The sequence below is a fragment of the Haematobia irritans genome, chromosome 4 (genome assembly GCF_050003625.1).
Source record: "Haematobia irritans isolate KBUSLIRL chromosome 4, ASM5000362v1, whole genome shotgun sequence".
Lineage (NCBI taxonomy): Eukaryota > Metazoa > Arthropoda > Insecta > Diptera > Muscidae > Haematobia > Haematobia irritans.
This window is the reverse complement of record NC_134400.1, coordinates 26,206,805-26,350,983: the sequence shown is the minus strand read 5'-3', so window position 1 is coordinate 26,350,983 and position 144,179 is coordinate 26,206,805. Positions and strand designations below refer to the sequence as shown.

Genomic DNA, 144,179 nt, shown 5'->3' with positions numbered 1-144,179 from the left:
TAATAACTCAATGAAATACCAGTCTTATGGGTTTTCTAATAAATTAATGGGATTAATTTCAACTTTTGTCTCATATTCACCATGGGAATGTTTGCAACATGCAAACTACAATAAAAAAGAAAAGAAAAAATGCAGAATATCTAAATTTTCTTATGTCGTTCTATTCTCTCTCTCCCTCTTTCTTTTCGCCTCTTGGATAGTGCTACTTATTTTCTGCTTAATTTATTTTCTTTTTTCATTGAATTTCCTGCCATTAACCTTTGAGTGTGTCTAGCCACCATTAGAGATGAATTGCTGGTTGTCGTTGCTCCTACCCATTAACAGGGCAGCTAGGAGTAGAGGACATTTTTTCTTTTAATGGCACACAATATAGGGATGTACTAAGTAATGCCGATGAGCATTAGGAAAATCGAAATTTTGTCATTAAAAAATACAGGGCGGTTGACACGATATGTTATTAACTGAAATTTGCCTATTTTTCACTGTGAAAATATATTTTATTGACTTAAAGGATCAAAATATGTTGAAATACTCTAAATTTCATAATCTATTCAGTTTTGCTCGATTTGGACACACATTTTGCTCTGAGACGGGCAAAAACCATGTTCACGAAAAATTTTCCAATTAAAGTCTTAATTGAGTTTTAAAAAATATTCAATTAATCATTTAATAGGTTCAACAAATTTTCTAATTGAAACAAAAATCAATTACAACAAGTATATACAGCAGTAAATTCGGCCGGGCCGAATTTTAAATACCCACCACCATGAATTAAATATGATAGTTTACTTTGAAAACTCTTCGTCGTAGTGGGTTACTTGATACTATATAGAATTGTAGGGGGTTTGATGACAAATCTTCTCCCAAGGCAGTCAGCTCCCGAAGACAAACTTTAAAGATTCTACCTATGAAGACCAAATAAGATTCTAGATTTATGAGAACCAATTTTGTTTGAGTTTTAGAGAAATTATAAACATATCGTGTATATGATTAAATTACGCCTTGATTTGAAATCTTAAATCTGTAGATTTTTTCCGCCATTAGTTAAATAAATACGATGAGTAAAATCTGGAAATTTTACTTTCAGTTTGAAGCAATTTTCATGATCAGTGCGCCTGCTATTTTAGAGAATTTTAGAGTTGAATAAACGAAAATACTTTATAAGAAAAGAAAATTTCGTTTGTCTAAAATTTCATTATAGATTACTAATTTCCAGCAAATCGGATAAAAACTACGGATTCTAGAAGCCCAAGAAATAAAGCCGGGAGATCGGTGTATATGGGGGCTATACCAAAACATGGACCGATAAGTACCATTTGCTACTCACATATTTGTGATCTTAAAATACCTCCAGAATTTCAAATAAATCGGCTAGAAAACATAGTCTCTAGACGCCCAAGAAGTAAAAATAGAGAGATCAGCCTATATGGGGGTTATACCAAAAAACGGACCGATATACCTCAATTTCGGCACACTTATTTGTGGTCTAAAAATACCTCTAGATTTCCAATTTCAGGCAAATCGTATTGTAAATATAGTTTCTAGAAGCCCTAGAAGCAAAATCGGGATATCGGTCTATATGGGGGCTATACCAAAACATGGACCGATGGGCACCATTTTCGGCACACTTTTTTATGGTCCTCAAATACCTCTATATTTCCAATTTCAGGCAAATTGGATAAAAACTACGGTTTTTATAGGCCCAAGACTCCAAATCGGGAGGTTGGTTTATATGGAGGCTATATCAAAACATGGACCGATACGGACCATTTTCGACTCACCTCTTTATGGTCCCAAAATACCTCTAGATTTTCAATTTCATACAAATCGGATAGAAAATACTGTTTCTAGACGCGCAAGAAGCAAAATCGTGAGATCGGTCTATATGGGGGCTATACCAAAACATGGACCGATACGGACCATTTTCGACACACCTCTTTATAGTCCTACAATACCTCTAGATTTCCCATTTCAGGCAAATCGGATGGTAAATATAGTTTCTAGACGCCCAAGAAGCAAAATCGGGATATGGGGGCTATATCAAAACATGGACCGATACGGTCCATTTTCGACACACTTCCTTATGGTCCTAAAATACCTCTAGATTTTCAATTTCAGACAAATCGGATAGAAAATACTGTTTCTAGACACCTAAGAAGCAAAATCGGGAGATCCGTCTATATGGGGGCTATATCAAAACATGGACCGATACGGACCATTTTCGACACACCTCTTAGTGGTCCCAAAATACCTCTGGATTTCCAATTTCAAGCAAATCTGACAAGAACTACGGTTTTTATAGGCCCAAGACCCCAAATCGGGAGGTCGGTTTATATGGGGACTATATCAAAACTTGGACCGATATAGCCCATCTTCGAACTTGACCTGCCTGCAAACAAAAAACTAATATGTGCCAAATTTGGGGACGATAGCGCCATTATTGAAGGCTGTAGCGTGATTACAACAGACAGACAGACAGAGAGACGGACAGACGGGCATGCTTATATCGTCTTAGAATTTCTCCCTGATCAAGAATATATATACTTTATATAGTCGGAAATCGATATTTCGATGTGTTACAAACGGAATGACAAACTTATTATACCCCCGTCACCATTCTATGGTGGTGGGTATAACAATTAATAGTATCAATTAATTTTTAATTGTATCAATTAATTTTTTTATTTTCTGTGATTGAAGACATTTTAATTAAAAATTAATTGGATGAATTAATTTCGTGATTGAAGACAAAATAAAATTTTGAGAAACTTTTGTATAGAAATAAAATGTTGAGAAAATTTTCGTTAGAAATAAAATTTTGACAAAATTTTCTATAGAAATAAAATTTTGACAAAATTTTCTATAGAAATAAAATTTTGACAAATTTTTCTATTGAAATAAAATTTTGAGAGAATGTTCTATAGAAATAAAATTTTGAGAAACTTCTCTAAGAAATAAAGTATTGAGAACCTTCTCTACGAAATAAAATTTTGAGAAAATTTTCTTAAGAAATAAAATGTGGACAAAATTTTCTAAAGAAATAAAATTTTGAGAAAATTTTCTATAGAAATTAAAATTTGAGCAAATATTCTATAGAAATAAAATTTTGAGAAACTTCTCTAAGAAATAAAATTTTGACAAAATTTTCTTTAGAAATAAAATGTTGACCAAATTTTCTATAGAAATAAAATTTTGACAAAATTTTCTATGGGAAGAAAATTTTCTATAGAAATAACAATTTGACAATTTTTTCTATGGAAATAAAAATTTCAGAGAGTGTTCTATAGAGATACAATTAAAAAAAAATTCTATAGAAATAAAATTTTGAGAAAATTTTCTATAAAGAGACAATTATGAGAAAATTTTCTATAGAAATAAAATGTTGGGAAAATTTTCTATAGAAACAAAATTTTGGCAAAATTTTCTATAGAAATAAAATTTTGGCAAAATTTTCTATAGAAACAAAATTTTGGCAAAATTTTCTATAGAAATAAAATTTTGGCAAAATTTTCTATAGAAACAAAATTTTGACAAAATTTGCTATAGAAATAAGATTTTGACAAAATTTTCTACAGAAATGAAATTTTGACAAAATTTTCTATAGAAATACAATTTTGAAAAACAAAAAACTTTCTATAGAAATACAATTTTGAAAAAAAAAACTTGCAATTTAAATAAAATTTAGCAAAATAAGATTTTTGCTGTTTGTTTCTCCAACTTTTAGTAGATTATTTTTGGCTCGAGTGGCAACAGTGTTTACCACTCACTATAAATATTGGATCCACTGTCATACACCGAAGACTTGAGAACTATTGAAACAGTGGATTGCAGTTGACAAACGTAGTCGAATGTCGATACATTAAAATTCAACCTTTTAATAATTGCAAAAGTCGATTTGTTCCAAATTTTAAAAAGTCGAAAGGTTTTTCATATTTTAAAAATGTCGAAAAGTCGACTCGTCAAGAAAAAGGGCACAAAATTTGACTTTTGGATTCCCATTATAATTCCTAGTGGACTAAGGCGAATTTTCCTTGAACGAAAGAAACACATTTTTGATTTAAATACACGGATGAAAAAGACTGTTTTTCATATGTTTGGCTATAAACATTATATGTTTGGAACACAAATTTTTAAACACAATATTTTTGAGTGCAAGTATATAATGTTCATAAACTAGCATAACATGTTTGGGACATATATGTTAATATGTTAGAACATATTATGTTTGGGACATAAAATGTTTGTAAATATAATATGCTTGGATGCAAACATATATTAATTTAGAAATAGCCTATAAACATATATGTGTTTAGTAGCTTGGAGCGCTATTTAACAGGGAGCGATATTGAATTAAGTTGGTGGTTGTTGCTTGTTATTACAAAATTAACATTTTATTTTTCCTTGGGCAACTGATCAGCTACTTCTTTGATCCTTACAAACTGTGTGGTCCGCTGTTCGAATCCCCGTCCGGCAAAAGGTAAAATTAAAATAAAAAAACAATCATACAATTGAATAATTTCTTCTACAATGTTTGTATTACAGAAAAAGGTGCTAAGAACTAAAAAATCTCGTGGAAGTGAGAAAGATGTGGGGGAATATACAATTGGGCAGAAACAAAATTTTGAGCATTCAGGTCGAAAACCTATGTTGTTAGCACCTATATTACCTGTTTATTTTCATAATTCATTATGATTGTAAATATATAAATAAATAAATAAAATTTTGAGCACAATATTGTTTGGGAGAATTTTTTTTAAGCATATAATATTTTTCGGTGCAAAATGCTTCCAAACATATTATATGTTCACATAATAACATATTGTTTTTTAGAAGACAACATTATTGAATTTGGATGCAAAAATACAAAATGTTTGGAACTTAGACTACCCAAACATATATTGTTTAGACCAATATGCTTTCAAACATATTATATATTGGAAGAGATCAAACATATAAATACCCAAAAATGTATATGCTTGAAGCAAAATATGTTTGGGAGTATATGTTACAGAAGCGATTTTTTGTGAGCGTGTACATCGTCCATAAATGAATTGAATCTTTAGATTTAAGATAAAAACGATTCAAATATAGACCAAGACTTATTTTAAGGATTTAGTATCATTGATTTAAAGTTTTTTTTTTTTTTTGGAATTAAAAAACAATTTTTTACTTTGAAGCACCTCATTTTTGTGTGTACGTGAATAGCTTTATTAATACTCGTATACCGCGTAAAGAAAATGAAAATTCGATAAATGAGATCTATATCCTAATTTGAATTTTATTGATCCCAGATTTAAAGCCAGATAGGTCGCTAAAAAGTCTTTAGCTTAAAGAAGATGCATCTTTGGCTCGGAATCAATATCAAAATCCTTAAGGAAAAGCCAAAAATTTTCGATCCAAGTAAACTTTTTTTGCGTGTAATTTCAAATTAATAGAGTTCCCTAAAAATATATTTTTTTTCAAAGAAGCAGCATTTTTGGTTCGGAATCAATACCAAAATCCTTCATGGAAGGTGACGATTTTTGATTTAAACCTTTTTTGACTATGTATCAATTTCTTTTATTAAACTCATGCTAATCATTAGACAATAGTGGCTTTTTTTAATATTGAATATAAAATAGCAAAATATTTTTTCCTGCTTCGAGCATATAATTTACATCATCCAGAATCTGAGATGTTTTCATTAAAATCGACTTTTTTATTGCAGGCATGTACGTGAAGCTACCGGCATAAATGTTGATATGCGTATTGGCATCCATACGGGCAATGTACTTTGTGGCGTTTTGGGTCTACGTAAATGGCAATTCGATGTCTGGAGTGATGATGTTACACTGGCAAATCATATGGAGAGTGGTGGTGTCGCTGGGTAAGTACGCACAGTTGCCACTCGTGCCAAAAATAATCTACAAAAATTTGAAGCAAAGGTTACCAAAAATCTACTAAATTAAAAAAAAAAAAAAAAACAAGTAAGGAAAGTCTAAAGTCGGGCGGGGCCGAATATATTATACCCTGCACCACTTTGTAGATCTAAATTTTCGATACCATATCACATCCGTTAAATGTGTTGGGGGCTATATATAAAGGATTGTCCCAAATACATACATTTAAATATCACTCGATCTGGACAGAATTTGATAGACTTCTACAAAATATATAGACTCAAAATTTAAGTCGGCTAATGCACTAGGGTGGAGCACATGTTAGTAAAAAAATATGGGAAACATTTAAATCTGTAGCAATTTTAAGGAAACTTCGCAAAAGTTTATTTATGATTTATCGCTCGACATATATATGTATTAGAAGTTTAGGAAAATTAGAGTCATTTTTACAACTTTTCGACTAAGCAGTGGCGATTTTACAAGGAAAATGTTGGTATTTTTACCATTTTTGTCGAAATCAGAAAAACATATATATGGGAGCTATATCTAAATCTGAACCGATTTCAATAAAATTTGGCACACATGACTATATTACTAATTGTACTCCTAGTGCAAAATTTCAACCAAATTGGGTCAAAACTCTGGCTTCTGGGGCCATATAAGCCCATATCGGTTTAAAAATATATATGGAGGCTATATCTAAATCTGAATCAAATTGGGCACACATGACTATACTACCACTTGTACTCCTCGTGCAAAATTTCAAGCTAATCGGGATAAAACTCTGGCTTCTGGGTCCATATAAGTGCATATCGGGCGAAAGATATATATGGGAGCTATATCTAAATCTGAATCGATTTCAACCAAATTTGGCACGCATAGCTACAATGCTAAATCTACTCCCTGTGCAAAATTTCAACCAAATTGGGCCAAAACTCTGGCTTTTAGGACCATATTAGTCCATATCGGGCGAAAGATATATATGGGAGCTATATCTAAATCTGAACCGATTTCAATCAAATTTTGCACACTTGACTATACGACTAAGTGTTACAAAATTTCAAGCAAATCGGTATAAAACTCTGGCTGCTGGGTCCATATTAGTGCATATCGGGCGAAAGATATAAAGGGTGATTTGTTAAGAGCTTGATAACTTTTTTTTTTTAAAAAAACGCATAAAATTTGCAAAATCTCATCGGTTCTTTATTTGAAACGTTAGATTGGTCCATGACATTTACTTTTTGAAGATAATTTCATTTAAATGTTGACCGCGGCTGCGTCTTAGGTGGTCCATTCGGAAAGTCCAATTTTGGGCAACTTTTTCGAGCATTTCGGCCGGAATAGCCCGAATTTCTTCGGAAATGTTGTCTTCCAAAGCTGGAATAGTTGCTGGCTTATTTCTGTAGACTTTAGACTTGACGTAGCCCCACAAAAAATAGTCTAAAGGCGTCAAATCGCATGATCTTGGTGGCCAACTTACCGGTCCATTTCTTGAGATGAATTGTTCTCCGAAGTTTTCCCTCAAAATGGCCATAGAATCGCGAGCTGTGTGGCATGTAGCGCCATCTTGTTGAAACCACATGTCAACCAAGTTCAGTTCTTCCATTTTTGGCAACAAAAAGTTTGTTAGCATCGAACGATAGCGATCGCCATTCACCGTAACGTTGCGTCCAACAGCATCTTTGAAAAAATACGGTCCAATGATTCCACCAGCGTACAAACCACACCGAACAGTGCATTTTTCGGGATGCATGGGCAGTTCTTGAACGGCTTCTGGTTGCTCTTCACTCCAAATGCGGCAATTTTGCTTATTTACGTAGCCATTCAACCAGAAATGAGCCTCATCGCTGAACAAAATTTGTCGATAAAAAAGCGCGAAACACATTTCGAACCGAACACTGATTTTGGTAATAAAATTCAATGATTTGCAAGCGTTGCTCGTTAGTAAGTCTATTCATGATGAAATGTCAAAGCATACTGAGCATCTTTCTCTTTGACACCATGTCTGAAATCCCACGTGATCTGTCAAATACTAATGCATGAAAATCCTAACCTCAAAAGAATCACCCTTTATATGGGAGCTATATCTAAATCTGAACCGATTTCTTCCAAAATCAATAGGGTTCTATTCTGACCCAAATTAGGAACATGTGCCAAAATTGAAGGCGATTGGACTTAAATTGCGATCTAGACTTTGATCACAAAAATGTGTTCACAGACAGACGGACGGACGGACAGACGGACAGACGGACATGGTTATATCGACTCAGGACCCACCCTGAGTATTATTGCCAAAGACACCATGTATCTATCTCGTCTCCTTCTTGGTGTTACAAACATATGCACTAACTTATAATACCCTGTTCCACAGTGTGGCGCAGGGTATAAAAATATTTTAATTTGGAATTTTTGGTAAATTTTTTTGTGGTTAGTATGAAAAAAATGTGGAAGAAATATGGAATGATGGCTCCTATTAGCGGCAATTGTTTGAGTGCATATATATATATGTATATACCTTAAATTGAAGAAGTGTGGAATTTTAAATGTTTTAACGATTCAAAATTTTATTTCTAGAAAATGTAGAAAATTTTGTCAAAATTTTATTTCTATAGAAAATCTTTTCAAAATTTTATTCCTACAGCAAATTTTCTCAAACTTTTATTTCTGTAGAAAATGTTGTCAAAATTTTATTTCTACAGAAAATTTTGTCAAAATTTTATTTTTATAGAAAAATTTGTCCAAGTTTTATTTCTATAGAAAATGTTGTCCAAATTTTACTTCTATGTTATTGAAAACTTTGTCAATATTTTATATCTATAGAAAATTTTGTCAATATTTTATATCTATAGAAAATTTTGTCAAAATTTTATTTCTATAGAAAATTTTGTGCACATTTTATATCTATAGAAAATTTTGTCCAAATTTTACTTCTATAGAAATATTACATCAAATTTTATTTCTATTGAAAAATTACACAAAATTTTATTTCTATAGAAAATTTTCACAAAATTTTATTTCTATGGAAAATTTTGTCAAAATTTTATTTCTATAGAAAAATTTCTAAACATTTTATTTCTATAGAAAATGTTCTCCAAATTTTATTTCTAAAGACAGTTGTGTCAATGTTTTATTTTTTTTTAATTTTGTCAATATTTAATTAAAGGTTGGTCAAAACTGTATTTCGATAGAAAATTGAAGTTACTCTTAGTTGGAGAGGAATAGCCTGCAAATTCTACCAAAACATCAAGAATTCTACCAATCTACCCAACCGTAAAAAATCTACCTTTTTAGAATTCTACCTGGGTAAATGTGGCAACCGTGTAAATACGACGGCAGATTTCCCCCCACAGCCTTGATAAGGATTCTTTTGTTAGAGCTCCTGTGATTGCTTCATTATTATATTTTCGTAGGTTTCTAATAGAAATGGGATGGATGGGAGTGGTTTTGATATTCCTGTTGTTCTTTTGTTTTGTATAGGAAACGGAAATCATTTCGCTGGTAAATGCTGAGAATGAAAAATCAGTGATATCAACACCTATGTGTTATAAACATCTAGGACATAGAAATTTACAACTAAGATATTCTGACTTTTCGCTTATTGAAATACCATCTATGGATAATAGAAACAGGATGTAAACAGGAAGAGAAGGTAATATCCCATAATCAAGCGACGACTAATAATCAGACGGTGATAGGAAGGAAAATATATTCGAAGAGAATTGCCATTTCCTACAGTTGGATGAAAGGCAATTTGGTGAGGTATCACAAAACAATGGCAAGTTCATATCTTAAAGATTAAGATACCAGCTTGTTACACGTAGAGAAAGAATATAGTCACCTGAAACATACTTCAGGAGCATAATGTTATTATTTTACTGGGGAATATGGAACATTTTTGTTGCAATACTACCGACAAAATGGCATGGTTGGGACAATCATGTTACTGCTCCCTTTCAAAATGTAACATTATAGTCTTTATTGTTTTCTCTGGGTGTATTGGCAGAATTTTGAGAATTATGGAAAGGATATCCTCAAAAAACGACAACGAAAATTTCTATAGGCGATAAACTTTTCAATCAAGTATATTTTAATCATCTTCGTGATTGATATAATTTCAATTAAAAAATTAATTGATTTTTCTATAGAAAATTTTGTTAACATTTTCTTTCTATAGAAAATTTTGTCAAAATTTTATTTTTATAGAAAATTTTGTCAAAATTTTATTTTTATAGAAAATTTTGTCAAAATTTTATTTTTATAGAAAATTTTGTCAAAATTTTATTTTTATAAAAAATTTTGTCAAAATTTTATTTCTATAGAAAATTTTGTCAAAATTTTATTTCTATAGAAAATTTTGTCAAAATTTTATTTCTAAGGAAAATTTTGTCAAAATTTTATTTCTATAGAAAATTTTGTCAAAATTTTATTTCTATAGAAAATTTTGTCAAAATTTTATTTTTATAGAAAATTTTGTCAAAATTTTATTTTTATAGAAAATCTTGTCAAAATTTTATTTCTATAAAAAAATTTGTAAACCTTTTATTTCTAATGAAAATTTTGTCAAAATTTTATTTCTATAAAAAATTTTGTAAACCTTTTATTTCTAATGAAAATTTTGTCCAAATTTTATTTCTATAGAAAATTTTGTCCAAATTTTATTTCTATAGAAAATTTTGTCAAAATTTTATTTCTATAGAAATTTTTGTCAAAATATCATTTCTATAGAAAATATTGTCAAAATTTCATTTCTATAGAAAATGTTGTCAAAATTTCATTTCTATAGATAATTTTGTCAACATTTTATTGGCAGAGTTTTGAGAATATCCTCAGAAAAACGTCAACGAAACTTTCTATAGGCGATTAATTATACCCACCACCATAGAATGGTGACGGGGGTATAATAAGTTTGTCATTCAGTTTGTAACAAATCGAAATATCGATTTCCGACTATATAAAGTATATATATTCCTGATCAGGTAGAAATTCTAAGACGATATAACGATGTCCGTCTGTCTGTCTGTCTGTTGTAATCACGCTACAGTCTTCAATACTGAAGCAATCGTGCTGAAATTTTGCACAAACTCGTTTTTTGTCTGCACGCAGGTCAAGTTTGAAGATGGGCTATATCGGTCCAGGTTTTGATATAGTCCCCATAAAAACCGACCTCCCGATTTGGGGTCTTGGGCTTATATAAATCGTAGTTTTTATTCAATTTGCCTGAAATTTGAAATCTAGAAGTATTTTATGACCATAAAGAGATGTGCCAAAAATGGTGAGTATCGGCCCATGTTTTGGTATAGCCCCCATATAGACCGATCTCCCTATTTTATTTCTTGGGCTTATAGAAACCGCAGTTTTTATTCAATTTACCTGAAATTGGAAATCTAGAGGTATTATAGGACCACAAATACGTGTGCCAAAAATTGTGAGTATCGGTCCATATTTTGGTATAGCCCCCATATAGACCGATCTCCCGATTTTACTTCTTGGGCTTATAGAAACCGCAGTTTTTTATCCAATTTACCTGAAATTGGAAGTCGAGAGGTACTTTAGAACCCTAAAGAGGTGTGTCAAAAATGGTGAGCATCGGTCCATGTTTTGGTATGGTCCCCATATAAACCGACCTCCCGATTTGGGGTCTTGGGCTTATAGAAACCGTAGTTTTTATCCAATTTGCCTGAAATTAAAAATCTAGAGGTACTTGAGGACCATCAAAAGGTGTGCCGAAAATGATCCGTATCGTTCCATGTTTTGGTATAGCCCCCATATAGACCGATCTCCCGATTTTACATCTTGGGTTTATAGAATCCGTAGTTTATATACAATTTACCTGAAATTGGAAATTTATAGGTATTTTAGGACCATAAAGAGGTGTGCCACAAATGGTGAGTATCGGTCCATGTTTTGGTATAGCCCCCATATAGACCGATATCCCGATTTTATTTCTTGGGCTTCTAGAATCCGAAGTTTTTATCCAATTTGCCTGAAATTGGAAATCTAGAGGTATTTTCGGGCCATAAAGAGGTGTGCCGAAAACGGTGAGTATCGGTCCATATTTTAGTGTAGCCCCCATAAGAACGATCTCCCGATTTAACTCCTTGGGTTTCTAGAAACCGTAGTTTTTATCCGATTTGCCTGAAATTGTAAATATTCTTGTATTTTAGGCTTACAAAAACGTGTATCGGATTAAGTTTTTATCGGTCCATTTGGTAATGCCTCCATATAGACGACTTCACTTCTTGAGGGTATAGAAGGCGCACTGATCATGAAAATGACTTGAAACTCAATGTAAAATTTCCAGATTTTACTTCTCGGGTGAAAATCTACAGATTTAAGATTTCAAATCAAGACGTTATTTTATAATTTTCTTGCACACTTCCAAGAGATGTTAATGATTCCTCTAAATCTCAAACAAAAATGGTTCTTATAAATCCAGAATATGATATAGTCCTCATAGGTGAAATCTTTAAATTTATCTTCGGGAAGTGTCCTCAAGTCCTGATGCCCTCCTGAAATTTCAAAGGAAACTCTAATATTTGGTTCATGGTGGTGGGTATTTAAGATTCGGCCCGGCCGAACTTATTGCTGTATATACTTGTTTTTTAATCAAATATATTTTTATTTTTAATCATTTTCGTGATTGATATTAATTCAATTAAAACATTAATTGATATTTTGCAGTTTTGCATTTTTTATAATTTCTTTTGTTTTTCTTTTCCCCAGCCGTGTTCATATAACCAAACAAACATTAGAATTTCTCAATGGAAAATTTGAAGTGGAAGAGGGCAATGGAGCTAGCCGTGATTCATATTTGGCAGATCATAAAATTGAATCATATCTAATTGTACCACCAAAGGTAAATTCCACATTGTTTTTTTGCCCTCCCTTTACAGCAGTCTTGTTTCATTTATTTCCTATTTATTCGGTAGAAACCCACCTATATTACACCCATAGTACCACAAGTTATTGAATCATCTAGCCCTGTGGAAAATTCCTCCGATAATCATCCACATTATCTTCACAGTAATACATATGGCAATGAGGCTAATCCCGATGCAGAGGTTACGGAAAAATTATTACCATTGACGATTGTTAACTTTAAAGGAGTCGATAGTTCACCCACATTGGCCAATGCCACAAGTTGTGGCTCCAATAGTCCTGATGGGAAATTACCCCATATTACCTCTGCAACAACATCAATGTCAATTAAGGAAGAAGAGGATGAAGATACTGTGGAACTAAGACAAAACGATGGCGAACAAATGACCAACAGACCTTTGCCATCGCAACAATTACTGCCCGAGTCTGTGGCAAATCACAACTCCAATAATGTAGGTGATGCGGCCAATGTTCATGCCTCACTGACACCCAAATCATCATTAAGTCTGCCCAATGATGATGCCTTAAGTGCCAGTGGTAGTGAGGGTGGCAATAGTGCTGGCGCAACACCGTCTACCAATATAACTGAAAATCCTATGGCAAATCTGGAGGCATCTCTAGCATCTACAAATGGTAATGCGATTACAAATTCAGTTAATGCTGGTAGCAATGCGGCTTCTGCTGCCACCACTACTGGTACAGGCAATAGTCTTGTAGTTTCCGATATTCCAGAGGCAAGAAGCAAACGGAAATTGTCAGTTCAAGGTATGTATTATCATAGACTGGGACTATATTGCATACATACGTACACGGGAAAATATTAACCTAAGATAATATTTTTTTCTGAATCAAAAATTTCTGGAAGAAAATTGTGGCTTAATGTTATCTTTACTTCTTCTTTGGCTACGAATCAATGCCAAAATCATTAGTGCAAAGACAAAATCTTTGGAATCGAGCATGATTTTTTCAGTGTATGGCACTTATGTCCCGTTTTTGACACATTGTGTTATAGATACATTTTGGAAATTGTACGAATAGAATAGCTTTGTCAACTTATGTTATACATTTGGAACATTTCATATATCTCTGATGGAATACATCTAATCCTTTAGAGTTAAATAAATCGTAAAATTATATGAGCTTCGATTGAATTGAAACATTTTATACTTTTTTTTTTCAATACGCCATTACTAAAAGGCTACGTTTATCTCAATTCAATTCAATTTAATCAAAATTGCTACATATCTGGCTTCTTCTTCGTTTTAAAGTTCAAATTTGTTTGAAGCAAACTGCAATATTTCGTTGAAGTAACTTTGCATCCTTTTTATGTCGCACACAGGTTTGATGTCGTTTGCCGATAGAAGGCGTTCATCCGCATCATTTACCGAACGGAAACTGTCCTTTCATACAAATGAAAGTTTTCGAAGTCATGCGGGTAAGTACATGATATAAAGCTCTATGTGTACATGTCTGTAGAATAAAATTGCACATCCGCTCCATGTGTTACCTAAGAGGGGTGGAGAGGCAGGTTCATTGGATGATACAAAAAAAATTTAAATTCCTATAGCATAAGGTTCAGGGAAATTAAATTATATGTAGCCTATCCTTAAGGAGCAACAGTTGGTATGAGTTTATAGGGTGGGGAAATTGGAATTTATATCAAAGTAATTGCATTTAGTTTGTTCCCACTACAGGGCCAAGGATTTATCTTTTTCATGTTCCACTTTTTCTCCCTGTTCTTTCTTAGGTCACGTCACACGTAACCGTCCTTCATCGAAGATGACCAAATATGTTGAATGCTGGGGAGCTGATCGACCCTTTGCCAATATAGCCGAATCGAAATTGGTCAAGAATATTGGTTTGGCTGTAAGTTTTTTGAACATTGTCGTTTTTTTTTTTGTCTTTCTTGAAAATTCAATTGGTGGCATAGACATAAGGTGTTGAATTGAACATCACGCTTGAAAGGAGATTAAGAAAATAACAAAGCACTTTCACATGTAGGTAATTCAACACATTGTTACATGCTTTGAATATTTTCGGCTGTATACACTGAAAAATATTGATTGCTATTATAAAATCTAAATTTTAGCAACTAAATTTACCACAATATTGACGAATAGTTTTTTTTTTAAGAAATTTTAATTAATATAATATTCAAAAAAGTTAAATTAAATTTGAAACCTAATCGCAAATTTTGATACACTGTTAAAAAAATATTTTTAATATTGGCAATAGTCTTTATTTATTTTTTTTTATACCCTGCGCCACACTGTGGAACAGGGTATTATAAGTTAGTGCATATGTTTGTAACACCCAGAAGGAGACGAGATAGACACATGGTGTCTTTGGCAATAATGCTCAGGGTGGGTTCCTGAGTCTATATAACCATGTCCGTCTGTCCGTCTGTCCGTCCGTCCGTCCGTCTGTCTGTGAACACATTTTTGTGATCAAAGTCTAGGTCGCAATTTAAGTCCAATCGCCTTCAAATTTGGCACATGTTCCTAATTTGGGTCAGAATAGAACCCTATTGATTTTGGAAGAAATCGGTTCAGATTTAGATATAGCTCCCATATATATCTTTCGTCCGATATGCACTAATATGGACACAGAAGCCAGAGTTTTATACCGATTTGCTTGAAATTTTGTACAAACATAACACTTAGTCGTATAGTCAAGTGTGAATTTGATTGAAATCGGTTCAGATTTAGATATATCTCCCATATATATCTTTCGCCCGATATGGACTTATATGGCCCCAGAAGCCAGAATTTTGGCCGAATTTGGTTGAGATTTTGCACTAGAAGTACAATTAGTAATATAGTCATGTGTGCCAAATTTGATTGAAATCGGTTCAGATTTAGATATAGCTCCCATATATATCTTTCGCCCGATATGGACTAATATGGTCCTAAAAGCCAGAGTTTTGGCCCAATTTGGTTGAAATGTTGCACAGGGAGTAGATTTAGCATTGTAGCTATGCGTGCCAAATTTGGTTGAAATCGATTCAGATTTAGATATAGCTCCTATATATATCTTTCGCCCGATATACACTTATATGGACCCAGAAGCCAGAGTTTTATCCCGATTAGCTTGAAATTTTGCACAAGGAGTACAATTGGTAGTATAATCATGTGTGCCAAATTTGATTGAAATCGGTTCCGAGTTAGATATAGCTCCCATATATATGTTTTTCTGATTTCGACAAAAATGGTCAAAATACCAACATTTTCCTTGTTAAATCGCCACTGCTTAGTCGAAAAGTTGTAAAAATGACTCTAATTTCCTAAACTTCTAATACATATATACACGCTCACAAAAAATCGCTTCTGTAACATATACTCCCAAACATATTTTGCTTCAAGCATATACATTTTTGGCTATTGCCCAAACATTTATATGTTTGATCTCTTCCAATATATAATATGTTTGAAAGCATATTGGTCTAAACAATATATGTTTGGGTAGTCAATTTCCAAACATTTTGTATTTTTGCATCCAAATTCAATAATGTTGTCTTCCAAAAAACAATATGTTATTATGTGACCATATAATATGTTTGGAAGCATTTTGCACCCAAAAATATTATATGCTTAAAAAAAATTCTCCCAAACAATATTGTGCTTAAAATTTTATTTATTTATTTATATATTTACAACCATAATGAATTATGAAAATAAACCGGTAATATAGGTGCTAACAACATAGGTTTTCGACCTGAATGCTCAAAATTTTGTTTCTGCCCAATTGTATATTCCCCCACATCTTTCTCACTTCCATGAGATTTTTTAGTCCTTGCAACTTTTTCTGTAATACAAACATTGTAGAAGAAATTATTCAATTGTATGATTTTTTTTTTATTTTAATTTTACCTTTTGCCGGACGGGGATTCGAACAGCGGACCACACAGTTTGTAAGGATCAAAGAAGTAGCTGATCAATTGCCCAAAGAAAAATAAAATGTTAATTTTGTAATAACAAGCAACAACCACCAACTTAATTCAATATCGCTCCCTGTTAAATAGCGCTCCAAGCTACTAAACACATATATGTTTATAGGCTATTTCTAAATTAATATATGTTTGCATCCAAGCATATTATATTTAAAAACATTTTATGTCCCAAACATAATATGTTCTAACATATTAACATATATGTCCCAAACATGTTATGCTAGTTCATGAACATTATATGCTTGCACTCAAAAATATTGTGTTTAAAAATTTGTGTTCCAAACATATAATGTTTATAGCCAAACATATGAAAAACAGTCTTTTTCATCCGTGTATCGAGCGATAAATCATAAATAAACCTTTGCGAAGTTTCCTTAAAATTGCTTCAGATTTAAATGTTTTCCATATTTTTTACTAAAATTGTGTTCCACCCTAGTGCATTAGCCAACTTAAATTTTGAGTCTATAGATTTTGTAAAAATCTATCAAATTCTGTCCAAATCGAGTGATATTTAAATGAATGTATTTGGGACAAACCTTTATATATAGCCCCCAACACATTTGACGGATGTGGTACGGTATCGAAAATTTAGATCTACAAAGTGGTGCAGGGTATAATATTGTCGGCCCCGTCCGACTTTAGACTTTCATTACTTGTTTTAATATAATTTTTGGGGTTTTAACGCCATCTTCTCTTTGATGTGGTCCTTCTACGTTTGCTATCAGCCTGCTTAAATAATCATCAATTAATTTCGTAATTGAAGAAAACGCAATATTTTTTTTCCGTGTACTAAACAACGTTTAAAGTATTTTGAAACGAAAACTATGACATGCTTGCTCTTCAAACACATATAACCTAACCTAAACACATATGAGTGTATATCAGTCACAAATGAGAAGGTTTTCTTTCGCACCAATGCCTATAAAATCTGTCATGTAGAAAAAACCAGTAGAGCTCGGAGAATTTTGCAATTTCGAAAGTAATTTGACGATACATTTTGGCAAATAGTTACAACACAAGACCAGCTATTACAAAAATGTTTGTCAGAGCATGTAAGGCACAAGCAAAAAGAAAACATCAATACTCATACTGAAATAAAATTGTATAAGGTAACAAACAATTTAATACATTCTCAGATGTACAAATTAACTCTCACACACGTACTACTTATTCATCAGAGAAGAAATTTTACTGAATAAAATTTTGACACAAGTTTCTATAGAAATAAAAATTTGAGAAAATTTTCTATTGAAATAAAATTTTGACAAAATTTTCTATAGAGAAAAAAAATTTAAAAAACTTTTCTATAGAAATAAAATTTTGACAAAATTTTCTATAAAAATAAAATGTTGATAAAATTTTCTGTAGAAATACAATATTGAGAAAATTGTCTATATAAAATTTTGAGAAAATTTTCTATAGGAATAAAATTTTACTAAAATTTTCTATAGAAATAAAAGTTTACTAAAATTTTCTATAGTAATAAACTTTTGAGAAAATTTTCTATAAAGGGTGGTTAAATTGTAAGGGCCGATGTTGAATGTGAACCACACCTAAACGCCAAGTTTTTCTTCCGAATTTTATTTGACATTTCTCTATTTCAGACTTACTCAATTTGAACCATGGAGAGATATACAATCCAACAACGTGTTAAAGTTTTCCAGACTTATTTTGATATGGATGATCAATTTCCGAAGAAAATGATCTTCAGTGATGAGGGACATTTTCACCTCAGTGGATTCGTCAATAAACAGAATTGCCGCATTTGGGCGAATGAGAATCCAAGAATGATTGTCGAAAAACCAATGCACCCACAAAGAGTGACTGTTTGGTGTGGTTTATGGGCTGGCGGCATCATAGGGCCGTATTTTTTCCAAAATGAGGCCGGTCAGGCAGTTACTGTGAATGGTGTTCGCTATCGTGAGATGATAACGAACTTTTTATGGCCCGAATTGGAAGATATGGATGTTGACGATATGTGGTTTCAGCAGGACGGTGCCAATTGCCACACAGCTAACGAAACAATGGCTCTTTTGCGCAACAAATTCAATGGCCGTGTTATCTCACGTAATGGCGATGTCAATTGGCCGCCAAGATCATGTGATTTGGCACCGTTGGACTTTTTTCTTTGGAGTTATTTGAAAGAATAGGTGTACGTCGATAAGCCAGCAACAATTCAAGAGCTAAAGGATGAGATAATTGGGCTCATTAACGGCATAGAACCTCCATTATGCCTCAGCGTCATCGAAAATTTGGACCATCGGATGGAGGTGTGCCACCGAAGTCGCGGCGCCCATTTGGCCGATATTTTGTTCCACACATAATTGAGTAATACCAATATATCATAATAAAATAAAATTACAATAATTTCCTAAATAGTTTGTGTTTTATTCAATATCAATATCGGCCCTTGAAATTTTAACCCCTCTTTAGAAAGAAAATTTCGACAATATTTTCTATAGAAAAGAAATTTTGACGAAATTTTCTATAGAAATAAAATTTTGAGAAAATGTTCTATAGAAATAAAAGTTCAACAAAATTTTCTATAGAAATAAAATTGTGAGAAATTTTTCTATAGACATAAAATTTTGACAAAATTTTCTATATTTTCTTTCTATAGAAATAAAATTTTGAGGAAATTTCTTACAGAAATAAAATTTTGACAAAATTTTCCATAGAAATAAACTGTTCACAACATTTTCCATAGAAATAAAATTTTGACAAAATTTTCTATAGAAATAAAATTTTGACAAAATTTTCAATAGAAATAAAATTTTGACAAAATTTTCTATAGAAATAAAATGTTGACAAAATTTTCTACAGAAATAACATTTTGACAAAATTTTATATAGAAATAAAATTTTGAGAAATTTTTATATTGAAAACAATTTTGACCAAATTTTCTATAGAAATAAAATTTTGACCAAATTTTCTATAGAAATAAAATTTTGACAAAATTTTCTATAGAAATAAAATTTTGACAAAACTTTCTATAGAAATAACATTTTGACAAAATTTTCAATAGAAATTAAATTTTGAGGAAATTTCTTACAGAAATAAAATTTTGACAAAATTTTCCATAGAAATAAACTGTTCACAACATTTTCCATAGAAATAAAATTTTGACAAAATTTTCTATAAAAATAAAATTTTGACAAAATTTTCTATAGAAATTAAATTTTGACAAAATTTTCCAAAGAAATAAAATTTCGACAACATTTTTCATAGAAATAATATTTTGAAAATTTTTCTACAGAAATAAAATTTTGAGAAAATGTTCTACATATACAATATCTTTAAAAAGTTTAAGTTTTGTCTATGGTCATACTATAAAAGTCCATTGTACACACAGAGAAGAAACATGATTGCCACAATCGTATTCGAAGAGCACAATAATATGGTAGGTGCTATTTTTGCGGCGAACATGTAATATTTTCACCTGCAACCATGTTGGCTCAGTGAACATGGTTCTAAGAAAAATAAAATTGTCCTTATCTAAAATGTTATTATATTGGTAAAAAGAATTTTGTTTGAATCAGAAGACAATTGTCACGATCTAAAATGTTATGGTATTCGTCAAAAATGGTTTTCTTCCAGTTAAAAGAACATGGTCACAACCTAAAATGTTTTGATCTTTTTGGAAAATTTTTTTTCGTCTTCGAAAAAGGACGCCACTTGAGAAAAGAAAACACAAAATTAACTTTATTTATTTATTTATAAATTAAATCATTTTTTATTTGTATTTATAATGTCGTGCAAGCAAAAATCATATATTTTAAAGACTCTATTTTGATTCAATTTCAACAATAAGTAATCATTCCATATTTACTTCGTGCCCATCAAATGTACCAACGCAGACATCATGTAACTGCAAATAAAATTAATTTATATCATATATCAAAATGCAGAACAAAAGACAGGTACATTTTTTCAATTACACTTCCCTTTTTATACCCTCCATCATAGGTTAGGTTAGGTTAGGTTAGGTTAAAGTGGCAGCCCGATTAAATTTCAGGCTCACTTAGACTATTCAGTCCATTGTGATACCACATTTAACTAAAAGTACCTATTACATATGGGCACTTCTAGTCTTAACCACTGAACCTTCTCTATTATTAACTTTTGTGGAACCAACCAGATTGCTCCAAAAACATTAACAAACTGCTTAAGTTAACGTTTTCCAGGTCAGCCAGTAATCTAAAGCTATATGCTCCTAAAATTCGCTTACGCCTTACACAAAAAGCAGGACACTCACACAAGAGGTGTTTAATTGATTCCTTTTCCTCCACGTCATGACAGCTTATACAATAGTCATTATACTTCGCACCTATAGTTTTTGCAAATTCGCCTATCAGGCAGCGACCCGTTATAGCAGATATTAGGAGTGCTATCTGACGCCTTGAGAACACTAGCATATCTAGTGTGCGGTTTAAGTTTAAATGGGGCCATATTTGCTTGGTGTCGTTACAACCCTTGCAATTTTCCCATCGAATATTGGCCATCATAACAGCCTTCTCACGCAGTAAGAGCTTGCAGGTGGCCAGAGGCATACCAACAGATTCTAGTTCCCCTGGAATATGTAAGGTAGTTCCTAGCCTTGCTAACTCATCTGCTTCACAGTTCCCCGGTATGTTCCTATGACCAGGCACCCATATTAGGTGAATATTGTACTGCTCAGCCATCTCGTTGAGAGATTTGCGGCAGTCTATGGCCGTTTTTGAGTTAAGGAACACAGAGTCCAAGGATTTTATTGCAGGTTGACTGTCTGAGTATATATTAATGCCAATATTTGTTGGAACATTACTTCTCAGCCAATTCACCACCTCTCTTATTGCCAATATTTCAGCCTGAAAAACACTACAGTGATTAGGTAATCTTTTCGCTATTCGAATTTCCAGATCTTTAGAATATACTCCGAACCCCACTTGTCCATTCAATTTGGAGCCATCAGTATAGAAATCTATATATCTTTTATTCCCCGGGGTCTGTGTACACCACGCCTCACTGTTGGGAATTAGAGTTTCAAACTTTTTGTCGAAAAGTGGTTTTGCCAGGGTGTAATCCACTACGTTAGGCACATCTGGCATTACCTTGAGGACCGAACTATGACCGTACATTTTTTCCGACCACAGCGATAGCTCGCGCAACCGCACAGCCGTTGTTGCAGCTGACTGTTTGGCCAAAATGTCTAAAGGCAATAGATGTAGCATGACATTAAGGGAGTCTGTTCCTGTCTTACTAAATGCGCCTGAGATACATAAGCTCGACATACGCTGAACTTTATCTAAACAAGTCGGTTTCTGAAGTGCCGGCCACCAGACTACAACACCATATAGCATTATAGGTCTAACCACTGCCGTGTATAGCCAATGCACAATTTTTGGTCTTAGTCCCCACTTTTTCCCTATTGCCTTTTTGCACGAGTACAAAGCTACCGTGGCTTTTCTCGCCCTCTCTTCAATATTAAGCCTAAAATTCAGCTTCCTGTCCAAAATAACGCCAAGGTATTTTGCACACTCACCAAAGGGAATTTCAGTACCCCCTAAGGAAATGGGCCTAACCGTGGGAGTTTTGCGATCTTTGCAGTACATGACTATTTCTGTCTTTGCTGGATTTACACCAAGACCATTATCTTTCGCCCATTTCTCAATCATCCGGAGAGCTCTCTGTATAATATCTCTGATTGTGGATGGGAATTTTCCCCTGACTGCTAGCGCCACATAATCTGCGTATGCCACCACTTTTATCCTTTCTTTTTCTAGAGAAACCAGAAGGTTGTTTATAGCAACATTCCAAAGAAGAGGTGATAGAACTCCTCCTTGGGGAGTGCCTCTGTTCACATACCTTTGTATGTTTGCTTGCCCTAGTGTGGCTGAAATACGTCTCTTCATTAGAAGTTCGTCTAACAGCCTAAGAATACCTGGATCAACATTCAGAGTTGTCAGTCCATTTAATATCGAGCTCGGATGGATATTATTGAACGCCCCTTCGATGTCTAGAAACGCCACGATTGTGTATTCTTTGACAGATAGTGAGCTTTCAATAAAGCTGACCAGTTCATGCAATGCGGTCTCAGTAGACCTGCCCTTCGAGTATGCATGCTGTCGTTTCGAGAGCAAACCTGAATCCACGGTAGTTCTAAGATACATGTCTATCATCCTCTCCAGGGTCTTAAGTAGGAATGAGGATAAGCTGATTGGTCGGAAATCCTTCGCACTCGAGTGAGAGGCTTTTCCTGCTTTAGGTATGAAGACGACTTTTGTTTCCCTCCACTTTTCTGGAATATATGCTAAGTTTACACATTGTTTATATATCACCGTCAACCAGGGGATAATTCTTCCAGCCACTGCCTGTAACTCCGCCGGAGTAATTCCATCAGGTCCGGGGGATTTGAATGGTCCAAAGCTATTTAAAGCCCATTTTATTCTAGATTCCGACACAATTTCCTCGATAGGAAATGATCGCTGAGCCTCTGTTACACCGCCGGAACATGGTTCAACCGTCTGATTTCCAGGGAAGTGTGTGTCCAAAAGTACCACCAACGTCTCCTCACTGGACGTTGTCCAATTTCCCTCCGATGTTTTAATGAAACCTGGAGCGGTGTTAGTGGATGCTAGTACCTTCCGTAGTCTGGAAGCCTCTGACGTATTCTCAATACTGCTACAGTAATCATCCCAAGAGTTTTGTTGAGACCTTCTCAGTTCTCGTTTATATTCTCTCAGATTCATCTTGTAAGTGTCCCAATCCTCCGGAGCTCTTGTGGACTTTGCTTTGTTAAAGAGCTTCCTGCAGGATTTCCTCATATTACTTAACTCCGTAGTCCACCATGGCGGCCGATTTTTTCCCCTTGGCTTTCCTCTAGGGCAAGCAGCTTTCAGTGAAATGTTGAAGGCCTTAGTAATCCGCTCCACTGCGTGTTCGATATCTTGCACAGTGCCCATATTTGTCTCCGGCACTTCCGGTATCATCAAATTGAACGATTCCCTATACCTATTCCAATCAGCTTTCCTAACATTTGGCGGAAATATGGTCTTTGAAGTACGAACAGCCAATCTGAAACTGATGTAGCGATGATCTGAGAAGCTATGTTCCCTCAAAACTTGCCACTCAGATATCTTATCATTCAGTTCCGGAGAGGTCAACGTTACGTCCAAAACCTCTTGTCTGTTCCTGGTGACGAAGGTTGGTGCATCTCCCTTATTGCAAACTACCAGGTTAGTACGCAAAATAAACTCTATTAGCGACTCTCCCCTTGCATTAGTATCACTACTTCCCCAAATACTATGATGTGCATTTGCATCGCATCCCATAATGAGTTTTGTCTTTGTTTTTAGTGACTCCTCAACTAAGGTCTTAACGGCACAGGGTGGCATATCCCTATCATGTCCCATGTAGACCGAAGATACCCAATATTTGCATGTGGATATCTCTAGACTGGCTACGACAGTGTCTGCATTGCTCAATGAAGGAAGCAGAAACAAGTTTAGTTCGTTTTTAGCAATTATACATGCTCGATTTATATCGTTACCGGTATTATGCAAAAGTTTGAAACCCGGAGTGCTTAATTCACAGATCTTGTTCTTATATATGTATGGTTCTTGAATAAGAACTATATCGATGTCTCCCTTCATCAGGAGAACTTTTAAGGCAGCACAAGCGGCCTTACAATGGTGAAGATTTATCTGGAGGAACCGTAGAACCATCCAAATTTTCAACCACCGTCACATCAGCCGCTTCAATTGAGTCATCAAGGGCTTCCTCTTCACAGATCTCGGTGACTCTCGCAACAATCCGCGGTTCAGCTTTGGTGAGGCTTGAGCCTGTAGAAACTTCCCGCATATGATTTTCGCCATAGTCTGTAGGTTTTATGTCTCCTTCGGCTTCGCTAGGAGATTTTTTCACTGCTGACTCTACCGGAGGCTTGTCCGTTTCGGTATCCTTTGGCTGATCGCTTTTGTATACCTTCATATGGATATCATGAAAGCCATAACTTACGCGTCCTTGGGTCTGGGCTAGATGTGGCAGCGACTCTATGTTTAATATAAACACCGCATGTCGTCTTGGTCCATCCACCTCATCCAAACGACCAACCTTCCAATCGGCGGTTGGAAGATCTGGGTTACATTCTTTTAGTCTCTCTAGTATTGACTCAGGATCAGGAGGGTTTGCCGGTATCCATGCATGTGCTCTAGGTTTAGCCGGTATGTCTTTTTTATCGACTAACTCCAAAGCGGCTCCTTCCCAAACTTCACCAATTAGCATCAATGCAGCTTTAAAGCAATCCATAGACCTCTGGTCTGCAAAAGCTATTAACTTATAACGTCCTTGATACCATCCAGCATCTTGCCGTCGAGGACTTGGTCCGGGAAACTTTTTTCGCACCTCTGAGTAGACACCAGACATCGCGTTCTCAATTTCCCCCCATTTTTGCCTTGGAATCATACCGTCCAATGCTCCTTTATTAATAATAGCCATCACAAGGCTGTCTTTTGCAACTGAGGCAAACGATCTTTGATCCCGTTTAGAGGATGGTAGCTCATCCGGTGATCGTTCCCTTTTTCCAGCTTCAAGAATTCCTTGAGCCCATTTTAAGGAATCGCTTTGCTTAGCCGACAACGTGATTGGGTCGACTGATCCTAATTTCTTTAGGATAAACAAAGCATTTCTTCGTTCCTTGAATCTCTTTCGAGAGGGATTGCCTCCTTTTGATGTCGTCACCTTAGAAAAGGTTCGACTTGCCAAAGTGTCACCGCCAGTCGACCCGTCTACAGGTCGATTAATTGGGCCTGACTCTTGGTCGCTGCCCAAATTTATAACTTCAGTCGTTACCCGTCCACTGGGCCCTGAAGTTAGCAACCCAGTGGATGACTTTGAATTTCGCTGCATGGTGGTTTATTATTTCCACCACACGTGAAATTCGTAATAAGTACTTATTACGATGAAATACTCCGCTATTAGAAAACACGTCTGTTCAGTTCGACGGTTGAATAATAATAACCATCATAGGATGGGGGTATATTAACTTTGTCATTCCGTTTGTAACACATCGAAATATTGCTCTAAGACCCCATAAAGTATATATATTCTGGGTCGTGGTGAAATTCTGAGTCGATATAAGCATGTCCGTCCGTCCGTCCGTCCGTCTGTTGAAATCACGCTAACTTCCGAACGAAACAAGCTATCGACTTGAAACTTGGCACAAGTAGTTGTTATCAATGTAGGTCGCATGGTATTGAAAATGGGCCATATCGGTCCACTTTTACGTATAGCCCCCATATAAAGGGACCCTCGGATTTGGCTTGTGGGGCCTCTAACAGAAGCATATTTCATCCGATCCGGCTGAAATGTGGTGCATGGTGTTTGTATATGGTCTCTAACAACCATGCAAAAATTGGTCCACATCGGTCCATAATTATATATAGCCCCCATATAAACCGATCCCCAGATTTAGCTTGCGGAGCCTAAAAGAGAAGCAAATTTCATCCGATCCGGCTGAAATGTGGTACATGGTGTTGGTATATGGTCTCTAACAACCATGCAAAAATTGGTCCACATCGGTCCATAATTATATATAGCCCCCATATAAACCGATCCCCAGATTTGGCTTGCGGAGCCTAAAAGAGAAGCAAATTTCATCCGATCCGGCTGAAATTTGGTACATGATGTTGGTATATGGTCGCTAACAACCATGCAAAAATTGGTCCACATCGGTCCATAATTATATATAGACCCCATATAAACCGATCTCCAGATTTGGCTTGCGAAGCCTCAAAGAGAAGAAAATTGCATCCGATCCGGCTGAAATTTGGTACATGGTCTCTAACAACCATGCAAAAATTGGTCCCACATCGGTTCATAATTATATATAGCCCCCATATAAACCGATCCCCAGATTTGGCTTGCGAAGTCTCCAAGAGAAGCAAATTTCATCCAATCCGGTTGTAATTTGGAACATGGTGTTAGTATATGATCTTTAACAACCGTGCTAGAATTTGTCCATATCGGTCCATAATTATATATAGGCCCCATATATAATGTTCTCCAGATTTGATCTCCGGAGCCTCTTGGAGGAGCAAAATTCATCCGATGCGGTTCAAATTAGGAACGTGGTGTTAGTATATGGTCGCCAAGGACCATACCAAAATTGGTCCAATCACACAAAAATTGGTCCATATCGGTTCATAATCATGGTTGCCACTAGAACCAAAAATAATCTACCAAAATTTTATTTCTATAGAAAATTTTGTCAAAATTTTATTTCTATAGAAAATTTTTTCAAAATTTTATTTCTAGAGAAAATTTTGTTAAAATTTTATTCCGTCCATAATAAAATTTTCATCATTGCCAAAATTTTATTTCTATAGAAAATTTTGTTCAAATTTTATTCGGTTCATAATCATGGTTGCCACTCGAGCCAAAAATAATCTACCAAGATTTTATTTCTATAGAAAATTTTGTCAAAAGTTTATTTCTATAGAAAATTTTGTTATAATTTTATTTCTGTAGAAATTTTTGTCAACATTTTCTTTCTATAGAAAATTTTGTCAAAATTTTAATTTCTATAAAAAATTTTGTGAAAATTTTATTTCTATAGAAAATTTTGTTAAAATTTTATTTCTGTAGAAAATTTTTTCAAAATTTTAAGTCTACTTTGTTAAACTGAATTATATACGTATTGGATCAATATTTTTTGATTTAATATATACCACGTATGGACTTACATACAATTTAGAAGATGGTGTTAGGAGGTTTTAAGATACCTTGCCATCGGCAAGCGTTACCGCAACTTAAGTAATTCGATTGTGAAATGCAGTGTTTAGAAGAAGTTTCTACGCTATCCATGATGGAGGGTACATAAGCTTCGGCCTAGCCGAACTTACGGCCGTATATACTTGTTTTGTCTTCGCATAAAACCACGTGCCACTTCTGAATAAATAAATTAACACAAAACACAGTAATTCCGTATTCTCTGTCCATTCCAAGAAACAATCAACACACGACTGACGCGCGAAATGAAAATCGTGTGTAACTGCTCAATGTTTTTATCAAATTTTTTTCGCTGCAAAAAAATTAAATGGTCACGAAATCAATGTACATGGTCTTTATGGCCATGTAAAGGTTCTAGACATGTCTATACTTAAGCTATAAAAATACTTTTTTCCCTGCAAAAAAGTAAAAAAATTGAATGGTCAGGTACGTGATTTTCCCGACCATGTAATGGTCTCAAATTCTATCATTTAAATAATAGAACATGTTTGCCGCATTTGATAACCATTTAAATGCTTATTGCCAACATATATTTTTCTCCGCTCGAAAATTATTTTACAAAGACAAAATACATGGTTTTCGCGATAATTGTGTTACATACTCTAGATAAGCAATAAATGGATGCGGCAAACATGTTTTTTCTGTGCGTGTAAGTTTCTCTTTCTCTTGTTGGTGCAAGCTAGAATCGTTAAACATTTAAAATTCGACACAGGGTAGGGTTTGCCACGCTGTTCTTATTTGAATGTCCCGTACTGTTATACTTTACAGAATTCCTTTAAATCTTTAAAGCTTTTTGTGTCCTTCGGATCTCCTTCTATCCCATATGAAATCTTATCTAGCTGTATGTCGCTTAAACATAGTAACCACATGGCCACAAAACACAATCATCATTTCGTAGATATTGCCAAAATTGTTGCCTATCTGCTTGTATGTGTGTGTGTGTGAGAGAGATGGGGAGAGATTGTGTAGAGAACGTATTTTAAACGTTTAATATCTTTCACTTGCTTTCCCTTGACATAGAACACAATGCAATACATCAAACGATAAGGATGTTTGAGCAACACCTTTTGGTTTCCTGTTGTGTCCTTTCACAATGTTCAATTCACCTTATCTTCGTCCACGTTATTGTTGCTGAGGATTTTTTTTGGGTTTTGCAATTTGTTTGTTTAATGAAGTGTTTTATTTATCTTACCTCTTACTTACTTTCATGAATTTATCTTTGGACATCCTGACTTTTTGGGTTCCGTATCCGGGTGTTTACAACTGTTGCAGAGTATTGCCATGATTGAATCAAATTTATTGCCACCAGAGCGTAAATGTTTTAATTTCAATTGCTTTGGACCGCCCACCGAATTGAAGCCATTCACCATGTGGTATCGCAACACGCCACGAGAAGTGATGTATCGAGCCCAGCCGGATACGCATTTTCGCTATGATTTAATTTGTGCTTTTTTGCTCTTCATCTCAGTGGCGGCAGTGCAATTGATTGTAATGGATATGTAAGTATTGGTGTTGTGAATTGAATTCATATATAGGCTATTCCATATTAAAATGAATATTGAATATAAAAAGTATATAATTTATTTAAAATTAATTCAATTTTATTTATTCAAATATTTAAAATTTTTCAATTAAAAAAATCGGAAAAAATAAAATTAGTTAAGTTTAAAATTAAAATTTGGAAAAACTTTATTTTTAGTCATTTCAATAAATACAAAGAAGTATTTTACAAAAAATGTGTGGTCCTAAAATGTATGCATATTAAATATAATAACTCAGAAGTTTTTATGCTATATGTAAAAATTTAATTTTTTTCACCAAATGTTTTTTTTTAATAAATGGAAAGATCGCATCCAACTGCGAAACCAAAAAACTCTTAAAAATCCTAAGCCCTAACATAAAAATATTTTCTTGAAAAAATTTTAATAAAAGCATGGATTTGAAGAAATATATCATTGTCAAGAATATCAAAAGTCCATATCTGGTCTTAATAACATACCTTCGTTTTTATTATTTTATAATTCCATTCCATTATTTGAATACCAAAATAACACCTTTTATTGAAGAAATCTTTGCTATAAATAAAAAAAAAAACAAAAGTGTTCTAAAGTTTCTTAAGCAATCCGCCCCCTTGATAAATAATTGTTTATCATTAATGCAAATATTCTTAATATTTTTTAGCAATCTGGCATTACTGGGATCCTTATTGACCACATTTCTTGTAATGGCATTGTTCCTCTATCTAAGCAATATGAATGTTCCTGATATTAATTCAACGACTCCTGAAAGAAATGGACCTGGCCAAGTGGTGGCCGGAAGTCGATTTTTACGTTTAGCTATCTTCATTGTTGTCAACATTTTAATATCGGCTTGTGCCGTCTTTAGCGTGGTAAGATATTAATCAGAATGATGCACTGATAAAAAAAACAGCTTCGTTATATCATGTGTCATTAAAATTGAGTAAACGAAACAAATTCGTAAATAAAACAAAAGTTTTCATTATTATTGTATTGAATATAAACAACTAAATACTCTATAGAAAATTTTGTCAAAATTTTATTTCTATAGAAAATTTGGTCAAAATTTTTTTGTATAGAAAATGTTGTCAAAATTTTATTTCTATAGCAAATCTTGTCAAAATTTTATTTCTATAGAAAATTTTGTCAAAATTTTATTTCTATATTATTAACGAAAATTTTCATTGTCTTACCTGCGAACAAATATCGTTTGCTTAATTTTAATTATCATTTGTTTCCGTGTAGATTGGCCATCGTATATTCATATACCTGATTTTAATTGTTTTTATTATTTTTTTTCAGATTAATTTTGCCACTGATGATATGGACGCGATTACTTCAAATCTTAATATTTCATCCCCCTCGAACATATCGAATGATTCGTCATTGCCGGAAATAGATAATGTTCCCTATTATCCCGATTTGCAGGTGGCACCCATATATCTTTTCTGTTGTGCCATAAGCTTAGCAGCTATTTCCGCATTTCTTAGATCCGGTTTTATATTGAAACTATTCACAATGATTGTGGCATTGGTGTGTCAGATAGTGGTGTTGTATTTCAGTGATTTGTTTGAGCTGTACAATGCTCGATATAGGAGTGATTAGTAAGTAAACATTTTAAATTAAACAATTATATACGTCCCTTAGTTCGGCCAGGCCGAATCTTAGAGGCTATACACTGATATCACGTACCAAATTTTCTATAGAAAATTTTGTCAAAACTTTATTTCTATAGAAAATTTTGTCAAAATTTTATTTTCATAGAAAATTTTGTCAAAATTTTATTTTTAATTTTTTTTTTTCAAAATTTTATTTCTTTAGAAAGTTTTTCGAAATTTACTTTCTATAGAAAATTTTGTAAAAATTTTATTTATATGGAAAATTTTGTCAAAATATTATTTCTATGGAAAATTTTGTCAAAACTTTTATTTCTATAGAAATTTTTGTCAAAATTTTACTTCTATAGAAAAGTTTGTCAACATTTTATTCCTATCACAGAAAAAAAAATATCACCAAAATAATTCAAATTAAAGAGTTGATTGAAGTTGAAAATGGTTTCAATTAATAAATTAATTGATACAATTAATATTTTAATCACGATAGAAACCTTAAGTTAATTAAGTCAATGATTGAAAAATTTTAATTTTTTTAATTAAAAAATTCATTTATTCAATAAACTTTTTAATCAAATTCGGAAGCCTAAGTCAGTTAAAAAAGTGATGGATTTTTTTTTAAATTTTTAAATCAAAATTTATTTCAAACAATAAATTTTTCAATCAAATTAAAAACACAAAGACAGATAAGAAAGTAATTGAAAATAGTAACGTTTTTAATTCAAAAAATTAATTCAGTTTTGCAATTAATATCAATTAAATTTTCACTTGAATCAATTAAAAAATTAATTGAAATTATCAAATTAAATCAATTAATTTTTTAATCAAATATTTTTTTCCAATTAAAACTTCTTTACATCTAAAACTGAGATTGATACTATCATTTTCGTGATTGAAGACATTTCAATTACAAAATTAATGGGATCCATTAATTTCGTTATTGAATCAGAAAAAAATGTTGTGTGTGATATAAAATGTTGTCAAAATGCTATTTCTAACCAAAATATTGTCAAAATTCTATTTCTATTCTAATTCTATTGTTGTCCAAATTTTATTTCTAAACTAAATTTTGTCAAAATTTTATTTCTATGGAAAATTTTATTTCTATACAAAATGTCAAAATTTTATTTCAAATTTTAAAATTTTACTTCGATAAAAATTTTGTCAACATGTTATTTCTATAGAAAATTTTGTCAAAATTGTATTGCTATAGAAAGTTTTGTAAAAATTTTATTTCTATGGAAAATTTTGTCAAAATTGTATTTCCATAGAAAGTGTAGTCAAAATTTTATTTCTATAGAAAATTTTGTCAAAATTTTATTTTTATAGGAAATTATGACAAAATTTTATTTCTATAGCAAATTTTGTCAAAATTGTATTGCCATAGAAAATTTTGTCAAAATTTTATTTCTATGGAAAATTTTATTTCTATAGAAAATGTTTTCAATATTTTATTTCTTTAGAAAATTTTGTCCAAATGTTATTTCTATTGCAAATTTTATTAAAATTCTATTTCTATAGAAAATGTTGTCAGAAATTTATTTCTATGGAAGATTTTGTCAAAATTTTACAGCGATAAAAATTTTTTAAAAATTTTATTTCTATAGAAAATTTTGTTAAAATTTTATTTCTATACAAAATTTTATCAAAATTATATTGCTATGGTAAATTTTGTCACAATTTTATTTCTATAGCAAATTTTGACAAAATTTTATTTCTATAGAAAATTTTGTCAACAATTTATTTTGATAAGAAATTTTATCACAATTTTATTTCTATAGGAAATTATGCAAAAATTTTATTTCTATAGCAAATTTTGTCAAAATTTTATTTCTATAGCAAATTTTGTCAAAATTTTATTTCTATAGCAAATTTTGTCGAAATTTTATTTCTATAGAAAATTTTGTCAAAATTTTATTTCTATAGAAAATTTTTTCAAAATTTTATTTCCACAGAAAATTTTGTCAACATTATATTTCTATGGAAAATTTTGTCACAAAAAAAAATCTATAGAAATACAATTTTGACAAAATTTTCTATAGAAATAACATTTTGACAAAATTTTCTATTGAAATAAAATTTTGACAAAATTTTCTATAGAAATAAAATTTTGAAAAAAATTTCTATAGAAATAAAATTTTGAGAAAATTTTCTATAGAAATAGAAAATTTGCAAAAGAAATAAGATTTTGATAAAATTTTCTATAGGAATAAAATTTTTTGAGTAGCATTTAAAATGTTGTTTTAGTAACTGTATAAGGCCTTTGGAAGGCTTAGTTACATATGAAAATAAATAAATTAAATTAGATTAAAATTTTGACAACATTTTCTATAGAAATAAAATTTTGAGAAAATTTTCTATAGAAATAAAGTTTTGACAAAATTTTCTTTAGAAATATAATGGTGACAAAATTTTCTGTAGAAATAAAATGTTGACAAAATTTGCTTTAGAAATAGAATAGTTGACAAAATTTCCTATAGAAATAAAATTTTGACAAAATTTTCTATAGAAATAGAAAATTTGCAATAGAAATAATATTTTGATAAAATTTTTCATAGGAATAAAATGTTGACAAAATTTTCTATGGAAATAAAATTTTGAGAAAATTTTCTAAAGAAATAAAATTTTGACAAAATTATCCATAGAAATATAATGTTGACAAAATTTTCTATGGAAATAAAAATTTGAAAAAATGTTCTATAGAAATAAAATTTTGACAAAATTTTCCTTAGAAATATAATGTTGACAAAATTTTCTGTAGAAATAAAATGTTGACAAAATTTTCTATAGAAATAGAATGTTGACAAAATTTTCTATAGAAATAAAATTTCGACAAAATTTGCTATAGAAATAAAATTTTGACAAAATTTTCTATAGAAATAAAATTTTGACAAAATTTGCTATAGAAATAAAATTTTTGCATAATTTCCTATAGAAATAAAATTGTGATAAAATTTCTTATCAAAATAAATTGTTGACAAAATTTTCTATAGAAATAAAATTTTGTCAAAATTTTATCTTTATAGGAAATTTTATCACAATTTTATTTCTATAGGAAATTATGACAAAACTTTATTTCTATAGCAAATTTTGTCAAAATTTTATTTCTATGGAAAATTTTATTTCTATAGAAAATGTTTTCAATATTTTATTTCTTTAGAAAATTTTGTCAAAATGTTATTTCTATTGCAAATTGTATTAAAATTCTATTTCTATAGAAAATGTTGTCAGAAATTTATTTCTATGGAAGATTTTGTCAAAATTTTACAGCGATAAAAATTTTTTCAAAATTTTATTTCTATAGAAAATTTTGTTAAAATTTTATTTCTATACAAAATTTTATCAAAATTATATTGCTATGATAAATTTTGTCAAAATTTTATTTCTATAGCAAATTTTGTCAAAATTTTATTTCTATAGCAAATTTTGTCGAAATTTTATTTCTATAGAAAATTTTGTCAACATTCTATTTCTATAGAAAATTTTGTCAACATTTTATTTCTACAGAACATTTTGTCAACATTATATTTCTATGGAAAATTTTGTCAAAATTTTATTTCTATAGAAAATTTTTTCAAAATTGTATTTCTACAGAAAATTTTGTCAACATTATATTTCTATGGATAATTTTGTCAAAATTTTATTTCTTTAGAAAATTTTCTCAAAATTTTATTTCCATAGAAAATTTTGTCAACATTTTATTCCTATGAAAAATTTTATCAAAATATTATTTCTATTGCAAATTTTCTATTTCTATAGAAAATTTTGTCAAAATTTTATTTCTACAGGAAATTTTGTCAACTATTCTATTTCTAAAGCAAATTTTGTCAACATTTTATTTCTACAGAAAACTTTATTTCTATAGAAAATTTTCTCAAAATTTTATTTCTTTAGAAAATTTTCTCAAAATTTTATTTCTATAGAAAATGTTGTCAAAATTTTAATCTTATTTAATTTATTTATTTTCATATGTAACTAAGCCTTCCAAAGGCCTTATACAGTTACTAAAACAACATTTTAAATGCTACTCAAAAAATTTTATTCCTATAGAAAATTTTATCAAAATCTTATTTCTTTTGCAAATTTTCTATTTCTATAGAAAATTTTCTCAAAATTTTATTTCTATAGAAAATTTTGTCAAAATTTTATTTCGAGAGAAAATTTTGTCAAAATTTTATTTCTATAGAAAAATTTCTCAAAATTTTATTTCTATAGAAAATTTTCTCAAAATTTTATTTCTATAGAAATTTTTTTCAAAATTTTAATTCTATAGAAAATACTGTCAAAATTTTATTTCTATAGAGAATTTTGTCATTATTTATTTATATAAAATTTGGTCAAAATTTATTTCCATACAAATTTGAGCCAAAATTGTATTTTTATAGAAAATGTTTGCCTTTTTCTCTCTTTTTAAGTTTACCCATCGAAGTGAAAGGATTCCTTCTGTTGCTCTTGGTTATTGCGGTTCTGCATACTCTAGATCGCCAAGGTGAATATGTGGCCCGAACTGATTTCTTGTGGAAAGCTAAACTCAAGGTAGAACAAGAAGAAGTCGAAACTATGAGAGGTATTAACAAGGTAAGGCATGTTTTTCATAATTTCAAAAAAATCTTGTCTTTTCTAAAAAAAAAACTCGTTTCCTTTGAAAGATCCTCTTGGAAAATATTCTACCAGCTCATGTTGCAACGCATTTCTTGCATCAGCAAAATTCTGCAGAATTGTATCACGAAAGTTATTCCTGTGTGGCCGTTATGTTTGCCTCCATACCAAATTACAAGGAATTCTACGATGAGACAGATGTAAATAAACAGGGCCTAGAATGTTTGCGTTTATTAAACGAAATCATATGCGATTTTGATAAGGTACGAAGGAAAAAATTGATAAACGATATGTATTCAAATTATATAGTTATGAATATTTCTTGTTTTTGTTTTCAGTTACTTTTAAAACCCAAATTTAGTGGCATCGAAAAAATTAAAACTATTGCAAGCACTTATATGTGTGCATCCGGGTTGAGGCCTGGTAAAGAGGAAGGAGCTAAGGTAAGTCTCATTTTTTTGGCATTTTCAAAATTAGGTTTCTAAATTGAAGTGTGTAAATGATTATTTGTACATTTTATACGCATGCAGCTGATGCGTAGTTTTGCGGTAAGTATATAATGATACAAGATATTTCGTTTTCAAAAGGCACAATTATAGCGCTGATGACTTTCAAAACGTTCCACAATAGTTGCCATTCATTATAAAAATGTGACACAAAAGGTTCCATCCTTTTTCATAACGAAGAAAACGGAATTAAATTTATTTTATTATAAAAGTTTTTATTTATTTATTATTATTATTATAAAATTTTTGTCCCAATATTATGAAAATCCACTCCTCCAGTTCGTGTAGGGTTTCTAATTGGCTGACCAAGGGGTATACATGTTTACCTAATTCGAAAATAATCCTTTTGAATTATTTTACATGGGTAAACAAACATTCAAAGATATGTGAGCAAGAGAACTATCCAAATAGACGTTATGTCACATTTTCTTTAGTATATTGCCACAAACAGTCCTAAGCAAATATGGCCCATGTGTACGGCCTAAAACTATGCAACGAAAGTTGTCTATAGTAGTTAAATCGTGTTAATCCCCGGAAATGTCAGGTTCATATGGTGAATTTCGATGAAATCGAGATAATTTTTAGGGTGATTTCAAATTAATTTAAAACAAGTTCTATTTTTAGCGTATTAAATTTGTATTTATTTCTTTAAGAAATAAAATTATTTCTATAGAAAATTTTGTCCAAATTTTACTACTATACAAAATTTTGTCAAAATTTTATTTCTATAGAAAATTTTGTCAAAATTTTATTGCTATAGAAAATTTTATCAAGCTGAGTTATACACGTATTTAATCGGCCTTTATTATACCCTAAACCACATAGTGGTCAGGGTATAATAAGTTTGATCGGCCAAAAAATGTGCCTACCAGAAATATTGATTTTAGACCCCATAAAATATATACCGATCGACTCAGAATCACCTCCTGAGTCGATCTAGCGCTTGGTGTCCGTCCGTCCGTCCGTCCGTCTGTCCATGTATTTGTTGTTCACAGGATTCCGGCCGCAATTATTAACCGATTTGGATGACATTTGGTACAGGGTGTTTTCTGGGCACAAGGACGAAGGCTATTGAATTTGGAAGAAATCGGATCAAATTTAGATATAGCTCCCATATATATGTTTCGCCCGATTTCGACAAATGGGGTCACGTTGCGCGTTTTTTCAAACGGATCGTCACCAAATTTGGCAAAAGCTAATCTTTTCCATCGCCCTTCAAGTCTGCAAAATTTCATCCAAATCGGTTCAGATTTAGATATAGCTCTCATATATATGTATCGCCCGATTTTTCTAAATTTGGCCATAAAACCCTTATTTATCAACCGATCTTACTCAAATTTGGCTAAATGTAGTCTTATACAGCACTAACTATATGTGCAAAAAATCATCGAAATCGGTTCAGATTTAAATATAGCTCCCATATATATGTATAGCGGGCTTTTTCCCAAATTTGGCCATAGAACCCTTATTTATTAACCAGATCCAGTCTGGTTAATAAATAGATCCAGTCTTCTATAGTACTAACTATATGTGCAAAATTTCATCGAAATCGGTTCAGATGTAGATATAGCTCCCATATATGTATCATCCGATTTTGAAAAATTCGCCCCTAATAACCTTATGTTTGTCCATACAGGCCTCATTTCTTAACTGATCTTACTCAAATCTTGCATAAGGTAACCTTTTGTGGTATTAATCAAACCAGCAAAATATTATGCAAATTGGTTCAGATTTAGATATAGCTTCCATATATATGCATCGCTCGATTTTCCCAAATTTGGCCATAGTACTCTTATTTATTAACCAATGTTACTCAAATTTAAAAATTTGATGTACTAGCCGATCGTACTTATACGTACTTGTAGCTCTTACATAAGAATATTGCTCGATTTTTACAAATTTGTATTTATTACCCACACTAATTTAACGATTTTCTCTTTTTTAATAATGGGCTCAATATTAGTGGCATACTAGCTCCGTAGGCGCAATATCAACACAGCCAGTGTTGCTAGAAGTAGGGGAAATTCCCTATATATAGGGTTTTTCTAATATTTCGCGTCTTGTAGGGACGTAGGGCCACAATGTAGGACATTTTCACTCAACACAATTTGTAATAATTTTTACATTTTGGTGGCTCTAGAGGAGGAAATTAGAAGCCGGCAAGGCTTGATCTTTAACAATGTGTGGTAAACTTTATTCCTGTAGAAAATTTTGTCAACATTTTATTTCTATAGAACATTTTGTCAAAATTGTATTTCTATAGATTTTTTTTTTCAATATATTATTTCTATAAAAAATTTTCTCAAAATTTTATTTCTGTGGAATTTTGTCTCAAAATTTTATTTCTATAGAAAAATTTCTCACAAAAATTTGTTTACAGAAAGTTTTTCCAAAATTTTATTTTTATAAAAATTTTATTTTTATTTTATAACAAAAAAGATTACTAATTTGGGTAGAATTCTAGCAACTGTGGCAACCATGGTCGTAATACAAATTTATATTCTAAGTTATATACGTCGCATATTCATGTTTTAAGATAATAAAGTACTTAGAACCATTTTTGTTTTGTAAAATTTTTTAAATTTAACGAAAAATATAGTATGGAAAATTGTTTGGGAATGTATAGGAAAGTAGGGAACTTTTTTTTGTCCTTGTAGGGTAAACCGAACATTTTCCCTGGCAACATTGACTATGAGCTATAGTCAGATTGACACAAAGCACCCATAGACATGTACCCCTTAATTTTCTTAAATATGCAACTGCGGTTTATCTCCCAGACCTATATGTTACCCCACAAATGCTTATGATTACTAATTCTGTAATGGTGGTTTAGGGTATGATATAGTCGGCCCCGCCCGACTTTAGACTTTCCTTACTTGTTTAATAATGGACTCAATATTAGTGGCATACTAACTCTTGTGGTGCAAAATAAACTATAGCTCCTAATATTAGACATTTCTGCTCAGATTGTGACAAGACACCCATAAACATGTACCCCCCTTTATGTTCTCAAAAACCTATACCAATGATACTCCAAAACCTATACCAAAGATACCCCACAAATGCTTATGTTTACTAATCCAGTAGGGGTGGTTTAGGGTATGATATAGTCGGCCCCGCCGACTATATCAAGCCACCTTTCATACATTTTATGAAAGGTGGCTTTTCTATGTACTTTGATTAGAAATTTTGTTATATGAACTGAGGCTCGGCCGACCTAACTCCTTTTAAGTTCAGAAACCATTTTAAACTTTCCACGAAATTATAACAATAGCCTGGTTAGTTAAATTTTAAATTAAAAGTCCTCAGGATATTCGCCACCATAAAAAAAACAAATTTATGGACCATAATGTTATTAGTAGTCAATAAAATTATATTATCTGTTTTTATTTCTTTCCCCATCGCTACTCACTGCCCTGGGCGGTGGATATACTACAACAACAATATGTCGACTTGCAAAATATCATTGAATTTCAACTTCCGCTGTGACAATACATCCGTTCGAATCATAAGGATGAGAAACGTACAGAGGAACATAATGTTGTTATCCTTGTGGAATTTGCCATAGCATTGATGTCAATTTTAGATTCCATAAATCGTGAATCATTTCAACGATTCCGTTTACGTATTGGTCTCAATCACGGTCCTGTCATTGCCGGTGTGATTGGTGCACAAAAGCCTCAATATGATATTTGGAGTAATACAGTCAATGTGGCTTCTCGTATGGATTCATGCGGTGTTATGGGTAGATTACAGGTGAGTATTACCATAGGAACATATCCGTTTAATGTTAGGCAAATAATTGTTTTCATTTCTCTTACTTTTTTTCTTTTTGGTTCTTTTCTATCCCTCATCCTCGTAGACCACGGAAAATACTGCGAAAATTTTAATGGCTGCCGGCTATGAATGCGAATGCCGAGGCTTGACCTATGTCAAAGGCAAAGGAAATCTAGTCACTTATTTCGTAAAGACACCATTCGATGGCAAATTGTAAATTTATTTTTTCTTTATTTCTGATTTGTAAGGTTTTTTTATAAGTGTTTTATAAATTCAAAAAAAGAGAAGAGAAGAGAAGATTACAAGCTACAAGAGCAAAAGAAAAGAAAAACACAAACAACAAAGTAATCATCATAAAAATCTCTAAGAATAGATTAAATTATGGATATTAGATTGAATAATGCAAATATAAGCTTATTAGGCCAGCTTATTGTAAGAAAAAAATTAGCCAATATTATAATCAAAATGTGCAAGAAATAATTTTTACCAAAGTACCCTATGAATTTTCCCAAAGTCCAACTCCTGCGATTGCAAAAATAGCAACTATTTTTTTAATGCAATAAGATAAATGGTACTATATATTATCTTACAGGGTAGCTAACACCTCAATGTGGAGAAACTGTTCTGGTATCGCATCCACGGTTGTCACTCGAACCAAAAATAATCTACCAAAATTTGGGGAAAATTTTACCAAAAACCTACCAAACGAAAAAATCTTATTTTGTCAAAATTTTATTTCTATAGAAAATGTTCTCAAAATTTTATTTCTATAGAAAATTTGGTCAAAATTTTATTTCTATAGAAAATTTGGTCAAAATTTTATTTCTATAGAAAATTTTGTCAAACTCTTATTTCTATAGAAGCTTTTGTCAAAATTTTATTTCTATAGAAAATTTTGTCAAAATTTTATTTCAATAGAAAATTTTGTCAAAAGTTTATTTCTATAGAAAATTTTGTCAAAATTTTATTTCGATAGAAAATTTTGTCAAAATTTTATTTCAATAGAAAATTTTGTCAAAATTTTATTTCTATAGAAAATTTTGTCAATCTTTTATTTCTATAGAAATTTTTGACAAAATTTTATTTCTATAGAAAATTTTGTCAAAATTTTATTTCTATAGAAAATTTTGTCAAAATTTAATTTCTATAGAAAATATTGTCAAAATTTTATTTCTATCGTAAATTTAGCCAAAGTTTGATTTCTATGATAAATTTATGAAAGGGATTATTTTGCAAAATCTACCAAACAGTAAAAAATCCGGGCAGCCTTCTCCGTTTGCTTTTGGGAAAACCCCGGACCATGGTACTGTTCGATCTACCGAAACAAAATACACCATCGTTCGGTTTCGGTGTAACCCCTGCTTGGAATGTTAAGCCGGAACTGCTCCGACTTAACATCGCTACGGGAATATAGTCATACTGACTACGTGGCAGGATGCTGCGCCAGTGATAGCAGCAGTGGGTCATCAGACTATGCGATGTCGGGGGATCTCCCACACAACAATATTCTCAGCCGCAGCATCTGACACCCAATATTATTGTATCAGTTCCGGAAAGTGCATAATTTTTGCAATTTAATTGCAACGGGCTCCGTGGTAAGATTAGCGAGAACACATGGTTAGAGCACCTGAAGCAATGTAACCTAGGCACAGGAACAGGTAAATTGTGGTCAACAGTGAGAGCCCTCTCGACCCCCGCTACGAGGGATGATGGGATTTCAGTCACCTTTGCCGACGTGACTGTGACTGATCCAAAGAGATGCGCTAAATACTTCAACCGACAGTTTGTCGAGCATCGTGAGAGTGATAGAGCGAAAAGGAGAGCCACTCATCGCATACGTGGTCTCCGAGCCGATGACACACCACAGTTTACCACAGCCGAAGTTACCAATGTCATCAACGGCGCGAAACCATCCAAGGCGCTGGGCCCCGACGGAATTTCAATGCTAATCCTGAAGCATCTGGGAATACTGGGATTTGAGTACCTGACCTGACTCCTCATTTTGTCCTTGGAATCACTCATTATACCCGATGTCTGGAAGAGTGATTCCACTACTGAAACCAGGCAAAGATTCGTGTAAAGATGAATCGTACAGACCGATATCTCTTCTCTCGCCAGTAGCCAAAACACTTGAGGCACTAATCCTCCCCCAGCCTTGTGGAGAATTTTCCAGCTGCCCACCATCAACATGGATTCCGTAAGGTGCATGTCATTTCGACACATATTAGTATGGGGCTCAACCAGCCCTAGCCCTGTCATAGGACGGTCCTCGTGGCGCTTGACTTATCGATGGCATTCGATACGGTCAACCATGCCACACACTATTCGAGGACATCGAGAATACGTCCCTAGTGGCAGGAACGAAGCGTTGGGTTCTGAATTATATGTGCGGACGCCAGTCGTACATGGAATTCAGGGACAAGAAGTAAAAACCCCGTAGAGTTAAACAGGGAGTTCCCAAGGGTGGGGTGATATATCCGGCACTGTATAATCTCTACCTGTCCTCGATTCCAAGCCCTCCTGACGGCGTCGAGATTGTATCATGGCATCCGGGCCCATTATTGGTGACATATGCGATCGTTTAAACGTCTACATTGCTGCTCTTACTAGTTATTTCACAGCTAGAAATTTTAGGATATGCACAAAATCCTCAGCCACATTGTTCACTACATGGACGGCGGAAGTACGTAGGCAGTTGAATGGTAGAGTCGATGGCGAAATAATGCCTACAGTAAACTACCCCAAGATACTCGGGGTCACATTCGACAGCCTGTTTAAGTCGTCTGCCCATGCCACTGCAATTTGTAACAAGCTCCGCGGTAGCAACAAGGTCCTCAAATCACTTGCCGGCAGCACTTGGGGTGCGGACAAAGAAACCTTGCTGACTACTTATAAGGCAATTGGCCGGTCAGTGGTAAACTATGCAGCGCCAGTGTGGACACCTCAAACAAGCGACACGCAGTGGAATAACATCCAGACCTGTCAGAACGCTGTCCTTAGAACTGCAACAGTACAACCTGGATCACCTTTATACGGAGACCAAGATCATCCCGGTGCGTCGACACAATTACATGTTGTGAAAGCAGTGCCTCTTGGGTTGCTATCGAAGTTGTCATCCAAATCACAATCTTGTGGATAGGCAACCTCCGCCCAGGAATGTAAGGGTGATCTTCACCTTCTGGAGCGCGAGATGCAGCGTTAGATCAGGCAGCATATCAGACAGGTCTGAACAGGATTCATGAGGAAACTGTAGCTGAAGCGGTGAGAAGCTACAAGGTTAAACCGGAGGAAAGAGACCTACCACGGCAGACAGGGGTGGATTTAGCCCAATTAAGATCAGGCAAATGCAGCCGCCTCAATTCCTACTTATCAGTGATTGATAGCAGCGTCGCTAACCAGTGTCCCATCTGGAGCCAAGGCTCACGTGACACACGTCACCTTTTCGCTTGCCAAGCTAAATCTACCCGACTCACCACCAGATCACGCACCCCACCCTTGTCGCAGAGTTCATAGATCTGGACACCAGTTGACTTACCCAAGGCATAGAACAAAATGGATGAAATTACATTAAAAACAGTTACAGCAACAACAACAATTTTTGGTAGAATTCTAGCAACTGTGGGAACCGTGGGTGTGTGTCGGAATAGCGTAAACTCAATTGAGTAATTCTAGTTTCCTCAACCGATCACACGGGAATTTCCGCTTTTCCCCTTTTCATTGAAAACCATTTCTTCTGTAGCTTATCCCGGTCTAACTACTTTAGAACATTTTCTTTGCATACTTTTAGGCTGAAAACTTGTCCACTGAAAAATGTATGATACAAAAGGCAAAATGGTTCACAAATATAGTATTCGACAAATTCGACAAAAATAAAGTATTCGAGATAGTTTCCTCAAAAATATCTTTATTTTTAAATTGCAGCATCTTTGACTCGGAATCAATACCAAAATCCTTAAGGGAAGGTAAAAAGCTTTGAATTCAAGTAAACTTTATCTTTTTGAGTGTACACAGAAAAAAATATTTTTTTGTATTCAATCACGAAATTAATTGATCCAATTAATTTTTAATTGAAATATCTTCAATCAAAGAAATGCTATCAATCACCAAAATCAATTAAAAAATTATTTTTTCCAATTACAAAATTAATTGATACAATTAGTTTTTGTGATTGATTTTCGTTTAAATTAAAAATGTTTTAGAACAAATTAAATTTTTAATTGATTATTTTTTAAAAATCAATTAAAATTTTAATTCGAAAAATTGGTGATATTTTTTCTGTGTATATAAACCCCGTCAGAATTTCCTGTAATTATCCATGGCCCTCCCTCGAGTGTTCTATTAAATTTAATGCCGAGGAAGTATCAGCTGGGGTATCAAGAACACTACGGCACGGATACCGTGATTATGCCCATGTTGCATATAGAGGTCCGTGGGCCGTGAATACTAGATACAGCCGAAAGAAATTAGTTGCGATTATTGTGATCACCCGGGTACCTGGTTATCTATAACCATAATGTCAAATAAATATATAATGGACAATGGGTTTATGACACTGGATAAAATACATTTTTTATTCGTTCCATACTGCTATTATTAGTCATTTTTAGTTCTCCTCATGTCCCATTTTGAAAATCATATGCCATCTTGGCACATAGTCATCTAAAATATATTTTAGGGAAAAATATAATATTTCGACCAAAAAAACAGCAAAAACAACTGATTAAATGTTAACGAATGCTAATTAACCTTTTCATGATATCATTAATTTACATACAGCCATTACAATTATCCACAGCATTTAATTTATATACACATACAAACATACACACTTATATAGTTTTTTTTTTTAATGATAATTATAATAGCTAAGACGATTGCTTGAATTCTAAGCGAAGGGGTAAATTTATACATTTTTCTATGAAGATTTAGCAAAATTTTAGCGGGGTTTTGCATTTTCTCCTATGGTCAGAGTCTATATCAGGATTCCAAAGTGATATAACTGGCCGGTCATGGACCGGATTTTACGACCTTCTCCTATGCATATTTCTAAAGAAAAATTTTTTAAAATTTTATTTCTATAGAAAAATTTGTCAAAATTTTATTCCTATCGAAAATTTTGCCAAAATTTGTTTTCTATAGATTTCTTTTTTTTAATTTTATTTCTATAAAAATTTTGTCAAAACTTTATTTCTATAGAAACTTTTGTCAGAATTTATTTATATAAAAAATTTTGTCAAAACTTTATTCCTATAGAAAATTTTGTCAAAATTTTATTTCTATAGAAAATTTTGTGAAAACTTTATTCATATAGAAAATTTTGTCAAAATTTTATTTTTATTGAAAATTTTCTCCAAATTTTAGTTCTATAGAAAATTTTGTCAAAACTTATTTATACAGAAAATGTTATCAAAACTTTATTTCTATAGAAAATTTTGTCAAAACTTTATTTCTATTGCAAATTTTGTCAAAACTTTATTTCTATTGAAAATTTTCTCAAAAATTTAGTTCTGTAGAAAATTTTGTGAAAACTTTATTCATATAGAAAACTTTATCAAAATTTTATTTCTATAGAAAATTTTGTCAAAATTTTATTTCTATAGAAAATTTTGTAAAAATTTTATTTCTATATAAAATTTTGTCAAAATTTTATTCTTTAGAAAATTTTGTCAAAATTTTATTTCTATAGAAAATTTTCTCAAAATTTTGTTTCTTTATTCCTATAGAAAATTTTGTCAAAATTTTATTTCTAAATTTTATTTTTATTGAAAATTTTCTCAAAATTTATTTCTATAGAAAATTTTGTCAAAATTTTATTTCTATAGACAATTTTGTCAAAATTTTATTTCTATAGAAAATTTTGTCAAAATTTTATTTCTATTGAAAATTTTGTCAATTTTTTATTTCTATAGAAAATTTTGTCAAAATTTTATTTCTATAGAAAATTTTGTCAAAATTTTATTTCTATAGAAAATTTTGTAAAAATTTTATTTCTATAGAAAATTTTGTCAAAATTTTATTTCTATAGAAAATTTTGTCTAAATTTTATTTCTATAGATTTTGTCAAAATTTTATTTCTATAGAAAATTTTCTCAAAATTTTGTTTCTTTATTCCTATAGAAAATTTTGTCAAAATTTTATTTCTATTGAAAATTTTCTCAAAATTTTAGTTCTATAGAAAATTTTGTCAAAACTTTATTTCTATAGAAAATTTTGTCAAAATTTTATTTCTATAGAAAATTTTGTCAAAACTTTATTTTTATAGAAAATTTTGTCAAAATTTTATTTCTATAGAAAAATTTGTCAAAATTTTATTTCTATAGAAAAATTTGTCAATATTTTATTTCTATAAAAATTTTTGTCAAAATTTTATTTCTATTGAAAATTTTCTCAAAATTTTATTTCTATTGAAAATTTTCTCAAAATTGTCCAAAGAAAATTTTCTCAAAATTTTATTTCTATAAAAAATTTTCTCACAATTTTAGTTCTATAGAAAATTTTCTCAAAAATTTAGTTCTATAGAAAATTTTGTCAAAATTTTATTTCTATAGAAAGTTTTGTCAAAATTTTATTTCTATTGAAAATTTTCTCAAAATTTTGTATAGAAAATTTTCTCAAAATTTTATTTCTATAGAAAATTTTCTCACAATTTTAGTTCTATAGAAAATTTTGTCAATTTTATTTCTATATAAAGTTTTGTCAAAATTTTATTTCTATAGAAAATTTTGTCAAAATTTTATTTCTATTGAAAATTTTGTCAATTTTTTATTTCTATAGAAAATTTTGTCAAAATTTTATTTCTATAGAAAATTTTAACAAAATTTTATTTCTATAGCAAATTTTGTCAAAATTTTATTTCTATAGAAAATTTTGTAAAAATTTTATTTCTATAGAAAATTTTGTCTAAATTTTATTTCTATAAATTTTGTCAAAATTTTATTTCTATAGAAAATTTTCTCAAAATTTTGTTTCTTTATTCCTATAGAAAATTTTGTCAAAATTTTATTTCTATTGAAAATTTTCTCAAAATTTTAGTTCTATAGAAAATGTTGTCAAGACTTTATTTCTATAGAAAATTTTGTCAAAATTTTATTTCTATAGAAAAATTTGTCAAAACTTTATTTTTATAGAAAATTTTGTCAAAATTTTATTTCTATAGAAAAATTTGTCAAAATTTTATTTCTATAGAAAAATTTGTCAAAATTTTATTTCTATAAAAATTTTTGTCAAAATTTTATTTCTATTGAAAATTTTCTCAAAATTCTCCATAGAAATTTTTCTCACAATTTTAGTTCTATAGAAAATTTTCTCAAAAATTTAGTTCTATAGAAAATTTTGTCAATTTTATTTCTATAGAAAGTTTTGTCAAAATTTTATTTCTATAGAAAATTTTGTCAAAATTTTATTTCTATAGAAAATTTTCTCAAAATTTTATTTCTATAGAAAATTTTGTCAAAATTTTATTTCTATAGAAAATTTTGTCAAAATTTTATTTCTATAGAAAAATTTGTCAAAATTTCATTTCTATAGAAAATTTTGTCAAATTTTTATTTCTATAGAAAATTTTTTAAAAATTTTATTTCTATAGAAAATTTTGTCAAAATTTTATTTCTATAGAAAATTTTGTCAAAATTTTATTTCTATAGAAAAATTTGTCAAAATTTTATTTCTGTAGAAGACCCGGACCACATAGCAAAGAGCTTTATCTGTTCTCTATTTGTCCCTTCTTATATCGACCCACTGTGCACCTTTTTTCTCCTACTGGGAGAAAATAGTTAGAATTTTTATTAAGTGACTATGTCGCTTTAGACTTGCTATGAAATGAAAATCAAAAGATCCTTTTGATTTCACCTAAATATTTTCATATTTAAATATTTGAAATAGACACACATTCTTTATACAAAACACTTTGTATGCCAATACTTACGGAAAACGAGTCCTTTGTAAATGAGTCTTTATAAAATTTATGGAAGTTAATAAATGCCTAAAGCAATAACAGGAAGTGGTCGCTCACCATTAGATAAAGCAGAGACCAAACTGAGACCGGATGTTTAAACTTCAAAGTAAAAGAAAATTTACCACTTATGTGCTACATTTTCAAGTGTCGTCTTTCAAATAGCCTTAGGTGTTATAAAATTGTTTGTGTTGCTTATTTTCCTAAAACAAAAAAAAAGAAAACGAAAATATTTAAATGTTATTATGTCCTAATTTATAAGAAAATGACAAAGCAAAAATTTTGTATATTAAATTATTTATTTTAATGTTTGTTTCATGTTTTGGAAAGAAAAATTATGCAAATTATTATAATTTTGGTTTATATTCACTATGTCTAGCTTTCGTTTTTGTTAATATCATTTTTTATTCCTCCCCCCTACACTAGAAACAATCTCAGCCTCATCGAATACCTCAAAGTATATTTAATTTTTTGTTCTCTTCTTGTTACTAAATAACCAACCCACCATCCTATCTGCAGGATAATATTGCCGACAATTCTATCCTTAATATTATACAAAACCACATAATAGTAATAAAAATAATATATAAAATCAAAATATCTTGTAAGAATGACAAAAAGGAAACAAAGTGAAATAAACTGAAACATTTATCGAAACTTTTTCTATTTTTTAAATAAATATAAACAAAAGAAAAAAATGAAACTATTTTTTATACTAATTATTATTATAATTATGTTATTTCGACTAATTTTTATTATTGTATGTTTCCCGAACAAAAACCAAACTCAAACGTTTTTAAAGAAATACAAACGAACAATATGTGAGTGGGTCTAACTTTCTTCAAATTATGGTGTCACTCTAAAAATGTATAGCTCCTGAGATTGGTAATAATGTTGTTGTGTTGATAAATTTCTCTACATATATTTTTAAAATCAATATTGTGAAAACCATGAAATGCTGTATTTTAAAACACAACTATACCCTCATAAATATGATATACATATAAACATAATCATAAAATTATACACATACAATAAATAAAATGTTAGCCAAAAATGTTTAATTAACTTTTGTTTTTATTGTGTAATAAAAATAATTCTGAGTAAGTACAGAAAATTTGGTATTATTATACTGAAGATTTAAAAAAATGTAAAATCATTTCTAAAAGAAATTCAAAGGATATTTAATTAAAAAATTAATTCATTTAATTATTTTTTAATCTAAACAAAAATCAAGCAGTTTCAAATAAACATTAATTGGATCAATTAAATTTTTGATTGAAATCAAATAATATTTATTCTGGATATAATGATATTTTAACTTAAATAAATTTTCAACGATTCCTTGGTTTCACTTGTAAACAAAATGAGGGAGAAAAAAAAAATAAAATAAAAAAATAAATAAAATTGTGTAAAATTATTTCTAAAAAAATCAAAGAAAATCTTAATTGGATTTGGAAAATGCAATGATTCAATTATTTTTTTAATCTAAACAAAAAACAATCACAGAAACAAAATTTACTCAATTGTATTAAACGCATTTTTGATTACGAGCAATTATTTTTATACCCTCCATCATACACAGAAAAAAATATCACCAAAATATTTCCAATTAAAAAGTTAATTGAAGTTGAAATTTTTTTCAATTAATAAATTAATTGGTACAATTAACTTTTTAATCAAGATAGAAACATTAAGTTAATTAAGTCAATGATTGAAAATTTTAAAATTTTTAATTAAAAAGTTAATTGATACAATTAACTTTTAATCAAATTCGGAAGCCTAAATCAGTTTATGATGATGATGAACATTTTTTTAAAATTTTTAATTAAATTTTTTTTTTTTTTTCAAACAATCAATTGTTAATCCAAATAAAAATTCTAAGCCAATTCAGAATGTAATTGAAAATAGTTACCTTTTTTAATTAATAAATTAATTGAGTTTTGCAATCATCGTGATTGAATCAGAAAAAAATTTTTTTGTGTGTATGACGATCCCCAGATTTGGCTTGTGGAGCCTCTAAGAGAAGCAAATTTCATCCGATCCGGCTGAAATTTGGTACATGATGTTGGTATATGGTCTCTAATAACCATGCAAAAATTGGTCCACATCGGTCCATAATTATATATAGACCCCATATAAACCGATCTCCAGATTTGGCTTGCGAAGCCTCAAAGAGAAGCAAATTTCATCCGATCCGGCTGAAATTTGGTACATGGTGTTAGTATATGGTCTCTAATAACCATGCAAAAATTGGTCCACATCGGTTCATAATTATATATAGCCCCCATATAAACCGATCCCCAGATTTGGCTTGCGAAGTCTCCAACAGAAGCAAATTTCTTCCAATCCGGTTGTAATTTGGAACATGGTGTTAGTATATGATCTTTAACAACCGTGCTAGAATTGGTCCATATCGGTCCATAATTATATATGCCCCATATATAATGTTCTCCAGATTTGATCTCCGGAGCCTCTTGGAGGAGCAAAATTCATCCGATGCGGTTCAAATTAGGAACGTGGTGTTAGTATATGGTCGCTAAGGACCATACCCAAATTGGTCCAATCACACAAAAATTGGTCCATATCGGTTCATAATCATGGTTGCCACTAGAGCCAAAAATAATCTACCAAAATTTTATTTCTATAGAAAATTTTGTCAAAATTTTATTCCTATAGAAAATTTTTTCAAAATTTTATTTCTAGAGAAAATTTTGTTAAAATTTTATTCCGTCCATAATAAAATTTTCATCATTGCCAAAATTTTATTTCTATAGAAAATTTTGTCAATATTTTATTTCTATAGAAAATTTTGTCAATATTTTATTTCTATAGAAAATTTTGTTCAAATTTTATTCGGTTCATAATCATGGTTGCCACTCGAGCCAAAAATAATCTACCAAGATTTTATTTCTATAGAAAATTTTGTCAAAAGTTTATTTCTATAGAAAATTTTGTTAAAATTTTATTTCTGTAGAAATTTTTGTCAACATTTTCTTTCTATAGAAAATTTTGTCAAAATTTTTATTTCTATAAAAAATTTTGTGAGAATTTTATTTCTATAGAAAATTTTGTTAAAATTTTATTTCTGTAGAAAATTTTTTCAAAATTTTAAGTCTACTTTGTTAAACTGAATTATATACGTATTGGATCGATCTTTTTTGATTTAATATATACCACGTATGGACTTACATACAATTTAGAAGATGGTGTTAGGAGGTTTGAAGATACCTTGCCATCGGCAAGCGTTACCGCAACTTAAGTAATTCGATTGTGGAATGCAGTGTTTAGAAGAAGTTTCTACGCTATCCATGATGGAGGGTACATAAGCTTTTTGAAATCAAAAAATAGTTTTGCTTTATTTCAAGATTTTTAAATTAGCTTGTGAGATAGAGCATCTTTTGTGAAGCAACTTTTGTTATTGTGAAAAAAATGGAAAAAATGAAAAAAAAGGAATTTCGAGTTTTTATAAAATACTGTCTTCTGAAGGGAAAAAATACGGTGGAAGCAAAATGGCTTGTTAATGAGTTTCCGGATTCTGCCCCAGGGAAATCAACAATAATTGATTGGTATGCAAAATTCAAGCGTGGTGAAATGAGCACGGAGGACGGTGAACGCAGTGGAAGCCCGAAAGAGGTGCTTACCGACGGAAACATCAAAAAATCCACAAATTGATTTTGAATGACCGTAAAATAAAGTTGATCGAGATAGCAGAGGCCTTAAAGATATCAAAGGAACATGTTGGTCATATCATTCATCAATATTTGGATATGCGGAAGCTCTGTGCAAAATGGGTGCCGCGCGAGCTCACATTTAACCAAAAACAACAACGTGTTGATGATTCAGAGTGGTGTTTGCAGCTGTTAACTCGTAATACACCCGAGTTTTTCCGTCGATATGTGACAATAGATGAAACATGGCTCCATCACTACACTCCTGAGTCCAATCAACAGTCGGCTGAGTGGACAGCGACCAGTGAACCGTCTCCGAAGCGTGGAAAGACTCAAAAGTCCGCTGGTAAAGTAATGGCCTCTGTTTTTTGGGATGCGCATGGAATAATTTTTATCGATTATCTTGAGAAGGGAAAAACCATCAAACCCATATGAATAAGAAAAAAGTTTTGTTCCACCAAGACAACGCACCGTGCCACAAGTCATTGAGAACGATGGCAAAAATCCATGAATTGGGCTTCGAATTGCTTCCCCACCCACCGTATTCTCCAGATCTGGCCCCCAGCGACTTTTTCTTGTTCTCAGACCTCAAAAGGATGCTCGCAGGGAAAAAAATTCGGCTGCAATGAAGAGGTGATCGCCGAAACTGAGGCCTATTTTTAGGCAAACCCGAAGGAGCACTACCAAAATGGTATAAAAAAATTGGAAGTTCGTTGTAATCGTTGTATCGCTCTTGAAGGGAACTATGTTGAATAATAAAAACGAATTTTGACAAAAAATGTGTTTTTCTTTGTTAGACCGGAGACTTATCAACCAACCTGTTATAGATTTTGTAGAAGTCTATCAAATTCTGTCCAGATCGAGTGATATTTAAATGTATGTATTTGGGACAAACCTTTATATATAGCCCCCAACACATTTGACGGATGTGCTATGGTATCGAAAATTTAATTCTACAAAGTGGTGCAGGGTATAATATAGTCGGCCCCGCCCGACTTTAGACTTTCCTTACTTGTTTTATTTGCATTCTTTTTATGAAAAACTTAATATTTTGAATTGAACAATGTTAAATTTTGAGCAATAAATTAAAATTATATTTTCACGTTTGTTCCAAGATATTTCCAACTCTTAAATTGTTTTTTGTTTACATTTTAATGTGTCGAACCAAACGCGTAAACGACAAGTAGGGACTAGGGCTGTCACCCGGGATAAATTCCTTCCCGAAATCCCGGGATTTTCGAGACGGGATTAATCCCAGAATTTTTTTATTTTGAATCCCGGGATTTTTCGGGATCCCGAAAAAATAATTCCGATTTGTTAAATTTGTGGCGGTTTAGCATTATTTATTAATAAATTGGAGTTTTCATTCAGTACAAATGGCTCTTTGATTTCGTACCCGACAAATTGAGTTAATAAACATTTATGGTACACTTTGAGTAAGAATTTATTATACATGAGGTATATTTTAAAAAGCACAATTTCATCAAAACTCGAAATAAACGATAAAATTTTCCTTTGAACATTTAGTTCGTGTAAAATGGAATTCGTACCACATAAAATAAAAAGCAATGATAAACGGTCCGTCAGCAATATGAGAAGCTCGCGTTTATCTGATAAAAATTTGGATGCCTTCATATTTTTAAGAAGTTACTTAAAACGAAGAAAAACAAAAGGTTTAACGCAAGTGTACGAAAATATACCTAATCTAATCAAAATCCTTAAAATGTTTTGCTGAGTAAGATATCGATGTGAAATTGCTTTTTAATTTATTTTTTATAATTTTTTCGTTTGTTGTTTTTTTTTATTTCAGCTTAAAACCATGCATGCAAGTGTAGCTTAACCAACAGAGGAAATGAATGTTTGTCAAATTTATTGCGGCAAAGCCCTATAGACTGCAAGATGGTTGGATGGACGCACGTTTCGGAATTACCACATTCCTCATCAGCATCCTCTACTTGCAGCAAAACTATCAACCAATTATTAGAATAAATTCAGGCAGTTCACTAAACCCAAAAGTGAACCACATTTGAACCTTCCGAAAAAAGGTTTACACGATAGCCGGCTTATGCCGAAATAAATTCGTACAAACATATGTCTTTTCCTTTGCCACGGTCAAATCATCGATTTGAGAGCAGTTGGCTGGGTTTATTTTGAGCGTACTTTCTCTTTCTTTTCTGCAAGTAGAGGATGCTGATGAATGTGTGCTAACATATTCTGAGGAAAATATTTCACTTGTTAGGAGATATCAGCAGAATAACGACCCGAAACACTCATCAAAGTTGGTGAGTAAATTGTTTCGGGCTCAGAATTCGAACGTTGTTGAGTGGCCAAATCAGTCCACCAACCTCAAACTCATTGAAACCTTTGGGACGAACTCAAAAGACATTTCTCTAAGCTTTCCTGCAGCTACAAAACATAATTATGGGAAAATATTCAAAAAGTATGGTATAATATACAGGTAGAGATTTGCCGTAAGTTAATGTCATCCATGCCTAGGAGCATTGAAGCTGTCCTTAAAAATCCCGGTGAATATACAGGATATTAGCGACCTAGTTTGATGCTTAGTGCAAAAACTAACTTTAATGTACAAATCTTATATTATTTTCGTGTTTTTTTCATATACACATATTTTACTGGCCACATAAAATTCGACCAATTTTTTTTTGGGTTTACTTTATTTTAAGTTATTATTTAGTCCTATCTGAATTCTAAAATAATTTTCAAATACACGAAATATGTCTATTTTATAAACAATTCCGAAATATTCAATAAAAAACATAAAATAGAAAAACCGTGGCCTCGTTAAAAAAATACTTACACCTATTTTTCTGTCCACATGTGTACACTCATAGAAAAAAGTCTGCTAAAAACAGCAGTCGATGTTTGCTGTTATATTTTTGTACTTCAGGGCCTAATGAACAGCAATATATAAAATGTTTAGGTTATAAATTTTTCCCCAAAGCATATTTAAGAACCAAAAGTAGTTTTTGGTATAGTTTTGCACAGTAATATACTTACAAGCTCCTAAATACGATCAGCAAACATTTTGTTTGCTGTTAGCCTCAATCCGATAAATATTCAGATTTTTGGTCACATACTATAGATATTCCTAAAATATTGTTTTAATTATGTTAGGATAGCTCCTAAGTTGATATTTTTATTTGTTTTAGCCAAAATAAAACATATTTTAGAGTAATCGAGCTTCAAAAATAGCAGGAAATGTTTGCTATTTCAGCAAACAGTGACTGCTGTCCCTTTTTCAGCAGACTTTTCTGCTGTTTGAGAAGACTTTTCTGCTGTCCCTACTAACAAATTTCTTTGGGTGTATATATAAACCGATCCCCAGATTTGACCACCGAAGCCTCTAGGAGGAGCAAAATTTATCCGATCAAAGACCTTAGAAAGACCTTGTCCTACCAACCTATTGTATTTTTTGACAAGGAAAAGTAAGGCATTTCTTTTTTCTATTATGGTTACAATTCCTTTAATTTTTATTTTTATCGAAAAATTGTTATACTGGGGACTAATCACGGCATTCGATATCGAAAACTTTTGATCGAAATCTAAATTTTTCGGATCACGGGAGTCGATATCGAGTTTTTTGGATCGACAATTTTTCCGATTGGTAAATTGCAATCGTAAAACATTTTTCACTTGTTTTTTACATTGTTTTCGCCATATAGGAATAGTAAATATATTAGTTTTAGTTCGAATTGTTGCTAATTTGTAGTAAATTTACGTATAATGAACATATTTTGAATATTTAGGACTAATGCAACTCCAATAAAAGTTAATCAAAAATTGGTCATAGTCGAGTCCGGGAGCGAGCATCCTAGCTTGGCAAAGAACCATATATAAAGTGCACATGCTAGATCGATATCCAAGAGATTGTGATCAAACAAATACCGTACCACTCCGTGACAACATAACGCTTCTGGACCACCATGTAAGAATAGTGAATTATGAAGGTTTCCACTCGCAACAAATTGTAAGACGGCAGACAATTGTAAAGTGATAGAATTGACGTTGACATGCCACCAAAAATTATTTCCCATTTGAACGCCGGCCGAAATCGTCCATTGATCCTGCAAAAGGTGGCTTTCTAACAGTGCACACCATTTCAAACCCATGTACTTACACCAATAACAATGTGCACTTTTATTCCTTATTTGTCGCTGAATTATTTTATATTCATCTCATCCTCCAATTAGGAAGGAATTCGGAGGAATGTATGGGTCCATAAGATATAATGCAATACAATTTACTTTTTACTTTGAAACCTCCAAAAACATGTTTTTTCTACATTCTATTTTGTGACGCTAACTTAATTTTGTCATATCATTTTGGTCTGCTTCGTTTTTTGCTGTTGGCAACGCTTAAGAAATTGCATCAAATTTCGATCGAATCCCGTGATCCAAACTTTTAATCGTATCGTCAATTTTTTTCGATACGATTATGAATTCGACGTCGAATGCCGTGATTAGCCCCCTGCATAATAATCATTGCCCCACAGTGCCTTTTACTCAACACCCATAATTATTACTCGATATACATCATTTAACATAATCTAAAATTTATTGTTTTTTTTTATACGAATTCTTAAATCTAGATACACAATTACAACATATAAAAACAATAAACAATACAATAATACGTATATAATATATACAAAATTTGTAAATAGAAAGGTGAACCTATTATTAATAAATAAAATGGAATATAATGTGAAAACTTTTGATTGTATTTCTAAAATATTCGAGTTCTTATCGATTGACAATTGAATACTATACTTTCCAATTGAATCTAGACTAGGAAATGCAATGTTGAGCTTTATAAAATTAAAGATAATATATAGTACAAAAGGTTTTCTATTTAAGAACATATAATATTAACTTATGATACCCGGTACCTCAGAGTGTACTACAGTAGGATGGATATACATGCAAGATACTTTACAAAAATGAATAGCATCATAATACCCTTCGCAAATTGTCTTACGTCCGGTATGCAATGTTTTCCACTGTCCATTAGAAATGCATTGGTATTTATGCTACCGCGAAATTCTGTGTTGATATCCATATTCAAAACTATATTATTAGCATTCGTAAGACCGGCATTGTAACATGATTAATTTCTCCTAAGAAATCGTTTTAAAAATGAGGCAAACACACTTTGCCAGCAAAGAGTTCCGATACAACTGTAATCCATAAAGCCAATACAAATAAGATATATGATATCCCAATTTTATAGGTATTTGGCAATTGGTATGCTTGACCACCTATTTCCTCGATGTGAAATCCAAGCGGGAATACAACTGCTGCCAGGCAAAACAATACCATAGCTGTAAAACCCACCCATCGGGCATATGGTATAACATTACGGTCCCAAGTACTTGATGCCAGTAATATAACAGTAGTCGTTATACAAATGCAGCCAATAAATATGCAAATCAATGCAATAAGCCATTCAGGTTGTAATTCAGGAGTATAACAAACTTGGGGCCGATTATATAAAGTCATACATGTCCACATAAGACCAAGCCGTATATCACCTAGAAAATAAATTATAGAATAATAAAATAAAATTATTTAGGAGTAGATTTTTATCATATAAATTTTAAATGGTAATCGAATGGTTATTTATTAGATATATCCAAGTAATTCTAAAGATAGTTTTTAAACAACTTTGGATGCACGAACAAGCATACAAATACCAAATACATCTCCAAATACATTTGAAATACCATATGTCCACCAAAAGGGAGAACATAAAATGCTGCATTCTTAGCACCATATGATTCCTTATATTTATCTCCATCCACAAACAGATGAGGACAAAAATGTTCATATGCAGCGCTTGTTCTAGGCTAGGTATAGTGACAGTCCCCTATTTGTGCATTGCCTATTCTGTGCATTGTAGTAGTACAGGTGGTGAATTCGATGGGTGCAGTTCGATTATAAATACAAGGTACCTGCTTTTTATAGCCGAGTCCGAACGACGCTTAACATTACGGTGAAAAGTCTCATACTTTATTCACATAATACTTCCAAAAACTCCCTTGAGCAAGATTTCGACTGTCATAGGGATTTTAAATTAACTTTTACAGTCGAACTTCCCTATAATGAATCTTGACGGGACCGGAAATTACTTCACTATACAGAAATTATATCAGAATACAAGAAATTGGGAATCAGCAGTGTTTTTGAAATGTATTCATTATAGAGACCTTCATTGTACAGAAGTTCTTTGTAGAGAAGTTTGACTGTAGTAAATTTGGAGCCTAATGTTAATGGGCTATTAGAGAAGATCGTCGCAGATGGGAAGAAATCAAGAATCTCATGCTCTAAGCAGTAAGCACATTTCCCTGCGACCATGCTCTAAGCAGTACGCATATTTTCTGGGACCAAATTGACACCATATCGTGTCTTATCAGGAAGGTGATTTTGATTCGTAAACTAAACAGGATAGGTTAGGTTAGGTGTTGGTTTGCATGACATATAAACGGCCAATAATCGCTATTTGAAGGCAATTTAACCCATTGCTCCTTGAGCCCTTTGTAACCACTAGTATTTGAGATAACAAAAGCATATAAGCATAAAAACCAGCAACACATTTATTTTCATTTAATTTCACCGATATGGAAAGAAGGAAACATCACATATACATAAGACACTGCGACGACGGTCCAGTCATTTTATCGAAGCAATTGTTTTGTTGCCCCAGTAACCGTCCAAATCAATCTCCAAGAAAAGTTGGGGTCTACGCTAACTAGCCACAAGGCTCCTTAATTATTAGAGTATTTAGATTAGGTGCATATAAGACAGGTATTTGAGTCTGACCGCCCGTAGGTTAGGTTAGGTTATGTGACAGCCCGATGTATCAGGCTCACTTAGACTATTCAGTCCATTGTGATACCACAGTGGTGAACTTCTCTCTTATCACTGAGTGCTGCCCGATTCCATGTTAAGCTCAATGACAAGGGACCTCCTTTGTATAGCCGAGTCCGAACGGCGTTCCACATTCCAGTGAAACCACTTAGAGAAGCTTTGAAACCCTCAGAAATGTCACCAGCATTACTGAGGTGGGATAATCCACCGCTGAAAAACTGTTTGGCTGACCGCCCGTAACACAAGGGGATATATACCAACATGTAATGACAATGTGTTCACGGTGTTGGTTTACATGGGATATAAACGCCCAGTAATCACTATTTGAAGGAAATTTAATTCACCATCCCATTGCTTCTTAAAGCCTTTCCAAATACTAAACGTATTCCTGGATCAAATTTACATTACATACCTGCTTCCTCGGTAACAATCCAATCTGGCATGGCTAAGCTCACTATGGCAAAAACATCGGCTGCCATAAATAATGTAGCACTAATTGTAGTTAATTTATCCATTATTTTTGTTGAAAATCAATGTAAACTTCTCAATATGTCTTTCCAGATCAATAAACAAATCAACAGGGTTGCCAATAGCAAAGCAAAAATAAATAAAAGTTGCCAAACAAGACACATAAATGAGTAACCACTTTGACTAAAAGAGATGTGGAAAAATATATGCAATAAGGTAACAACATGGATAATAAACATAATTGTTTATTGAATTGAACAAAGTATTCAACTTAAAGGTGGGTATTAAGTTCGAGCTTAGCCGCTAAAAACGTCATTTTTTCACGATTACTTTTCTTTAATAATCCATTTTAAGGAATACAAACTTTGTGAAAATTTGCTTTGGGCTTTTCCCCATCAAGTTATAATAAAATTTGCAACAGATATGTATAATTTCATGCATTTTTCTTACTGATTTAGTTTTCACTTTAGCGATTTTAGCCGCTAAAATCGTCATTTTTGGCAACTCTAGAAGAGTTGTCATAAAAATAGAAGCGTTACCTAATATAGACGTACAAGCGTTGGCGTATTAGTTGTCCACTGGCCAAATAATTCTTCCTCGGAAGTAACTGGACAACGAAAAAAACATATAGACGTACAACTTGCAAACTGTGTAAAAAACCGAAAAAAGTAGTTCAAAAAGTCGATAATACGATATTGCATCTATCCGTTATGCAGCTTTAAGCCCTGTATGCATGTCTAGCGGAAAATTCCACATTGGTCTTATTCGTTCCCGAATATTCTGAACAGCGCTGTTATCGGTTGTTCTCATATTGTTTTCAATAAGAAATACCCGAGAACACTGTATTATTGGCATGAAAAAGGAGTTTTTGGAAAGAGCTGCATACCGCGCTTTATAGTGGTCACTGAATTCGAGTTTAAAAGCCGTTATGCACCTCTAACGTAATTTACGCTGCCCGTTAGCAAATATAGGAACAAATGGGTTGGGTGCATAATGGGTTTGAGTATTTGCAGAATTTGTATTTCTTATGAGAGAAAATATGATCACAACAACTATATACAGTAGTAAGTTCGGCCGGACCGAATCTTAAATACCCACCACCATGAATCAAATATAATAGTTTCCTTTGGAAATTTCAGGGGGGTTTTATGACAGATATTTTCCCAAGCAGATCAGTTCAACCAGTACGCTTCCCACAGATAAATGTAAAGATTTTACCTATGAAGACTAGATCAGATTCTGAATTTATAAGAACCATTTTTTGTTTGAGTTTTAGAGGAATCATAAACATCTCTTGTAAGTGCAAGAAAATTATCAAAAACCGCCTGGATTTGAAATCTAAAATCTGTGAATTTTCATCCCAATTATTTAAATGACTACGAGGAGTAAAATGTGGAAATTTTGCATTCAGTTTCAAGCAATTTTCATGATCAGTGCGCCTTCATACCCTCAATAAGTGAAATCGGTCTATATGGAGGCCTTACCAAATGGACCGATAAAACTAAATCATATACACTTTGTTATGGGCCTAAAATGACAGTATATTTTCAATTGGTGGCAAATCGGATAAAAACTACAATTTCTAGAAACCCTAGGAGTTAAATCGGGAGTTCGGTCTAATTGAGACTATACCAAATCATGGAAGGATACACGCAGTATTCAGCACATTTAATTGTAGTTCTAGAATCTAGACCCCAAATCGGAGGGCCGGTTTATAAGGGGGCTATATCAAAAACTGTGCCGATATTCAATATATTCGGCACACCCCTTTATGGTCCTAGAATACCTCTACTACGGATTCTAGAAGCCCTAGAAGTAAAATCGGGAGATCGGCCTATATGGGGGCCATATCAAAATATGGACCGATACTCACCATTTTCGGCACACCTCTTTAAGGTCCTAGAATACCTCTAGATTTCTGATTTGAGGCAAATTGGGTAAAAACTACGGATTCTAGAAGCCCAAGAAGTAAAATCGGGAGATCGGCCTATATGGGGGCTATATCAAAACATGGACCGATACTCACCATTTTCGGTACACGTCTTTAGGGTCCTAGAGTGCCTCTAGATTTCCAATTTCAGGCAAATTGGGTAAAAATTATGGATTCTAGTAGACCAAGAAGTAAAATCGGGAGATCGGTCTATATGGTGGTTATATCAAAACATGGACCGGTACTCACCATTTTCGGTACACGTCTTTAGGGTCCTAGAGTGCCTCTAGATTTCCAATTTCAGGTGAATTGTCTTAAAACTACGGATTATAGAAGCCCAATAAGTAAAATCGGGAGATCGGTCTATATGGGGGCCATATAAAAACATGGACCGATACACCCCATTTTCGGCACACCTCTTTATGGTCCTAGAATACCTCTAGATTTCCAATTTCAGGATAGAAAATACACTTTCTAGACGCCCAGAAAGCAAAATGGGGAAATTGGTCCATATGGGCGCTATACCAAAACATGGACCGATAGGCACCATTTTCGGTACACTTTTTGATGGTCCTAAAATACCTCTAGATTTCCAATTTCAGGGAAATTGGATAAATACTACAGTTTTTATAAGCCCAAGACCCCAAATCGGTATATAGCTCATCTTCGAACTTGACCTGCCTGCAAACAAATCACGAATCTGGGCCAAATTTTCAGGACGATAGCGCCATTATTGAAGGCTGTAGCTTGATTACAACAGACGGGCATGCTATATCGTCTTAGAATTTCTCCCTGATCAAGAATATATATACTTTATAAAGTCGGAAATCGATATTTCGATGTATTACAAACGGAATGACAAACTTATTATACCCCCGTCACCATTCTATGGTGGTGGGTATAAAAATTTGCTTATGCATTTCGTATAGATAACAGAAATAGATGTATATCGTACTTAAAGCGGGTACTATGTTCCACCAAGTACTATGTTCCACCAAAATTCTAAAATAAATGTGTAGTGGTGACGATTATACTTTGGCCAAATTTTGTCAGAACTTGGAAGAAAAGAAACAATGTTTTAACGTTGTCTGCTTTCAATTTTATCTTTAAAATTGGTTGAACCAAACCCATAACCATGTGAAAAGGCTTGTGTTGCAGGTTTTTATGCCTATTTATTGACTCTTGTATCACTTCGTACGATAATAAATGAAATAATATGAAAACCGAACATAGTACCCACCTTAACTTGGAATTACATGAAAAGTGCGTTTCCATTGCCATAACCCAGCCATATAACCACAAGCATAAAAACATGCAGAGTCTGATCGACTTAAATCACCTCATGAAATGACGAAACTACCATATATATATTACTCAAAGACACTGGTCGCATTTTTCGATCTTAATGAAATCTTTCTAATTTGTTTGAATTGCTGAAGCTACGCCAAATTTTAATCCCTCCAAATAAATTATTTGTACCGAAGTTTAGAAGAAAAATGTCGATTAGTGTATGAGTTTACGAATATCTTACGTCTACAAAATTAAAAAAAAAATTTCATATATTCCCACCACTCCCAATAGCAATTAATGACAAACAGGCCAAAATTTGTTTGCAAAATTAAAAACAAACCTAACGCAGTTGTTCTTCAAACCGTTTTCATTTTTTTCTAATGAAACAACTTGAACAACTCGTTTCGTTTGACGTTGTACGTTTTTTCAGTATTTATTTAAAATCGTTTTACGTTTACCTATTTATTTTGTTTTCAAATAAAAAAAAAACTTGAAATTATAACTGAAATAAATTACAATAAAATGATAGACGATTGATAGCTGGCTTCGATTTTCAATAACTTAAGGCCTTTGTAGGGAGGAAAGTGGGTCATAGGGTCATAGATGTATATGAGAAAATAATTTCGTTATCCATAGAAGATAGAAGGATAGCGTTTAGAAGTTTATAGGTTTGCCAAAGGAAGCTGCAACATTGGCTTCACGTAAAGCTTCAGCACAGGTCTAGTGGAGGAAAGAAAAAAACGACATGAAATTTAAGACATTTATAAAAATTGTTATAACAATTTCAACTTACAGGATGGGCGTGGCAGACACGGGCAACATCTTCAGCAGAGGCACCATATTCCATAGCCAATACAGCTTCGTTAATAAGTTCACCGGCAGACTGTAATATAAGAAAATTATAAAATATTTTAATATTTTCCCAAAGTATACAATTGTTATTTTACTTACTGGACCAATAATGTGTGTGCCCAGCACACGATCGGTAGCCTTATCGGCCAAAACTTTTACAAAGCCATCAGTTTCATTGTTGGTCTTGGCACGAGAGTTAGCCAAAAATGGGAATTTGCCCACTTTGAAGTCGACACCTTCTTGCTTCAAGGCTTCCTCAGATTTGCCAACCCACGCAACTTCGGGATGAGTATACACAACGGATGGAACGCAATTGTAGTCGATGTGCACATGACCTCCCAAAATACCTTCAACGCAAATGATACCCTCATCTTCGGCTTTGTGGGCCAACATGGGACCTTGAATGCAATCACCGATGGCATAAATATTGGGTACAGTGGTTTGGAAATGATCATTGACTGGTACGCGACCTCTGTCATCCTTAACAATACCAACATTCTCCAAGCCCAAACCTTCAGTGTATGGACGACGACCAACGGATACCAATAAAGCATCACAAGTCAATTCTTCCTTTTCGCCAGATTTGGCATTTTCAACAGTTACGGTGACTGTATCACCATTGCGCGAGGCAGACATAACCTTGGTGCCAGTCTTGAATTTCAAGCCCTGCTTGGTCAAGACTTTTTGGAAAGTTTTTGAAACTTCACCATCGATGCCCACTCCACCAATGGTATCCATGAATTCAACAGCAGTTACTTCAGCTCCAAGACGAGACCATACTGAACCCAATTCCAAACCAATGACACCAGCACCAATAACAATCATTTTCTCTGGAACCTTTTTCAAGGACAAAGCGCCAGTCGAAGACACAATAACTTCCTCATCGATTTCAATGCCTGGGAAGGGGGTAACTTCTGAACCGGTGGCAATCATAATATTTTTGGCTTGTACGGTCTCCACTGTGCCATCATCTTTTTTCACTTGTACCTCATTGGGAGATGTGATGGTACCGAAGCCGGTAAGTTGTGTTACCTTGTTCTTTTTGAATAATTGGACAATGCCTCCGGTTAAAGCTTTGACGGCATTGCTCTTTTGAACCATCAATTTATCAAGATCCAATGAGACATTATCACAAACAATACCACGATTAGCTAAATCACCAGAGTGAGCCATATGATAATAATGTGAATTATTGAGAAGTGCTTTTGAGGGAATGCAACCAACATTGAGGCAGGTACCACCCAAAGTTGGGTTCTTTTCAACACTGACAGTCTGAAATTTGGGGAAGGTTAGTAAATGCTACGAATAATTTGGTAAGAACATAACAATGTTACCTTTAAACCTAATTGGGCAGCTTTAATGGCAGCCACATAACCACCGGGTCCCGAACCGATGACCACCAAATCGGCTTCATGTGTTGTGGAGTAAAAGCGTCCATTTAAGGCTCCCAATATGGCACCATTGGATCGCAATGGGGTCTGAACGAATAAATTTTTTTGTAAAAAATAACGTAATTGATATTTAAAAAAACGGCAGTAACAAATAGTTCGGGTAGAGGTAGAATAAAAAATTATAAATTAAAAAAAGGCCCTACTGGGCTCGATTAAATAAATAAAACAAATGAAAATGAAATGAAAAATTAAAGTGCATGGACTTTATGCCTTAAAAGCAAAATTTGGAAGGTTTTTGATATATGTTTCATCGTCCACTTTGGTTTTGTTAAAATTTTCATATAGGTGGCGTTGACAATTGAATATTCATGTACGCATATATTACTCTTGACTTCTGTCGTCCCTTTGATTCTGTTCGCCTTGACAAACTTCTGAATAAGATTTTATTGATGTATGCCTAGCTTAGTTCTGGTTACCCGTCCAAGCCTCTTCTGTTTGTAACAGCTTAATGTCGTGTCCTCTAGGTACCCTCAATAATGCTACCAATGAGTAAAGGGTTGATAGTTTGCGAAATTACTAAGGGTACGGTTACACTACACACAAAAATATTTCACAATTTTTCCAATTAAAATTTTAATTGAGTTTTAAAAAATATTCAATTAAAAATTTAATTGATTCAACAAATTTTTTAATTGAAACAAAAATCAATCACAAAAATAATAGTATAAATTAATTTTTTAATTGGATCAATTAACTTTTTAATTGACCTTCAATTAATTTTTTTGATTGATACTATCATTTCTGTGATTGAAGACATTTCAATTAAAAATTAATTGGATCAACTAATTTCGTGATTGAATCAGAAAAAATTTGTTTGTGTGTAGGCAAATATTTGACCAACATGAATGTCAATCTTTTCTTCATGGGCATTTTCAAAATATCTGGACACGGATATTTGCATAGTTTCTTATGGTTAACCGTTGAAGTCTCTTCTGTTTGTAAAAGCTTAAGGTCATGGTCACACTAGGCAAATATTTGGCCAAAATTAGTGTCAAACATTTTTCCAGAACCATTTTCCAAATATCTGGATATGATTGCTGGAAAATAATCCTACCATGATATTATATATCCAATATGAGCTAAAAATGTTTGCTGGTTTGGCTGTGGAGATAGATTCTTTCAAATATTTGCCCAGTGTGACCATAGCATAAGCCTCCAGGTGCTCTCAAAAAGGTTACCATGAGTAATGGATTGAAAGTTAGCGAAATGAATAAGACAGTATTCGTTTCAAAGATTCAGTAAGCTGCCGGTGCTACGAGTAAAACGATTACAGTGCTGTATAAATGCAATGCATTTTTGAATAGATTCAAGGCTGACTTGAAGAAAATGTTGTTCCACTAGGCGAAATAAATATAACTCTTTGACCATTAATTCTAATATTCTACTTTCACCCTATTTATTGGGACCTAGTTTTTAAATAATTATATTAAATAAAATCAATTCTGATATTCTTAGCACGATTTGATGTTGTCCGTATCTGGCTACGCTTACATATGCCAAGTTTTTGGTTCCAGTGCCAAAGCGGAGTTCCCGGCCGCACTTTTGTCATGCAAGACTAATGGTGATTTCGATTGGGGAAAAAAGGTGCAACATTCTCGAAATTGATTGCAAAATATGAGGGACACTGTCATAGATTTTGACATCATGTATCCCTCACAATATTATGAATTAACAATAACTTTGGAATGACACTATCATTTGGGCGAAAATACCATGAAGGAAAAAACAGTGTAACACCAAGGCAACATATTTTTGCGAATAGAAAACGCCCTAAGCTACTTCCACTGTACCCCCAAGGCCCCATTTATAAACGCAGAGTTCCTCGATCTTCCCCCAATTAATTCAATACACAATTACAAATAGTTTTCATTTAATCAACCACAAATTCAAGTGCATAACAACAAATCGAAAGGTTCAGAAATCTATCTTATAGTTTCCAACGTCATAACCTACCCATCTAGGCAGTTTTACACACCCCCAAACTACCAATGCAAAAATGCGATATGATACGAAATCAGCTGATAAAATCGAAATGAAAGCACGTGTATACACACATCGACCGATGAATTATCTCACAGCTGTTATATACATACATACATATCAATGTATCGTAAAAGTGCGAACGAATGGAATTAGTTTACCAACATCATATAATCGCTTCTGGTAAAAGAAATCAAATTTCTTGACCCCTATGAATCGTGCTATAAAAACAACTTCGTCATCGTTATCATAATGCGCAATCACCATGCGATAATAATGAAAGCTATTTCTATGGAACCAAAAATAAGCCATAACTAAATGACAAAAAATGTGGACACAAATTACGAATCGAATGATAGGAACACACTATCTACTATAGAGGGGATTGATTGGTCATTTTTCTTAACACCCTTTTGCCAAATAATTTGCAAGACGGCAACCCTTCTGCAATGTTTGCACTTAACTGCGCTCTCTTTATCTAGATAAAAATGATTAGACAACGATGGCATGTACACCATCAGCAAATGAATAACATCCATAATGAGCTTATTAAGCAATATAGAACCAAAATTTCACCGAAAAAACATTTAAGGACACTTCTTTTTCTAAAAATTTAGACACTTGGCATTATTCTCTTGCCATTTTAAACAAAATTAAGTAGATTCTTCGCAAGGTTAATACAATTCACACATTGCATAATCATCATAGGCAATTTTTTTCATGTGATATGAAACACTTGTACGCATTCATTCATTTAATTTTTCTTTTACTATTAAGGGCTTTCTCACCTTAAGGGCACCAACAAGAACGTTACGAATGGTACACTGCATTATTTGATAATTCCAAATTCTTTTTCACAATTCGATTTTATACGATTTCTTTAATTTTTTTTACTCTCTATTTGTGGCTACACACAAATCCCGGTGGGTCCCGTCGTCGTTCACCAAAGTCTTTATTTTCGCAGAGAAAAACCCGTTGTGACGAAATACAATATTCCATAGAAAAAGAGAGCTCGTTAGAACTGTCAAATAATGGCAAAGCGCAAAAAGGAGAGAACGATAGTTTTTTTGCGAGATAAAGTAGATAACATGGTTGCATGATTGCGTCCGCATGTGAGTAGTTGTAAAAACTGGTATTAAGCAGAATTATAAAATGAGTACACATTTTATAACATATCCGATTATTATGTATGAATCTACAGTGCGTTATTTTAAACGGTATTTGACATTTAAATCGATATTTTGAGAAGTGTGAATGTAGTATAAACCCAATGCACACAAAATAACATCGCCTTCTTTGATATATGTATCTTGTGTGAATATAGTACTTGTACCAAAGTTCATTTTATGACACAAACATGATTATCTCTGTGTAAAATCCATTATGTTGTCATAATAAAGGCGGGTATCAAGTATCTAACTTTAGCTGCCTTCGCTCTTAAGGCCGGTATTATGTTGACATTATTACGCTAATATAGCCATTTGTCGCGGTTAATTTTTTTTTCATTATTTCACTTTACAGAAAATAAATTGATGCATTGGATCACTTTTTTGATTTTAGAGGCTAATATAGACCACATCTATACTTATAATGGAAATATTCATCCAATATGACGAAATTTGGAATCTGTTGTTCCGGTGCATATTTTTATATAGTCGATTTTCAAAATATTCATCCAGACTTTTGGCTTCATCCAGATTTAGGCTACTAAGTTCTAGTTTAGCCGCTAAAATCAAAAGTATAGGTGGGTATTAAGTTCGAGTTTAGCCGCTAAAATCGTAATTTTTTCACGATTACTTTAATAATGCATTTTGATGAATACAAACTTTGTGAAAATTTGCTTTGGGCTATTTCCCATCCTGATATTACCAAGGTATTCGTAGTTATTAATTTTAATACCGGTACATAACGTTTTTTTTTACAACAAATCGCATATGTTATATTGCGGAACTGTAGAGAATAACCGTAGTGTAATATATAAAATGACATCACTAACAATTTGCGCAATTATTATTTTCGTACGGAATTATACATCTATGGGCAGTACTCAATATGGACAAAGTGACATTTGGCCAAAATGCAGGGCAGCCAATATATCAACAAAAGAAAATAGATAATGCTTAAAAGTGAAAAGTTGAACAGGCAGTTCACGGCAGAAAATTTTGAGGAAATATAGTTAAAAACATAAACAAAACAATAATAGAAAGACAACAAAGCGTAACAATAAATTGTCCCCAATTGTGGCTGTTAAAAATCTTATGAATTTATCCATTTTTCGGCCAAATTGCGTGGAGCAAAATTTTTCTTGTCTACCAGAAGATACGTATGAGAAAGACAATCCATTAGAGAACACAGTAAAGTAAAAAAAGACAAGTGAAGGCTAAAAAACTTAAAGCAGTGGTTAGGGTGTTTTTGGGGGAGACAGACACAAGTAGCTGTGCTGTATAAGCGAGAAGCAGCAACAACCCAATCAACCTTCCAAATGAACGATACCACTGATCTGCAGTTGTAAATTTCATTTCTCTTTTTAAATTTGGTTTATTATTGATTTGCCCATTTTCATTTTGGTTAACAATAATAAATACCAGTGCATAAAATACTCGTAGGGAAAGGAGTTCCCCTAAAAAGATCCCCTTTTTATAAGGGGTTCCAGCCAATTATAAAAAGTACACCATACCAACTACAATTGCTGAAAATAATAACAATTGCAACAACAACATAAGGGACCATCATCATGATGAACAACTATGGCAATATGATGATGGGCGAACAGTTTCGAAAGATGGATTCAAACTATTCGCCAAAATCATCACCGCATGGTGGACGATCGCCAGTTGTCTCACGACAGGATTCATCCGGAACCCTTAAGGCCACAATATCACTGGGGAAAACGCCAACGATTATACAGACGGGACCATTTTATTCCATGAAAGAACCACCGGGGAAAGGTGAACTAACGGGCGATAAAGATCTCATGACTGAATATGGTTTACATCATACACTAACAAAGTTTAAGGATAAAAAAGTCAAGGAATCCCTGTCCTCATTTCTACCCAATCTGCCAGGAATCTATGATGGCATGAATAATTTGGTGAGTACTAGCTATCACGAAAAAAAACCAAAAAAAGTAAAGATTTCTTTTATTAGCAAACACACACATATATATATTTAAACGCGGATACCTACACACACACATACCCCAGTATGCATTTGATAAAAACCAAAAAGTGTTTCTTTTTTGTATATATTTTCTTTATTTAATGTAGATGATAATTTTGACCAAAAATGTTCGTTGCATTTGATAGATAAAATAAATTCAAAGAGTCGCGTCTATCGTTTATTGGGGTTAACCAACAATATTGTAGCTTACTTCCGAGAGGCATTGCATGTAAATGTGATGACGAAAGCTGTTATCTGCTATAAAGTGTTGAAATAATATTTCCTTGTTTTTTTAGTAAATCCCTGCCATTGGGGGTCCACTTTCTCTTTAATCCCCCTTTTGAAGTAACCGCATTAATGAAAACTTTTCATAACACTTCTTTTGTAAAAACTGAATTCATAAAAAGCACGAATTTAGATAAAAAAATACTGAGCCAAAACATTGCCCTTAACAAAAGAATAAGTTTTTGTGTTTGAAGCTGTGAAAAATATTCGCTATTTTAAAGGGTAGCAGACACGAATTCGGAGGACCGTATTTTTTTTTATTATTTATTTTATTGATTTACACCCATATCCTAAAAAAGTTAACGTAAGCTTAAACCTATTCTTAATATACAAATTTCTTCGATAAACTGTCAGTAGATTATTATGGATATGGGCATAAAATTACAGGAATATTTAATATTTATCTAAATTACAAAATTCATTGACTTTTGCTCAATATACCCAACTGTTACCTTGTCTATTTCTCTGACTGTGTCATAAAATGGTTTGTAATCTGTATGAATGTATTATGTCATTGCTTTGGCCCGTGTAATGACTTTCTTAACGCATACTCCTCACATATTTTTTGTCCTAGCTCAATTGCAAAGTCTTGTCGATAGGTCCAAGGTCTACGAAGAAGTTTTTGTTGTCTCCGTCTTCAAAGCAGATTCCTAAATTTTTCCGGATTATCAATCGCATTTACTTTTGCACCAGACTATGCTGAAACGATCGCATTTATTTTTGCTTCAGACTTTGACGAGAGGGGTCGTCGGTGTAACACTTAAGATCGAGCATTACTTCGGGCGAAGACCCGAATTCGACGAAATATAAGACATAGTGGCAATCAAATGGCTGAAGATATGAAAAGTTTATGTGACGGGATACAAGAAATATTGAAAAACGGTTTCAAGCCAAAGCTTTACTGTCGATCCTATCTTAATCCTGCTCTTGTACTTGCACATAATATCGTTTTCTCTTGCGGAAAAAATCAACGTCTGCGATTGATATATGATTGATAAAATGTCTCAATGTTTAAGTTGGAATACCCACCTTATCTAACCCAACTTAACATCACGGCTTCGAATCCACTAACATAATTTTGAGTTAATTTAAAATCGTTAAATTTATTTATCGTAATTTATCGTTAAATTGTGAGCCATTTCGAATTATTAAGTACTATTCTTATGGTAGTATATGTATAACTAAGCTTATTTATTACATGAAGACTTCCGTAAAATGTATATTCCCTTAGAACTCGACTGTTTCATTTTGCAGGATTTAGTCTTAGTAATTTATCGCAAAGTACTGAATAGACTAAGAGAGCTCGAAAATAAATCGGGCTGCCTTTAACCTAACCTAGTCTTGAGGTTTAAAGCTTCTTATTTGTTTTATATTTTCAAATGTGACTGTTACACCTTTTAATATTTCAATCTAGAAGTGGTTCCTATCTATTTTGTTCTCTTTTTTATCATCCAAAGCTCGCGGGTTTTGTTGTTGTTGTAACAGTTATTAATGTAGTTTCATCCATTTTGTTATATGCTTGTGTAGTTCAGCTGGTAGCCAGATCAAGGAACTCTGCGACAAGGATGGGGTGTGTCCAGAGTGATCTGGTAGTGAGACGGGTAGGCTTAGCTGGGCAAGCAAAAAGGTGACGAGTGTCATGTGGCCCTTGAATACATATGGGACACACGTCAGCTACGCTGCTATCAATCACTGATAAGTATGAATTGAGGCGGCTGCACTTGCCTGATCTTAGTTGGGCCAAAACTACCCTTGTCTGCCGTGGGAGGTCTCTCTCCTCCTGTGCTATGGGCGGCGGTCGGACTCCGAGAACAGGATTAACCTTGTAGCTTCTCACCGCTTCAGCTACAGATCTGGAGGCTCTCTTTTGTAACGCTGGATCTCGGGATCTAGAAGGTGAAGATCAACCCTTACATTCCTGGGTGGAGGTTGTCTATCCATAAGATGGTGATTCGGATGACAACTTCGATGGCAACTCAAGAGGTACTGCTTTGACAGTACCTCTTGGGTTGCCATCTTTCATATGTTTTGTCGTTAGAACACCATCTTGTGGCGAGGTTTTTCTCTACATCTTACCTAGCTCTCAATGCATTCGCTCTACAGCCTGTTCCAGGGCGAGGGTTCATATTGGTCGCATGTCTTTCACGACGCCATCAATATCTGCCCATACAGAATTGAAGAGGTTACAATACCTGGATTTCTTTTCACTATTTATATTCACAATATAATACCCTGTTCCACAGTGTGGCACAGGGTATAATAAAATCTAGTCTATATACATCTATCCTGGCTCGATTGTTTTGAGTGGTGAACGTCCTCTAAATGCAGCATGTTTCTGGCTATTGTTGTGTATGCTTGTGTCGAGTTTTTCCTCTATACCTTACTCTGCCTCTTATTGCATTCGCTCTACAGCTTGTTTACTGCCTAGGACAGGGCTCATATTGGGCTCGAATACTGAATACTTATCTATATTTATCTCCCAATTTCCTAACTGATTACAAAATCTTCCCATTCAGAATTGTGGAAATTGTACTTCCTCGATTTCTTATTACTATTTTGATGGTTCCTTTTTCGTTGGGATTCACAAATATAAAAAGTTGTCTAGTTCCGGCTCGATTTTTCTCAATGGGAAAAGATCTTCAAAAGCAGCATGCTTGTTGTATACGATTTTTGATATTGAATAAACCATTTGGATATATCCGATTTCACTGCCTTCTCTTTTTATATAGTCCCCATTAAGATCTGCAACCCGATTTATCTTTAGCAAGTACATATATTATAAATTATACATAAATCGTAAGCGTAACTCATGATGGTATTTCATACCTGGATAGTATACTAACTTTTCTCTTGATGGAGATTATTCATCATTTATTAGTATTGTAATGAATTTAATAATAAAATTGTAACAACCTCCCATTTAACTGAAGGAATAAGGTCAATAAAGTCCTGTTTCCCCATTTCAAAGGTTCTTTTAATTCTTCTTCAACTAGACCCCATTTTTATCCACTACACTTAGATCAAATTGACATAAATTACAATTTCGAATATGTAAATAATGCAAACATTCTCCTTGTTTCATTTATAGGAAAACAGTACATTACGCAGTGTCATTGATAAGCCCCCCATAGGAGGTAAAGAGCTATTGCCTTTATCCTCAGTACAATTAGCTGGTTTCAGATTACATCCCGGGCCGGTAAGTATTTTTGTTACATACCGAAATAGATTTATGTTTTTGTTTTAATAAATTTGTATATCTCTATTTTCTTCTAGTTACCGGAACAGTATAGAGCCTTCAATGCAATACCCGCACGTAAACATAAAAATAAACATAAAAAACACAAACATAAAGATGGCCAACAGCCGCCCGAAACAAATTTAATGGGTGAGTGGCACAAGCGATCTTTTGTCTTGTGCTTAGTTTTTGTTGTCCTAGTTTTGGTCAGATCATCTATAATAAGAGCATATTATTTTTACAGATTCTTCCGGATTAGAGACTTATGAGAAAAAACACAAAAAACAAAAGCGCCATGAAGACGAGAAGGAGCGAAAAAAGCGTAAAAAGGAAAAGAAACGCAAAAAGAAATCTCACAGCCCAGAACCACCGTCGTCGCCCATGTTGGGTGGTCCATCACAGCAGGGTGGGATGATGGGCATGTCAATGCAAGGTAGCGGTATGGGTAGCCTTCAGGGCCTAGCGACGGGTCCAAACAATCCACTGGGGCCTGGTTCTGGTGTCACAAATATGTCAGGCCCTGGCGGTATGATGATGCCTCAACATGCTTCTTTATTTTAGATTAAATTTAATGATAAAAGCAAATTAAGTCATGTTTTATGATTTTGTTTTAGGTTGAAATTATGTTTATAACAAACAAACAAAGAAAGTAAAACTCCTCTTAATATCTGTCATTATTTCCACACTTCATTACGCCAACAAAACAAACCGATTGTTTGTTGTCATTAACTTTGACCCCACCCACCCCACTCTACTCCCATATACTAAGTGCTTTTGTTTATAAGACAAAAACACCATTTACTTCATTCCCTCCGAAGTGTTTAGTTTACATTTCCGTTGTATTTTGGATTTTATAGTCCCATCGCTCCATTTTATCCCCTTAAGAATTGTTCTTACAATACAAAAAGATCTTCCATCATGTTTTAGGATTTACAGACTTCTGTTTTTTCCAATACTTATCCTTGTTGCTTTTATTTTTTCTCATTTAAATAACTGGAAACCATTTTTTGAGTTTTTTCCTGTCGAGTTCTCACCTTCGCACCTTGTTTTCACAAGTTTTAGTTATTTTTTTTTAAATGAAAATTGTAATATTTTTTCTTCAACTAGCTATTAAGATTTAATAAACATTTTTTTATGAAAAATTTATTATAAAAATAAAAAAATATATTATTTAGTGATTTAAGAGTTGTACGCAAAAGAAAAATAATAATGATAATTAGAAATTTAACAGAAGAAAAAGAAAAAAACAAAAAAATCAAATAATAAATTAAATTTATAAAAAAAATGCAAACTAAAATTTTTGTGGAATCTTTTTTTTCGAAACCGAAGAAAAAATATTTTTGAAAGATTTACAATGGCATGAGTAAGCCAATTGACAAAAAATGGTAAAGTGTGTGACCAACCCCTCTCATAAATTGTTTATAACATTAGCAGTGACAAAAAAGTTAGCACGTTATTTGGAACACGGAAACAAAATGGTGCGAGGATTGCCTTTTATATTTTCGGGAATAGAGAACAAAAACAAATATTAATTATCGAAAATTGTTTTATTGTTTTCCAAATGTTATTCCCTATTAAGATCTATACACGTTGGCAACCAACCAATGTCGAAGTATTTTTGCTACTCTGATTGAGGTATCTCCAAGACATACATTCTGAACGCTTCAACTGCTCCTTCAGGTGTGGAAAAACGTTGAGCTCTCATATGATGTTTTAAGTATGGGAATAAAAAGAAGTCATTCGGTCATCAAGTCGCCAAAATGGCACACTTACCAGCATATTATGTAATTTAACCTCGAAGGTCAATACCATACTTGAATTCCTAACAGAACTTATAGGCTACGACCGAAACTCGACCGAATACTCAACCGATCTGCATACAAGAAAACTAAGGGTCTATAGTAGATTGTAGATTTTTACAGGCCATTGAAATTATGGACAAGTATTAAAAATAAATGGATTAAACATTTTCCAAATAGATCGAACTAATAATAATACTGTTCCAGAAGTTTACTTTGAAATTGGCATTTATCGAAACAATATCAGATACTTGACTAATGGGACATTTTTTCCATTTATTTAAGCAATTCAAAGCCTTTAAAGGGCCAATCTTTTTTTCGAAACCGAAGAAAAAATATTTTTGAAAGATTTACAATGGCATGAGTAAGCCAATTGACAAAAAATGGTAAAGTGTGTGACCAACCCCTCTCATAAATTGTTTATAACATTAGCAGTGACAAAAAAGTTAGCACGTTATTTGGAACACGGAAACAAAATGATGCGAGGATTGCCTTTTATATTTTCGGGAATAGAGAACAAAAACAAATATTAATTATCGAAAATTGTTTTATTGTTTTTCAAATGTTATTCCCTATTAAGATCTATACACTTTGGCAACCAACCAATGTCGAAGTATTTTTGCTACTCTGATTGAGGTATCTCCAAGACATACATTCTGAACGCTTCAACTGCTTCTTCAGGTGTGGAAAAACGTTGAGCTCTCATATGATATTTTAAGTATGGGAAAAAGAAGTCTTTCGGTCATCGAGTCACCAAACTGGCACACTTACCAGCATATTGTGTAATTTAACCTCGAAGGTCAATACCATACTTAAATTCCTAACAGAACTTATAGGCTAAGGGTCTACGACCGATACTCGACCGAATACTCAAACGACCTGCATACAAGAAAACGAAGAAAACATTTTGTGATATGAACATTCGATATCAATCAATATCGGGTCTATAGTAGATTGTAGATTTTTACAGGCCATTGAAATTATGGACAAGTATTAAAAATAAATGGATTAAACATTTTCCAAATAGATCGAACTAATAATAATACTGTTCCAGAAGTTTACTTTGAAATTGGCATTTATCGAAACAATATCAGATACTTGACTAATGGGACATTTTTTCCATTTATTTAAGCAATTCAAAGCCTTTAAAGGGCCAATTTAACAAATTACAATGTACTACTACTACTCTACTCTATTTTTGTTTGACTTGACAACAAATTTAAAACTTGTGTCGTTTAGGGCCACAGGCTGAAGACAAATAATTTTTTTAATAGCCCTTTATAGCCGATTTTACTGCTCAGTCTTGATCTGATTTAGCTGGGGTGTATAATATACCTGACTTCAAGCTTCGATAGAACACTAACCGGTGTAATCTCCTCTCAGAAATAGTGGTAACGTTTCTCGACGTAGTTTCATACACATAGCGTGATATGCCCTTCGGTTTGATTATACGAAAGGAGGTTTACCACCTATCACAATGGGCTCGCTCAGATTGACTTAGACAGTCAACCTACGATAAAATCCTTTATATCTGTATGTATCACGTAGATAACGTTCAGGTTGACTCAGACAGTCAACCTGCCTGACAGATAGACTGCCGCAAATTTCAATATCGACAGAAGACTATAATTGTCTGGGATTATTGGTAAAAACTGGAAATGTCTTTGGGTAATGGGCCTGTTTTTAGTCAAAGGGACTTTGCAATGGTGTGAATATGACGTTTTTAGCGGCTAAAGGTGGGTATTAAGTTCGAGTTTATCCGCTAAACACGTCATTTTTTCACGATTACTTTTCGTTAATAATCCATTTTAAGGAATACATACTTTGTGAAAATTTGCTTTGGGCTTTTCCCCATCAAGTTATAATAAAATTTGCAACAAATATACATAATTTTATGCCTTTTTTACTGGTTTAGTTTTCACTTTAGTGAAAATTAGCGGCTTAACTCGAACTTAATACCCACCTTAAACTCGAACTTAATACCCACCTTAAAAGTGAATAAAGAAAACGTTTAAATTTGGATTCTAAAGGCCGGTATGCACCTCTAGCGAAAAATTTCATTCCCATAAGAAATGCATTGCTATTTATGCTAACGAAATTTTCGGTAGCGTTCAATTTCGTAAGCTGGTACGCACCTCTAATGAAAATAACAGGGTTGTCAAGACAGAATTGATATATGGGGGTCGCTTATATGGGGGCCATATACAATTATGAACTTGATATGGACCAATTTTTGTGTGATTGGGTATCGATTTATCTGAGTTAGCCTTCGGCGTTAAGAGGCCGATTAACCGAAGCCTTTTGAATAATTTATTTCATATCGAATTGTCCCAGTGTTGAATTTGTCTCAGTCAAAACAACTTTTTTGTCATGATAATATCAAACTTCAGATTGTTGAATACTTATAAGCATGTAATGGTTAGCATGCCCGGCGTGCATACATAGGGTCGTGGATTCAAACCCATTTTGGACCAATTTTTGTGTGATTGGGGATCGATTTATCTGAGGGCTATATATAACTATAGACCGATATGGACCTAGTTAGGCATGGTTGTACCAAATTTCAACTGACTCGGATGAAATTTGCTCCTCCAAGAGGCTCCAAAACCAAATCTCGGGATCGGTTTATATGGGGGCTATATATGATTATGGACTAATATGGACCACTTTTGCCATGGTTGTTAAATATCATATACTACCACCACGTACCAAATTTCAACCAGATCGGATGAATTTTGCTTCTCCAAAAGGCACCGGAGGTCAAATCTGGGGATCGGTTTATATGGGGGCTATATATAATTATGGACTGATATGAACCAATTCATGCATGGTTGTTGGATACCATATACTAACATCACGTATCAAATTTCAACCGAATCGGATGAATTTTGCTCTTCCAAGGGGCTCCGGAGGTCAAATCTGGGGATCGGTTTATATGGGGGCTATATAATTATGCACCGATTTCGACCAATTTTTGCATGGGTGTTTGAGGCCATATATTAACACCACGTACCAAATATCAACTGAATCAGATGAACTTTGGTCTTCCAAGAGGCTCCGGAGGTCAAATCTGGTGATCGGTTTATATGGGGGCTATATATAATTAAGTACCGATGTGGACCAATTTTTGCATGGTCATTAGAGACCATATACTAACACCATGTACCAAATTTCAGCCGGATCGGATGAAATTTTCTTCTGTTAGAGGCTCCGAAAGCCAAATCGTGGGATCGGTTTATATGGGGGCTATATATAATTATTCGGAGTGTATTCTAGTGATCTGGAACTTCAAATAGCGAAAAGATTACCTAATCACTGTAGTGTTTTTCAGGCTGAAATATTAGCAATAAGAGAGGTGGCGAATTGGCTGAGAAGTAATGTTCCAAAAAATGTGGGCATTAATATATACTCAGACAGTCAACCTGCAATAAAATCCTTGGACTCTGTGTTCCTCAACTCGAAAACGGCCATCAATTGCTGCAAATCTCTCAATGAGATGGCTGAGCAGTACAATATTCACCTAATATGGGTGCCTGGCCATAGGAACATACCGGGGAACTGCGAAGCGGATGAGTTGGCAAGGCTAGGGACTACCTTACATATTCCAGGGGAACTAGAATTTGTTGGTATGTCCCTAGCTACCTGCAAGCTCATGCTGCGTGAGAAGGCTGTTACGATGGCAAATGTTCGATGGGAGAATTGCAAGGGTTGTAACGACACCAAGCAAATATGGCCCCATTTCAACTTAAACCGCACACTAGATATGCTAATGTTCAGGTATCACTCCTGATATCTGCTATAACGGGTCGCTGCCTGATAGGAGATTTTGCAAAAACTATTGGCGCGAAGTATAATGACTATTGTATGAGCTGTCATGATGCGGAGGAAAAAGAATCAATTAAACACCTCTTGTGTGAGTGTCCTGCATTTTGTGTAAAGCACAAGCAACTTATAGGAGCATATAGCTTCAGATTACTGGTGGATCTGGAAAACGTTAACTTAAGCAGTCTGCTAATATTTTTGGAACAATCTGGTTGGTTCAACAAAGCAAAATAATCAAGAAGGTTCAGCGGTTAAAACTAGAAGTGCCCATATGTAATAGGTACTTTTAGTTAATGTGGTATCACAATGGACTGAATAGTCTAAGTGAGCCTGAATCTTAATCGGGCTGCCACTTTAACCTAACCTAACCTAACCTATATATAATTATTGACCGATGTGGACCAATTTTTGCATGGTTGTTAGAGACAATATACCAACACCATGTTCTAAATTTAAGCAGGATCGGGTGAAATTTGCTTCTCTTTGAGGCTCCGCAAGCCAAATCTGGGGATCGTTTTATATGGGGGCTATACGTAAAAGTGGACCGATATGGCCCATTTGCAATACCATCCGACCTACATCAATAACAACTACTTGTGCCAAGTTTCAAGTCGATAGCTTGTTTCGTTCGGAAGTTAGCGTGATTTCAACAGACGGACGGACGGACATACTCAGATCGACTCAGAATTTCACCACGACCCAGAATATATATACTTTATGGGGTCTTAGTGCAATATTTCGATATGTTATAACCGGAATGACAAAGTTAATATACCCCCATCCTATGGTGGAGGGTATAAAAAATAAAAATGCTATATTTACTTCCTGGAACAGTTAAATACCACATAAAATCGACGAAGAATTGAGAAAATTATTTAAAACACAAATAATTATATTGAAAGGAAGTGTGAAAGCCACAAGAGAACCAAAATAAGGGTCCTATGGGCAAAACTGGACGATACATATATATGGGAGTTATATATAAATCTGAACCCATCTCAAACAAACTTGCGCATTCATAGCTGGAGAATTGTTCAAAGATGACTTGAGTATCTTGATAACATATTCGAGACCCAAAATACCAAGCACATCAGTTTTTAAACTGCATCATAAACTGGTTTTGTTAATAGATGGCGAAGATCCATTTGACTGACTTTCATTCTTAACTTTGGTGGGTATTATAGTCTTATTTGTCTCATATCGGCGTTCCTCGGATGAATTATCCACTTCACAATCACTCATAGTTGACGCAATTAAATTTGAACCATTATTTTTCTCTGGATTTGAATCATTTTTTCAGGACAATTGAAAGAATAAATAATTGCCACTTTTACCAATGCCATACGATTCTTTTATCAGCTGATTTTGACTTCTTAAAATTGTAAACAACATATTGAAATTTGTTGTTTTTGTTATCGTGATTCAACCTCCTTATTCAGCCATGGTTGAAATCTATTTGAATATGGATTTTGGAAGTGTCATGTCAATGCTGTATTAGAGAGTGTTTTTGAAGTTTTGCTCTACAGTGTAATTTCATATTCAATGAAAGCTTTCGTCGATATAAACAGAGAGCGCGTATTTTACTCTCATTGTTTTCTACTCTATTGTTTTTGGTCCAGCTGTTTTTGACGTATTGCCCCTTTCACAATTGCTCATTTGATAGTTCGTTATGGATATCAAATCAGTTGTGTACATTTTTTCCCATTTGTCTCGCATTATTAACTGCTCGAATCCAGGGTATTTATAAAATCGCTTGATGCCAGTGAAATTTTTGATATAAAATTAGGAAGTGAAATTGTGTTCATTAAATTAATAAGTAAATTAGTAAAAATTATAATGTTTAAACAATCTGCCAAAAACCTTTTGGAACTTAGCCCTGAAAAAGTGACCCTTTGGCTGGATTCATTCGATGCTGTCATAACAGATTGCGATGGTACGTATATTAATTTAATTATTTATAATTTAATTTTCGTTTCATTTACTAGAAATCTATTGTGAATTGCGTAAGTTTTTATAATGGTAGAATTTTGTTTGTCTGTGGAGGGAAAGAGGATGCAAAAAATCATATGGATTTAAAATTTATGTTTATGTTTGCACATGGTTTGTTAAGTGGAATGATACGTCATGAGAGCGGTGGGGGTACCCTACATTTGACATTCAAATCATTAAAAAGTTTTCACATTCATTGTTTATGTATTGAATAGATATTTAAAAATTGTGTAAAAATCACTAATATTCTCCCAAAGTAATTCTTTCGTAAGTTGGACACTCGGTACAAAATCTTGATTACGGAAAGTTTGAGTTTTGCGCCCCCAGCTCGGAGATACATTGAACATTTTGGAATTTAGTGGAAATGAAATACTGATAAATTAAATCTTTTTGCCATTTCAGGTGTTCTGTGGGTCTATGGCGATGTGCTGCCCGGCGCAGCAGAGGTAATGAATCGTTTTAAAGAAATAGGCAAGAAGATTTTCTTCTGTACCAATAATTCAACAAAAACCCGCAAAGAACTTTTAGCTAAATCTAATAATATGGGATTCAACATAACCGAAGAGGATGTGATATCTACAGCACATTCCCTAGCAGCCTATTTAAAAAATCGAAAATTCAATAAAAAGGTTTATGTCGTTGGTTCAGAAGGTATAACAAAAGAGCTGGATGCTGTGGGTATTGAACATACAAATGTTGGTCCAGAACATATGCCTGATTCGCTACTACAATATTTATCGAAACATTTCTCTCTGGAAGAGAACATCGGCGCCGTTGTTGTGGGTTTCGATGAATACTTTAGTTTCCCGAAAATGACGAAAGCAGCTTCCTATCTTAATCAACCGGATTGTTTATTTATTGCAACAAATACAGATGAACGTTTTCCCATGCCAAATATGGTAGTTCCGGGAACTGGGAGTTTTGTGCGAGCAATTGAAACTTGTGCAGAACGTAAGGCTACTGTTATTGGAAAACCTAATGTGGCGATATGTGAACATCTTATCAATAATGGCACCATAATCCCTGAACGAACACTAATGATAGGTGATAGGTAAGCAAAACCATAGGCCTGTTAAACAACTAAAGATAATGAATGGTTTTCATTCCAGGTGTAATACTGATATACTATTGGGCTATAATTGCGGATTTCAAACACTATTGGTTGGTACCGGTATACATCAAGTAAGCGATGTAGATTCTTGGAAGGCCTCAAATGATCCCGAACTTCATAAGTTAATACCCGATGTGTATTTACCCAAACTTGGGGATTTGTTACCGTTTATGTGAAACTATATGACCTCGAAATATTAGGTACATCCAATCATAGTTGTAGGAATCATTACGTTGACTGCTATTAATGTTGGAGCTTTTATCATTTGTATTTATGAAAGTAATGTGAGATTATCAGCTAAATAAAACATACATATGTATGTATTGTAAATGTTGATATATGCTGAGATGGCAACGATTGGAAACTTGGTTGTAGGGTGTAAATGTCAAGTGCGTCAGAGCATTTCAGACAAAGTAGTCATAATTTGAGAGACTATTATGATTTGCTCTTTTGTATAAAACACAGACGGCTGATTTGGGTAAAGAGCTTTTTGCATCCAAGCTAAAAACAAAAGAGGAATGTTGGACTTTCTATTAGCTTTCCAAAGAGAGATTAGTATCATGACAGCTGTTAGTTTTTGGAGGAACTTTGAACCCCATATTCATAAAAGTTAACGTAAACTTTAATTTATTTATGTCATCACCACTACGGTCCATAGTATTATAAAAAAATCTGCTGTCTATTGTAATGTCTGCATAATCGTGCTATCGAGCTGAACTATAGGTTAGGTAAGGTTAGGTGGCAGCCCGATGTATCAGGCTCACTTAGACTATTCAGTCCATTGTGATACCACATTGGTGAACTTCTCTCTTCTGAACTATAGGACAGACGTGTTTTACAAGCTGTTTAGATAAGTGCTTTATCAGTCCCTAAGGAGGTATGCTAAATCTGGCTAATATAATAGTATAGGTTTAATAGTTAGTTTTAAGTCAATTTTTCCTGAATTGTACTGAATTCTATCAACATGTTGTCCTATAGGGCGTTGGTTGATTAAATAAATGAATAAATAAATAAATAATATCGGTCCATGTTTTGGTATATCCTCTATATAGACTGATCTTCCGATTTGTCTCCTTGAGGGGATAGAAGCACGGTTTGCCACTCGAGCCAAAAATAACTAACCAAAATTGGGAGAAAAATTTGCCAAAAAATTACCAAACAAAAAAATCTTATTTTCCAAAATTTTATTTCTATAGATTTTTTTTTTAATTTTATTTCTATAAATTTGTTTTCAAAATTGTATTTTTATAGAAAATTTTATTTCTATTACAAAATTTTATTTCCATAGATAATTTTATCAAAATTTTATTTCTATAGAAAATCTTGTAAAAATTTTATTTCTATGGAACATTTTGCCAAAATTTTATTTTTTTAGAAAATTTTATTTCTATAGGATTTTTTTTGAAAATTTTATTTCTATAGAAAATGTTGTCAACATTTTATTTCTATTGAAAATTTTGTCAAAATTTTATTTCTATAGAAAATTTTGTCAAAATTTAATTTCTATAGAAAATTTTGTCAAAATTTAATTTCTATAGAAAATTTTGTTAAAATTTTATTTTTATAGAAAATTTTGTATATGGACCCATGTAGCCCGATTTATCTTCTTGAGGTCCTTGTTACAATGTTCGGTCAATGTTTTAATAATGTTTCGGCTAAAGGTTGGTATTAAGATCATGATTAGCTGCTAAATTATGTAGGGCTTCTAGAAGTCGACGTCAACCGACCTACCAAATTTATACCTCCCATAGTCGAAATCATAGTTAACGCTCAAAGCTTTACACAATTTTGATAATACGAGAGAACATGAGGCCAAGACAGCTGATGGAATTTGTTTATTAAAGTTATTTACCCGCAAGTATTCTGAATACAGAGCAGTGCAAGGGGATCGATCGTTGTGGAAATAACATTTGTACAACAGTACATTTCCCGAGACTCGTGTTGTGTTTAACAACAAGTTTTTTTATATTAATTTATAATAAACATATACATATTACAAAATGTTATATGATCCCATCAATTTAAACAACGTAGATGATAAGAAAACCCAGACAAATTGGCTACATGCATACGATGTCATTTTAACCGATTGTGATGGTGAGTACGCGTTCGGAGTTAACATGCTCTACTGAACGAATCTAAAATTCCCAATTGGATAAATTCTAATTTCTTCTACTATATTACCCAATAAGGTGTCCTATGGCATGACGATGAAGTGATAGAAGGAACACCGGAAATTATTAACCAGTTACAAGTATTGGGCAAAAAAGTCTATTTTGTCACTAATAATGGTACCAAAACCCGTTCTGAAATATGTAAAAAATCGAGGGCCATGGGTTTCGATATACCAGAAACTCAGATAATAGCACCAACATTTTCTATAGCCGAATATCTGAAACTACATTTAAAAGATATGGAAAAAGTCTATGTTATAGGCAGTGCAGCTCTGGGTGAAGAGTTAAATTCATTGAATATTCCATATTTTGGTTTGGGACCCGATCCGGTAAAACCTGTTTGGGTTGATGTTATGGCGGCTATAGATAAACAAACAAAATCGGAAAATATTGGTGCTGTAGTGATAGCATTCGATGAGCATATCAGTTACAATAAAATGATGAAAGCTTCCAATTTTTTGGGTCAAAATGAGAATTGTATGTTTTTAGCTACAAATGCCGATGCTGTGTCCAAATTTCCAATGTATTCTATACCTGGAACAGGAGCCATATTAAAGGCCATAGAGACTTGTGTGGGAAGACAAGCTTTAGTAATGGGTAAACCGAATCCCTTGGTATGTGATCATTTGATAAAAAACGGTGACATACAACCAAAGCGAACTCTAATGATTGGAGATTGGTAAGTAAAAGAACATTCGAAATTTGCTTGTTTTTTGTTTTACCATATTGAATTTTTATAGTTACAAGACAGATGTTAGTTTTGGAAAAAATTGCGGGTTTTCTACCCTTTTGGTTGGTACTGGTCGCTATAAATGGTGTGATATTGAGAATCTGGCTAAACAAGGAAATAGTGAATTTATTCCCAATTTTTATCTCTCATCATTGGCCGATTTGAAGACTTACCTGTAAAATGCTGTGTACACATTGGACTATTTACATATAATTATTTATATAATTTTAAACTTGATCTTGTTCTATTGGCATTTAAATAAAGCGTTGTTTACTTTACTATCTGAGAAACTAAGCATTACTTGTAATTTTTCAAGATTCGAGAAAAACAGCCGTTTAGCGATGTTCCTTTGTTAATATATAATATTTCGAAAAAAATGCCTTCCAAGATTCAGAAACATAATTTTTTTTGTCCAAAGATATTTTCATATTTTCTAACAAAATTGTTTCTATTCTCATCGAAGCTCTGTGTACAAAAATTTGTCCGGGACGTTTTCCCCCAATTAAATAAAAATTTAATTAAAATAATTGTATTATTTTATTTAAAATCAAATTAAATGTGTATTTTAATTAATTTAATGTAAATATTAAATTATTATTATATTTATTAGCAATTTTATAAATAATAATATGCAATTTTTCATACAGGGTGTTACTCAAATTGCTAGAATTCTACCAAAAATTGGGGATTTTTGCTATTTAGTAGATTGGAAGAAATCTTGATGTTTTCGTAGATTTTGCAAAATATTCCTCTCGAACTATGATATAATTAATTTTTTATAGAAATTTTGACAAAATATTCTAGAGAAATAAAATTTTGGCAAAATTTTCTATAAAAAAGTTTTGAACTAAAATTTTGACAAAATCTCTTATAGAAATAAAATTTTGACAAAATTTTCTATAGAAATAAAATTTTTACAAAATCTTCTATAGAAATAAAATTTTGACAAAATTTTCTATAGAAATAAAATTTTTACAAAATTTTCTATAGAAATAAAATGTTGACAAAATTTTCTACAGAAATAAAGCTTTGACAAAATTTTCTATAGAAGAAAATTGTGACAAAATTTTCTGTAGAAATAAAATTTTGACAAAATTGTCTATACATTTGACAAACGTTATTTTCCTCTGTTGGTTAAAATTTGACAAACATTCTTTTGCTCTATTGGTTAAGCTAAACTTGTAGTTTATTCAATGCATGGTTTTAAGCTGAAATCAAAAACAACAACAATGAAATAAAATTTTGGCAACATTTTCTATAGAAATAAAATTTTGGCAAAATTTTCTATAGAAATAAAATTTTCGCAGAAAATTCTATAGAAATAAAATGTTGGCAAAATTTTCTGTTTCTATTTTGGCAAAAGTTTTTATAGAATTTTCTATAAAATACAAATTTTCTATAAAAATAAAATTTTGGCAAAATTTTCTATAGAAATAAAATTTTGTCAAAATTTGCTATAGAAATAAAATTTTGGCAAAATTTTCTATACAAATAAAATTTTCACAAAATTTTCTACAGAAATAAAATTTTTACAAAATCTTTTATAGAAATAAAATTTTGACAAAATTTTCTATAGAAATAAAATTTTTACAAAATTTTCTGTAGAAATAAAATTTTGGCAAAATTTTCTATAGAAATAAAATTTTGGCAAAATTTTCTGTAGAAATAAAATTGGCAAAATTTGTATAGAAATAAAATTTTAGCAGAAATTTCTATAGACATAAAATGTTGGCAAATTTTTCTATTTCTATTTTGGCAAAAGTTTTTATAGAATTTTCTATAAAATAAAAATGTTCTATAAAAATAAAATTTTGGCAAAAGTTTCTATAGAAATGAAATTTTAGCAAAATTTTCTATAGAAATAAAATTGTGGCAAAATTTTTTGTAGAAATAAAATTTTGGCAAAATTTTTCATAGAAATAAAATTTTGGCAAAATTTTTAATAGAAATAAAATTTTGTTAAATTTTCTATAGAAATAAAATTTTGGCAAAATTTTCTATAGAAATAAAATTTTGGCAAAATTTTTTGTAGAAATAAAATTTTGGCAAAATTTTTAATAGAAATAAAATTTTGGCAAAATTTTTAATAGAAATAAAATTTTGTTAAATTTTCTATAGAAATAAAATTTTGGCAAAATTTTTATAGAAATAAAATTTTGGCAAAATTTTTATAGAAATAAAATTTTGGCAAAATTTTCTGTAGAAATAAAATTGTGGCAATATTTGTATATAGAAATAACAATTTGGTAAAATTTTCTATAGAAATAAAATTTTGGCAAAATTTTCTGTAGAATTAAAATTGGCAAAATTTGTGTAGAAATAAAATTTTAGCAGAAATTTCTATAGAAATAAAATGTTGGCAAATTTTTCTATTTCTATTTTGGCAAAAGTTTTTATAGAATTTTCTATAAAATAAAAATGTTCTATAAAAATAAAATTTTGGCAAAAGTTTCTATAGAAATAAAATTTTGTCAAAATTTGCTATAGAAATGAAATTTTAGCAAAATTTTTTATAGAAATAAAATTTTGGCAAAATTTTTTGTAGAAATAAAATTTTGGCAAAATTTTTAATAGATATAAAATTTTGGCAAAATTTTCTATAGAAATAAAATTTTGGCAAAATTTTTATAGAAATAAAATTTTGGCAAAATTTTTATAGAAATAAAATGTTGGCAAAATTTTCTACAAAAATAAAATTTTGACAAAATTTTCTATAGAAATAAAATTTTGACAAAATTTTCTATAGAAAAAAATTTTGACAAAATTCTCTATAAAAATATTTTTTTTTTAAATTTTTGTGTTAGGTGCTTTTTGTAAAAGTAGTAACTGAAATAAACTTTTAAAATAAAATGATAAAGCAATTGTTTCATTTTGATCAAAAAATTCAAAATAGAATTTCTTATTTAGTAGATTTTTGGTAAAATTTTTTTAAACTGTTGGTACATTATTTTTGGCACGAGTGGCAACCTCGCTTGGGGACCCTCTACCAAAAATCTACTAAATAAGAAATTCTATTTTGAAATTTTTGATCAAAATGAAACAATTGCTTTATCATTTTATTTTAAAAGTTTATTTCAGTTACTACTTTTACAAAAAGCACCTAACACAAAAATTAAAAAAAAAAATATTTTTATAGAAAATTTTGTCAAAATTTTTTTCTATAGAAAATTTTGTCAAAATTTTATTTCTATAGAAAGTTTTGTCAAAATTTTATTTCTGTAGAAAATTTTGTCAAAATTTTATTTCTATAGAAAATTTTGTCAAAATTTTATTTCTATAGAAAATTTTGTCAAAATTTTATTTCTAAAGAAAATTTTGTCCAAAATTTTATTTCTATAGAAAATTTTGTCAAAATTTTGTCAAAATTTAATTTCTATAGAAAATTTTGTTATATCCAGCAAAAGTGAATGGATTCTGAAATGGTTTAGAGATTTCTTGCATATATTTGTTGTTTTTTTTTTAATTAAATCAATAAAAATATTTTCACACTCTAAAATATGGTTTTTGGAATTGGGTGATTTCCTTAACATAATTCTTCTTTTTCTTTCGTCTTTGATGAGCGAACTTAAAAATTAGTTTACTTAACTAAGTTTTATACGCAATTCTCTTTTCCATTTTCCATATATTCCTGGACACTTTTGGTATATGCTCGCTTTATAATATAATTGTAACACTTATTCTATAAAGCTTGGCAATTTAGATAGAAGAAATCATAAATAGCAATACAAACAGAAGCGAAAGCATAAGACAACGGACGCAGTTATATCATAATTTGTAATTTAAATTTGTATTTTTGTTGTGCACCGTTGATAGATCCCAATTTCGTAATTTTGTAGCTTCAATTATTTCCTTCTGTTTTTGATTTCTCTTTGTGAATGGCATCTAAATTGCCAAGAGGTAACATCAGGTGGTCGTATTACTGTGCGCCAAAATTCGTGAACTGCGCGATAGATAACCATACCAATAGAACATATTTATGAGCAAGAACAAGATGGGGAAGACTATGCGAGAGGCTCGATCAATTTTCGATACAGAATTATATTGGGGTGTTCGTTTTCCTTTGCGACGGGCATCCAGTTCATCTCGTCTATAATATGACATACGTCGCCGGCCTGAGTATCTTTTAGGAGTAATATCTGGAAAGAGAAATAGGTGTTAGACTATAAATGTGACGAAAAATTGGGGACTAAACCCAAATTTTTTTCATTTGCTATGCTTCAATCTATGTTAACATAACATCCCTATATACTCACCCTCAGTAGCTCTCAAGTGAATTTCTTCTCCATCTTCATCAGATGATTCGAAATGGGTTTTGTGGCGACCACGCCTTTGACGGCAACCAGACCAATCCAAAATTTGTCGCCAACAATTCATAATGCCAAAACGTCTCTCATATCGACTATGTCTACGTCGCGATGCGGTTTCCTTACGAGTTGGTATATGTATTGAACACATGGACAATGGTATAACCTCATAGATTTTTGATTCTGTACTTCCAGTTGGCGTATATTCCGGTGTCATACCCAGTTTATGTGTTTGTCTTACAGCACTTTCCGTTTCCGTATCCGAGTCCAATTCTTCAATGATAAAATAACATTCACCGGAACCATATTTGGTAAAATAATGGACAACAGCAAATTGAATGATGGTGGCAAAAATAAAGGCAAACGAAAGAAATACGAAAAAGTCCAAAGCAGTCGGATATGCTACTTTAGGGAGATCGGTACGAGCTTCCAAGCCTAAAAATGTCATTGTTAAGACGGTGGTTATACCCAATGAAACACGATCCGCTGTTGCTTCACGATTTAGCCAGAAAGATACCCACGAGAGTACAACCAACAAGCAACAGGGTCCATAGACTTGGATGAGAAAATTTCCCATATGGCGTTGTAGATGGAAATTTACCATTAGCATGGAATACTCGGCTGAAAAGAAAATAAGCAAAAAAATTGGTAAGAGACTTGAATTAAGAAACTCATATATGAAAACGGAAAAAGTCCAACCGGGCTTAAAGGTTGATTCATATGAGCTATGTTTCCTATGTGTGAAACAACATTGATAAGTTTTGAAGTCCTCAGATATGTCACTACCCAGCAAAAAAAGCGTCTCCAAAAATATAGTAAAAATTTTCTTTTTGGATCCGGAAGTCGAGGAAAATTGGCTCAGAAGGGATGAATTTAACATTGGCTTGTCGTAGGACGGATGTTCACCATTTCAACAGCCGATGCACTGAATATGCATCACTTCTTAAGGTGTGATTTGAATTCAGTGTTTTGGATGTGTTTTTAAAATTTTTTTATGATTTTTAATGCATTCTACAAAAAAATGGTTGATTTTTTACTAGTAGAATTCTTGACGTTTTGGTAGATTTTGACAAAATTTTCTATAGAAATAAAATTTTGACAAACATTTCTATAGAAATTAAATTTTCTATAGAAATAAAAAACAAAAATTGATTTCTATAGAAAATGTTGTCAAAATTTTATTTCTATAGAAAATTTTGTCAACATTTTATTTCTATAGAAAATTTTGTCAAAATCTACCAAATTTGACAAATTTTTCTATAAAAATCAAATTTTGACAAAATTTTCTATAGAAATAAAATTTTGAAAAAAATTTCTATAGAAATAAAATTTTGAAAAAAATTTCTATAGAAATAAAATTTTGACAACATTTTCTATAGAAATAAAATTTTAACACGATTTTTTGTAGAAATAAAATTTTCAATAGAAATTTTCTATAGAAATAAAAGTTTGCAAAAAAACATTTTTTGTTTAAATAGTAGTTCTTTTGTTAAATTTTCTCCAAATTTTGGTAGATTTTTTTTTGGCTCGAGTGGCAAATGTGTCTAGAGGACTCATCATAGTCACAACATGCTCTAAGTGCATCAACTGCCAAAATTTTCTGTAGAAATAAAATTTTGACAAAATTTTCTATAGAAATAAAATTTTGACAAAATTTTCTATAGAAATAAAATTTTGACAACATTTTCTATAGAAATAAAATTTTAACACGATTTTTTGTAGAAATAAAATTTTTAATAGAAATAATTTTCTATAGAAATAAAATTTTCTATAGAAATAAAAGTTTGCAAAAAAATATTTTTTGTTTAGTAGTTCTTTTGTTAAATTTTCTCCAAATTTTGGTAGATTTTTTTTTTTGGCTCGAGTGGCAAACGTGTCTAGAGGACTCATCATCGTCACAACATGATCAGTACCCCTATTTGGCACAATTGTGCCCGAAATCTAGGTTTGCCGGTCATGGTCGTCATATACCCAGTGTTTTTCGTTGATTTTTGATATTATTTTGCCCACAACTCTAGGTGCCCGGTCATGGTTACCACAGCCGTCTTACGCTCCTTCATTATGTCTCTAAACACGGTTGAATCTCTTCATAGTAACCAGTGTTGGCAACTCCCCAAGGCCAAAAAGCACCAAAAATATATTATAAATTCTAACATACCACCTTCCACCACAAAATCGAAAATTAAATGCTCTACTAAAAAAACTTCCGAAGATGTATTATGAATTGAATTTTAAGAAGTCAAGGTGGGTATTAAGATCGAGTTTAGCTGCTAAAATAGTAATTTTTTCACGATTACTTTTTTTTAATAATTCATTTTAAGGAATACAAACTTTGTGAAAATTTGCTTTTGGCTATTTCCCATTATAATAAAATTTGCAGCAAATATGCATAATTTTATACCGTTTTTACTGATATGGTTTTCACTTTTGCGGCAAAACTCGAACTTAGTACTCACCATTATGAACCGCTATTTAAGTATACACTTTGATCAGTTTTAATGCTTTCGTCCAATTCATTTTGATCAATCATGTTTTTCAACTTTCAAAATATTAATATATGGAAGAAGTCTATTGCTTATTCCAATTCTGCGTGCTTTTGTGAATTTAATACAACGTTTTTAATGACATCTTTACCAAATTCAAAAATACCAATCAAATTCTATATTTGGCAATAAATTTGACTTTCTTCGGCTCTTGAAAGTCTAATAAAAATTTTTGTATCAATTAAACTTAATACTGTTCAAAATAAAAAAAGCACCAAAAGCACTAAATGAAAATGCCAGAAAGCACCAAGTTGGTGCTTTTTTTGAAAAGGCACCAAGAAGGCAATTTGGTGCTTTTTAGAAATCAAAAAGCACTAAATTTGGTGCTAAAAGCACCAAATTGGCAACACTGATAGTGACCATTGCACTAATTCTCATCTCTCTCTCTCTCCACTGAAACAAATATTTACGTGGTATTAAAGATTACGTAAACTAAATTTTAGGATGCGCAATTTACATAGTATTTATAATCTTTGTTTCAAAAAAATTTTTTATTAAATTTACGACACAAATTTTAGAAATTTACGCCCCTCCGTTAAAACCGTATGTCTTTGAACTAAGGCCAATCGTTCCGTTGTCGCTCGCACTTCTGACTATAGGATTGTGCTGTGATCCGGCAATCGGAATAGAATCTTGATTTCAGGATCCACCAGGTCTTCAATATAGATTTTTTCTGCCAAATTCCTTTCCAAATTATCATTACAGCAAAATGTTTCATCCTTATCCTAAATTCAATTGTCATTTACGGGAGTATACAATTGCAATGCTTATTACATTAACTTCTCATTGCGTAGGCGAGTATGGATGTGGGCGTGTGTGAGAGAGAATGAGACAATGTGTCTAATTAACTAAATTGATTTTTCATCTTCATAATCAGGTTAATAGTCAACCTTTTGATTTTCATGACCAGTATCCGTTGCCTTGTGTGTTGGCCCAATGGCTTTACACCAAAGAGTATAAGAGTATACTCTTTGCTTTACACGTAGGATTAACAACAAATGAGAGACCATCGAACCAAAGGACCAATCATCCAACAAAGAGGCAACCAAATGAGATGCAATTAAAACGACCTTAATTGATATGAAAATCAACGTCATAATTGTTGAAACTATATTTTTGTTGTTGTTGTTAATAATGATGATAATTACAAGGATAATTACAACAATGGATTGCCAAGTACCATAGACAAGAGGGTCAGATCTCACAAACAATCTCACAAAGGTCCAAGTCAGTAGTAAAAGGAGACACAAATTGATTTTATTTCCGGCATTTATAAAGAATTCATTCAAAATGCCTTAATGGCGAATGTCAATGTCTTAGCTCACAAGGAAGGTGACTTTTTAAATGGAATACATGACTCAGGCGATGTGTTTCATATATCTTACATTGAGAAATTAAACGATATGATGTTTAATGATAAATATATCACTCAAAAAAAAAATGAATATATTTAATTGAAAATATTTTAAATAAAACTAAATGTTGATAATATTTTTTTTTGTATAGACATCTTCCATTATTATCTTCTGACTACAGGTTTAGGTTATAAAAGTTGTGTTTTTTTTGTTTTTGTAAAAATGAGCACTTTTTTATTTTGCACGGGATATGAACATTTTTGGTTCTTTTCTACAACAGTGCGAAAAATCCTCGAATTCTGTGTCACGCATAGAGACAAACTGCAGGCATTTTCAGTACTGTCGACCAACGAAAGAGCTGCGAATGCCCTGTTTTCTCCTTTGAAGGCAAAACACTTTTTTCAGAAAAGAAAACAACAATAAACAAAATTTCACTTCGTTTATGTGAGCGATCAATTTATATCGTTTTGTAAAAGCATTCACAGAAAAAATTTTCACGAAAAAAAGTCTTAATAATTATTGAATATTTAATTGAACATTTTAAGAAATATTTAATTAAAAATTTAATTGATTCAACAAATTTTTTAATTGAAATAAATATCAATCACAAAAATTTATAATAACAATTAATTTTTCAATGAATTCTTTAATTGATACTATAATTTCTGTTATTGAAGATATTTCCATTAAAAAATTAATTGGAAAGGGTGATTCTTTTGAGGTTAGGATTTTCATGCATTAGTATTTGACAGATCACGTGGGATTTCAGACATGGTGTCAAAGAGAAAGATGCTCAGTATGCTTTGACATTTCATCATGAATAGACTTACTAACGAGCAACGCTTGCAAATCATTGAATTTTATTACCAAAATCAGTGGCAGAAAATCCGCTTTTTTATCGACAAATTTTGTTCAGCGATGAGGCTCATTTCTGGTTGAATGGCTACGTAAATAAGCAAAATTGCCGCATTTGGAGTGAAGAGCAACCAGAAGCCGTTCAAGAACTGCCCATGCATCCCGAAAAATGCACTGTTTGGTGTGGTTTGTACGCTGGTGGAATCATTGGACCGTATTTTTTCAAAGATGCTGTTGGACGCAACGTTACGGTGAATGGCGATCGCTATCGTTCGATGCTAACAAACTTTTTGTTGCCAAAAATGGAAGAACTGAACTTGGTTGACATGTGGTTTCAACAAGATGGCGCTACATGCCACACAGCTCGCGATTCTATGGCCATTTTGAGGGAAAACTTCGGAGAACAATTCATCTCAAGAAATGGACCGGTAAGTTGGCCACCAAGATCATGCGATTTGACGCCTTTAGACTATTTTTTGTGGGGCTACGTCAAGTCTAAAGTCTACAGAAATAAGCCAGCAACTATTCCAGCTTTGGAAGACAACATTTCCGAAGAAATTCGGGCTATTCCGGCCGAAATGCTCGAAAAAGTTGCCCAAAATTGGACTTTCCGAATGGACCACCTAAGACGCAGCCGCGGTCAACATTTAAATGAAATTATCTTCAAAAAGTAAATGTCATGGACCAATCTAACGTTTCAAATAAAGAACCGATGAGATTTTGCAAATTTTATGCGTTTTTTTTTTAAAAAAAGTTATCAAGCTCTTAACAAATCACCCTTTATAATTGAATTTTTTTGGAAGTAATTATTGGTTCATCAAATCTAAAGAAAAACTCAACTATAATTATTATCGGAAAATTCATAAGAAGGTATAAACTCATATAAAATTAAAATAATAATAACTATAACATTACAAATAATAATTATAAATAAATCAACAATAACACAATAAATAATTGATTGGCTTAATTAAAACAGGTCGTAAGTTCGGCCAGGCCGAATCTTATGTACCCTCCACCATGGATTGCGTAGAAACTTCTACGAAAGACTGTCATCCACAAATTTCAAATTTCAACCAGATCGGATGAATTTTGCTTCTCCAAAAGGCACCGGAGGGCAAATCTGGGGATATGGCAGCTATATATTATTATGGACTGATAGGAACCAATTCCTGCATGGTTGTTGGATACCCTATACTAACATCACGTACCAAATTTCAACCGAATGGGAAGAATTTTGCTCTTTCAAGGTTCTCCGGAGGTCAAATCTGGGGATCGGTTTATATGGGGCCTATATATAATTATGGATCGATATCAACCAATTTTTGCATGGGTGTTTGAGGCAATATATTAACATCACGTGCCAAATTTCAACTGAATCAGATGAATTTTGGTCTTCTAAGAGGCTCCGGAGGTCAAATCGGGGGATCGGTTTATATGGGGGCTATATATAATTATGGACCGATATGGACCAATTTTTGCATGGTTGTTAGAGACCATATACTAACACCTTGTACCAAATTTCAGCCGGATCGGATGAAATTTGCTTCTCTTAGACGCTCCGCAAGCCAAATCGGGGGATCGGTTTATATGTGGGCTATATATAATTATGGACCGATGTGAACCAATTTTTGCATGGTTGTTAGAGACCATATACTAACACCATGTACCAAATTTCAGCCGGATCGGATGAAATTTGCTGCTCTTAGAGGCCTCGCAAGCCAAATTTGGGGGTCCGTTTATATGGGGGCTATCATAAAGGGGACCGATATGGCCCATTTGCAATACCATCCGACCTACATCAATAACAACTACTTGTGCCAAGTTTCAAGCTTGTTTCGTTCCGAAGTTAGCGTGATTTCAACAGACGGACAGACGGACATACTCAGAATTTCACCACGACCCAGAATATATATACTTTATGGGGTCGAGCAATATTTCGATGTGTTACAAACGGAATGACAAAGTTAATATACCCTCCTCCTATGGTGGAGGGTATAAAAATTAATTGAGTTTTTCGACCAAACCAATTAAGTTTTTTTTCTACCAATTATTAATTGAAAGTGTCGAAAAATCAAAAGATTTTTTAATTAAGTATATTTTTTCTTTCTGTGATCGATACTTTCATTTTCGTAATTGAAGAAGTTTAATTATTAATCAATTAGTTCGTGATTGGATCAGAATTTTTATTCTGTGTTCTATGTCGACTTTTGATATTGACCAAAATCGACTAAGCTATTTTTAACCCTAGTTCTGCCACCAGTTTTTTTCGACATTGCCTCTATATTACGAAATATTTACATTTGTAAATAGTGTCCGAGCTAGGGTTTACAATGACTAAAATCGACGTTCACGTATCTTTTTGCTCTACACATAGAGAAACTTTCTTTAAACTTAAGCCAATATAGGTTTTTCATTGACATAACGAACAATTTTCATTGACACAATGAACATGTTCGTTTAGGGTGTTAAATATTACCTTAATAAACAGAAAATTCATTATAATAACGAAAATTTTCATTGCTTTTCATTGCTTTAATTTTTTTATTTTTATTTTTATGATATTTCGTTGATATTACTAAATTTTTTCTACCAGTGTCAGTTTCAAACGGGTAACTCTAATTGTTAGATTATTAACGCGACATTAACAGGTGGGCACACGAAAGAACCGATGAGATGAAAGGGCTGATTCATCAAAATTTCATCGAAAATATTTCATGTAGCCATGTTAACCAGTCCGTCTGTTGAACTCACGCTAATATTCGAATGAATAGAGATACAGTTTGAAAAAAGAAAGTTAGTACACATCCCATCTTATGATCGAGGGCTATCAAAATGGTCCATATTACAAACTTATTTTCTAACTTCAACTTACATGATTGATCCGATTCAAATTGTATACGACCACCGCCAGATCCTCCACCTGCCCCCATTATGCCTCTATCCAGTTGAATACCTGTACCACGTATATGCTGATTTTTTATTACGGGACCACCCAATTTCGTTATGGTTTTGTTGTATTTACTGTCATAATCGATATTGTAATGTCGTTCATTCTGTTGCTGAAAATTACCATTTTGGTCTGGCGAAATGGTGCCCATGTCTTTTACATAACGGTCATAGGGCGAGGAAGCTTTGTAGACAACATCGGTTAAATTACCCGCCGGACAATCAACCAAATCGAATTGTGACAATTTCATATCCTCAGCAATGGCTACTGCCGGTCTTTCATTGTTCCAACGATAGATGACATCCGATGTAGTGTAACCAACTGGGATGGACAGACAAGTAGAGGTGAGTTTAAAGCACAGGCCATAGTGAGACAGAAACAATGTAGGGAAAAAATTGTCAAAAAACGGAAAAGTGATTAGAATAAAGTGCAGAGACATGAAATAATAACAAGTTTATTTTAGCAACAACAACAATCTTTTAATTGTGTAAAAAAAAATGATTGTAGATGGTGTATAGATTAGAAATACTCCCTCCTAAAAGTATGCAATTTGTTTTGAGAGCATGTATTTCATAAAGAGAAGCTATTCTGATTTTTTATGCAATTAATATGACAATTTCGCTTTATTATAATGCTCTCCCACATATTTATTGCATTTTCCAATAAATCATACTTAATCCTTCATAAGCTTTGGAATAACCTACTTAAGTAGATAGCAATGTATAACACGATTTATTTAAATGCTTTCTTGATATAAGCCCAGTCTCATTTCCCATACGTTCTTTCAACAATAATAAGACAAGTATGTGATTATTATTCAACAGCTTTAACTGCTCTTCAAATGGCACATCATTGTGCCGTAATCGATTGTGATTTTGATTTCATTGTATTTTCATAGAATGTGGGATCGATGGTTCAAGGATTTAACAAACCTTTCATAATTTGCTTCAATAAATAGCAGGGCTGTGGAGCCGAGCCAATTTTGCTCGACTCCGACGCCAGCATTTTTCATCAGCTCGACTCCGACTCCGGAGTCGACTCCGGGTAATATAACTAAAACTCATTTTAATACCACTAATTTGCAGTTCTATTGTGGGGGTACCGTAAGTGGATCGATATAAAGTATCGTATTTATTTATGTGTGCAAAAAAAAAGGTCTTAATTTCACATTAGATGCCAATTAAACTCTATATTTCAAATTTAGGGCAATGTTTAATAAATAAAATAATGATATAAATACCCATCATAATATGAGAAGATACCAACAGTATATGTATTTGTGGACCAAAATTATTGATACTATCTCAAATTCTTTAAATTTGTTGCGAGCTATATAAAGATTTATATTCCCATATGCATGAATTTGAATCTGAATCGATTTAGACAAAATTGTATATACTTCTACAAAATCTATGTACTTTAAATTTAAATCTAACGTTATGGGACGTAACACAATTTTAACAAAAAAAAAAAAAAATAAAAATGCAAGGAAAGTCTAAAGTCGGGCGGGACGATTATAATATACTCTGCTCAACTTTGTATTTAGATCTACATTTTGATAAAATCTCAAATCAGACTTCTACAAAATCTCGGGCAGTATTTGGGAAATATTTATAATTGTTTAGACAATTTCGCAAAAATGCATTTATGATTCATTCAATGAAAAATTTGAAAATTTGAGTCATTTCTACAAGTTTTCGACTTAGCAGTGAGCATACAATTTTGGAAAAATTTTTGTCTAGTAAATAAAATTTTGCAAAATTTTCTACAGAAACAAAATTTTCATTAAATTTTCTATAGAAGTAAAAAAATTTTTTATAGAAATCAAATTTTGACCAAATATATAGAAATAAAATTTTGAATAAAATATTTATAGAAATAAAATTTGGCAAAAATTTTTTATAGAAATAAAAGTTTGAAAACGTTACCAATAGAAATACAATTAAAAAAAATGTGTAGCAAATAAAATTTTGCAAAATTTTCTATAGAAATAAAATTTTGCAAAAAAACATATTCTATAGAAACAAAATTTTGACTAAATTTTCTATAGAAATAAAATTTTGACAAAATTTTATATAGAAAAATATATTTCTATAGTAATAAAATTTCGAATACATTTTTTATAGCAGTGAGCATCAGTAAGAAAAAAATTTTTGAGAAAATTCGCTATAGAAATAAAATTTGACAATTTTTTCCTATAGAAATAAAATTTTGAAAAAATTATCAATAAAAATACAATTTTAGAAAAAATTTTGTGTAGTAAATAGAATTCTGCAAAATATTCTACAGAAACAAAATTTTGACTAAATTTTCTATAGAAATTAAATTTTGACAAAATTATCTAATAAAAAAATTTATTACTATAAAATTTTTGCAAAATTTTCTATAGAAATAAAATTTTGACCAAATTTTCTAATAAACAATCTATTGCTATAAAATTTTGGCAAAATTTTCTATAGAAATAAAATTTTGACTTAAATTTTTATAGAAATAAAATATCAATAGAAAAAAAATTGTGTAACAAACAAACTTTTGCAAAATTTTCTATAGAAATAAAATTTTGCAAAATATTCTATAGAAACAAATTTTTGACTCAATTTTCTATAGAAATAAAATTTTGACTAAATTTTCTATAGAAAAAAATATTTCTATAGTAAAAAAATTTTGAATAAATTTTTTATAGAAATAAAATTTTGACAAAATTTGCTATAGAAATAAAATTTTGACAAAACTTTTTATAGAAATAACATTGTGACAAAATTTTCTATAAAAAGCAACTTTGAAAAAATTTTCTTCCAATATTCCACATATGTATATGGCCATCTGTCAATATTCCACATATGTATATTTCGGGTATTAAAATGGATCGATCCAGCTCATCTGCTAGTCTAACATTCTAGGAAACATCAAAAGATAGCCTTAATTGGAAGTTGATTTTCCTTTACAATTATGCTGTACATTGATCGAATGAATAACGCAATGGAAACTAATTTGCGTAAAAACTTGATTAGTTACAAAAATGTGAAGTGTTTTAAAAAATTTGGTTTAGCCGGAGTCGGAGTCGAGCAAAATTTTTACGTCTCCGACTCCGACTCCAGCAAAATCTTCAGACTCCGACTCCAAGACTCCGACTCCGGCTCCACAGCCCTGATAAATAGGGTTGTGTTTTCTTTCCGCTTTAAATATTCCTTTAAAGAGCGTGCCAAGTTGGGATAAGTCAATTGTCTACGATTTTTATACCCTACAACTTAGGATACACACATCGCAATATTGGTTTCAGACCCCATAAATTATAAATATTCAGGGTGGTGGTGAAATTCTGGGTTTATCTGACGATGCACAATGGTATTATATAGATCTGTTATTTTTGAACAGATAAAAATATTAAGATAATATTTTATTTATTTTTTTTTACAGGAAACATCAAGAAAACTTGCTGAATACACCATTCCCGAAATTCGTATCAAAGATCCCCAAAGTGGGGACATATGTTAAAAAAAGCGTAATTTTTTTGCAATTTGATATTTCTAAGCTGTTTACCGGTAGGATTGTGAAATCTTTTCGAAAAGATCGACTTTTAAAAAAATGTTTCGACAGAAAGAATGTAGGTACCTTTTCCGAAAATTCGGTATTTTTATACCCACCACCATAGAATGGTGATGGGGGTATAATAAGTTTGTCATTCCGTTTGTAACACATCGAAATATCGATTTCCGACTATATAAAGTATATATATTCTTGATCAGGGAGAAATTCTAAGACGAATTAACCATGTCCGTCTGTCTATCTGGCTGTTGTAATCACGCTACAGTCTTCAATAATGAAGCAATCGTGCTGAAATTTTGCACAAACTCGTCTTTTGTCTGCAGGCAGGTCAAGTTCGAAGATGGGCTATATCGGTCCAGGTTTCGATATAGTCTCCATATAAACCGAACTCCCGATTTGGGGTCTTGGGCTTAAAGAAATCGTAGTTTTTATCCAATTTGCCTGAAATTAGAAATCTAGAGGTATTTTAGGACCATAAAGAGTTGTGCCAAAAATGGTGAGTATCGGTCCATATTTTGGTATAGCCCCCATATAGACCGATCTTCCGATTTTACTTCTTGGGCTTATAGAAACCGTAGTTTTTATCCAATTTGCCTGAAATTAGAAATCTAGAGGTATTTTAAGACCATAAAGAGTTGTGCCAAAAATGGTGAGTATTGGCCTATGTTTTGGTATAGCCCCCATATAAGCCAACCTTCCGAGTTGGGGTCTTGGGCTTATAGAAGTCATAGTTTTTTCCAATTTTCCTGAAATTAGAAATCTAGAGGTATTTAAGGACCATAAAGAGTTGTGCCAAAAATGGTGAGTATCGGTCCATGTTTTGGTATAGCCCCCATATAGACCGATCTTCCGATTTTACTTCTTGGGCTTATAGAAACCGTAGTTTCTATCCAATTTGCCTGAAATTAGAAATCTAGAGGTATTTAAGGACCATAAAGAGTTGTGCCAAAATTGGTGAGTATTGGCCTATGTTTTGGTATAGCCCCCATGTAGACCGATCTTCCGATTTTACTTCTTGGGCTTATAGAAACCGTAGTTTTTATCCAATTTGCCTGAAATTGGAAATCTAGAGTTATTTTCGGACCATAAAGAGGTGTGCCAAAAATTGTGAGTATCGACCCATGCTTTGGTATAGCCCCCATATTGACTGATCTCCCGATTTTACTTCGTGGGCTTCTAGAATCCGCAGTTTTTATAATATTTAACTGAAATTGGAAACCTAGAGGTATTTTAGACACAAAGAGGTGTGCCAGAAATTGTGAGTATCGCCCCATGCTTTGGTATAGTCCCCATATAGACCGATCTCCCGATTTTACTTCTTGGGCTTCTAGAATCTGCAGTTTTTATCCAATTTAACTGAAATTGGAAATCCAGAGGTATTTTAGAACCACAAAGAGGTGTGCCAAAAATGGTGAGTATCGGTCCATGTTTTGGTATAGCCCCCATATAGACCGATTTCCAGATTTTACTACTTGTGCTTATAGAAACCGTAGTTTTCATCCAATTTGTCTGAAATTGTAAATATTCTGGTATATTAGGATCACAAAAACGGGTATCGGATTTAGTTTTAATCGGTCCATTTGGTAAGGCCCCCATATAGACCGCTTTCCCTTCTTGGAGGTATAGAAGGCACATTGATCATGAAAATTGCTTGAAACTCAATGTAAAATTTCCAGATTTTACTTCACGGGTAAAAATCTACGGATTTAAGATTTCAAATCAAGACATTATTTTATAATTTTCTTGCACACTTACAAGGTTTCTTAAAACTTCTTAACATCGTTTTCTAAATTGTGAGTTAGTCCATACGTGGTAGAGAGCCAGAATTGAAAAATGGGTGTCGCTTATATGGGGGCTATTTTCAATTATGAACTTGATATGGACCAATTTTTTGTGATTGGGGATCGATTTATCTGAGGACTATATATAACTATAGACCGATATGGACCGAGTTATGCATGGTTGTTATCGGCCATATACTAGCACAATGTACCAAATTTCAACTGACTCGGATGAAATTTGCTCCTCCAAGAGGTTCCAAAACTAAATCTCGGGATCGGTTTATGTCGGGGCTATATATGATTATGAACTGATATGAACCACTTTTGGCATGGCTGTTAAATATCATATACTACCACCACGTACCAAATTTCAACCAGATCGGATGAATTTTGCTTCTCCAAAAGACACCGGAGATCAAATCTGGTGATCGGTTTATATGGGGGCTATATATAATTATGGACTGATATGAAGCAATTCCTGCATGGTTGTTGGATAACATATACTAACATCACGTACCAAATTTCAAGCGAATCGGATGAATTTTGCTCTTCCAAGGGGCTCCGGAGGTTAAATCTGGGGATCGGTTTATATGGGGGCTATATATAATTATGGACCGATTTCGACCAATTTTTGCATGGGTGTTTGAGGCCATATATTAACACCACGTACCAAATTTCAACTGAATCAGATGATTTTTGGTCTTCCAAGAGGCTCCGGAGGTCAAATCTGCTGATCGGTTTATATGGGGGCTATATATAATTATGGGCCGATATGGACAATTTTTTGCATGGTAATTAGAGACCATATACTAACACCATGTACCAGATGTCAGCCGTATCGGATGAAATTTGCTTCTCTTAGAGGGTCCGCAAGCCAAATCGGGGGATTGGTTTATATGGCGGCCATATATAATTATTGACCGATGTGGCCAATTTTTGCATAGTTGTTAGAGACCATATACTTACACCATGTACCAGCCGGATCGGATGAAATTTGCTTCTCTTAGAAGCTCCGCAAGCCAAATCGGAGGATCGGTTTATATGGGGGCTATATATAATTATGGACCGATGTGGACCAATTTTTGCATGGTTGTTAGAGATCATATGCTGACACCATGTACCAATTTTCAGCCGGATCGGAAGAAATTTGCTTCTCTTAGAGGGTGTGCAAGCCAAATTTGAGGGTCCGTTTATATGGGGGCTATACGTAAAAGTGGACCAATATGGTCCATTTGTAATACCATCCGACCTACATCAATAACAACTACTTATGCCAAGTTTCAAGTCGATTGCTTGTTTCGTTCAGAAGTTAGCGTGATTTCAACAGACGGACGGCCATGCTCAGATCGACTCAGAATTTCACCACGACCCAGAATATATATATATATATATATATATATATATATACTTTATTTCGATGTGTTACAAACGGAATGACAAAGTTAATATACCCCTATTCTATGGTGGAGGGTATAACAAAAATCATCACAAAAATTAATCAATTAATTTTTTAATTGACACTATCATTTCTGTGATTGAAGACTTTTCAATTAAAATATTAATTGAATCAATTAATTTCGTGGTTGAATCCGAAAAAGAATTTTTGTGTGTAGTCGACTTATTACCAAAAGATTTTATGTCACCATATACCGTACGTTAAAAAATAATGACTTACCATCAATGAATTTATTAACTTACTAAACATAATTTTTTTTTATAAATACTACTACCAAGAACACCCGACTAAGAATCCAAAAGCGTGTTTGCCGTAAATAATCTATGAATCTGAATCTGTCTGAAACTGCTCAGCTACCTAAATTAGAGATTTTTAGACATACAATCGTTCTAATGAAAACACGACAAATATTATTGTTGCATGTTGCTAATGTTTTCTTAGAACTGTATTCTCAATTTCCATTCTTCCATTTCATTGACTGAGGGAAGTTTGCCGTTTTAGGAAAAATCTGTTGAGGAACAATGCCATTTAAAGTATTTGTTTTCTATCGACGCCTAAATGTGTTCGTTAGCATTCAATAACTTGAACAAAGCCTTTTGATAGGTATTGAACGTGAGACCTAGACATGGGCCACTATTCATTTTTAAATGCCTAAAAGTAGGCAGAGGTTATTACATTAAGTTGTTAAAGACCTAGGTATAATAGGCATTTTATTGTATTTCGAGGAGTATAATAACTTAACACACTTTTATTGTGCCAAATGAATCCTTTTAATGCAGACACTTATTTATTTTATATTTTTATTATATACGATATCTTAACTAAAAAACTACGCCTTAAAATATACTCCAAATTCTTCTCTTCTTGTTCTTTATAATCATACACTCTCAAAGTATGCTTTTGATTTTTTTAAATTTATTAAATTGTTGCATAGATTTGTGCCATGTCAGTGAAATTGATAACACAGAGAGTTGCATATGGCTCTAATTGAATGGAAATTTTTCAAAAAATGACGTAGATATTAGTGAGAATAAGATTAAAGCTTCGTCTGGGTTTGTCAACAATGATGTTGACATTATTTGTCTATATGTCTTCTCATTAATGCGAATCGATGTCACTTGCTACAAGAGCACAAAAACTTTCAATATTATACACTTTTCAGTATTGAGCGTAAAGGAGGAAATCGTGTTTGGGAAAATATTGCTAAAGAGGCAAATTTGTAGATGAAATAGCATGGAGGTAAAAGAGCGAAATATTCCTATTAGAGGCATAACGTTTATAGAAAATTTTCGAGTTTCATTAAGGCAATGAAATGGAAATTTAAGAGTGAAAGTTTTCAGTTCTAAGTTTCTATGTCGATCGTTAGGAAATGTTCCCATAAATCACACGAAGTAAATATCTATGTTACCTATCAATTTTTACTGTTAACTTCAATTGTATTTCGTGTAAATATGAAATGAATATATCACCTATCCGTCCATTCATTCGCATTCGTTCATATGTTTATGTTATCTGTGCCACATACACTTTAAGCGGAAATATTTTATGAATTCCCTTAAGGTTTGTCATGAAAAAATTTCTTATACAAGGATATTTTTGGTACCATTGCCATTTATGCGCTTTGCCACAACACTCGAGGAAATATCTTAGCTCTTTTATACGAAAACGTGCGGTTTTCTTAGTTCTTCTACAAAGACATAATTGCATATTTTCAGGCTGCCATTACTAAATGAATTATTAATCGGACACATTTTAATTTCATATTATTTATCGGTTCCTTAATTTTAGATAGATGTTTAAAAATGTTGAAACTTGTAATTCGATTTCGATATTAATAGAATGACAAAACAAACAAATAGGAGAAATTGCTGTAATATGATGTCCTTCTGTCTCTTTGTACGAATCAATCCATAGCCTTCAATTATAAAAAAAAAAAAAACAAGTAAGTAAAGTAGAAAGTCGGGCGGGGCCGACTATATCATACCCTAAACCGCCATTACAGAATTAGTAATCATAAGCATTTGTGGGGTAACATATAGGTCTGGGAGATAAACCGCAGTTGCATATTTAAGAAAATTAAGGGGTACATGTCTATGGGTGCTTTGTGTCAATCTGACTATAGCTCATAGTCAATGTTGCCAGGGAAAATGTTCGGTTTACCCTACAAGGACAAAAAAGGTTCCCTACCAAACAATTTTCCCTACTATATTTTTCGTTAAATTTAAAAAATTTTACAAAACAAAAATGGTTCTAAGTACTTTATTATCTTAAAACATGAATATGCAACGTGTATAACTTAGAATATAAATTTGTATTACCACCACGGTTGCCACAGTTGGTAGAATTCTACCCAAATTAGTAATCTGTTTTGTTAAATAAAAATAAAATTTTGGAAAAAGTTTCTATAAACAAATTTTTGTGAGAAATTTTTCTATAGAAATAAAATTTTGACAATAAATTCTATAGAAATAAAATTTTGAGAAAAAATTCCACAGAAATAAAATTTTGAGAAAATTTTTTATAGAAATAATATTTTGAAAAAAAAATTCTATAGAAATACAATTTTGACAAAATGTTCTATAGAAATAAAATGTTGACAAAATTTTCTACAGGAATAAAGTTTACCACACATTGTTAAAGATCAAGCCTTGCCGGCTTCTAATTTCCTCCTCTAGAGCCACCAAAATGTAAAAATTATTACAAATTGTGTTGAGTGAAAATGTCTTACATTGTGGCCCTACGTCCCTACAAGACGCTAAATATTAGAAAACCCTACATATAGGGAATTTCCCCTACTTCTAGCAACACTGTCTGTGTTGATATTGCGCCTACGGAGTTAGTATGCCACTAATATTGAGCCCATTACTAAAAAAGAGAAAATCGTTAAATTAGTGTGGGTAATAAATACAAATCTGTAAAAATCGAGTAATATTGTTATGTAAGAGCTACAAGTACGTATAAGTACGATCGGCTAGTACATCAAAATTTGAAATTTGAGTAACATTGGTTAATAAATAAGAGTACTATGGCCAAATTTGGGAAAATCGAGCGATGTATATATATGGAAGCTATATCTAAATCTGAACCAATTTGCATAATATTTTGCGGGTTTGATTAATACAACAAAAGGTTACCTTGTGCAAGATTTAAGTAAGATCAGTTACGAAATGAGGCCTGTATGGTCAAATATAAGGTTATAAGGGCGCATTTTTCAAAATCGGGCGATACATATATGTGAGCTATATTTAAATTTGAACCGATTTCGATGAAATTTTGCACATATAGTTAGTACTATAGAGGACTGGATCTTGCCAACTTTTAGTAAGATCGGTTAATAAATAAGGGTTCTATGGCCAAATTTGGGAAAATCGGGCTATACATATATATGGGAGCTATATCTAAATCTGAACCGATTTCGATGATTTTGTTGCACATATAGTTAGTGCTATAGAAGACTACATTTAGCCAAATTTGGGTAAGATCGGTTGATAAATAAGGGTTTTATGGCCAAATTTAGGAAAATCGGGCGGTACATATATATGGGAGCTATATCTAAATCTGAACCGATTTCGATGATTTTTTTGCACATATAGTAAGTGCTATAGAAGACTACATTTAGCCAAATTTGGGTAAGATCGGTTGATAAATAAGGGTTTTATGGCCAAGTTTAGAAAAATCGGCCGGTACATATGGGAGATATAGCTAAATCGGGCGGTACATATGGGAGATATAGCTAAATCTGAACCGATTTAGAAGATTTTTTGCACATATAGTTAGTGCTATAGAAGATTATATTTAGCCAACTTTGAGTAAGATCGGTTGATAAATAAAGGTTTTGTGGCCAAATTTGGGAAAATCGGGCGATACATATATATGAGAGCTATATCTAAATCTGAACCGATTTGGATGAAATTTTGCAGACTTGAAGGGCGATGGAAAAGATTACCTTTTGCCAAATTTGGTGATGATCCGTTTGAAAAAACGCGCAACGTGGCCCCATTTGTCGAAATCGGGCGATACATATATATGGGAGCTATATCTAAATTTGATCCGATTTCTTCCAAATTCAATAGCGTTCGCCCTTGTGCCCAAAAAACTCCCTGTACCAAATTTCATCAAAATCGGTTAATAATTGCGACCGGAATCCTGTGAACAACAAATACATGGACAGACGGACGGACGGACGGACGGACACCAAGCGCTAGATCGACTCAGGAGGTGATTCTGAGTCGATCGGTATATATTTTATGGGGTCTAAAATCAATATTTCTGGTAGGCACATTTTTTGGCCGATCAAACTTATTATACCCTGTCCACTATGTGGTTTAGGGTATAAAAAACAAAAATAGATGCTTAGTCTATTATACAAATAATGGATTAATTACTATATAACAAGTATATACGGTCGTAAGTTCAGCCAGGACGAAGCTTATTTACCCTCCACCATGGATTGCATAGAAACTTCTTCTAAACACTGCCATCCACAATCGAATTACTTGAATTGCGGTATCTTAAAAACTCCTACCACCGTCTTCTAAATGGTAAGTAAGTCCATACGTATATACTTCAGTTTGACAAAATTTTCTATAGAAATAAAATTTTAACAAATTTTTTTAAAGAAATACAATTTTAATAAACTTTTCTATAGAAATAAAATTTTGACACAATTTTCTATGGAAATAAAATTTTGACAAAAGTTTCTATAGAAATAAAATTTTGGTAGATTATATTTGGCTCGAGTGGCAACCGTGATTATGAACCGATATGGACCAATTTTTGTGTGATTGGAGATCGGCTATATATAACTATAGACCGATATGGACTAATTTTGGTATGGCTGTAAGCGGCCATATACTAACACCACGTTCCAAATTTGAACCGGATCGGATGAATTTTGCTCCTCCAAGAGGCTCCGGACTTCAAATCTGGGGATCGGTTTATATGGTGGCTATATATAATTATAGACCGATATGGACCAATTTTTGTATGGTTCTTAGAGACCATATACTAAATTTCAGCAAGATCGGATGAAATTTGCTTCTCTTTGAGGCTCCGCAAGCCAAATCTGGGGATCGATTTATATGGGGGCTATATATAATTATGAATCGATGTGGACAAATATTCATGGATGTTAGAGACCATATACTAACACCACGTTCCACATTTCAACAGGATTGGATGAATTTTGCTCCTCCAAGAGGCTCCGGAGGTCAAATCTGGGTATCGGTGTATATGGGGGCTATATATAATTATGGACCGATGTGGACCAATTTTTGTATGGTTGTTAGATACCATATACCAAAACCATGTACCAAATTTCAGCCAGATCGGATGAAATATGCTTTTCTTAGAGGCTCAGCAAGCCAAATCTGAGGGCCCGTTTATATGGGGGCTATACGTAAAAGTGGACCGATATGGCCCATTTGCAATACGTCCTACATCAATAACAACTACTGGTGCCAATTTTGAAGTCGATAGCTTGTTTCGTTCGGAAGTTAGCGTTATTTCAAAAGAGGGTCGGACGGAGATGCTTAGATCGACTCAGAATTTCACCACGGCCCAGAATATACAGTCTGTCAAGAAAGTCTTTTGACATTGCCAACTATTTCAACTTCTAGAAATAATTGAAATATTAAATATTTTATTAAATTTTTAATTCTGTGTACGTATGTATACTTTCCAAAATACATAATAAATTTTTTTTTTAAAATTTCATTATATTTAATTTTGGAACAAAACATAATTTTTATCCCATTGTCAAAACACTTTCTTGACAAACTGTATATACTTTATGGGGTCTTAGAGCAATATTTCGATGTGTTACAAACGGAATGGCAAAGTTAATATATGGAGGGTATAAAAAGTTGCCTTTTGTAATTGACTTTGTAAACCTATTTAATATTAAAAAAAATTCCATTGAAATATTTGCATACTTTTAGGCGTACATAGTTTTTACCAAACTAAATTGGCAAAAAAAAAAAAACAATTGAATTAAAATAAGAGCAATTTTGTAGGATTTTATTAAACATAAGGTATTGTCCAAGATTGTGAGAAGATTGTCGCAGTATTTATGTATTTCACTTGGTCGGATTTATTTTTGTTTTAGCTTGTGAAAATTATGTTTGATATACAAATTTAACAAAGGTCTAAAATATATCCCCCATATAATAAAAAAGTTAGTAAAGTCTAAAGTCGGGCGGGGCCGACTATATTATACCCTTCACCACTATTTGTGATACCATCTCAATCTTTCATATCACCAACATTTTTGAAACCATCTCAACTCCTTCAAGTTTGTTGGGAGTTATATAAAGGATAAGATTTCCATATACAAATATTCAAATCATAACCGATTTGGAGAAACATTTTTAAATTTCTACAAAATCTCTAGACTTTAAATTTAAATTGGCTAACGCCCCGAAACGAGACACAATTAAGTAAAAATAAAAATGGGAAATATAAAGCTAAAGCCATATTAAGGCACAAAAGTACATTTATATCCGACGATACCCATGTATTGGAGGTATAGGACAATTTGAGGCATTTTTATTTTTGCTCCTTAGCAGTGGTGAGTTCACAAGGATATTGGCTAGATTTCAGCAAGATATGTGGTAAGATATCGGGTTTGTGACAATATTTGGCCACATCGAGCGACGTTTACACAGCCGGAACCTCATCTAAATTTTCTGTGGAAAGTATGGGGACATCTTCGCTGACGTTGGTTCCAATTTTGCTAAAATCAGAAGAATATATGTCGCTTTATCTAAATCTGGATAAAATTCGAAACAGTTAAATAGAATGTTAAATTTTTCTTCTGTGTGAAATAAAACGAATTGCAGTAAAATATGAAATTATCTATCCTATTTACCAAATCAGTCGTATATATATGGGAGCTATGTCCACATCTATACCAATTTGAACTAAATTTGGTACACAAAGCTAAAATTTTAATTCTACTTTCATGGAAAAATTTCAAGTAAATCGAAATAAAAATTTGGTCTCCGGTTGTTATATGAATCTAAATCGGACGAAACACGTATATAGGAGCTATATCTAAATCTGGACCGATTTCAACCCATCCATTGTACTCTTCGTGGCAAATTTGAAGGAAATAAAGGCAAAATTCTGGCCTCCAGGGCCAATTAAATCCATATAGGGCGAAGGATATATATTGGAGCTATATCTAAATCTGAACTGATTTTAACTAAATTTGGCATGGATAGCTATAATATTAATTTTACTGCATAGCCTCACATAAATCGGAATAAACCTTTGGCCTCTATGGTCATATGAGTCTAAATCGGAAAAAAAGATATATATGGAACCTATATCTAAATCTGAACCGATTTCAACAAAACTTAACATGCAATGCTAGAATGTCAATTCTATTCCTTGTGAAAAATTTCACGTAAATCGATGTTACACTTTGCACTCTGTGGTCATATCTGTTTACATCGGGCGAAAGATATATATGGTAGCTATATCTAAATCTGAACCGATGGCTGATATTTTGCAAGTATTTCGAGACTCATAAAATATTCGAATGTACGGAATTTGAAGAAGATCGGTTGATAAACACGCCAATTATGACCACATGACTGATAAATATATATGGCAGCTATATCTAAATCTGAACCGATTTTTTCCAAATTCAATAGCAATTGTCTTTGTCAAGAAAAAGGACCATTTGCTAAATTCGAAGACGATCGGACTTAAATTGCGACCTGTACTTTGCACACAAAAATACATGAACAGACAGACAGACGGACAGACAGACAGACATACAGATAGACAGACAGACGGACATACACCCAGAGAAGGAATATGATCACCTCAAACATGTTTTAAGAGCAAAATGTTATTTTTGGGTGGTGACCATGTAACATGGTTTTCGCAACCATGTTATTTTCTCGGAAATCATATATCTGATTTCGGCAAGCAGGTTATATTTGACGAGAAAATAATATTTTAGTGACAAACATGTTACATGGTCACCATACAAAAATAACATTTTGCTCTTGAAACATGTTTGAGGTGATCATATTCCTTCTCTGCGTGTAGCTAAATCGACTCAGAATTCAATTCTAAGACGATCGGTATACTAAACGATGGATCTCTGACTTTTCCTTCTTGGCGTTACAAACAAATGCACAAACTCATTATACCCTGTACTACAGTAGTGGTGAAGGGTATACAAATTAAAGTAAACTTTAAACATACTTTTCCAGTATAAATTCCTTCGATAAACTGTCAATAAGTTGTTTTGTTTATGGACATATAAATTCTACTAATACTTGATTTGAAGTAGGCGATTCAAATAATCCCGTGAATAAAAACGACCGCCAAACCGACGAAGAGAATTTTTCGAGTGTCTAAAGTTCCACTTTTTGGATGTATAAATGTTCTGTGAACTGACGTGTTCGATGTTGTATGTAGTATTTTGCTCTTCGACCTCAAGTGAGGCCGCTTCCATCATCTGACATTGATGCCAAAATTGCGTGAATTATATTTCTTTTTGTTTGGATGGTGGTGGAGAGAGTTCGCAAACGATATAAACTTCCTGCTTGTTGCGGTGGTGTATATGTCTAGGCTGTATTTTGTTAATGTTTAGTCGAACGTCATTGCCATCATTCCTTGGATCATTCATATATCGATTCATAGCTTTGCGTATATTATTGGCAATTTCCTTTAACAATTCATGGCTTTTATGTTTGGTTGGAATATGCTATCAGAAATTGACAGGGTGGCACATTACCTTCCACTGGGACTAACACCTAAATGTATGCAGGTTATTTTTTTACCATTTTGATTGTCGTTAAACATCAGGAACACGTTGTAATAGTACCATAGAAATGTAATCTTCTACACATATAAAGCAAATTGAGATATGTATGGTGTGAAAATAAAAAATGATGATAATTGGTCATATTTGTCTAGAAATCTGGAAAAGTTGAGTAATCTATCAAACACAGAAAGAAAGATGTTCGCTGATTTCCACATGGTTGGAAAATCTATCGAAAAGCGTACCAAACAGGAATAGTGAAAAACTGTGGATTAAAACTAAAAATTGTGCATGGGAGCAACGATTTCAGAGTAAAGAGCAAGGAACCTCCGAGTCCGAACGGTGTTTCACATTGCGGTGAAACCACTTAGAGTAGCTTTGAAACACTCAGAAATATCACCAGCATTGCTGAGAGAGGATATTGGTGTCCTGTCGAAACTAGAGTGATTACCAAACCGGGGTTTTTTAAAGTCGATTTTTATCGGTTTTAAAAAACCTGATTTTTTTCAAAACCGTTGGAGGGTGTTTTGAAACAACAAACCGACATAACCGGTTTTCATAAAAACACGTAATTTTGGAAGGAAAATCTAATTTTATGGTCACAAAAAATCAACGAACAAAAAAAATGTTATCATTTATTAAGAGTTGAACACATTTGTTTTAATTGAAATGTACGTTTCACCTACTTGGAAGTATTTTCATTGCAGTTTATTAAAATACTCAGAAGTATTTTCCTTAATTTGGCAATTTTACAAAAATTTGAAAACCGGTTCTGTAGAAAATTTTATCAAAATTTTATTTTTATAGAAAATTTTGTCAAAATTTTATTTCCACAGAAAATTTTGTCAACATTTTATTTCTATAGGAAATTATGTCAAAATTTTATTTCCATAGAAAATTTTGTCAAAATTTTATTTCTATAGGAAATGCTGTCAAAATTTTCTTTCTATAGAAAATTTGTCAAAATTTTATTTATATAAAACATTTTGTCTAATTATTTTTCTTTGCAGAAAATTTTCTAAAAATTTTATTTCTGGGGTAAATTTTGTCAAAATTGTATTTCTATAGAAAATTTTGTCAACATTTTATTTCAATAGAAAATTTTGTCAAAATTTTATTTCTATAGAACATTTTGTCTAATTATTTTTCTTTGTAGAAAAATTTCTAAAAATTTTATTTCTGGAGTAAGTTTTGTCAAAATTTTATTTCTATAGAAAATTATGTCAAAATTTTATTTCTATTGAAAATTTTGTCAAAATTTTATTTCTATGGAAAATGCTGTCAAATATTTCTTTCTCTAGAAAATTTTGTGAAAATTTTATTTCTATAGAAAATTTCGTGAAAATTTTATCAAAATTTTATGACTATAGAAAATTTTGTCAACATTTTATTTCAATAGGGAATTTTGTCAACATTTTATTTCTATAAAAAATTTTGTGAAAATTTTATCAAAATTTTATTTCTATTGAAAATTTTGTCAAAATTTCATTTCTATAGAAAATGTTGTCAACATTTTATTTCTATAGAAAATTTTGTCAACATTTTATTTCTAGAGAAAATGTTGTCAAAATTTTATTTCTATAGAAAATGCTGTCAACATTTTCTTTCTCTAGAAAATTTGTCAAAATTTTATTTCTATATAAAATTTTGTAAAAATTTTATTTCTATAGAAAAATTTGGCAAAATGTTATTTCTATATAAAATTTTGTCAAAATGTTATTTCTACAGAAAATTTTGTCAAAATTTTATTTCTATAGAAAATTTTGTGAAAATTTTATTAAAATTTTATTGCTATAGAAAATTTTGTCAATATTTTATTTTTATAGAACATTTTGTCTAATTATTTTCCTTGTAGAAAATTTCTAAAAATTTTATTTCTGGAGCAAATTTTGTCAAAATTTTATTTCTATAGAAAATAATGCCAACATTTTATTTCTATTGAAAATTTTGTCAAAATTTTATTTTTATGGAAAATGCTATCAAAATTTTCTTTCTCTAGAAAATTTTGTGAAAATTTTATTTCTATAGAAAATTTCGTGAAAATATTATCAAAATTTTATAACTATAGAAAATTTTGTCAACATCTTATTTCTATAGAAAATTTTGTCAAAATTTCATTTCTATAGAAAATTTTGTCAATATTTTATTTCTACACGGATGAAAAAGGCTGTTTTTCATATGTTTGGCTATAAACATTATATGTTTGGAACACAAATTTTTAAACACAATATTTTTGAGTGCAAGCATATAATGTTCATAAACTAGCATAACATGTTTGGGACATATATGTTAATATGTTAGAACATATTATGTTTGGGACATAAAATGTTTGTAAATATAATATGCTTGGATGCAAACATATATTAATTTAGAAATAGCCTATAAACATATATGTGTTTAGTAGCTTGGAGCGCTATTTAACAGGGAGCGATATTGAATTAAGTTGGTGGTTGTTGCTTGTTATTACAAAATTAACATTTTATTTTTCCTTGGGCAATTGATCAGCTACTTCTTTGATCCTTACAAACTGTGTGGTCCGCTGTTCGAATCCCAGTCCGGCAAAAGGTAAAATTAAAATAAAAAAAATCATACAATTGAATAATTTCTTCTACAATGTTTGTATTACAGAATAAGGTGCTAAGAACTAAAAAATCTCGTGGAAGTGAGAAAGGTGTGGGGGAATATACAATTGGGCAGAAACAAAATTTTGAGCATTCAGGTCGAAAACCAATGTTGTTAGCACCTATATTACCTGTTTATTTTCATAATTCATTATGATTGTAAATATATAAATAAATAAATAAAATTTTGAGCACAATATTGTTTGGGAGTTTTTTTTAAGCATATAATATTTTTGGGTGCAAAATGCTTCCAAACATATTATATGTTCACATAATAACATATTGTTTTTTGGAAGACAACATTATTGAATTTGGATGCAAAAATACAAAATGTTTGGAACTTAGACTACCCAAACATATATTGTTTAGACCAATATGCATTCAAACATATTATATATTGGAAGAGATCAAACATATAAATGTTTGGGCACTACCCAAAAATGTATATGCTTGAAGCAAAATATGTTTGGGAGTATATGTTACAGAAGCGATTTTTTGTGAGCGTGTAGAGAAAATTTAGGCAAAACTTTATTTCTATAGAAAATTTTGTCACAATTTTATTTCTATAGAAAAATTTGGCAAAATGTTAGTTCTATAGAACATTTTGTCAAAAAATTATTTTTACAGAAAATTTTGTCAAAATTTTATTTCTATAGAAAATTTTGTAAAAATTGTATTTCTATAGAAACTTTTGTAAAAATTTTATTTCTATACAAAATTTTGTTCAATTTTTTTTTCTAAAGAAAATTTTGTCAAAATTTTATTTCCATAGAAAATTTTGTCAAAACTTGATTTCTATAAAATTTTTTTATCAAAATTTTACTACCATAGAAAATTTTGTCAAAATTGTATTTCTATAAAATTTTATTTGTCAACATTTTATTTCTATTGAAAATTTCATCAACATTTTATGCTTGGCCCATGCTATCTTTTGAAATGCCTACTGCCTCAACAATCACCCGTACCTTTGATTAACGGTATGAGATGAGGGATTCACCATATCTTGATTCAATTTTTGAAGGAGAAGTGTCGAGATGATTTCGAAATATTTTTTGGTTTTTGTTGTTTTTGATTTCAGCTTAAAACCATGCATTGACTAAACTAAAAGTGTAGCTTAATCAACAGAGGAAGAGTATGCATGTCAAATTTATTATTTTTTTTCTTGGTTTTATACAGTGTGGTGGCACTCTGTTTTGGACTAAAGTCCGTTCTGTCCGACATTTGCTTTTATTAAAAATTTGTATTTTTTTCTTCAGTGTATATAAGTATATAGAAAAATTATTTACTTACATGATCCAAATTTCAATGGACACTTTTGTATATCCATGGGAAAATCTTCTAAATTCATAGGACATCCGGCTTTTATAGTTAATCTATAAAAAAAAATAAAATAAAAGAAATGGATAAACGGCATTGTGGCCAGCACAACATTGCCAAATTAACTTCATGAGAAAATGTTTACACAATATTATCAATTAATAGCATTATAAAAGATAATCATAAATTTTTTTTTTCATTCTCTAATACCTTAAGGCATTTAAAGAACTCAACAAATAATGATAATAATGAGAACATTAAATGTCTTCAAGGTATAGGGAACAATTGCCTCCGGTTAGCCGGATGACTTAAATCAATGCAAACAATTACTAGAGCATACTTTCGTCTGTGAGAGAGAGGTAGCGATGTAGTAGTGATTGGTAGGCCATATATCTCACCTGCTGGAATACAATACCCTACCATCCTGATGGATGCGCACAAATTTATTCGGTGTAGTTATTGTATGCAAATAGCTCTGTTTGCCATTGTAGAAATAGGTATCGGGTTTCCAGATACGCGCCAACATTGAGACACTTAAAGCCAAGGTGTCTTGGGCTCCCTTAAATGCCAGACGTTTGTCAACCCATGATTGGCGAAAATAACAATCCATGGAATAGGTCTAAATATTGACGCATGAATATAATTTATGAGGATACTTAATTAGTAAAAATGTTCTATTATTCTATTCCAACGGGGAGGGGGTTTTATTAAGTGTTGGCTGTGGCATTTGCTATAGAATAATAAATTACCATATCCACTTCAGAAATTGGACCCATACTACGAACCATAATATCGACTTCAACTGTGGCAGGTGGACCTGTAAATGGATATTAATATTTTTAGTTGTATCCTTGGAGAAATCAGAATGTTTTAAAATAAGAAGTGATTAGATAGCATTCGTGTTATTTAAAAAAATAATACTTTGTCTTGAAAAAATTATTTCATATTTATTTTGTCAAAATCTTATTTCGATAGAAAATGTTGTCAAAATTGTATTTCTATAGAAAATGTTGTCAACATTTTATTTCTGTAGAGAATTTTGTCAATTTTTGTTTCTTTTTGTTTTGTTATTGTTGGTTTGTACTTCAATCATATTTGTTGTTTTGATCTCAGCTTAAAAACTATTGCGTTGACTAAACTACAAGAGTAGCTTAACCAACGTTTCTCAAATTTATTTGGGCAAAGTCCTATAGACTGCAAGATGACTGGAATTACCACATTCTCCATCAGCATCCTCTACTTGCAGCAAAGAGAAAATTTTGTCAAAATTTTATTTCTATAGAAAATTTTGTCAAAAGTTTATTTCTATACAAAATTTTGTTAAAATTGTATTTCTATAGAAAATTTTGTCCAAAATTTATTTCTATAGAAAATTTTGTCAAAATTTTATTTCTTTAGAAAATTTTGTCAAAATTTTATTTCTATAGAAAATTTTGTCAAAATTTTATTTCTATAGAAAAGTTTGTCAAAATTTTATTTCTATAGAAAATTTTGTCATAATTTAGTTCTATAGAAATTTTTTTTTATGTTTGTTTCGAATTTATTTCGGCATAAGCCGTCTATCATGCAAAACCTTGTTCCGGATGGTTCAATGCCTGAATTTATTCTGATAATTGGTTGATAGTTTTGCTACAAGTAGAGGATGCTGATGAGGAATGTGGTAATTCCGAAACTTGCAGTCTATAGGGCTTTGCCCAAATACATTTTGACAAACATTCTTTTTCTCTGTTGGTTAAGCTGCACTTGTAGTTTAGTCAATATATGGTTTTAAGCTGAAAGAAAAAAACAACAACAGCAACAAAATTCCATTTCTATAGAAAAATTTGTCCAAAATTTATTTTTATAGAAATTTTTTTCCAAAATTTATATCTATAGAAAATTTTGTCAAAATTGTATTTTTATAGAAAATTTTATTTCTATAGAAAAATTTGTTGAAATTTTATTTCTATCGAAAATTTTGTCCAAAATTTATTTCTATAGAAAATTTTGTCAAAATGTTATTTCTATAGAAATTTTGTAAAAATTTTATTTCTATAGAAAATTTTGTCAAAATTTTATTTCTATAGAAAATTTTGTCATAATTTAGTTCTATAGAAAATTTTGTCCAAAATTTATTTTTATAGAAATTTTTTTCCAAAATTTATTTCTATAGAAAATTTTGTCAAAATTGTATTTTTATAGAAAATTTTATTTCTATAGAAAAATTTGTTAAAATTTTATTTCTATCGAAAATTTTGTCAAATTAAATTTTGTCCCATAAAAAATTTTGTCAAAATTTTATTTCTATAGAAAATTTTGTCAAAATGTTATTTCTATAGAAAATTTTGTCAAAATGTTATTTCTATAGAAAATTTTGTCAAAATTTTATTTCTATAGAAAATTTTGTAAAAATTTTATTTCTATAGAAAATTTTGTCATAATTTAGTTCTATAGAAAATTTTGTCCAAAATGTATTTTTTCCAAAATTTATTTCTATAGAAAATTTTGTCAAAATTGTATTTTTATAGAAAATTTTATTTCTATAGAAAAATTTGTGAAAATTTTATTTCTATCGAAAATTTTGTCAAAATTTTATTCCCATAAAAAAATTTTGTCAAAATTTTATTTCTATAGAAAATTTTGTAAAAATTTTATTTCTATACAAAGTTTTGTTAACATTTTATTTATGTAGAAAATTTTGTCAAAATTGTATTTCTATAGAAAATTTTGTCCAAAATAAAAATTTTATAAAAAATTTTTTCCAAAATTTATTTTTATAGACAATTTTGTCAAAATTTTATTTTTATAGAAAATTTTATTTCTATAGACAATTTTGTTAAAATTTTATTTCTATAGAAAATTTTGTAAAAATTGTATTTCTACAGAAAATTTTGTAAAAAAAAAATTTTTTTCTATAGAACATATTTTCACAATTTTGTTTCTACAGAAAATTTTGTTTAAATGTTATTTCTTTACAAGATTTTGAAAAAATGTTATTTCTATAGCAAATTTTGTTAACTTTTATTCCTTTTGAAAATTTTTCAAAAATTTTTTTCGTATAGAAAATTTTGTCAAAATTTATTTCTATAGAAAACTTGGTTAAACGTTTATTTTTAGAGAAAATTTTGTCAAAATTTTATTTCTATAGAAAATTTTGTCAAAATTTTATTTCTATAGAAAATTTTGTCAACATTTTATTTCTATAGAGAATTTTGTCAAAATTTTATTTCTATAAAAATTTTTGTCAAAATTTTATTTCTATAGAAAATTTTCTCAAAATTGTATTTCTTCTATTGCTTTATTCACCTTTTTCATTGGAAACAATTTTGTGCTATTTTGTTGTGCACAATTGACAAAGTCTGGAGGGTAAAAGAAAAATATTTCATGGGCCTAGATATTTACATCCCTATTTTTAATTTCTTTGGGGTTTTTTCATCTATCAAGTGAACAGTTTATAATGAGTTTGCAACATTGCCATAAGTGCAAGTGAACAAGTTATTCATTTCATTTCGAGGGGGATAGTAAAAGATAGGCGAGAAAAAAATCAAATAATTCTCAACTGCTGCTTAATATGTAAATGTAAAAGTTAAATTATGCCGATATGGTGAGATAATAGGGTGGAACCAACTTTTGTTACATTACAAAGAATATTTAATTACACTAAAATAGCAGTTCTTAATACCACGTAAACATACTGTGTATTATCGGAAGCAATTGTAATTACATTTTGGACGCTATTGTTGTGTACGACCTTAGAGTTTCCTTACGCATTTCGTATTGCATCAAACACAACCCCCACCTTTGTAATAACTCTCTCTTTAAACATGATCACAGCCAACTCACCCTAGGGTCCCCTTAAGTGAATATGCATAAATGTGTAAGTGTTCTCTTTGTGTGAATATGTTAATATCCGCATCCTGGGCTTAAGCGGAAATGGTAAACACAACGCGCAGAAAAATGAAAATCACACTAATACGAGCACCATTGCCATCATCGGTATAGACTAAATCACCCACACCATTCCATACACACACGCACACTAATTGGTGGGAAAAGGAAACCAAGTGCATTATAAGACTGTGTTAATGTCCTAATGAAATGAAGTGTTTAACACATAAACACACGCACACACACACAACCGCATGTAATCATATGCAAGTAACTTAAGAACTCGGTATAACGAAAAACCTTCTCTTCCACCATCAGTGAATAAATCAAATTGTTTGGAACTGATAAATGAGAGCTTGTTTGTTAAAGATTTTTTTCTAAAAACCTTCTCATTTTTTGTTTGAAGCTGGCTTGTAAATTTAAAAGAAACCCCAGGAGGCAAGTCTATCATTATGAGTTGGGGGAAATAAAAAAATTCATAGGAGCAAATTTAATATACATTTTTGATTACATTTTAAAATAAATTGGGATGGGAGAATTTCTAACTTTGTGAAAAATAGTTGCTTGAATTTTAAATATTTTGGTCTACATATCTATTTACAGATTACGATTTCACATTATGGTTTTTGTTGGAGGATGTGGAAATGACCTTTTATTTCCTCCAAACCACATTTAAAAGAAGCAAAGTAAAATTATGTATTTCCACTACAACAAGTATATACGGCCGTAAGTTCGGCCAGGCCGAATCTTATGTACCCTCCACCATGGATTGCGTAGAAACTTCTTCGAAAGACTGTCATCCATAATCGAATTAATTGGGTTGTGGTATCTTAAAACTTCTTAAAATCGTTTTCTAAATTGTGAGTTAGTCCATACGTGGTATATATTAGACAAAAAAGGTATGTATAGGTAAGTCTACAAATAATTACGAATCGATATGGACTTCTGCGCGGTACGTAGAGAGCCAGAATTGAAATATGTAGCCCCCCCATTATAAATACAATTATGAACTTGATATGGACCCATTTTTGTGTGATTGGGGATCGATTTATCTGAGGGCTATATATAACTATAGACCGATATGGACCTAGTTAGGCATGGTTGTTAACGACCATATACTAGCAGAATGTACCAAATTTCAACCAGATCGGATGAAATTTACTCCTCCAAGTGGCTCCAAAACCAAATTTCGGGATCGGTTTATATGGGGGCTATATATGACTATGGACTGATATGGACCACTTTTAGCATGGTTGTTAAATATCATATATTACCACCACGTACCAAATTTTAACCAGATCGGATGAATTTTGCTTCTCCAAAAGACACCGGAGGTCAAATCTGGGGATCGGTTTATATGGGGCTTTATATAATTATGGACCGATTTCGACCAATTTTTGCATGGGTGGTTGAGGCCATATATTAACATCACGTACCAAATTTCAACCGAATCAGATGAACTTTGGTCTTCCAAGAGGCTCCGGAGGTCAAATCTGGTGATCGATTTATATGGGGGCTATATATAATTATGGACCGATATGGACCATTTTTTGCATGGTCATTAGAGACCATATACTAACACCATGTACCAAATTTCAGGCGGATCGGATGAAATTTGCTTCTCTTAGAGGCTCCGCAAGCCAAATCGGGGGATCAGTTTATATGGGGGCTATGCGTAAAAGTGGACCGATATGACCCATTTGCAATACCATCCGACCTACATCAATAGCAACTACCCAGCAAAAAAAATTGGAAGTTGTTCCACAAACATTTCTTATAAAGTCCAGCCCAGAATCCCCCATCGAGTTTTTTCAACTTCCGATGCAGTCCTTTTGGACAAGTCCACAAACATTTCTTTTAAAGCGCATCGTGGGATCCCCCAATATTTTTCTTCCACTTCTGATGCAGTCCTTTTGGACAAGTGCACAAACATTTCTTCTAAAGCGCATCTTGGGATCTCCCAATAATTTTTTTCTACTTCCGATGCAGTCCTTGTGGACAAGTATTAGAAAGAACGCAATCAGGCTATTTTAAGTGCAAATTTTGTACAATTAAATTTTACAAAAAAATAGAAAACCAATAAAAAAACTAAAAAATAGAAATTAATAAAAAAAGTAAAAAAAATAATAAAAAATAAAATAAATTTCATCCCCGCTGGGATTTGAACCTGTGCCGTTTGACTTTTTCGCTTCCATGGTAGTTCTTGTGAGAAGGTTTTGCAAATTAAGATAATTTTTAATTTTTTGTTGATTTTTAATGGAAAAAATATATTTATACGAAAATATATGCCGAAAATAAAAAGTAAAAACGATGCATGACATAAAAAAAATAATTCTTTAGAAAAATATTTGATAAAAAACAAGTATATACGGCCGTAAGTTCGGCCAGGCCGAATCTTATGTACCCTCCACCATGGATTGCGTAGAAACTTCTACGAAAGACTGTCATCCACAAATTTCAACACATGGTTGTTAAATATCATATACTACCACCACGTACCAAATTTCAACCAGATCGGATGAATTTTGCTCCTCCAAAAGGCACCGGAGGTCAAATCTGGGGATCGGTTTATATGGAACCTATATATTATTAATGACTGAGAGGAACCAATACCTGCATGGTTGTTGGATACCCTATACTAACATTACGTACCAAATTTCAACCGAATGGGAAGAATTTTGCTCTTCCAAGGTGCTCCGGAGGTCAACTCTGGGGATCGGTTTATATGGGGCCTATATAATTATGGACCGATATCGACCAATTTTTGCATGAGTGTTTGAGGCCATATACTAACACCATGTACCACATTTCAGCCGGATCGGATGAAATTTGCTTCTCTTAGATGCTCCACAAGCCAAGTCGGGGGATCGGTTTATATGGGGGCTATATATAATTATGGACCGATATGGACCAATTTTTGCATGGTTGTTAGAGACCATATACTTACGCCATGTACCAAATTTCAGCCGGATCGGATGAAAATTGTTGCTCTTAGAGGGTCTGCAAGCCAAATCGGGGGATCGGTTTATATGGGGCTATATATAATTATGGACCGATATGGACCAATTTGTGCATGTTTGTTAGAGACCATATACTAACGCCATGTACCAAATTTCAGCCGCATCGGATGAAAATTGTTGCTCTTAGAGGGTCTGCAAGTCAAATCGGGGGATCGGTTTATATGGGGGCTATATATAATTATGGACCGATATGGACCAATTTTTGCATGGTTGTTAGAGACCATATACCATGTACTAAATTTCAGCCGGATCGAATGAAATTTGCTTCTCTTAGAGGCCTCGCAAGCCAAATTTGGGGGTCCGTTTATATGGGGGCTATATATAATTATGGACCGATATGGACCAATTTGTGCATGTTTGTTAGAGACCATATACTAACGCCATGTACCAAATTTCAGCCGCATCGGATGAAAAATGTTGCTCTTAGAGGGTCTGCAAGTCAAATCGGGGGATCGGTTTATATGGGGGCTATATATAATTATGGACCGATATGGACCAATTTTTGCATGGTTGTTAGAGACCATATACTAACACCATGTACCAAATTTCAGCCGGATCGGATGAAATTTGCTTCTCTTAGAGGCCTCGCAAGCCAAATTTGGGGGTCCGTTTATATGGGGGCTATACGTAAAAGTGGACCGATTTGCCCATTTGCAATACCATCCGACCTACATCAATAACAACTACTTGTGCCAAGTTTCAAGTCGATAGCTTGTCTCTTTCGGAAGTTAGCGTGATTTCAACAGACGGACGGACGGACATGCTCAGATCGACTCAGAATTTCACCACGACCCAGAATATATATACTTTATGGGGTCTTAGATCAATATTTCGATGTGTTACAAACGGAATGACAAAGTTAATATACCCCCCATCCTATGGTGGAGGGTATAAAAATTGCCGCTGGTGAGATTTGAACCTGCGTTTCTTATTTTTTCGTTCATATTAATAAAGAACATCTCGAGAAGCAATTAGAATGTTATTCCTTGGTGTCGTATTACGATCATATCACAAACATTTGAATTGACCTTTCGACGCTTTATGTTCAATGGCGTTTGTGGCTGAGTGTGCTAAGGCGTTCTGTTATGGTGCCAGCAAACCCAGGTTCAACCCCTGGTCGGAGCGAAAAAGTTTTTCAAACTGTATAAATTAGATAATAGGAAAATAATTGTGTAATAAAACATATGGATAAAAAACAAGTAAGGAAAGTCTAAAGTCGGGCGGGGTCGACTATATTATACCCTGCACCACTTTGTAGATCTAAATTTTCGATACCATATCACATCCTATAAATAAAGGTTTGTCCCAAATACATACATTTAAATATCACTCGACTTGGACAGAATTTGATAGACTTTTACAAAACAAATTTTAGTAAAAAACCAGTAAGGAAAGTCTAAAGTCGGGCGGGGCCGACTATATTATACCCTGCACCACTTTGTAGATCTAAATTTTCGATACCATATCACATCCGTCAAATGTGTTTGGGGCTATATATAAAGGTTTGTCCCAAATACATACATTTAAATATCACTCGATCTGGACAGAATTTGATAGACTTCTACTAATCTATAGACTCAAAATTTAAGCCGGCTAATGGACTAGGGTGGAACACAATGTTAGTAAAAAAATATGGGAAACGTTTAAATCTGAAGCAGTTTTAAGGAAACTTCGAAAAATTTTATTTATGATTTATCGCTCTATATATATGTATTAGAAGTTTAGGAAAATTAGAGTCATTTTTACGATTTTACAAGGAAAATGTTGGTATTTTGACCATTTTTGTCGATATCAAAAAAACATATATATGGGAGCTATATCTAAATCTGAACCGATTTCAACCAAATTTGGCACGCATAGCTACAATGCTCATTCTACTCCCTGTGCAAAATTTCAATTAAATCGGAGTAAAAGATTGGCCTCTGTGGTCATATGAGTGTAAATCGTACGAAAGCTATATATGGGAGCTATATCTAAATCTGAACCGATTTTCACCAAATTTGACACGCATAGCTATAATGCTAATTCTACTCCCTGTGCAAAATTTCAACTAAATCGGAGCAAAAAATTGGCCTCTGTGGACAAAGGAGTGTAAATCGGGCGAAAGCTATATATGGGAGCTATATCTAAATCTGAACCGATTTGGATGATATTTTGCAAGTTTTTCGAGACTCATAAAATATTGGGATGTACGGAATTTGAGGAAGATCGGTTGATATACACGCCAATTATGACCAGATCGGTGAAAAATATATATATGGCAGCTATATCTAAATCTGAACCGATTTTTTCCAAAATCAATAGAGATCGTCTTTGAGCCGAAACAGGACCCTATACCAAATTTTAGGACAATCGGACTAAAACTGCGAGCTGTACTTTGCACACAAAAATACATCAACAGACAGACAGACGGATATCGCTAAATCGACAGAATTTAATTCTCAGTCGATCCGTATACTAAAAGGTTGGCGTTACATACAAATGCACAAACTTCTTAACCCTGTACCACAGTAGTGGTGAAGGGTATAATTATAAATTTATAAATTATATAACCATTCGATATAGCGTCGAAATTTCATAAACCAAAGTGTAATGGTCTTAACTGCAATCATAAAAGCGACCACACTGTTTGAGAAACTTTCTTCTACAAAATTTAAATAAATATTTTGCGAACAAATATCATAAAATTATTTTTGATAGATTTAATAGCGAAAAGGGAAAATATTCCAACGAGATACAGAAATAAATTGTATTCGTGAATTATGTAGCTTTTTTTCTAACTACCCAAATTCCTTTGGCATACTTACCTCCAAAATCCGGCCGTATGCTATTGTCATAACCACGTAAAAGATTATCCAGTAATTCGGAAATGTTGGCATGATTATTACGCTGTGTTAAACGCATATGGGAGCCAGCTTCGGCTGTTAATTTTGTGGTCGTGAGGCCATACCACATCAAGGCATAGTAAAATGTAAGCCATGTGGACTTTAGGCCAAAAATAAAGCTAAACGTTTTGCTCGTACTAACCCTAGAGTTAAGGGCTTTGTGACCATCGCAAATGTTGAGGAAGTGAAATCGGGGAAACCAAGGTTTATAAGTTGCCAACTGTTTGAAACTTATCAGCGGCAATATCAACTGTATTATCCTCATCAACATCAGCACTAGTAGAGGAAGTAAAGCCATAAGCATCATGGCCAATACAATGTGGTACAACATGTGCTAATATGCCTATGGTTGATGTTATAAGGACTACGGCAGGAGCAGCAGCAACAGCAGCAGTAGTAGTAGCAGAAGTTGTCGTTGATTGTTTCCGGTTTATTTTTTATTAGTTTATGGATAAAGGTTTCTTTTGTTTTTTCTCCTTGGTGTTCTGTTATAGAATTTTTTTCCTATGGAGGAGTATGCTGAATCAAGGCATTAGCATTGTTGTGTTTTGGTCCAGGATCTGTTGTTGACAAGTTTGCATTTGTTTTTCTCTGCTTGTATCTCAAAAGAGATTGAATTTTGGGTTTGGTGAATAAAATTTATTTGCACTTTGCCTTCTTAAGAGCCTGTTATAGTATTTATCGTTTTCTGTTTTCCCACTAGCTTCAGGATTTCATTTTAAGTGACCACTGAAATAACAGAACAAAAAAAATCTCTCTTATTTAGGATTAATGCAGTTCCTTTGAAATAGCCATACAGTTTTTTGTTTTGTATGACTTCTTTTATTTAGATCGAAAGATTAGCACAGTGAATTCAAATAAAAAACAAAAGAGCATATAAAGAACATAGCTAATTAAATGAAAATTAACATAAGATGTAAAGTGAAATAAAGGACAAAGATTACGATTTGTAAAAAAGTGGAATGCAAGGGAGAGATTTCTATTTTGAATATAATTTGGGAACTTCCTATAGTTTCATGGTAGAATTGTTCATTATCTGTGGTATTACAGTGAATTTGATAGTCTACTATGAGTGAGACTGAATTGACGGGCTGACACTAAAGTCTAACCCGGCCTAACCTCCAGTTGGTCGATGATAATGGTGCCACCACTGTGGTATCACACGCAGAGAAGATATTGCTTGAAAAACGGTTGCAGTAATGAATATTCGGCACATAGAACGAAATATAAGTTGTCTCAATATTTTTCCGGTATTTTTTAATATTTTTTGTCCCCTACTACTATTTGGAGAAAATTCCAATAAATTTTCTTGTGTGTTGCAAGATAAATAGTTGTGGTAACCAAATGGCTCTTCTTTGAAAAATATGACCTGACATCGGTAGACAAGGCCGTATTCAGGGGGGGATGAGGGGGATCAACCCCCCCCCCCCCCCCGAAATGAATGAATATTTTTATATAAATAAATATATATTTTTAGCTGCATAGAAAAATCTTATCGAAGATGTTCAAGAAAAGCTGGAGGTTTTATTTTGAAAAACGCTTACCTATAAAACTTGCACAAATCATAGAATACTAGTTGAAAAGCCCATCAAACGACGGTCGAAAAAAACAAATTGCTTTTGTTCTCGCACCACAAATTTCATTTTTGGAAAATGTCTTTCTGCTTTTTATTTGTGTTTGTTGTTCTTTTTGTGAACATGACTCGCTTTGTTTGGCCATACACGCAAAAAAATAATTCTTTCCTCCCAAACGAAATTTTAGACAAACAAAGTTTGTTTCTCAATTGCTTTTCGTTGAAAGGAAATGTATTTGGAAGAAAAGTATTTTTTTTGTGATAAACGTTTATTCTTTTCCAGGATGTAAAAACAATTTCATAAAGACTAACTCAAAAAAATTTTTTTCTGGCTAATTGCATTTTCCCTCACATCTTTCCCACTTCCACGAAGTTTTTTAGTTCTTAGCACCTTTTTCTGTAACACAAACAATGTAGAAGAAATTATACGATTTTATAAATTTTTAATTTTTTTACCTTTCGCCTGGACAGAGAATCGAACCGCGGACCATGCAATTTGTAAGCCAACACACTATCCACTGAGCCATGTAGCCGTTATTGTCATCAATAGACAATTACCCATATAACTAAGTTATATTTATATAGCATAGCTTGCGGCGCCCACGAGCCGATTAAACAAAGTTTATTTAACAGAAAAATACATTTAGTTGGGCACCGTGGGGCAGTGGTTGCTACGTCTGACTTGCATGCCAAGGGTCGTGGGTTCGATCCCTGCTTCGACCAAAGTTTTTTTTTTTTACATATATTCCAGATATGATCGGAAGATTCCGAAAAAATTTTCGACATTACATTCTACTATATTAAATTTTTACTATGAACTGTAAAATGTGTCTTATTAAAGACCTAAATTTAGAAAAGAACAGTGTTTGATATAAACGAAATGGACTGTGTTGTTGGTTCAAAAATAATTTTTTTTTACTGAAAAAATAAAAATTTTGTAACAAACGAATTTTTTTGGTGATAAAAGAGTATACTTTTCGAAGCAATTCAAAAAACTCTAACAAAAGAAAAACGTTTTCGGTACACGTTTTCCAAACGTTTTTTTCTTTGCGTGTAGCAACAACAACGAAACAGCCAAACACACATGTGTAAATGAAATGGCGCAAAACCTGCGAAAAAACCTGCCTAATTTAGCGATGGAAGCACTTGGAGAGTGCAATAAAGAGATATTTCCAAACGTGCATATTCTTTTAAAAATTTTGGTCACTTTTCCAGTTACTCAGGGATGGAAAATACAATTTTTAAGAAAGTACAAAAAAGGTATTTTTTGAGCGGAAAGGTACTTTTTACTAAATTTCAACAAAAATTTCACTGGAAAATTATTGTCAAGAGACTAAATTTTAAAGAAAATAAAATTTTTACAAAATTTTCTATATAAATAAAATTTTGCAAAAATTTTCTATAGAAATAAAATTTTGCAAAAAAAATCTGTAGAAAAAAAATGTTGCAAAATTTTTTCTATAGAAATAAAATTTTGCAAAAATTTCCTATAGAAATAAAATTTGTACAAAATTTTCAATTGAAATAAATTTTTGACAAAATTTTCTATAAAAATAAAATTTTGCAAAAATTCTATATAGAAATAAAATGTTGACAACATTTTCTACCGAAATAAAAAATCGATAATATAGAATCACATTCTTTTTTCGACTAAAACATTCTTGAAGTTCAATAAAATCCGGTTTTTGACTATGTCTTTTACAAAATCGAGATTTTCTTCCCACATGAACATGTTTGTTTTGCCATATTTCTAAAAGACTATTAGCAAATAAGGTTGATAAAGACTTTCCCAAAATATTAAAATATTTTGTCAAAGCTATTGTACCATAAATCTGATATCGACTCAAAAATGTCTACACAAAAGGTACTAAATCATTCGCGGGGGTACTACGGTACTGACCGGGGTGAAAAAGTATTGAAAAAGTACTATAGTACTGCATTTTCCATTCCTGCAGTTACTACGTACTCATCCGAACTTTCATTTTCAACAATGAAGAGATTAAAGACGTATCTTAGAAATTCGACTAGCGAGATTAGACTCAATGGATTGGCATTAATGTCGGTTCATCGCCGAATAAATGTGCCGACTGAAGAAGTAATTGATTTATTTGCTGCCCAAAAAGCCCGTCGGCTCAATTTAATATTATAAAAAAATATTGTATACATACCTATGCATAAATAAAATTTTCTACACATGAGATTATATGAATATTTTTTTTTTTAAATTGAAGCATACTCTCTAGATCTCTCTTTCTAAACACATATATGTTTATAGGCTATTTCCAAATTTCCAAATGTTTGCATCTAAGCATATTATTTTTACAAACATTTTATGTCCCAAACATAATATGTACTAACATATTAACATATATGTCCCAAACATATTATGCTAGTTTATGAACATTATATGCTTGCACTTAAAAATATTGTGTTAAAAAATTTGAGTTCCAAACATATAATTTTTACACCCAAATATATGAAAAACAGTCTTTTTCGTCCGTGTAGGTTCTTGAGTGAAAAATTAAAGATTTTCGTTCAGAGATTTCAATTCCTTGGACCGACTATGCCGTCTAAAATCATGTTTTGGTCATCCGTATTTTGTTCTAAATGTATTTAAATAAAATTATAACCTATAATGTGCAATTTAATTAAATACATAACAGATTGGCTGATAACATAGATGGTGTCGCTAGTATTAAATGCATATTATTTTTATATAAAGGGTGATACGATCAAAATTTGGTCAAGGGAAAACGCGTGTGAATCGGTGAAATCGTTTATTTAAAAAAATCAAATTAAATTTCCTTTTCAAGTTCAATTAGTATAAAATTCAGGAAAAATATTCAGTTAGGCTTTCGCTTTTCCAAATCCGAATTGCCGGGCCTCACGCTTGACACCTGCCATCAGATTTTGTACAGCCACCTTGTCCACCTTCTTCGCCGCAGAAAGCCAGTTTGTCTTGAACTGCTGCTCGTCCTTAGAAGTTTTTTTGGTCTTCTTTAGGTTCCGCTTGACAATAGCCCAGTATTTTTCAAAGCGCGATCCGCCCAGGGCGGAGCTCTGGCGTGTTGGGAGGGTTCTTGTCCTTGGGAACCACCTGCACGTTGTTGGCGGCGTACCACTCCATGGCCTTTTTACCGTAATGGCAAGATGCCAAATCCGGCCAAAACAGTACGGAACAACCGTGTTTCTTCAGGAAAGGCAGCAGACGTTTATTCAAACACTCTTTCACGTAAATTTCTTGGTTGACAGTCCCGGAAGCTATGAAAATGCTGCTTTCAAGCCACAGGTACAGATGGCTTGCCAAACCAGATATTTCTTTGCGAACTTTGACAGTTTTATGTGCTTGAAAATATCTGCTACCTTTCCCCTTCCTTTTGCCGTATAAAACTCCTGTCCAGGAAGCTGCTTGTAGTCGGCTTTGACGTAGGTTTTGTCGTCCATTACCACGCACTCAAACTTCGTCAGCATCGTCGTGTACAGCCTCCGGGATCGCGCTTTGGCCGTCGTATTTTAGGGTTTCGCTTGAAACTACCGACAACTCTCTTTGTCGTCTCAGCGGCTTCCGGTTTTCGATTTCCCCCCGATCCAGACTTCCTTGCTGTCGACAAACGTTCCCCAAACACTTTTTTTTAACGATTTTGCCAGCTTTGCGTGCGAGTAGCTCGGATTTTCGCGATGCGCGAGCAAAATTTTGATACGCTGCTCTTCTTGCTTGGACGGCATTTTGACAACTGAAGAGTGAATTCCAAAATCAAAATAAGAGCAACATTCTACACACACACCTTCAAAATGAGGGGTGTTCAGGTTTTTTAAATACAAAATTGAAAGAAATACGTCAAATTTATATTGACCAAATTTTGACCGTATCACCCTTTAGTACCAACCTTCAAATGATTCGTGTCAAAATTTGGCGTCTGGAAGTCAATTAGTTTGTGAGATAGAGAGTCTTTTGTGAAGCAACTTTTGTTATTGTGAAAAAATGGAAAAAAGGAATTTCGTGATTTGATAAAATACTGTTTTCTGAAGGGAAAACATACGGTGGAAGCAAAAACTTGGCTTGATAATGAGTTTCCGGACTCTGTCCCAGGGAAATCAACAATAATTGATTGGTATGCACAATTCAAGCGTGGTGAAATGAGGACGGTGAACGCAGGGGACGCCCGAAAGAGGTGGTTACCGACGAAAACATCAAAAAAATCCACAAAATGATTTTGAATGACCGTAAAATGAAGTTGATCGAGATAGCAGAGGCCTTAAAGATATCAAAGGAACGTGTTGGTCATATCATTCATCAATATTTGGATATGCGGAAGCTCTGTACAAAATGGGGGCCGCGCGAGCTCACATTTGACCAAAAACAACAACGTGTTGATGATTCTGAGCGGTGTTTGCAGCTGTTAACTCGTAATACACCCGAGTTTTTCCGTCGATATGTGTCAATGGATGAAACATGGCTCCATCACTACACTCCTGAGTCCAATCGACAGTCGGCTGAGTGGACAGCGACCGGTGAACTGTCTCCGAAGCGTGGAAGCACTCAAAATTCCGCTGGCAAAGTAATGGCCTCTGTTTTTTGGGATGCGCTTGGAATAATTTTTATCGATTATCTTGAGAAGGGAAAACCCATCAACAGTGACTATTATATGGCGTTATTGGAGCGTTTGAAGGTCGAAATCGCGGCAAAACGGCCCCATTTGAAGAAGAAAAAAGTGTTGTTCCACCAAGACAACGCACCGTGCCACAAGCCATTGAGAACGATGGCAAAAATTCATGAATTGGGCTTCAAATTGCTTCCCCACCCACCGTATTCTCCAGATCTGGCCCCCAGCGACTTTTTCTTGTTCTCAGATCTCAAAAGGATGCTCGCAGGGAAAAAATTTGGCTGCAATGAAGAGGTGATCGCCGAAACAGGCCTATTTTAAGGTAAAACCGAAGGAGTACTACACAGAAAAAAATTTCACGAAAATTTTTCCAATTAAAATCTTAATTGAGTTTTAAAAAATATTCAATTAAAAATTTAATTGATTCAACAAATTTTTTAATTGAAATAAAAATCAATCACACAAATTAATAGTATCAATTAAATATTTAATTGGATCAATTAATTTTTTAATTGACTGTCAATTAATTTTTTAATTGATACTATCAATTCTGTGATTGAAGACATTTCAATTAAAAAATTAATTGGATCAATTAATTTCGTGATTGAATCAGAAAAAATTTTTTTTGTGTGTACCAAAATGGTATCAAAAAATTGGAAGGTCGTTATAATCGTTGTATCGCTCTTGAAGGGAACTATGTTGAATAATAAAAACGATTTTTGACAAAAAAAATGTGTTTTTCTTTGTTAGACCGGGGACTTATCAGCCAACCTGTTATATCTATTTTTCAATTTGATTGGGGATATTAATATTGTTGGGTGGTGCAATCGAATAATGAAGGCACCCATAACCTATTTCGTCGGCTGACACAACCAACTCCACAAGTGGGGTAAGTTGCATCACCCATCTTTCGATTGACTGCAACTGCCAAAATGAGATTGACAATAAATTCGATTATCTCAACCAATCTGTATTCTCTGTGCACTATGGACTGAATAGTCTACACTCCAAAGATTTTGACCTTCCCTTAAGGATTTTGGTATTGATTCCGGGCCAAAGATGCGGGTTCTTTAAAATAAGGAAATTTTTTGCAACCTATCTGCCTTTAAATCTAGGATCTATAAAATTAAAATTAGGATACATATCTCATTTATCGACTTTTCATTCTATTTTTCTGGTATATTAATAAAGCTATACACGTACTAACAAATGCCAGTTTAAAAATCCAAATTATGACGGATACTTCGAAGTAAACAAATATTTTCTTAATTAAAAAAAAACTTTGAACCAAAGATGCTAAATCCTCAAAATAAGTCTTAGCCTATATTTGAAGCGTTTTTATCTTAGATCTAAAGATTCAATACTTCAGTTAATTTAAGGACTATTTCTTTAAATCAAAAATGTCTTTCTTTACTTTAAGGAAAATTTGCCTTAGTTTAAAGACATGCAACTTTAACGAAGGGGTGAAAATTTTCGAAATGTGTGTTCTAAATTGAATGAAAAATATTTTTGAAGCAAAGATTTATTTAAATTTCATTATTTTAAAGAAATTTTCCCTTTATAGTGCGCATCCCAAAATTGAGGTTGCGTAATCTTTAATATCACGTAAATATTTTCTCAGTGTATCTAACGACTTTTGTGCCACTAATATTCCACACTTTTTACATTTTTGTGGCCTCATTTTGCTATTTTGTGACACTTTTTAATTAATTTCTTCTGTTTTGTGCAGTCGCTTTCGTTAATTTTGATTCCAGATCCCATTAAAATTACGAATGTGATCGGTGTCTTAAAATCGAAGTAATACTATAATTTTGACCACATTTTCCTCCTCAAACCATACCGTTATTAAGTCGATAATAGTGACGCCTGAAAATATGCAGAGAAATTTGTCTGTAGTTGGTACATTGAAAAAAAAAAAACATTGTCCTAAGTCTAAGATTTATTTTGCATCTTTGATTTAAAGTTTGAATGAAAATTCCATGAAAGAGGTTTGTACCATATTTTTAGTTTTATTGGTCCTAGATTTAAAGGTAGATGGGACTTTTTTGAGTATTTTTGTGGCTTTTATCCCCAAATTGAGACGCTTTCGTCGCCCAATTTAAATTAAAATTCATCACAAAAATTCCCAAATAATTTTTTACAAGTTTTTGTGAAAACTGTAAAAAAAATGCTAAACTTTTGTCATATCAGCTTGCGGGCTGATTCGGTTGTCGTCTTCCAAATTGTAGCTTTTTGAATTTTTGGTCAACATTTGATTTTGACTGCAAATTACTCGGAAAAACATATTTTTATAAATAGAATTTTGATGTATTAAACACAACAAACTTAATTTCATAGAATTCGGTCCACATTTTAAGACGTAAGAATTTTTTTTCTGGTTGTATCTTAAGAGATACAGTGTGCATTTAGAAGTTAACCTTCCCGTAAGGATTTTTGTATTAATTCCGAGCCAATGATGTGGCTTCTTTAAAACAATGATATTTTTAAGGGGCCTATCTAGACAAAAAAACTTTAACGCAAAGATGCAAAATCCTTAAGATAACTCTTAGTCTATATTTAAAACATTTTTATTGAAATCTAAAGATTCAATCAAAGACGATTTCTTTAAATCAATAATGTTTTTCTTACTATAAGGAAATTTTCCTTAGATCAAAGACATGCGACCTTAACGGATAGACGAAAGTTTTCAAAATTTGTGTCCTACATTTAATGAAAAGAATTTTTAAAACAATGATTATATACTTTCATTTAATTAAATTTTCATTATTATACCCTTCACCACTACTGTGGTACAGGGAATAATAAGTTTGTGCATTTGTATGTAACGCCAAGAAAGAAAAATCTGAGACCCATCGTTTAGTATACCGATCGTCTTAGAATTAAATTCTGAGTCGATTTAGCGATGTCCGTCTGTCTGTCTGTCTGTCTGTCCGTCTGTCTGTCTGTCTGTTGATGTATTTTTGTGTGCAAAGTACAGCTCGCAGTTTTAGTCCGATTGTCCTAAAATTTGGTATAGGGTCATGCTTCGGCTCAAAGACGATCCCTATTGATTTTGGGAAAAATCGGTTCAGATTTAGATATAGCTGCCATATATATTTTTCACCGATCTGGTCATAATTGGCGTGTATATCAACCGATCTTCCTCAAATTCCGTACATCCGAATATTTTATAAGTCTTGAAAAACTTGCAAAATATCAGCCAAATCGGTTCAGATTTAGATATAGCTCCCATATATAGCTTTCGCCCGATTTACACTCATTTGCCCACAGAGGCCAATTTTTTGCTCCGATTTAGTTGAAATTTTGCACAGGGAGTATAATTAGCATTGTAGCTATGCGTGTCAAATTTGGTTGAAATCGGTTCAGATTTAGATATAGCTCCCATATATAGCTATCGCCCGATTTACACTCATATGACCACACAGTCCAATTTTTAACTCCGATTTAGTTGAAATTTTGCACAGGGAGTAGAATTAGTGTTATAGCTATGCGTGCCAAATTTGGTTGAAATCGGTTCAGATTTAGATATAGCTCCCATATATATGTTTTTCTGATTTCGACAAAAATGGTCAAAATACCAACATTTTCCTTGTAAAATCGCCACTGCTTAGTCCAAAAGTTGTAAAAATGACTCTAATTTTCCTAAACTTCTAATACATATATATCGAGCGATAAATCATAAATAAACTTTTGCGAAGTTTCCTTAAAATTGCTTCAGATTTAAATGTTTCCCATATTTTTTTACTAACATTGTGTTCCACCCTAGCGCATTAGCCGACTTAAATTTTGAGTCTATAGATTTTGTAGAAGTCTACCAAATTCTGTCCAGATCGCGTGATATTTAAATGTATGTAGGGACAAACCTTTATATATAGCCCCCCAACACATTTGACGGATGTGATATGGTATCGAAAATTTAGATCTACAAAGTGGTGCAGGGTATAATATAGTCGGCCCCGCCCGACTTTAGACTTTCCTTACTGGTTTTAATTAAATTTGTCCTTAATATTATATAAATAGCGAAACCTAAAATGTAGGTTGCATAATAGTATTAGGTAAATATTTTTTTTAGTGTACGTATCTTGGGATAGATATCCGCCTTTATCCCAGCAAAAATGTGTTTGCCCAAAATAGTAATGAAATGTTAATTTTGGATCAGGAAGTGGTGCAAAATCGGATCAGAATCAATGAAGTTTACATGGGCTTGTTATAGGGCAGATGTCATCCTTTTATGCATCCGCTGTATTGATTTCGTTTTAATTTTTGAGATGTGATATTTTTTGGATTTCATTTGAAAAAAAAAACTAAAACAAGTATATACGGCCGTAAGTTCGGCCAGGCCGAATTTTATGTACCCTCCAGCATGGATTGCATAGAAACTTGTACTAAAGACTGTCATTCACAATCGAATTACTTGGGTTGTGGTATCTCAAAACTTCTTAACATCGTTTTCTAAATTGCGACTTAGTCCATACATGGTAGAGAGGCAGAATTGAAATATGGGGGTCGCTTATGTGGGGGCTATATACAATTATGAACTTGATATGGACCAATTTTTGTGTGATTGGGGATCGATTTATCTGAGGGCTATATATAACTATAGACCGATATGGCCCTAGTTAGGCATGGTTGTTAACGGCCATATACTAGCACAATGTTCCAAATTTCACCTGACTCGGATGAAATTTGCTCTTCCAAGAGGTTCCAAAACTAAATCTCGGGATCGGTTTATATGGGGGCTATATATTATTATGGACTGATATGGACCACGTACCAAATTTCAACCAGATCGGATGAATTTTGATTCTCCAAAAGGCACCGGAGGTCAAATCTGGGGATCGGTTTATATGGAGGCTATATATAATTATGGACTGATATGAACCAATTTCTGCATGGTTGTTGGATACCATATACTAACATCACGTACCAAACTTCAACTGACTCGGATGAAATTTGCTCCTCCTAGTGGCTCCAAAACCAAATCCCGGGATCGGTTTATATGGGGGCTATATATGATTATGGACTGATATGGACCACTTTTGGCATGGTTGTTAAATATCATGTATTAACATCACGTACCAAATTTCAACCGAATCGGTTGAGATTTGCTCTTCCACGAGGCTCCGGAGGTCAAATCTGTGGATCGGTTTATATGGGGGCTATATATAATTATGGACCGATGTTAACCAATTTTTGCATGGTTGTTAGAGACCATATACTAACACCATGTACCAGATGTCAGCCAGATCGGATGAAATTTGCTTCTCTTAGAGGCTCGGCAAGCCACATCGGGGGATCGGTTTATATGGGGGCTATATAGAATTATTGACCGAGGTGGACCAATTTTTACATGATTGTTAGAGACCATATACCAACACCATGTACCAAATTTCAGCCGGATCGGATGAAATTTGCTTCTCTTAGAGCAATCGCAAGCCAAATTTGGGGGTCCGTTTATATGGGGGCTATACGTAAAAGTGGACCGATATGGTCCATTTGCAATGCCATCCGACCTACTTCAATAACAACTACTTGTGCCAAGTCTCAAGTCGATAGCTTGTTTCGTTCGGAAATTAGCGTGATTTCAACAGACGAACGGACGGACATGCTCAGATCGACGCAGAATTTCACCACGACCCAGAATATATATACTTTATGGGGTCTTAGAGCAATATTTCGATGTGTTACAAAGGGAATGACCTTTGGTGGGGGGTATAAAAAACTGACTGGGACATTTATACCCAAAAGAAATCTCAATACTGTTTATAGCATAGTCAAAAGAAAAATGTTATGGAAGAGTGCCCTTTTAAATCGTGTCAAATACTAGAGTGGCTAAACTACCACACTTCGGTGGGATGGCATCATTCCCAATAAATATTTAACTGAAATATGGAGGAGAGATTCCTTTACATTACAAATTTCTTGGCGTAATATGTACTCTTGGAATCTATTGACTTTTTATTTGTATTTCCCATAGAGAGATCCTCATAATTCATATTCATTTTCTAGCTCCCAATTGGACCCTACTTCCAGAAAGATTAATGATATATTTTAAGGTTAGGTAGAGAGAGCAAAACTCATTATATGTCAACATATGTGTTCGCTCAATGCCCACTTCAAATGATTGTTTGCAGTACTTTAAGGACACACAAAGGCCACAAAATTGTCACAAATAAAATACTGCGAAGAACATTTATTGCAATGTCTCAAACCTATTCTAAGTCTGTCATTCATTGCCGGTTAATGGTGAGACCTCTGCGAACAACAATCTAAAATCCTTAAGGGCATCACCTGAAATGTATATGTATGTATAACCAAGAGTTGCGCACGTGACATGAACTGCATCTGAGTTAACCAATGAAAGTCCAAATCACTTATGCTATTGCGTGAAATAGATATGCGAGAGTGAATAAAGACCAAAGCTCCGATTGTGAGTATGATAAAATATGTTAAGCCATTGCGAATAGTTTCTCACAAAGTAAATATAGTCAATATATATATCTCCCACGAGCAAAGATCCCGCTTACAAAATTATATGCTCATGAACCCCAAACAGAGAAATAAAGTTAATGTTTAAAAATAAACTCATTAAAACTAGATGAGGATCATTCTCGTAGTATAGTAGGGAGCATGGAAGCCTTGCATAAAGGAAAATCTTTTTTTATACCCTACACCATGGGGATGGGGGTATATTAACTTTGTCATTCCGTTTGCACTCTTACAAAAAATCGCTTCTGTAACATATACTCCCAAACATATTTTGCTTCAAGCATATACATTTTTAGGTATTGCCCAAACATTTATATGTTTGATCTCTACCAATATATAATATGTTTGAAAGCATATTGGTCTAAACAATATATGTTTGGGTAGTCTAAGTTCCAAACATTTTGTATTTTCATCCAAATTCAATAATGTTGTCTTCCAAAAAACAATATGTTATTATGTGACCATATAATATGTTTGGAAGCATTTTGCACCCAAAAATATTATATGCTAAAAAAAAATTCTCCCAAACAATATTGTGCTCAAAATTTTATTTATTTATTTATATATTTACAATCATAATGAATTATGAAAATAAACCGGTAATATAGGTGCTAACAACATAGGTTTTCGACCTGAATGCTCAAAATTTTGTTTCTGCCCAATTGTATATTCCCCGACATCTTTCTCACTTCCACGAGATTTTTTAATTCTTAGCACCTTCTGTAATACAAACATTGTAGAAGAAATTATTCAATTGTATGATTTTTTTTTATTTTAATTTTACCTTTTGCCGGACGGGGATTCGAACAGCGGACCACACAGTTTGTAAGGATCAAAGAAGTAGCTGATCAATTGCCCAAGGAAAAATAAAATGTTAATTTTGTAATAACAAGCAACAACCACCAACTTAATTCAATATCGCTCCCTGTTAAATAGCGCTCCAAGCTACTAAACACATATATGTTTATAGGCTATTTCTAAATTAATATATGTTTGCATCCAAGCATATTATATTTACAAACATTTTATGTCCCAAACATAATATGTTCTAACATATTAACATATATGTCCCAAACATGTTATGCTAGTTTATGAACATTATATGCTTGCACTCAAAAATATTGTGTTTAAAAATTTGTGTTCCAAACATATAATGTTTATAGCCAAACATATGAAAAACAGTCTTTTTCATCCGTGTGTAACACATCGAAATATTGCTCTAAGACCCCATAAAGTATATATATTCTGGGTCGTGGTGAAATTTTGAGTCGATCTAAGCATGTCCGTCCGTCCGTCTGTTGAAATCACGCTAACTCCCGAACGAAACAAGCTATCGACTTGAAACTTTGCACAAGAAGTTTTTATTGCTGTAGGTCGGATGGTATTGCAAATGGGCCATATCGGACCACTATTACGTATAGCCCCCATATAAACCGACGCCCAGATCGGTCCATAATCATATAACATATAGCCCCCTTTGTAACACATCGAAATATTGCTCTAAGACCCCATAAAGTATACATATTCTGGGTCGATCTGAGCATGTCCGTCCGTCCGTCTGTTGAAATCACGCTAACTTCCGAACGAAAAAAGCTAACGACTTGAAACTTGGCACAAGTAGTTGTTATTGATGTAGGTCGGACGGTATTGCAAATGGGCCATATCGGTCCATTTTTACGTATAGCCCCCATATAAACGGACCCCCAAATTTGGCTTGCGGAGCCTCTAAGAGAAGCAAATTTTATCCGATCCGCCTGAAATTTGGTACGTGGTGTAAGTATATGGTCTCTTACAACTGTGCAAAAATTGGTCCACTTCGGTCCATAATTATATATAGCCCCCATATAAACCAATCCCCCGATTTGGTATGCGGAGCCTCTAAGAGAAGCAAATTTCAACCGATCCAGCTGAAATTTGGTACATGGTGTTAGTATATGGTCTTTAACAAACATGCAAAAAATGGTCCACATCGGTCCATAATCATATATAGCCCCCATATAAACCGATCCCCAGATTTGGCTTGCGGATCCTCCGATCCGGCTGAAATTTGGTACGTGGTGTTAGTATATGGTCTCTGACAACCATGCAAAAATTGGTCCATACCGGTCTTAATTATATGTTATATAACCCCACCACGGGAGCCACCGTGGTGCAATGGTTAGCATGCCCGCCTTGCATAAACAAGGTCGTGGGTTCGATTCCTGCTTCGACCGAACACCAAAAAGTTTTTCAGCAGCCTCAGTAATGCTGGTGACATTTCTGAGGGCTTCAAAGCTTCTCTAAGTAGTTTCACTGCAATGTGGAATGCCGTTCGGACTCGGCTATAAAGAGGAGGTCCCTTGTCATTGAGCTTAACATGGAATTGGGCAGCAGTCAGTGATAATAGAGAAGTTCACCAATGTGGTATCACAATGGACTGAATAGTCTAAGTTAGCCTGATACACCGGTCTGCCACCTAACCTAACCTAACATAAGGCAAATTTGGGGATTGGGGTGTATGGAAGCTACACTGAAATAAAGCATGCCCGGTTCCAAAGATTTTGTGTTTACTTTAAAAATTCTGTTATTGATTCCGAGCCAAAGAAGCGGAGAATACAAGTAAGGATACTTTTAAGACACACTTCTCTTTTAAATTTGGGTTTTGTGTACTTGCTTCTAGGAAGCAAATTTAAATTTTTCATTTTTTCAGCTGTTTTTCTTCATATGCTATCAAAGTCCTTTAAAAACGAGTTAACCAGAACTTTATTTCCCAAATTAAGACTCGATTTCAAGTAGAAATTATGCTATGTTTCAAGTAAGAAAAGTCTTTAAAATAAAGTGTTTAAAATCATGTCCTATTTTTGAACAATTTTTGGCTTTGTAGTCAAGATACAAAAAGACAACAAATTTAAAGACAATTTCATTAAATTTAAAGAATTGTTCTGAATTATTAAATTCAAGTTGACCTTAGCGCAAACATTTTTTCTTTCATATTATGATACCCATTTTTAAGTGAAATCACTTAATTATAAGGAAAACACGACTTCATTGAAAAGTTATAGACTTTTGGACAAGTAAAAAAACTTTATATTAGAGTAATACGTCTTCTATGCTAAGCAAAATGTGCATCCGTATTTTAAAGACATGAAATCTTTGAACTCACGACAATATTTTTTTCAGTGTATTTATGATTATGGATCGACATGGACCTATTTTTGCACGGTTGTTAGAGAGCATATATTAACCTCATATAATAAAATCCCGTTTCGAATTCCAACTGGATCTGATGAAAGTTGTTCCTCCTAGAGGATCCGCAAGAGAAATCTATAGCATAAGAGAAGGCTATAGCGTAAAGTGGCCTATTTGCAATGCCAGGTCGGTAGCTTTTTTCGTTCGGAAGGTTTTTCAACATATGGGCGGACCTCACTAGATCGACTCAGGATTTCTCCACGACCCAGAATATAAACCCAATAAAAAAGTTTATTAGGATCCAAAGTTTACGTGACCTTCCCTTCAAAGATGCCGTTTCTTTAAGATAAGGACATTTTTATACCCTGCTCCACACTGTGGAACAGGGTATTATAAGTTAGTGCATATGTTTGCAACACCCAGAAGGAGATGAAATAGACACATGGTGTCTTTGGCAAAAATGCTCAGGGTGGGCTCCTGAGTCGATATAGCCATGTCCGTCTGTCCGTGAACACATTTTTGTAATCAAAGTCTAGGTCGCAGTTTTAGTCCAATCTACTTCAAAATTGGCACAAGTATGTGTTTTGGCTCAGAATAGAACCCTATTGATTTTGGAAGAAATCGGTTCAGATTTAGATATAGCTCCCATATATATTTTCGTCCGATATGGACTAATATGGTCCTAAAAGCCAGAATTTTGGCCCAGTTTGGTTGAAATTTTGCACAGGGAGTAGATTTAGCATTGTAGCTATGCGTGCCAAATTTGGTTGAAATCGATTCAGATTTAGATATAGCTCCCATATATATCTTTCGCCCGATATGCACTTATATGGACCCATAAGCCAGAGTTTTATGCCGATTAGCTTGAAATTTTGCACAAGGAGTACAATTAGTAGTATAGTCATGTGTGCCAAATTTGATTGAAATCGGTTCAGATTTAGATATAGCTTCCATATATATTTTTCGCCCGATATGGACTTATATGGCCCCAGAAGCCAGAGTTTTGGCCCAATTTTGTTGAAATTTTGCACTAGGAGTACAATTAGTAATATAGTCATGTGTGCCAAATTTGATTGAAATCGGTTCAGATTTGGATATAGCTCCCATATACATGTTTTTCTGATTTCGACAAAAATTGTCAAAATACCAACATTTTCCTAGTAAAATCGCCACTGTTTAGTCGAAAAGTTGTAAAAATGACTCGAATTTTCCTAAACATACATATATATCGAGCGATAAATCATAAATAAACTTTTGCGAAGTTTCCTTAAAATTTCTTCAGATTTAAATGTTTCCCATATTTATACCCTGCGCCACACTGTGGAACAGGGTATTATAAGTTAGTGCATATGTTTGCAACACCCAGAAGGAGACGAGATAGACACATGGTGTCTTTGGCAAAAATGCTCAGGGTGGGCTCCTGAGTCGATATAGCCATGTCCGTCTGTCCGTGAATACATTTTTGTAATCAAAGTCTAGGTCGCAGTTTTAGTCCAATCGACTTCAAATTTGGCACAAGTATGTGTTTTGGCTCAGAACAGATCCCTATTGATTTTGGAAGAAATCGATTCAGATTTGGATATAGCTCCCATATATATATTTCGCCCGATATGGACCTATATGGCCCAGAAGCCAGAGTTTTACACTAATTTGCTTAAAATTTTGCACAAGAAGAACAATTAGTACTATAGTCAAGTGTGCTAAATTTTATTGAAATCGGTTTAGATTTAGATATATCTCCCATATATATATCTTTCGCCCGATATGGACTAATACGGTCCCAGAAGCCAGAGTTTTACCCCAGTTTTGTTGAAATTTTGCACTAGGAGTACAATTAGTAGTGTTGTCAAGTGTTCCAAATTTTATTGAAATCGGTTCACATTTAGATATAGCTCCCATATATATCATTCGCCGGTTTACACTCATATGACCACAGTGGCCAATCTTTTACTCCGATTTAATTGAAATTTTGCACAGGGAGTAGAATTAGCATTGTAGCTATGCGTGCCTAATTTGGTTGAAATCGGTTCAGATTTAGATATAGCTCCCATACATAGTTTTCGCCCGATTTACACTCATATGACCACAGAGGCCAATTTTTAACGCCGATTTAGTTGAAATTTTGCACAGAGAGTAGAATTAGCATTGTAGCTATGCGTGCCAAATTTGGTTGAAATCGGTTCAGATTTTGATATAGCTCCCATATATATGTTTTTCTGATTTCGACAAAAATGGTCAAAATACCAACATTTTCCTTGTATAATCGCCACTGCTTAGTCGAAAAATTGTAAAAATGACTCTAATTTTCCTAAACTTCTAATACATATTTATCGAGAGATAAATCATAAATAAACTTTTGCGAAGTTTCCTTAAAATTGCTTCAGATTTAAATGTTTCCTATATTTATACCCTGCGCCACGCTGTGGCGCATTATTTTACTAACATTGTGTTCCACCCTAGTGCATTAGGCGACTTCTATAGATTTTGTAGAAGTCTATCAAATTCTGTCCAGATCGAGTGATATTTAAATGTATGTATTTGGGACAAACCTCTATATGTTCATCACCCAACACATTTGACGGATGTGATATGGTATCGAAAATTTAGATCTACAAAGTGGTGCAGGGTATAATATAGTCGGCCCCGCCCGACTTTTGACTTTCCTTACTTGTTTTGAAATAATTTTTCCTTAATATTGTGTAAATTCCGTATCCTAATTTTTTTTTTCAATGTACATTCGTGAATATTCGTAACCGTGAAGTCCAGAACAAAAATATCTGAATATGATATGAA

General features: G+C 32.7%; 7 protein-coding genes across 8 annotated transcripts in view; 4 read left to right on the top strand and 3 right to left on the bottom strand.

Moving 5' to 3' along the window:
* The window catches only part of Ac76E (adenylate cyclase type 2 Ac76E), a 327,480-nt gene extending 287,577 nt beyond the window's left edge, over nt 1–39,903 (top strand). Inside the window, exons 10-23 of one of the 2 annotated variants that reach the window (XM_075305179.1) lie at nt 5,708–5,866; nt 12,603–12,735; nt 12,809–13,523; nt 14,098–14,193; nt 14,506–14,624; nt 28,747–28,973; nt 29,656–29,863; nt 30,294–30,595; nt 35,020–35,182; nt 35,254–35,466; nt 35,542–35,646; nt 35,734–35,751; nt 39,223–39,465; nt 39,572–39,903. In XM_075305179.1, the coding sequence (XP_075161294.1) occupies nt 5,708–5,866; nt 12,603–12,735; nt 12,809–13,523; nt 14,098–14,193; nt 14,506–14,624; nt 28,747–28,973; nt 29,656–29,863; nt 30,294–30,595; nt 35,020–35,182; nt 35,254–35,466; nt 35,542–35,646; nt 35,734–35,751; nt 39,223–39,465; nt 39,572–39,703 (2,833 nt within the window). In that variant the 3' untranslated portion in view covers nt 39,704–39,903. The remainder of the gene's footprint in view (nt 1–5,707; nt 5,867–12,602; nt 12,736–12,808; nt 13,524–14,097; nt 14,194–14,505; nt 14,625–28,746; nt 28,974–29,655; nt 29,864–30,293; nt 30,596–35,019; nt 35,183–35,253; nt 35,467–35,541; nt 35,647–35,733; nt 35,752–39,222; nt 39,466–39,571) is intronic. The other variant, XM_075305180.1, reaches the window with a different exon arrangement.
* A 15,758-nt stretch (nt 39,904–55,661) lies between these two features.
* LOC142235094 (uncharacterized protein C16orf52 homolog A) lies at nt 55,662–58,595 on the bottom strand. The gene is made up of 2 exons (XM_075306315.1): nt 58,408–58,595; nt 55,662–56,659 (listed from the first exon to the last, which is right to left on the bottom strand). Exons 1-2 carry the CDS (start codon nt 58,508–58,510, stop codon nt 56,259–56,261), a joined length of 504 nt encoding a protein of 167 aa, XP_075162430.1. The 5' UTR covers nt 58,511–58,595; the 3' UTR covers nt 55,662–56,258.
* Nucleotides 58,596–62,085: 3,490 nt separating this feature from the next.
* On the bottom strand, nt 62,086–66,965 carry LOC142236628 (dihydrolipoyl dehydrogenase, mitochondrial). Its single transcript, XM_075307864.1, has 5 exons — nt 66,755–66,965; nt 63,870–64,013; nt 62,635–63,807; nt 62,477–62,566; nt 62,086–62,403 (listed from the first exon to the last, which is right to left on the bottom strand). The coding sequence occupies exons 1-5, from the start codon at nt 66,794–66,796 to the stop codon at nt 62,338–62,340; spliced, it is 1,515 nt and encodes a 504-aa protein (XP_075163979.1). The 5' UTR covers nt 66,797–66,965; the 3' UTR covers nt 62,086–62,337.
* Nucleotides 66,966–68,065: 1,100 nt separating this feature from the next.
* On the top strand, nt 68,066–73,310 carry MED19 (mediator complex subunit 19). Its single transcript, XM_075307863.1, has 4 exons — nt 68,066–69,057; nt 72,499–72,606; nt 72,684–72,795; nt 72,890–73,310. The coding sequence occupies exons 1-4, from the start codon at nt 68,701–68,703 to the stop codon at nt 73,204–73,206; spliced, it is 894 nt and encodes a 297-aa protein (XP_075163978.1). The 5' UTR covers nt 68,066–68,700; the 3' UTR covers nt 73,207–73,310.
* A 6,609-nt stretch (nt 73,311–79,919) lies between these two features.
* LOC142233134 (glycerol-3-phosphate phosphatase-like) lies at nt 79,920–81,696 on the top strand. Its single transcript, XM_075303934.1, has 3 exons — nt 79,920–80,199; nt 80,658–81,306; nt 81,365–81,696. The coding sequence occupies exons 1-3, from the start codon at nt 80,103–80,105 to the stop codon at nt 81,540–81,542; spliced, it is 924 nt and encodes a 307-aa protein (XP_075160049.1). The 5' UTR covers nt 79,920–80,102; the 3' UTR covers nt 81,543–81,696.
* A 1,329-nt stretch (nt 81,697–83,025) lies between these two features.
* On the top strand, nt 83,026–84,564 carry LOC142233133 (glycerol-3-phosphate phosphatase-like). Its single transcript, XM_075303933.1, has 3 exons — nt 83,026–83,463; nt 83,559–84,219; nt 84,281–84,564. Exons 1-3 carry the CDS (start codon nt 83,367–83,369, stop codon nt 84,447–84,449), a joined length of 927 nt encoding a protein of 308 aa, XP_075160048.1. The 5' UTR covers nt 83,026–83,366; the 3' UTR covers nt 84,450–84,564.
* A 3,129-nt stretch (nt 84,565–87,693) lies between these two features.
* Grd (gamma-aminobutyric acid type A receptor subunit Grd) lies at nt 87,694–126,269 on the bottom strand. The gene is made up of 7 exons (XM_075307557.1): nt 125,475–126,269; nt 116,530–116,597; nt 116,179–116,399; nt 115,754–115,836; nt 96,203–96,598; nt 88,524–89,195; nt 87,694–88,406 (listed from the first exon to the last, which is right to left on the bottom strand). The coding sequence occupies exons 1-7, from the start codon at nt 125,881–125,883 to the stop codon at nt 88,174–88,176; spliced, it is 2,082 nt and encodes a 693-aa protein (XP_075163672.1). The 5' UTR covers nt 125,884–126,269; the 3' UTR covers nt 87,694–88,173.
* Between the last annotated feature and the right edge of the window lie 17,910 nt (nt 126,270–144,179).

Excerpts from the sequence above, each read along its gene's own strand:
- LOC142236628 (XM_075307864.1), bottom strand. The coding sequence starts at position 66,796 with ATGCAGTGTACCATTCGTAACGTTCTTGTTGGTGCCCTTAAG. Across the intron at positions 64,014-66,754 it reads TTCTTGTTGGTGCCCTTAAG|ACCCCATTGCGATCCAATGG; the intron begins GTGAGAAAGCCC and ends TTATTCGTTCAG. Across the intron at positions 62,404-62,476 it reads GTGTCTGCCACGCCCATCCT|ACCTGTGCTGAAGCTTTACG; the intron begins GTAAGTTGAAAT and ends TTCCTCCACTAG.
- LOC142233133 (XM_075303933.1), top strand. The coding sequence starts at position 83,367 with ATGTTATATGATCCCATCAATTTAAACAACGTAGATGATAAGAAAACC. Across the intron at positions 83,464-83,558 it reads CATTTTAACCGATTGTGATG|GTGTCCTATGGCATGACGAT; the intron begins GTGAGTACGCGT and ends TTACCCAATAAG. Across the intron at positions 84,220-84,280 it reads ACTCTAATGATTGGAGATTG|TTACAAGACAGATGTTAGTT; the intron begins GTAAGTAAAAGA and ends GAATTTTTATAG.
- LOC142235094 (XM_075306315.1), bottom strand. The coding sequence starts at position 58,510 with ATGGATAAATTAACTACAATTAGTGCTACATTATTTATGGCAGCCGAT. Across the intron at positions 56,660-58,407 it reads GATTGTTACCGAGGAAGCAG|GTGATATACGGCTTGGTCTT; the intron begins GTATGTAATGTA and ends TTTATTTTCTAG.
- LOC142233134 (XM_075303934.1), top strand. The coding sequence starts at position 80,103 with ATGTTTAAACAATCTGCCAAAAACCTTTTGGAACTTAGCCCTGAAAAA. Across the intron at positions 80,200-80,657 it reads TGTCATAACAGATTGCGATG|GTGTTCTGTGGGTCTATGGC; the intron begins GTACGTATATTA and ends TTGCCATTTCAG. Across the intron at positions 81,307-81,364 it reads ACACTAATGATAGGTGATAG|GTGTAATACTGATATACTAT; the intron begins GTAAGCAAAACC and ends TTTTCATTCCAG.
- MED19 (XM_075307863.1), top strand. The coding sequence starts at position 68,701 with ATGATGAACAACTATGGCAATATGATGATGGGCGAACAGTTTCGAAAG. Across the intron at positions 69,058-72,498 it reads ATGATGGCATGAATAATTTG|GAAAACAGTACATTACGCAG; the intron begins GTGAGTACTAGC and ends TTTCATTTATAG. Across the intron at positions 72,607-72,683 it reads TCAGATTACATCCCGGGCCG|TTACCGGAACAGTATAGAGC; the intron begins GTAAGTATTTTT and ends ATTTTCTTCTAG.
- Grd (XM_075307557.1), bottom strand. The coding sequence starts at position 125,883 with ATGTTGTACCACATTGTATTGGCCATGATGCTTATGGCTTTACTTCCT. Across the intron at positions 116,598-125,474 it reads CATACGGCCGGATTTTGGAG|GTCCACCTGCCACAGTTGAA; the intron begins GTAAGTATGCCA and ends ATCCATTTACAG. Across the intron at positions 96,599-115,753 it reads TCCATTGAAATTTGGATCAT|TTGGTTACACTACATCGGAT; the intron begins GTAAGTAAATAA and ends TGTCCATCCCAG.